General features: G+C 48.2%; 1 protein-coding gene across 1 annotated transcript; it reads right to left on the reverse strand.

Annotated features, from left to right (window-relative positions):
• Positions 1-9,715: 9,715 nt before the first annotated feature.
• Positions 9,716-120,027, reverse strand: LOC142570678 (uncharacterized). Its single transcript, XM_075679029.1, has 3 exons — positions 118,591-120,027; positions 39,480-39,587; positions 9,716-9,973 (listed from the first exon to the last, which is right to left on the reverse strand). Exons 1-3 carry the CDS (start codon positions 120,025-120,027, stop codon positions 9,716-9,718), a joined length of 1,803 nt encoding a protein of 600 aa, XP_075535144.1.
• Between the last annotated feature and the right edge of the window lie 24,152 nt (positions 120,028-144,179).

The raw sequence follows: 144,179 nt of genomic DNA on the forward strand, positions 1-144,179 counted from the left end.
TGTTTGTAAATATATTGTAAATAGTTTTATACGCGTGACAATACCACTGCGGTGTTTCACCACATGTCCATTAAACCAGTCTCTCTTAAGAATGCAATAAGAAGACGCGAAAGTTCTTTGCGGGCTATAGCTGATTCTTGGGGGAACACCAGGTGTCGCAGGCAAGCATGGAGAAGGTCCTTCTTATTGCAGGTTATCCAGAAGAGCGCCCCTTTCATCTTGGTATTTAGGGCGCGACAACAGAAAGTGTTCAATGCCCCCTTTCTCGTCGCATGTCGTATAGCTCGGATAATCGATGCACCCCCTCTTAAACAAGCAAGCTGGTGCACTGGCAGATGCTGTCCTTACTCGATTCAGAACTCGGGCTTCTTTTCGACGAAATCTCCTGGTTTTGTAGGGAATATGTGATGGAAACCAAAGTGACCCAATGTGATTTCGAGGAGGAGAAGGAATAAACTTTATTTGTGCACAGCAAATTTGAGACCTAGGCCTCTACCTGAATGACGGCCTCGAGCCCTTGAGCCCTGGCGGCATCTTCGGCCTGTTGGATTGCCTTGAGTTGGTCTTCCGGTGCACAGCTGAGCAACGCGGTCTCCCACTGCTCTCTGGTCTTAATTATTTTATTCTGTATGGGTGTACGAGGACAAGCCCAAACCATATGTTGTAGGTCCGCCCTTTCTTCACAGAATCTACATCTATCCGTGTAAAGGTCCGGGTAGTAGCGGTGGTAGGCCACCGGGTTCCTATATGTATCTGTTTGTAAGAGGCGCCATGCCGTCGCTTGCCGTCTATTTAACGAGGAGTGCGCCGGGGGGAAATGGGCCCTTCCCAATTTATAGTGTTTGGTGATCTCGTTAAAGCTGGTCATCCGGTCTCTCTCCCTTCCCAGTATTTGTTGCGTGTCACCTGCTCGGGCTGTCAGTTCTCGAGCCAGGTTGTGCGCTATTTCGTTCCCGTGAAGGGAGGAGTGTGCGGGTGCCCATATAATGTGAATGTCGCGATCTTCACGAAAGTTGTTTAAGATTCTCAGTGCTTCCGGCGAGATTCTTCCTTTTGCATAGTTCTTGACGGCTGTCTTGCAGTCGCTTACTAAGATGTTAGCTTCCGTGGAGCCTATTGCCAGTGCAAAGGCAGCTTCCTCCGCCACCTCTCCCTTCCATGTTTTTACCGTCCCACTAACTCTGCAGTCACCCTCTAGACTCGTAGCAACTATCGACATACTCTGTCCATTTGCGTACTCTGCCGCCTCCACATAGACCACGTCCCTGGCACTACGGAATCTTTTGTGGAGAGCTCTCGCTCGTGCGTTTCTTCGATCTTGGTGAAACTCCGGATGCATGTTTCTGGGGATTGGGGGTATTGATAGATGTTCCCTTATTTTCCTTGGGATGTCTCTCCGCACTCCGTGCTGTGCTTCGTAGGTTATTCCGATGTCATCTAAGATGTGTCTCCCCATCAAACTCTGTGTAAGTCTTTCATACTGCGCTACTCTCTGGACCTCAATAAGTTCGTCTAATGTGTTGTGCCCGCCGAGCGCCAAGAATTTCTCGTTTGACGTATTTGCCGGAACTCCCAAGGCTTGCTTGTACGCCCTTCTAATAATGCAGTCTATCTTGGCTTTCTCCGCAGCGTAGGGCTTGAGGTAAGGAACCACATATACAATACGACTGATTACAAATGTTTCTATTAATCGGATGAGATTGTGCTCTTTCATGCCATAGTGCCTGTTGTATATCCGCTTTATTAGTCTGATTTGTTGAACACTATTGTCAAGTAGTCTAATGGCTTCACCGTTATGGCCGTTTTTCGATATGCGGAGTCCCAGTATTCTCAGGCTCTCCACTATCGGTATCGTGGTGCCTTCTACTGTGACCACAATGCCCGGCCTTTCCCTAATGCTTTTTCGACCCCGGCATATGGGCCTATAGAGCTGAAGTTCTGATTTTTGCGAGGAGCATCTCAGTCCCTTGTCTTTGATGTAGTCTTCCACCGTGTTTACTGCTGTTTGAAGGATCTCTTCCACATGCCCATCGCTTCCACCCCCCACCCAAAGGGTGATGTCGTCCGCATAGAGGCTGTGTCCGAGTCCTTCTATCTTTTCGAGTCTCGCAGGAAGACCGATCATTGCCACATTGAATAGAAAGGGAGATAGGACTGAACCCTGCGGGGTACCCCTATTACCTAGCTTGAGCGCGTCCGATTTAAATGTCATATTTTTTCCTCTGTGAGGCCTTGACTTTGGGAGGAGGATAGAGCGCTGCATATGCAAGTGCATCAGCTTTTTCGTTGCCAGAAATATCAATGTTGGAGGGAATCCACTGAAACTTTAATCCTTTGTTGCCGAGTTCTTTCACGAGGGCTAGTGATTTGCGCGGGAACTTGGTGGACGTTAGATCACGGTAGAGTTATTGCAACGCGGTCTTTGAGTCCGCAAGGAGAACCACATTCTGTGGAGGGAAAGCCTTTAGTTTGCGCAAAGCAGCAGCTATTGCAACGCCTTCCGCTACCGTCGACGAGGCTATACAGTCTAGACGGCCCGAGCACGTATATCTCAGAGAGAGAATACTAAATGCAGCAGCGCAGCGGTCTTCGTCTACTTTGACAGACCCTCCTGTGTATACTTGCTAGTGATTCGGATAAGTCGTGATCAAATGCTCCAGAACTAGTGACTCGGCTACTACAGATGGAATGCAACTCTTTGACTGCAACCGTCGTACACTTACGTTGCATGTAATATCTTCGAATGTCCAGGGCGGGTGTACCTTTTCCCTCTATCTCGAGCAGTACAATCCTAAGACTTGAAGCGTGTTTAGTGCTGCATCAAAATGTGAGCGCGTTCTTTTACCCATGCGTCTTAAGAGGGCTTTCCCGGGCGAAGACTCATTCAAACGTAGTATCTTGGTCATGAGATTCTAAGAAGCGTGAAGTCGCAGAGGACGTGACATCTTCGTAGAGCACTTTTTTTGTACGGAACTCCCATGCCCAGATGAAGACCTTTTCTGTGTTCGGCTTCTAGGCGCCCATATTGACTGCCAGCTCAATAGAGACCCTAAAGCTCTTTGCTGGATTCGTGCCTTTCTCATTAACCGTGCACAATTTGTATGCGCTAATGATCACGCACTCATCCCCAACGCCAGTTATTTCTGGCGTTCTTCAAGGTGCGGCGCTTGGTCTATTATTATTTGTCATTTATAACAATGGGACTTTGCAATCTACCGATCATACTAAATTCGTATGTTTTCTGGCGACTGTGTCATACGTATACCACAGGATAACCAAACCTGACGACCTTGCTTCTTGTCAGGCTGACCTAGTTAGCCTATATAACTGATGCCAGGCGTGGCACATGGATCGAAATCCTTTTAAATGCAAAACAATTCGTGTTACTCAAAGCTCATCATCATGTTTTAAATATTTAACACTCTACTTTAGTCAGTTTCTTCATATCAGTATCTTGGAGTCCATATTACTAATAATCTTTCCTGGGCATTCCACATTATGCCTATTACTGCAAAGGCTAACCGAACACTAGTTTTTTAGGGAAGAAACCTTATTTTATCCGCATATTCACAAAAAAGGAGCATTAACCTATGTTAATCCACGATTAGAGTACGCATCCTCAACATGCTACGCATGTAATAACCCCGTCACACGGGTGCTTCCAAAGCCATTTGAACAAAAGATCCTTCACTTCAAGAGTAAACGGGCGCGGTCACATGGGTGCGTAAAAGGAGGCCTAGTTGAAGGGAGCTTTGATTCAAGGCAGTGCGCATTGTTCCTTTGAAATTGCAAGGGAATGCTCTCGAGCGTGGAGGGCGTCCGTCCGAAGCAAAAAATCTGCATAAATGCAGAAGTTCAACTGTTACCTGTTAAAAACAAGTTTCGCTGTACTACAGAAGTGCTTAAACAGTAAACACTTTCGCGACACCAGCAATCACAGTCATGAACACGCCGGTGCAGCAGCGCCGGACCGGCCTGTCGCTATCAGCAACATCGACGCGACATGGATGGCTTGTGCGACTTCGTCATCGACAGTTACTCACCGAAGTGTCTGCGTTTCTTTTCTGTACGTCGTTAGTCTTTTTTGGCAGTCTTTCAACAAAGGTTTTATTTCGGATCCTGAGCATATACAGGGTGTCCCACCTAGCTTTCGCAAAACATTAAAAATATGAAAACGTCACGTAGCTGGACAGAACAGAGGCACTGTTGTTTGCCGTCACTTGGAGATGTTCAAATTATTTTGTATGGCGCCTAATCAAATAATTAGTCTTAATTCATTCATTCATCAACCTCTCTAGTATTATAATTAGATGAAAAGTGTCACTGAAAAATTGTAGGGCGACATGTAAAACTCCCGATACAGCCTTCTGTTGTGCTACATAACAGTGTCCTTCTGAGCGTGAAAGAAACTCGTGAACACACGCAAAATTGCTCTGCGACTGGCCGCTCGAGGCACTTTGCGTGTATTCGTGGGCTTCCTTCACGCTCGGAAAACACTTTTATGTATCACGTATTGTACAACAGACGGCTATATCGGGAGTTTTTCATGTTGCTCTACAATTTTCTCCTTGACACTTTTCATCTAAATATAATATTTGAGAAGTTGATTCATTCATTTGGACTAATTATGCAATTAGGTAGAATAAAAAAAAATAATCTGAGTATCTCCAAGCGATGACAAACAACAGCACCTCGGTTTTGTCCTGCTACGTGGCATTCGCATATTTTTAAAGTTTGGCTAAAGTTAGGTAGGACGCCCTGTATATACACCCATACGAATCCGCAGAGAAGACGAAGGTACAGTGCCACGTGCAAAGTGTGTCAGGAATTCAAGCTCTTTCTTTGATAAAGCCACTCACGGCCAACTGATGCAATCATCTCCTGCCCGTGCAATCTCGGTAGCTTCTACGATATTCTAGGTTAAGCTGTTGCGATGGCGATACACGACAACAGTCTGATCAAACAGAGGACGGCAAGGTGGCTGCGCGTCACATTTTTTTTCCAATGGACTGCCACTTGGCCATCTGTAGCAATATTGCTGACTATTTTGCTGTGATTTTGCAGGCGTACATTCAAGCACCTGCCGGTCTGACCTATGTAGTGTCTTCCACAAGAGAGTGGAATTCTGTAAACAACTCCCTTTTTTACAGGTGACGTAGGCATCTTTGTGCTTCGTGGTACAGCCTGGTTTGCGCATTCTCGTAGAGCAGCTCAACTTGAGCAAGCTCAAGTAAGCTTTTGAGTTTGGGCAAGTAGAGCGAAGGCCCCTGATGGTACACTAAACAAATAAATTTCACCTAGATTGCTGCACGTGTGTTTTCGCTTGTGAATTTGGATTGTGAACTAAGAGATATTGTGGCGCAACTCCGAGAAACTCGTTTTATTTAGTGTTCTTACATTGCAACGGCTTTGTTATCCTAAGAGTGGCCATCATTTAATTGCACGTCATATCAGAGGAGTCGCTAGCGTCTCCGCGAGGCGCCAAAGTCTCCTGGTATACATTTAATACAGAAAACAGTGACAGTTCTTTCGTAGATTTCTAACAATCATTCGAATTTCAGTTACTATAACAAATTGCATCAATGTAGGCACAGGCTGTATCTCTGAAGTGCCTGTTATCGACGTGACCGATTCTTTCTGCGGTAACTGCCATTTCTCGTAGCTATAATTAATTTAGGGACGAGTGCACTTTTTCACTTTTAAGAATTGTTCGTCACCGTCCATCTTCTTTAAGTCCATCTTCACGGACTGTTGTACCGTACGTAGTGCTTTGTCAGTATTGAACCCGAACTTCTACCAACAAACGCGGCCAGAACAATACGTTTATCATAACCGTTGGCAACTCGGTACGTTACAGCAAAAGTTTTCACAATTTAGTGAAACAACTTTTACGTTTTATTTGAACAAGTGGTCCACATATTATCCGATGGGTCAAGACGGTAAAAACGTAGACAGTTCTCCAGAAAAACCACATTGTCAACATTTCTCCTAAAATACACAAAATATTACAGGGAAAAGACATAGCAAACTAAGGCCACTGTAATCTATAGCCGAGAAAAGGGTAAAGTCATCGCTTATCTGATTATTGCGCTCATTTCTGCCGATGTAACTTTAAAGTCGCCCGGATCCTACCACGCTGCAAATGCCAACCCCTCCGATCACATTTCCCAATGCGCGAGCGCCAAGAATTGTGGCACCCATTAGGGAGCCCTGATTTATCTTCGGCACAAGCCCAACCCTGGTCGAGAGAGTGCGTGCGTATTGTTGAAACATTTGTTAGACCTATTGCGATTCTGACCCCTTTATTTTCCTTTTCCCAGTGTTCTCGCTCACTCGTCTACTAGCTCTCCTTCCGCTCTTTCGCTTTTTTTTTTCTTGCATTTCTGAACACATACTCTCTTTTCAGTTTTGTCATTTTTGCCTTTTTCCTTTCCGAGATGTTCGCGACGTCGGCGACATTTTACCCTCGCACAGCTTATACCCTTACATTCCCATTTTCCTTTCTATCACCATTACGGAGTAGGCCATTTCGGCACGCATACACATGTATGCCAGTGAGGCAGCTAGAGCTCGCGCTCCGGCTTACGCTGCTGTCATTTCTTTTTTTTTTTTTGCTTGCCGAGATCTCTCGCAGGCGGCGATGGACGGCCACCCGCTCTGCATCGGAGGGGACACGTCCACTTCCCTTATCCCTTTGCGCACCACTCTGCCGCCTCGATCTGGCCCGTCTCCGAAAATCGGGTTGGAAACCGCCCCTCCCTCTTCTTCCCTTTCCCGTGGCAGAACGCCGACGAGAAAAGGACACGGAATGACATTTCGAGAGGGAAAATGGGGGAAGCCGCTGCAGGAATGAGGGAAAGCACGAGAGTCGAACTCCGGGAAACAGAGCGTCGCTGGGCAGTGCAAGAGAGTCTGCAATTGTGGAAGCGAAGAACCCGTCGTAGAGAGGGATAAAGAACAAAGAACGGAAACAGCGACAAAATTGCGCTTGGGTTATAGGGAGGAGACCGGGAACGAAGAAAAACGATAGCGGGGTAGGAAGGGGTTCTCCCTTTTTCCCCCTCTCGAATACATGTGTTTTCCGTCGTTGTCTCCAAACCACTTTTGTTTCTGTTCCGAAAGGGGAAAAAGTATATATAGAAAAAGGAAAGGCCCTCATGCTTCGTACAAATGCTACATGGTGTGCGTTTGTCTTCCCCTTCGTCTTTAGTTCTTTCCCATGCCTTCTCTTTCTCTCTATGCTGAAGCACTCCTTTGCCGGCAAAAAAGGGGGTCTTCCTCAATTTGGAATAGGATTGGCGAAGCCTAAACCCCTTCTACACTCGACACTGTCGTGAGCACCATCCTCTGTTTCGCTCGCCGGGCAGGAGGAGGGTCCCAGCAACCGAGCGAGTCAGGACGACAATTTCGTTACTCGGTCCGGGCACCGTCCTGCCACGGATGCTTTTTGTTCGGGGCTTTCCTTTGTCTCGCTCGTTCTCGTGGCTTCTCGCAGATTTTTGCTTGGGGCCCGAGCGCCTGAGGCTCCTTTTCTCTTCTATTTTCTGTTCTCATATAACTATCTCGCGATTCGCCTATTTTTTTAGTGAGATATTGGTATTTTATACGTTGCGAAACGCTTTTCTGTCTCCCTCCTTCCCTCCCGCTCTGCCTTTTTTTCTTTTCAAGCTCAGACAAAAAAAAAATATGAGCTGGCTTTCCCTAGCCCAGCCGTTCTTTTTCTTGAACCAAAGCACCGAAAATTTTGAAGTTTCTTTTTATTTTTTTCAGATTTTTTTGCGTATTTTCATCGAATGCATCGTTCTCCCAAAGCCAACAGTCGTCGTTCGCATTACGTCACTGCAATGCAAAAAAAAAAAAGAAAGTTCGACGATGCTCGCGTAGAGCGCACGCGTACGAAAGTGCGAAGATTGCCGGCTGTCAAAGATATGCGTCCTTTTCCAATGCGAACACACAACTGAAGTGGCAGGTTGTACGTAGTGGAGTCTTATGACCACCGCTTTCGCCATGCCGACATTTCTTTTAAAAGGCAAATAGCCTTCCTTGGCTCTTTCGCCTGTTTTCGGAGTGGTCGGTAAGTTGTGCTCATCGGACTTTCACCTCCGATGCAATACGAAAACTTACTATGCAAAGGATGCATGCTCTCGCTCAAGCAAGTTGCGAGGTGCGTTCGTCAGCGAACGCCAACTATTATAGCCCTTTCAGACGCCCGTGCCCTGGCGCGAGAGCTTTGAGGCGCTTTATGCTTTGGATGCTGATGTTGAGCACGCGCGCGAAGGGCAGCCTTCCTTTTCGCCCACCGTCTCCACCACCTGTGTCAGCTGTGGGAGAGGTCTGCGTAGGTGGGAGAGGAAGATGGCTGTCATCTTCCACACTGGCGTTAGCGCCGCTGGAGACAACAGGTGTCTAACGAAGCAGCTCATGTGAATAGCCACCGATTTTTGCCGCCTCTCGGCCTTTTGGCTGAGATAAAAGTGTAGCCACCGGTACCACCATTACAGATGTGCTGCTTAGCGGCTCCATTCTCTACGGAATTGCGCAATGAAAAAAAAATGCTGCCTATATATATATCCTCACTGCACAAAATATACACCTACAAACGCATCATTTCATTAATGAAGCGAATAGCTTTGTAGAAGCATTCGGTTATTAGCTTACGTTGACAGTCATCGCCGATAGCTGCCGCGCGTTTTTTTTTTTTTTTCCCTGTAACTCGCGCCATCAATAATTCGCTACGACTTGCATTGACGCTTGGTACACGCGTAAGGAAAAAAGTCGCAAGCCTGCGCGGCGCAGACAGCACAGTCGCAGCCTAAGCTGGAGGAGCGCCCGCATAGGAGCTCCATTTTCGGCAGCATGCACTAGAGGGTTCACACCTTGCGAGGAGGCGCCATAGCGTGTACCGAAGAGTAAACACGGGTATTGAGACTACGCGGCGCACATATCACATGCTTTGACCCGTGGTACGATACGATGCTTTTGATGATGATAATTTCAAACGAGGTGGTAACAACTGGCCACCTAGCCTGCTTGAGTTTATCACGTCCAGCTACTTGCAACATGGAATTGCTACATGCAACTACTACATGTCGTGACGGCGGATTGCGACGCAACTACAATGCAACATTTGCGCATATCCATGCTACGCGACGCGCAGGTCAAGTTGTGGCAAGTGGCACAATGCGATGCTAATGATGATGATTATTATTTATTGGCATCCCCTTTGACACGGGGCGGTGACAAAACAGTTACCTGGCCTGCTTGATCTATTCAGTTATTCAGTGCATGTGTTTCATTCTAGGATTTTTATACATCTTTTTAATATTAATTTTCTTCCTGAATGCTTCTCTATCTAGCTTGTACCGCTACCAATGCAACTGCTGCATGGCGTGCCAACTGGCCTAATAATATGTAACTGCAACACAAAGTGTACACATATCGGCACTACGGGGCGCGCATCTGATATCGCGCATATCCTGGCGCGCTGGGACGCTAGTAGGGGGAATTTTTCCACTACAAGCAAACAAGCTAGCGCTGGCGTGGGGAGGAAAAGAGAAGCCGCCGCTTCGAACGGTCGTGTTCGGAATGTGCTCTGCTGGGGACACCGCATTCGCCCTAGGCCTCAGATCTCTTCTAACGTCTACCATCGCCGGTAATTACAAGATCATTCTTACTCGTTTGACATCGGAAACACCACTCTTGCAACTCCGTGTTCCTACACGCGGACCTCGCTGCTCGGCCGTACCACGCCCCGGATTTTCGTGATGCCTTGCTCTCGGTGCTGGATACCAAGGACATTCTCGGAGCAGGCTAGTATCAGATGAGTCATTTGTGGTTCGTCACCTGTGCCAGCAGACTTTCCAAGCTGAAGCTCGTCCATAAAGGTGAGCTCCCAGTCAAAGGGACGAAGTGCCTTGTCATCGGTCCAGAAAGCCGGAACATAAAAATGAAGCTTCTTTGGCTTCCTACTCATCTAGAAGAGAAACGTATTGTTGAGGCATTGGAACCGTATGGCATGGTGCAGTCCATAACCAGAGAAATGTGGCGTTGTGAAGGCATGGAGAGTTGGCAGATGACGAATCGCGATGTAGAATTCACGCTCAAAGAAGGCGTCTCAACCAGTTTCCTCCCTCCCTTTACGACAATCTTCAGACATCAGTGCCTAATTCTGATTCCCGGACGACCTCCTTTGTGTCTTCGATGCAAAAGACTAGGGCGCATAAGACGACAGTGTAAGACACCATGAAGACCCCACGACCCCATGAAAACACCATAATACACCACGAAAGACCGGGGTTGTTGGAGAAGTATGGGAGAGGCCTTTGCCCTGCAGTGGGCGTAACCAGGCTGATGATGATGATGATGATGACACCACGAAGCGCGAAGTGCCACCGTTATGTTCATAATGCAGAAGCATGCGTTGGTAGGTATGCTGACAAGCTCCGTGGCAGTCGACCAGTGTACGATGACACCATCGTTAACCGTGTCATAGATGTAAGTGAGGTCACAGATGCCTCTGGCGACGTGCTTGCTGAAGACCACCGGGCTGTGGAGGTGCAAGTATCGCCAGCTGTCGAGACAGCTACAGCAAAGGCTATGGAAGAAAATACAATGACCAGCTGTGAAAAGGACCCTTGCGCAAACTGGGCGGAATCACCACCTTTTCGGGACCAGCTTCATCCTGTCGACGATACTGAAATGACTGAGGCGTCCAAGAAGCGACCAGAGCCGGTAGATGATTTGGAGTGCTCTGGGAAAGAACCCAGGGTCGTTGCGGCGAAGGCGAAGAAACCCCTTCATAGAGCCCCTGTGAGAGCAGATGCCGCTGCAATTCAAGTAGTTCCTGCAGGTGTGACTCCTCAAAGGGGCGGGACAGACGAAGCAAAGGTAGGAGCGCTGCGTGCAGGTACTGCGCCTAAGTAGTGAAAAAATGGCGGGCGCCCTCCCTTAACGTTTGGAACACTGAATGAATATACGTGGCTTACGTAGTAAGCGACGGCAGGGTAAGTTGTTACACTTGCTGCGCAGCATAGCTTTTGATATATTACTGCCATTCAGGAAACAAAAATTGAATCCGATGGTGAAACACTGGCCGTTGTGGCTCCATTTCTTTCGGAGTATGAGGTATGTGTATGCCACACCATTGGTGTCTCTTGCAGGATGTATGATATTGGCGAGAAAAACGGGGCAATGCAACGAGTTGGGACTGTGCACTCGCAGGGAAGCGCGACTTGTACGGGGGGGGGGGGGGGGGATATCAATATAGAAAGTCAAATTTGTAGTTTTCTTTGCGTGTATGCGCCAAGTAGAGCAGGTGACAGGGAGGACTAGTCTCTCTCTATCATTGACCCAGCACTTAGGAACTGACCCTGTATTGGTTGCCTTTAATTGTGTGTGTGGTGCACAGGATCGGTCAGCTGCAAGGCAGCGCCACGATACTGGTGTTGACGTTTTGAATGCCACGACATGTGACTACCAGCTTGTTGATGTAAGGGAACATGAAAAAGTTCCATTTCGCTGCATACACTTTCAAGCTGCATCTCATGCAAGGATCGATCGCATTTATGTACCGTTACCTATCCTCCCTTGACTATACGGCTACAATGTGCACCCTATCATTGATTGGTGTCCCTTTGTTTTGGCAACCGGCAATTTCAAAGTTCGCAGATGAGCTGGAATTTATGGAAAATTAATATGTTACTCTCACATAAGCCTTTTCTAAATCACGTCCCGGAAATTCTTATTGAGGTATGAAGTCGCACTTCTTTATCACTCTTTGCGCAGTAGAAGATATTCAAGCAAGAGGTTAATATGATAGCCATTGAAGAAGATTCCACATTGTCTTGAGAAAAAAGAAAAATATAAAGAGTTGTACAAGTTGCTATACCAGCTACACGAACTTGAATGCCAGCATCCTGCCAAGTGCATTGAAGACATTTACAACATTAAGGCACAATGCAGACAATGGACACTGAAAGATGCAGAGGTGCACTAGACAGAGAGCGCACTCGTCGGTATTTGGAGCAACAGCCTTGTAGTCGCCCGCTTGGGGATGAGCTTCGGCATGCTCTGTCGAAGCAAGTGCTCGAGATAGAGAATACCGCAGCTATATTTAATGACCAGGGTAAGATAATAAAAGCGTTAACGGATCGTTATGAAAATATATTTCAGTTTGATAAAGTTATTAATAGTGAAACTGTAACGGAAAGATTTGTTTCGTTGCTGCCACAACTCAGTCAAGAAGAATGTAATGATGTTGATAGAGAAATATGCATCACAGAAGTTAAGGAAACCATTGCTTCGCCAGCTAAAGGCAGAGCTCCTGGGTCTGTTGGCTTCAGTGCCGAATATCATCAGAGCTTTTGCTCTATATTAGCTCCCTTTCTGCTTAAAGTGTATGAAGAAGCTCACCGGATTGGATATCTACCCGCCACGCTCTATCAAGGGCACACAGTACTTATCCTAAAAAGCGGTGATGCAACTAAATTGCAAAAAGTCGAGGGATATCGCCCCATAGCACTTTGAAACGGGGATTATAATATATTTGCGAAGATATTGCGAAGATATTGAAGCCAGTCGCCTTCAAGACATAATTCAGTCAGTGGTGGGAGGCCATCAAACATGTGGCATTACAGGAAGGTCAATCCAGACATACATGCACGTTGCGCGGTCTGTGCTGGAGTGCGCAGCAGAAAGTGCCGGTCAGGTCGCAATAGTTCAGGTTGATTTGGCAAAAGCATTTGATAAAGTTAATCACTACTCTTTGTTTATGTTTATGTGCTCTAATTACAGCACATAAACATTGAGTCTCCTAATTCTGTTAAGGGCATCATTATCTGTTATGTTAATGGCACAAGAAGGTTAGTAGTTAATGGTTGTCTATCCGAGCCTATCTATCTCAGGGCTTCGGTAAGGCAAGGTTGTCCCTTGTCCTCTCTATTATTCGCTTTGTACTTAGAACCACTTTGAGCACGAATTCTGAAGGATCGTGCTTTTCACGGGTTCAAATTGTTATCCGATGAGATCCGCGTACTTGCCTATGCAGATGACATAGCCTTCTTAAAACTGCACACAATGCCCTTGCCATAACGCAACAGTTTCTGGTGCAGCAGTAAACTTTGAGAAGAATTCAAGGTTTTGGTACGATCTATGGAGTACAATGCCAACCCACTTCGCCGGTATTCAGTGGAGGCAAGACTTTCAGTACTTAGGTGTACCTCTCTCTCAATATCGCGATAGTAATCCAGAGTGGTCAGCAGAAGTTGCGGAAGCACACCATAAGGTTAACAACTGCCAGGGACGGCAGCTCTCCATACTTATCCGAGCTGAAGCTTGCAATGTGTTCCTAGCAGCTTGACTTATGTATGTCCTGCAGGCTTAGTCTCGCTTTCCATCGGTAGGTAGCAAACACACGCTTTCCATCGTGTGTTTGCTACCTATGTATGGAGCTCACGTGTTGAGGCCATGCGACGTGATAACCCGTTTTTTCCTCTTGAGAGGGGCGGTCCTGGCCATTCACTTTTTCTTAGGCAACTTGTCTCCCGGTTATTCTTTCCTGAAGTAAGCAGTTCATTTCTAAGAGAGTTGTTACGACTTCGATTAATCAATTACCTTCAAGAAATAGTTCGTCCTCATCTGTTAGAGATGCACCACAGGCTCATTGAGGCTTCTTGAAAGAGGTTGTCGAAGGCTTGCACTTTCTTTAGTCTCGCTTTAGTATGGATTATATTTTCACTGCCTCCAGCAAAGAAACTTCTGCCGCACTCATAGACACATTGTTTCCTCTTCCTCATTACCATGCACCTTATTTAGAATGCCATTACATAGATGTACCTAAGCGTGTCTGTCGAATGATCATTCCTCCAGATATCATAACTTTTTCTTTAAGTTCCATTCGGCAACCTTTCCTGTCAAAACCTCATTAGAAGAAACGGGCTGCTTCACGCCATGGTCGACAAACTGCCGCTTGTGTCCATATGCTGAAACGATTGATCACTGTTTTGTATATTGTAGGGAAGCCGTGTTCTTCGGGGACATTATTATTATTATTATTTGTTTTGAACACATATACACATATATACAGTTAACAGGAAAGGGAAGGCGAGGAGCAGGCTGGCAACTGCCACCGGAAGGGGCACAACGCCTGCCTACTCTTCTGAAGGGAGGTGACAGCAACACAGAAATGGAAGATAGGAAGGAAGGGAGGAAAGAGGAAAGGAAGAGCAACAGGACAAATCTAAAGACTAAAGTAGAACACAGTACACTAGCTCGTTGTTCCGCCGAGTTTCGACTCTGCAGCCGGAATTAAAGTGACGCCGCATCGAGCAGCCTCCACAATTATCAATCACATCCATGGCTAGTTTGCTACGCGGCTAATTGTGCGCTCCACGATGAGACGCCAAGTATAGCTGCACGCAATCACCGTTTCACTGGTAGTCGGTTCACAATATACACTACAAGGTGTTTAAACCCGCCACTTCCCATCTTCGAAGGAAGAAGCGTTAGGACACAGTACAGATCACACACAGTAGGGCCGGTCACTGAAGGTCACGCTACTACAGAATGTTGAACGTTCACGCTACAAACGTGAACTTAAGTTAGTTAGCTCCAGAAAGGTTAGTAGGGCGCGATGGGCCTGATCACGTTTAGATGCACAACCACTGGGGTATAAGCATTCCTCGAGTGTCGCACACCGCAGGCCAAGGAGGTGATAGTTTCTCACTAGCGACATGCGCTGCGCACTGAAAGCGGGACACTCAAATATAAGGTGCTGAAGTGTCTCGTAGCAGCCACAAGACGCACAGAATGGACTTGCCACACGCCCTTGTCTGTATAAACGTTCGTGCACGTTCACGCAACCAACCCTCAGCTTGAGCAGTTGTGCTCTAGCGCGACGAGGCAAGCCTCGACCACGAACACGGGGCGGGAACGTTCCATTTGCGACACGCTGATCTGGATGCTGCTTAAGTAGGTGGCGACGTATCAGGAGACGAGCGTCATCAAGCTTGCACAGAATTTCTGGGCAGTCACAGTTGTTATGAGCGCAACTTGAAGCGAGCCGATCAGCTTCTTCATTTCCGGCGATTCCTACGTGTGAAGGTATCCATTGAGCGACGACAGATACCTCACGTGAGGTAATTTTGCTCGCAGAGTCAGTAATGCTGCGCACAAGTGGGCAATCAAGCGCACTGCGTTGTAACCTGCTAAGGGCAGCACGGGAGTCCGTAAAGATGACAACTTTCGATGTAGTTAACTCCTCTTGCACGTATTTCAATGCAACATTAATCGCTGCTAGTTCTGCAGTTGTTGACGAAACTGGATGGGGTATTTGAAATATACGTCGTACTTTAGTTGAAGGGCAGAAAAAAGCTGCAGAGGCGCCTTGACCGTCGTTGTGTACAGATGCATCTGTGAAAACTTGAAGATAATCCGGAAACTTTTCGAACATGTGAGACTGAGCCAATTGGAATATTGCCGAAACAGCCATGTCAGACGTTTTGTGCATGTCAGGGATTGTGAGGTAAATGGGAAGTACGTGTTTCGTGATACCTTTTGGAGGCGGAGACGTATCTGAAGCAGCATGTTCAGAAATGGTAGTGATATTCATAAATAAAGCCGCCATTTTTCCCATTCGAGATAACGGGCGGTTAATGAGACGATCAAGGAGCGATTGACCATTCGATGCGCGGTGCAGACGCTCAATATGATACAGAGCTCTCTGATCTGCTTGCAGCCTCAGGGGTAACTGATGCGCTTCAGTGAGTAATGCAATAGATTGCGCCTCACGAGGTAATCCAAGCATTAGTCGAAGGGCAACGCGATGATCTCGCTCCAGTTGGGACATCAAACTATGTGGTATGTTCAAAATTGGTAATGCGTACAGCATGCCTGAGAGTACAGATGACTGGTACACCTGAAGAGCCGTTGTTTGGTCGCAGCCAGCACCTCGAGCAGTCAAGGCGGCCACATACTTAAGGAGGGAGTGCGATTTGCGTCGTACAGATTTAACGGCAGGACGCCAAGAGATGCGATCATCCACAATTAACCCCAAATAACGGTGTTGTCGCACCCAGTTTATAGGCGTTTCGTCAAGATACAGTCGGCTCATCGTTCGACGAGCGCGTTGTTTAGGGTGATATGCTATTGCAGCCGACTTAGCAGGTGATATGAGCAGGCCAACTTCACCCAAATACTCCGAAGTAGCGTTGAGAGCTCTTTGCAAGCTTGCACGAAGCCGCGGACCAAGGTGCGAAGGGCCGCTTATCCACAGAGTAATGTCATCTGCGTAGACAGCTATGCTCACAGGGAAGTCAGTGTCCCGAGGCAAACGACTTGGAAGTGCGGCGAGTACGGTGTTAAACAAAAGCGGCGATAATACGCTGCCCTGTGGCACACCGCACTTCACATTTCGGTATTCACTAGTTACTCCTCCGACACGCACTTTCATACGGCGCTCCGATAGAAAATTATGCACAAATTGTAGCAGACGACCCGAAATTCCCGTGGTTGCAAGAGCGAAAATAATCGCCTTATGCGGAACTGAATCGAAAGCTTGCTGTATGTCTAGGAAGAGTATGTAGGCAGAGTGCTTGTTTTCTTTAGCAAATTCGAGTGCTGAGACGAGGTCTGATATGCTGTCCAGAGCCGAACGGCGGCGCCGAAAGCCACTCATGACATCAGGGAAAAAATTCAGCTCCTCTAGCCTGACATCTAAACGAAACAAGACCATTCGCTCCATCAACTTGATGACATTTGAAGTTAGGGATATTGGTCGGTAGGACTTTAGGTGCCTTGCAGGACGCCCGGGCTTTAAAATTGGTATTACCACGGACGATTTCCATTCAGCAGGGATTACACCGGCTCTCCATACTTCATTAGACTCGTCCAATATACGGTCATGGAAACTCTTATCAACGTTCCGCAATGCTTGGTACGTCACACCATCTTCGCCTGGAGCAGTGCGGCATTTGGAGAGGCTCAGCGCGTGTCGCAGCTCCTCAAGAGTGAAATCTGCCTCATCCATCTGGCAGGCTGGACCGTAGGAAGCGGTTATGGTGCTGTGACTTGTCAAAGAACGAAGGTCGCTAATTGTGGTGTCACTGGATGCAGAAGAGACGAAAATGTCTGCGAATGCCTCCGCTATTACTTTTGGTGACTGGTTAGTCGCTATGCTCAATGCAGCCGTAGGATTCTTGCAGATTTGAGGAGTGCGGAGAGCCTTCAGTATGCGCCATACATTTCCAAAACCACTTCCAGTGTGCAACGAACTACACAAAGCTTCCCAGCTCTTTCGACGAAGCTGTTTTGTATGCCGCCGTATGGCTGCATCAATGCGATTGTATATAGTCCAGTCGGTGCGTCGTTTAGAGCGCTGTGCCCGTCTATAAGCGCGCCGTCGACATGCGCGGAGCCGCAAGAGCTTTAGATCGGGATTTGGTTTGCCGATACTCCGTCGTCGTTGTACTGTAGCTTTCCGTAAGCACTCACTCATAAGTTTAAATAGGCTGTCTTGAGATGGTGCCTCTGAGATCAGCTGTCGGAACTTGTCCCAGTTAGTCACTGTATAAACGACATCCTGGCGACCCGCAGTATGTGTTGGTGTTAACCAAATGGGAAGGTGATCTGAGCCCCACGGGTCGGGTTCACATGACCAGGCTAAGCACACATCTCTCGTTGATATCGCAAGGTCTATAGTGGAATGCTCCTTTCCTCTACCTATAAATGTAGGTGAACCGTCATTCAGTAATTGGAGATCATTCTTGATAATGATCTCGTTAATCTCTGTCCCACGATTGTCTTGGGGACGGCTACACCATCGTGGATGGTGGGCATTAAAATCTCCGCATAACACAAACGATGCCCCACACCGAGACAATAAGCTCTCAAGTAGCGAGGTATCGGAAGAACGTGTAGGCCTGTTGTATATGCTTGCCACCGTCGTACACACACCTCTGAGGCTCACAGTAACAGCTACACACTCAAACTCATCGTCACAGATGCCATCTGTGTCAATAACCGCGAAGTCCAAGTCAGCACGAACGTACACTGATGCTTTTGAAGCATTGCGCGTATGCGCCGCCTCCACACACTGGAAAGAGCCACAAGCTGGTTCCGCGCATCGAGTGTTACTGTGGACACCCACGAAGCCTGGCAATCGATATTCGTCTTTCCTTACGTTAGTTTCCTGAAGCGCTATAACGTCTGGTGGAGTCTTCATAGCGATGAGTCGAAGGACTAAATCCGCGTGCCGCGGTCGCATCGACCTGACATTCCATTGCAGCACAAAGGGGCGAGGCTGCTGACAACTGTTGGAATTGTTTCCGGTAAAACGTCTAGCGAAGGCCGTCGAGGACAGGAACGAGTGCCTCCAAAAGTTGCTTTGCTGCTGACGCTGCTGGTGTCTGGCGACCGGCGATTAGAGATCTGATGACGCTGACAAGCATCTTTAGAAGATTGACAAGTTGCACATCGTCGTTGGCTGATACCGGTTTAGGTAATGTGTTTGCAGTTCTTTCCACCGTGGTCGAAGTCTTTGTAGATACTTGTTCCGACGGTTTCGATGGAAGCGCTGGCCACGATGTGTCTGAGAGGCAGAAGTTCCGCCCCCCTACTTTCCGATGCGTTGTGTCTTTGTCACTCTTTGAACGCGCTGCCTTTCCAGTCGCTGGGGCAGCACTACGGCGACGGGAGCTTTCATCTCCTGCTGCCTTCTTTTTGGCTTTCTCTTTTAGTGCCTTTAGTTCATTCTTCAATGAGGGACATCCTTTATCTGTTGCCAAATGTTCACCATTACAGTTAGGGCACCGATATGCCTGACTTTCACAGGAATCTACATGGTGATTCCCACCGCATTTGGCACAGACCAAATCTCTGGTGCAAAAGCCCTGAACATGACCAATCTTAAAACATTTATGGCATTGCAAAGGCCGTGGTACGAAAGGTCGAACAGGATAGCGCACAAGTCCAGCCTTTATATGACTAGGCAGCTTTCCAGAGGCGAAAAGTATCTTCATACACTTTGACGAGCCTAGCCTTCGAACGCTAATTATTTTGCATGGTGGCGTGCAAACGATCATGTTCTTAAAAACGTCGTCTTTGAGATCCAAGTCCACATCAGATACGACACCAGCTGCTATATTTGTACCCTGTGGTATGTAGGGACGAGTGTGGACCCCACAGATTTCCGACAAACCAAGTAGAGTTTGCACCATCTTGTCACCAGTTGTGTCAACAGTCTCCAAAGAACCCTTAAAACAGATTTAGATGTCACACCCTACACAAATCGTCTCCTACCTTTTACATATCCCTGTGGCACACCATATGACATGTTCATGGTACTTGGCCGACATAGTCTTTGGCATTGTAGGATGTGTGACAGACACGCTGAACCACCGCGAAGCACTCGGCCGTTTTTTTAGGAATCTGTTGCCTACGTTCGTAGTGTGCATGCTGCACAAGAAACAGTGCCGGACTGGATGCCCTTGGACGCTTGCACGTGCTCTTCTGACTTTCGAATGTGTTTTCAGTCGCCTTGAATTTCTGCAGCGTTTTCTTTTCTTATTTTGCTTAAGATTCTCCTCTCGTGTTATAAATAAAGAAGCACGGGCGTGGCTCAGTGGTAGAGCAGCTGATTCCCGCGCAGCGGGCCCCTTGCTCGATCTCGGTTGGAACTGGGAAATTCTTTTTTCTCATTTCCGGCGATAGCTGCGACGGACACCGGTGGTGGCGGCGACGGCGGCGGCGGGCACCATCTCCAATCGAAACGGCTATTAGAATGAGCCCATAACAGCTTAGCTGGGAAATACTGAAGCGCAGGCATCGCAGTTTAAGTCCTGCGGGAAACGGGATAATAATTATGAAGTGCCTCCTGGGATTTATCGCCCACGGCCAACGCCGCCGACACCGACGCTGGCGACACCGGCTTTTCTGCGACACAAGCTCCTTAACGCTGTCGCGTTAAAAGAAGTGTAAGAAGTTACAGTGCCGTTTCACGTAACCAACGCGGGTTACGGGCAAACGCATGGACGCCGCGAACATGCACAGTTAGCACCGCGGCGTCGAAGCACAAACTGAAATTGTGCGAACGTGGTCGCGGGCGTCACATGGATTACCACAGTGCGACGCTTGTTGTGCGACAGGGAAAGCGCAAGTGCGCACCATGTAAAGAGACGCCGCGAACACGGGCAGCGAGCACCGCGGCATCTAAAAATTAAGCAAAATGCTATGCACAAATGCGAGATTTCTGGTAGAAACGCGGCCTCTTGCGTGGGCCGATATATTGTTATTGTTTAGCATTTTTAATATTTCTCTCTGAGAAGATTACCATAAAAGGCATGCGCTTTTGGTGTTTTGTTTCATTACCTTTGTATATGGGCTGCCATTCTCAAAATTCCGAGGAATAACTTTGTTCAGAATGTAAGGCAAAGTATGAGCAACTTTAGTGATAGAAGCAACAACTTTAGTACCGTACAGAGTGCTTCACGACCTCAGACAAACACCGCCCACTTGAAGAGCTGGCCAGCTACGTTTGCGCCTGCAAGAAGGGGAGAGAGGGAGTTATGGTGAGACAAATGTGTTACAATAAAAATGTCGAGCTTTTACCTTTGAAAGCGCTCACATAGTGAAACCGCAAATGCACGATAAGTGCAGTATGGATATTAGTGCGATGCTTTCCTTGCAGTTAGATCTCATGCGCGACCCCATTAAAACATGACCATCATGGTAAATGTTCTGATATTTTTCTCATGTTTGACTTAATATTTCGCACAAGACCGTGAAAGCTATAACCACGCCCTTAAGGGGAGTCGAGAGGCGGGAGCGAAGGAGGGGGCTGATAGCAAATGCAGATAGCTGAAAGGAAAGCACTGAAGTATCTGAGAACGACTATTTCGTTGTAGTTAATAACAGGAATGACACGCTCTTCACAGCCTGCAACACTGTGATAGAGTGATGTCGACGATATGAGAAACGCTGGCCGTATTTGTTGCACTCATTCGTACAAAATCAATTGTCAGATAGCGAAGCGAAAAGCGTAGCGAGATTGAATTCAACGGCTGGAGCAATAAAACGCAGAACGCACTTAATGCGCACACGTCGCGCACAGTGACTGCAGTCCTCTTGAAACTTTTTGACTTAGGCCAATATTAGGGCCATCGTAGCGCGGGATGCAACTTGCGCAATTTACGATACAAGAAAGAAAGCGCCCGGAAATAATCATGTGCATTGTTAGCACCCCATCAATTTAACGCAGCAAAAGAAACAACAGCAACAATGCGATAAAATGGCGTTTATTTCTGGCACTTTCAAATACATGGGTCCCAGCAAAATTTCCAGGCCCTTTCCAGCGCTCTTTAACAAGCATATAAGTTCAATTCTGAGTGCCACGCGCGCCTTCGCAAATTTCTTTATAAGCAATGGGTCGAAGAATGCGTACACCAGCAAAAAAAAAAGAAAAGAAAACGAAAACACAAGGGGCTGTCGTTGACATCTCGTCGAGTGCAAGCGCCGTCGACTGACGGTTTTCTCCCAAGTTGCAACATACGACTGCACGTCTGTTCTACTCGTCTCTTCGAAGCCTCTAAAACTCGCGTCGCAAATGGACCGCTTGCGCGCGCAATTCACCTAAAGAATCAAAAATAGAAGAAGCCGAACCGCCGTGACGGCCTAAAATCTGGCGCTGCAAGCCATGTATGACAACTGGGCCACTATCTAGACAAACAGGCGCACAATCTCTTCCGTCGCAGGCAGTTGAAATCTTTTGCATAAGAGAGGAACGCGGCAACATGCCAATGTGCCGGATTCCTCCTTCTGGCAACTCGCTCGGAACGCAAAGCGAAAGCCGACATTCGAATCCGCTTTAGGCCATTCGCAGCAAACGCGAGAGCTGTACTTTGGCGTCGTCGAAGAAAAGTGCTTGGTGTTGCCAGCCGTGCGTACGCAGCCGACCTTCATGACGCATGTCGAATGGCGGCTCGAGTGCTTAAGTGCACCAACCGTAGAAGCCGAAAGTGCTTATATGGAAAGTAATATATTGCACTTTAGCCTACGACAGTGACGTCTTGAGCATGTATACGCAAGGCTTTCTGCAGCATTCAAGAATCAATGCTTCTGAATAGAGGGGGGGGGGGGGCGGAGCGCATTAATAGTAACAACGAATATCAGCATTAGGCATCGCGCAAGTAGAAATATGGCGACGTGAGGACGTTACGGTATGATCCTAGCGCGTACATTTCGGAATGGCAATGGGCGTGCTCTCAGAAAATGTCCTACCATTATGCGCTTCAGATCACTTCGGCATATTCGGGCTTGAAGAAATGCGTTCACGATTTGCATATGGCGACAAGTGCCTGCGCTTATAGCCACACGGATGCACATGTATTCTAGGAAACTTGAAAGCGCCTTCTAGGGTTAAAAAGCTTCCCGAGCAACTTATCGAGTCTTTCCCGCCTGTGCGAGAAAATACTTCGAAATCAGATAGGCCATGTGATACGCGACTATGATTGTCCGTCGCGTATTGATTGTTCCTCGTTGACTGTTCGTCGCGACTATGATTGTTCGTCGCACCAAAAAAGTTATAACGTCGCGGTAATGGCATGCCATAAACCCTGCACTTGAGGTCTATCGGCCGGGGAGCAACAATAGAAATTTTAGAATCTTTTGGTTCAACCACAAATGTGTGGAAAAGCAGACGTCGCGACTGGTAAGTCTTTCTAAGGCACCACGAGAATAGCAGGATGCGCAGAGCTAAAGCAAAACTAAGATTCGGATATATATATACATGTCAGGTGCTAAAGGAGCATTGCTGAACTTTTAGAGCATGGTAAATGAATTCTCGAATTTGATAGATAACCACGTCCCGAACAGCAACCTTCAGTTAAGTGCTATGATTATTTGTTATTCAATAAATGCACACTCATGGAAAGGGAGGCTACAGAATACTACGGTTGTACACGCACCAGCTAGCATATAACTTCAATTAAAAGAGAAATTTTGTTACTCTGCGGGTTTGCTGTAATGTCTGCTATATCTCCGCTGCCATAAACTCGTACGTTACACATGTTATTTACCTAATAGTACGCACCTGTGTTGTTGAGATATGCAGCAATTACTTTATGGCTTCCTGCATCTCACACTCACGAGGCCACTGCATCGCGATCTCCTATTTTATGAAATGCCTGTCATCTAATTGCCTCAATGTGGTGCCAAGCGCGAGCCTTTGATCGTCAAAGACTGAACAGCGACCCGCCGTGGTTGCTCAGTGGCTATGGTGTTGGGCTGCTGAGCACGAGGTCGCGGGATCGAATCCCGGCCGCGGCGGCCGCATTTCGATGGGGGCGAAATGCGAAAACACCCGTGTACTTAGATTTAGGTGCACGTTAAAGAACTCCAGGTGGTCGAAATTTCCGGAGTCCTCCACTGCGGCGTGCCTCATAACCAGAAAGTGGTTTTGCCACGTAAAACCCCATAATTACAATTATTGAAAGACTGAACAGCGTCTTGAGAGTTTATTCAGAAGCTCATACAGGGTCCATTATTAAAGCAATGCGCATTTTCTGGGAAAAATATATTTATAATTGCTAAAATTCTTCAAAGTACTCTCAACCTGCATCAATAAACTTGCGGAGACGTATCTGCCACGCCTGGAAGGCACCCTGAAAGTTTTCAAGGAAATGCCTCTCAGGAACGCTGCAATATGCTTTTGGATGTTTCCCATGGTCTCCCAATGCTTTCCTTTCAGCGCTCTCTTCAGTAGGGGAAACAAAAAAAATTCGCATGGAGCCAAGTCGGGACCGTGAAAGGGATGGGGGCCCACCTGGGTGTTGCTCTGGCCCAGGAAATTAATAACGATGAAGGACGTGTGGCTCGGGGCACGCACGCGACCCGGCGTTTCAATCTCTTGAGCACCTCCAGGTAAAAGGCTGAGTTGATAGTTTCTCCCTGCGGTACAAACTCAACATGGACTATTCCTCGAGCGTCAAAGAAGACAATGAACATCGTTTTGATGCGAGACTTGCTCATTCGCGCTTTCTTGGGGAGGGGGGATGACTTTGTCTGCCACTCGCTGCTCTGCCTTTTTCGATTCTGGGTCGTACTCGAACATCCAGGATTCGTCTCCGGTTAAGACAAAGTTAAGAAAGTCCGGCTCATTTTGAATCAAATCCAACAATTCTTGACAGCGCAAAACTCGATGGGTAAAGAAAGAAAATTTTTCTTAGCTCTTTTCCGAAACGCTAGTTCACTTCGTATTCCGCTAACGAAGTTCTTTCTGATCTTCGGTCAACTCTTTCAGCACAAGCTTCGTGCAGACCTTGCGCATTTGCAGATCCTCGCTCATTATCCCACATACCGCAAATGTGGACATGTGTAGGGTAGAGCCCTCGCCACATTTCTCGCCCGGTTTTACCGCGCTGCCATGGATATAGACGCGTCATAATAAAATCATGTGCATTACTTTCATAATGAACCCTGTATATTGCACTCAGCATTGTCGACCATTCTATTACGGAACGAAGAAGCCTTCGCGGCTCAACTACAAATGCCAGAGCGCGTATCCACGCGAGTGCGTTAGCTTTTTTTTATTTACTTGTTTCAAAGGAAAATTTGCCTTGCAAACCATGCTTATCAATCCTGACCGTGTATTGCCGAATAGCTCGACACAGGACCGCACATATATAATGAATCGGCGTATATAGTTATCTGCACTAGAATTACAGTTGGGTCCGTGATTGATTCTGTTTCCTACAGAATTACGCAATGAAACAACAAATGATACCTAAATATCCTTAGTGTAGCAAACATGCATCGTCATTCATTTGATGCCTTTATTAAAGCGAAATTTCATACCCTTTCTCCTCGGGGTTTCGCACACTTGTTCGGTCGTTATTTCGCTGAGTAAGGTGGGCCGATCCAGGAAAATAGTGTAATGGAAACTGGACCAACCACTGAGACGGTGTGTGTAACTCGTTGTCCTTTGGGTCACGTGGATCGCGCGGTTGTGGTACATCCGCGTCGTGCCGTCCTGCAGGGCAGGTACGATTCCGCTTGCCCTGCAAAACGTGGCGCAGAAAGCACGTGTGTTATCGCCAAGCCAAATTACGCAAAACTTCGGCGACTGTAAGGGGGATGGGGGACCACCGGGGTGTTTCTCCGGGCCAAGAAGCTGGTAACAATGAAGGACGTGTGTCTGGGGGCAATGTCATGGTGGAGCGTGTCTTTGATGTCAGCCCTCACGTGCGCGACCCGGCGTTTCAATCTCTTGGGCACCTCCAGGTAAAAGGCTGAGTTGACAGTTTCTCCCTGCGATACAAACTCAAAATGGACGATTGCTTGGGCGTCAAAGATGACAATGAGCATCGTTTTATGCGAGACTTGCTCATTCGCGCTTTCTTGGGGCTGGGGGATTATTTTGTCTGCCACTTGCTGCTCTGCCTTTTCGATTCTGGGTCGTACTCGAACATCCAGGATTCGTCTCCGGTTACGGCAGAGTTAAGAAAGTCCGGCTCATTTTGAATCAAATCCAACAATTCTTGACAGCGCAAAGCTCGAGGTTCTTTCTGATCTTCCGTCAACTCTCTCGGCACTCTTTTTTGCTTACGCGTAATTGGGAATAAACTAAATATTACGCACACCCACCATGGTAGTCCAGTAGCCATGACAATGCAATGCTAAGCTCGAGGTCGTGGTTTCGACCTTGGCCGCAGCGGCGACATTTCGATGAGGACAAAAATTCAAACGCACTAGTACACTTTGATACAGGTGCTCGTTCAACAGAAAACCTTCGGTGTAAAAAAAATTAATCTATAGAGTTTACCATTACTGCGTGCCTCATAATCAATTCATGGTTTAGACAAGCAAAACCCTGAAATTAATTTTTCTTTTTTTCTTGAAGTCGTGTGTATCATGCGTATCACTGCTTGCATTTAATTATTTCTTCTTCCCTCCCTTCCTTCCTATTTGCCATTTCTATGTTTCTGTCACATCGTTTCTTAAGAGTAGGCAGGCGTTGTGTCCCTTCTGGTGGCAGTTGCCAGCCTGCTCCTTGCTTTAATCGCTTTCCTGTCTGGTGTCGATATGTTTACAAAAGAAATAATAATAATAATAATTAGAACGTGCTGGTCAATGTTTCAAGCTTCGCTTAACATTGATTAACAGGGTCCGCAGTTATTTTTTTTTAGCTTATTCTGGCCTCATTTCTACCGTTTCCCCGTCCAGTGTAGCCACCGGGCTAGCCTGGTTAACGTACCTGTCTTTTTTTTACTACAAGTCGCTCTATGTTTCCGAATCTGGTGCAATACTTTCGTGGATGTGAAAAATCCGTGCCAGTGCTCGCAGAGCAGTCGCCAAGAACTGGTGGCAAGATGGACAAGAACGCAAACGATGTGCAAGAAAAGTAAAAAAAAAAAGCCGCAGCGATATGTTCTCGCTCGGACAATTGTGCAGCGTTATGAATGCTCAGTTTCGCATACGAGAGTGGTGCGAAAAGTGTCCTTTAAATTCCACAGCGCCGAAAAATCCACTTAATGCACACGAATGTGAATGACGAAAGTAAATTCTTCGGGGCCCTCGAATTCACCATTTGCGGTAGGCGGCGTCGTCAGCGCCCTTTGTTCGCCAGTACTAGGGCGCCTCAACACCAAGCACGCTGCGATCGAGCCACCCTAGCAAGTACGTGCCCCACGTTTGACTCATTTATTATCTGCTTCATCCGCAGATCCTAAACAAATTCTAGTTGCACGATAGCCACGCAAAGAAGCTGTTCTTTTTTCGCACGTCGCCATTCATTAGATTATCACTTTGCTCATCTGTCACTCTGCAGTGAGCTTTAGTTTCTGCAGCGCTTCGTGCGCATCTACATACGGTGTGAACTGACTCACGTTGTTCATTCAGTGCAGCCACATGACAGCAATCAATATGTGTGTTGACCGTGCAAAAACAAAAACTTGCGTTTACTTTAGTGGGCACTTACCTTTCTCCATCAAGTCGTTTCGATAGGCTTAGACTGAGTGACATTATAGATGCGACACCTGGTCCATGGGTTGTTCTTGGGGACTTGAACGCGCATCATTCACTTTGAGGAGGCAACAAGATAAACTCCAAAGGAAGAAACCTCGTGTCCTTTGCTTGCGACCATGAACTTTGTTGTCTAAATGATGGCAGTCCCACGTTTCTGCGCGGCCGGACGTACAGTAGTTGTTTAGACTTAGCTTTTGTTTCGCGGTGCCTCACTCGCTGCGTCCATTGGTTCACAGATATAGAAACCCACGGAAGCGACCACCTTCCTACCTACCTGAAGATAAAAGGCCTCACCGAATCCGTTCCATCAAATTTTAAACAAACAATAGATTGTCCCGTGTTTAAATCACTTATGGAAGACGCATGCCAAGAAGGCATTTCGTCCACACTAGAATTTGAGATCGCCAATGTAATTCAGGATGCTATACGTTCATTTCGGCCATTAGAGAAATACACAGATTTTGATTTGGAAATACACAGCCTCCGTGCAATCCGCCGGCGAGCGGTACAGACGGACCAAATCGTTCTACGACCTTAGAGAGGCCAGATGCATTCAAAAGAAAATTCAGCGTCACCTTGCTGTACTGCAAGATCAACGCTGGAAATCTTTCTGTGAGTCTCTCGACCCGCGTAAACCTCTGTCGGTTGTCTGGAGAACAATCCGTTGACTTCGAACAGCTCCTCAACAGCGTCGTCCATTTAAGTCTCTAGCCCTACATCAAGGACGCCGAGAAGTCGAGCTAGCCGAAGATTACTGAGCAAGGATCGCGGGTCCGGCGCTCACGTATTCACCTTGCGCACCTATTCCCATTGTCCCCCCTTGCTCCAGAGATCCTCGTATGGACGCTCCTTTCTCCATCGAAAAACTGGAGGCAGCACTTTCTGGGTGCAGGCGATCTTCGTCACCAGGACACGATGGCATCACATACTCTGCGCTTGCAAACCTTGGTCAGGAGGCCAAAGATACCCTTCTTGGCCTATACAACGCATCATGGCCTGACGGCCTGGTCCCTACAACGTGGAAATCCAGTCAGCTTGTTCCACTCCTCAAGGCTGACAAATCCCCGTTGGAATTGCCATCTCACCGTCCAATAGCACTGGCCAGCTGTGTCGGCAAGGTAATGGAGAGAATAATCCTTACACGATTAGAATGGTACTTGGAATTTTACAACGTCTATCCAGAGGTAATCGCTGGTTTTCGACGTGGCCGCTCGTCAATAAGTAACGTTATCGACCTGGTAACATACGTACAACACCAGAAACATCTGAAACGAATCACTGCGGCCCTATTCCTTGATGTTAAAGGTGCGTACGACAATGTAGATCATCGTGCAATTCTGGATGCCTTAGAAACTGTAGGGATTGGTGGACACACCTTTCGCTGGATAGGCAGCTATTTGAATGGCAGATCTTTCTTTATTTTGACTGAAGACGCACCAACGCCGCCTAGCTATACCAGTCGTGGTGTACCGCAAGGCGGAGTACTCAGCCCCACCATTTTCAACCTGGTGTCCGTTCACCTCGCTCATTCGTTACCGCAAACCGTTCAGCTCTGCGTATATGCAGACGACATTTGCATATGGGCTTCAGGCGTGACACGTGTACAAGCCCGCGCACGACTTCAGAAAGCCTCAACAGCTGTGTCAACATATCTAAGAAGACAAGGCCTGGAGCTTTCCGCCGAGAAATGTGCACTCGTTCCTTCTACTCGGAAAGCAATGGTCCCGTGTGCATTGCGGATTAATGACCAAATTATACGATATAGACAAGCGCACCGATTTCTTGGCGTCATCATTGATAGAGACTTGTCTTGGAGCCCTTACATCTCCTACATGAAAAAGCGGTTGGCCGCCATTGTGGACCTTCTTGCACTTCTCGGCGGGAAGTCCTGGGGCGCTACAGTACCGTCAATGTTGCAACTACATAAAGCACTGTTCTTGGGCTTCCTGCGGTACAGATTACCTGTACTAGGAAATACTTGAACTACGAATATCCGCAAGCTCCAGAGCGTGCAAGCCCAAACGCTCAGGGCTTGTCTCGGTCTACCCAAAACTACGTCATCTATTGCGACAATGGCCATAGCCAGAGACGCTCCTTTGACAGTCTACATTGATACAGATGTCCTGAAAGCGCACATCCGACACCTGACTCGGATTCCCCCCCACCATCTTGCTTGCTTGCCAGCAAAAAGGCCACTTTCAACTATTGCCAAAACTATTGCAAGACATCAGTCCTACTTGCCATCAAAATTTACGCCCGCTACACGATTATCAGATCCATTGTGGTGTGTGCACCAGCCGCAAGTGCAACTGACAATTCCAGGAATCAGAAAGAAAGCTGGAGCGCCATTGCAGCTTTGAAACAAGCAACTTTGGAGCATATTCACAAAGTGCACAGATTCCGGCAACATGTATACACAGATGGTTCAGTAAAACTCAACAGCTCTGCTGCTGCAGTCATCGTCCCGGCACAATCTGAGGAAATCAAATTAAGAACTTCATGTGTGACCACATCGACGGGTGCAGAACTCGCGGTGCGTTGTGCTGCGCTTGATTTTATTAACCAGAAGCCACCGCAACAATGGACAGTCTTTAGTGACTGCAAGGCAGCCCTTCAGTACATACGAAGCCCAATGCGCCACGGACCCAATGAACAACTGGCCTCTGAAATTCGGCACATATGTCATCAAAGCCATGAGAAGGGACACAACATAATCTTTCAGTGGCTTCCAGGACATTGTAACATCAGCGGGAATGACCACGCCGACGAAGCCGTCCGATTTGCACATGAAAGTGGTCAACGAGTCTTCATTCCGCTTTCGTGAACAGACGCTACGGCTGGGCTGCGATTGATGTCCCGTGATTGTACTTTGCCCCTGTGGGACTCAAATGTTTTCACCATGTGTCGCTTGTGTTCGCCCTTTCCGGACAGATGGATGCCCCTACCGCCTGGGTTACCACGACGTGAACAGACCATGCTCTACCGTCTGTGGCTGGGCGTTGCCTTTACAAACTCATATGCTTTTCTCATTGCAATGGCCAACAGCCCCACGTGCGACACATGCAGCATCGACGAGACGCTCATACTTATTATCTGTGTCTGCCCGCGATATAGTGCTCAGAGGCAAGTGATGTGCAGAGTACTGGACCAGTTGGACAATCGTCCCCTATCAGAACTAAAAGCTTTACGCCAATGCTCCGAAAGAACATCCGCGTTGAAGGCCTTACTCGCCTTATTAAGGTTCCTGCGGTCTACGGGGCTTCACGACAGCCTCTAAGAATGCCACCCCCTACGCCTCTGTAGTGTACGCGCTTTGTTCGTGCTTGTCTCCCTTTCTTTCTATCTCCCCCTTCCACTCTGTTTCTCTTTTTATGCCCCTTAACCCTTCCCCCTGCGCAGGGTAGCCAACCGGGACTACCTCTGGTTAACCTCCCTGCCTTTCTCTGCATTATCGTATCTTTCTTCGTGCGCTTTAATAACACCATGGGAGTTGAAGAAAAGAGTCAAAGAAATAAAAGATAGTCTAGTAAAAGCAAGCTGAACACGGAGAAATTGTTCCATCAAGCTCGTCAAGCCACACATAGCACGAGACGTAAAAACTGTGTGGATCCGACTGGCGCAGTGAGAATTGATTTAAGCGAAAGCTTTATTGATGTTTGCGAGGAACACTGCTTGTTATATTGCGACCATTTGCAAGTGATGTACGCAATCCTAACTTTTCGCTTGCAAACGCGTCGCTCGAGATGAACTTGTACTAAAAAAATGTGAACGTCGCGCATTTGGACGGACGAATAATGGTAATGGAATGATGACTAAGTAATGACGACGATAAATTAAAGACGATAGCACGATGACAGCGGGATGACGACCTGTGAAAGACGACGTCAGAATGACGAAGGTGAAACGACCAGGCCCGCAAGACGATCGACGACTGTGTGACAAGGAAGCATTCACGACAATGTCATGACGGCGGTGGTATGACGACGAACATATTACGACGAAGGTGTGTTTGCGTTGCAGCGATCGCATCTGCGCTTGCGTACATCACCTGCTGCGCCGGGCAGTTTGCATTACATCCAGTATGGCATTGTGCGGTCTCGGGTAACAGGCAGTCGTGCGAGACAGCAGCCATGAGCCAGCAGCCAACACCAGCGATATGGCTGGAAGGGGAGAAAGAAAGCTTCGCTTTAAAAACTGAGGAAGTATGGCATCGGTTCCTAAGTTTATTAGGCCAACCAAGGTTCTCACTGTAGACCTTATCCGACCTTGTATGAACTGTCGTGAAGTATAGGCCAACGCGCACGGCGGTATTGAGTATGATGAGAGCAGAGCCCACCAAATTAGGCTGTTTGTGACCACAGAGGCGCCATGTGGCTGAGAACGCACTATCGCCGCCGCACGTTTGCGCGAGGTTGGTTCACGGAAGCCAAATTCCCGCATAATTCATTCACGCAGACTGGAATTAGCGCTAAAACGCGTCGGCTGCGCAACTAAACACAGCAAATTAGTGTACTAGGCTCCTGCACCCGGACAGTGCCTTGGAAAGAGCTTTTCTTTTTTTGCGAAGCCGTGAACTTTTCGAGACGCATAGGGCGCATCAGGTTACACGAACTGAACCTTTCGCTCCACTTGCGACTTCCACCCAAGCTTCGCCGACGTAGGGCATCGCTTCTATACCGGCTGTGGTTGGGAGTGGCTTTCGCGAAGGCGTGCACCACATTTGGATTTTGAATTTGAATTTTGTTGATCCTTCCTTCCAAAAAGGGTAGGCTGAGACTAAAGGCATAAATCGTGACGAAGGTCTCCGCAAACACCAGATTTCAGCAGATTACACATATATGCACAATTTGGCAGGTTGCAACAGCGTTGATTACTGGAAAAATCTTGGTAACAATGTCTATCATCACTATATTGAAGTATATTCAAATTAACAGAGCAATATTCAGCAAGACCATACGTACAACTAAGAATTTCACATCCTATGGGTGCCCTAAAACTATATAAGATTGGCCTTCTAAAAAACAAGCGTTATCAAATTGATACAGTAATAACAACAACATCAATCGTAAAAAAGAAGAAACAACATCGCAATCCTAATTGCACGCTAAAATAACACAAAATAGCATGAAATAAACGCTCGAAACAGGACCTGAATGCACTCACATATATTTGTCCTAATATAAAAATGCAAAAACAAACATAATAAGTCAAACCATATCATGTGGATTCTGAATAGAAAATACGCGCAAATCAATGGCATAAGCAATTTTCATTTTTTAAAGCAGGTTTATTCAATTTCAATGTGTATGCCTTTTCTATCTAGCCAATATTTTATTTATTTTTTAAGCGCCATTAAGAACGGGTTTAAGGATACAAATTCATTGCATCCATTGATCATTTTTGTGGAATGATAGACAATTATAGACTTCCCGTAATTGGTCCTTGATTTTTGCGTTCTGCGCTGCGTCGCGGTAAGTATCAAGAGAGTTTATTTCTTTGGGCGCCTGGTCTCTCTGGTTTTCGGTTTTCGGGAACAATTTTCACATAGTATATCTTGCCCTCACGAAGCATGTCCTATTTTTGGACTAGTGGCTGTTAGATCAGAAAAAAAATTCCGTAGTAATTAACCTCTAAGCAAATAATTATTTTTGCAAGTTAATTTCTGGTAATTTCATCTGGTGGTTCTACCCCAAGCCAATATTCCGCAGCAAGGTTTTGAATGAATAAGTGCATTATACAGTTGCTGTTTTAGCCATACAGAAGATCAGGTGCGAAATTCTTTAGTTTATACCGATGTTCTTAGATAACTCACTGTAGAAAAACTTTACATGTCTATTCCATGATCATCAACATCATCATCAGCAGCAGCTGCAGCAGGAGCAGCACCCTGGTTACGCCCACTGCAGGGCAAGGACCTCTCCCATACTTCTCCAACTAACCCGGTCATTCCATGATAATTATTCTATGATAATTATTCTCTAGGATGTATTCCCAGAAACTTTTGTTGGTTCACCTGTTTAATAAATTGGTTGTCAATTTTACTTGTATTCTACCCTCAATTATTTTATTCGGCGCCCTAAACATAATATAGCTTGTTTTAGCTGCGTTCAGCTGCAGCTTGTTAATCAACAACCAGTCCGCCAATAAGGTTGTGTATTGGTTTACACACTGCGTTAATTATGTTGCGTTATCGGCTGTAAAAGCGCATTTGTATCATCTGCAAATATCACCATCTCTTGGGAACCTGGTAAATCTGTAATATCATTCACGTAAATTAGAAATAGTAGCGGACCTAACTTTCAACCTTGTGAGACACCTTGTTGTAGTGTTAGCATGTCAGATACAATAGTTCCCAGCTGTAAATGATTGGAATGACTGATAGTGCTGCGTGCGACGTCTGCGGTGGCGCAAGAACTACGACAAACAGCGCCAACTAAGACTATTCAAGTATGCACCATCTAGCCCATGTGAATGTTGTTCTAAAGCGGCGGCGAACAGAACATCGAACACTTATTGCGCCACTGTCGTCCATTTCAGTCGCAAAGACAAATGCTACCTATCGAATTGTAACGACTGAATGATCGGCCGTTGTCCGTGCAGGCGCTACTCCTAGACCGCTCCCGTCGCTCGTCGGCCCACAGGACTGTGAAGGAACTTTTGTGTTTCTTGAGGGCGACTGGTTGGTGTGAACGCCTTTGACTTGTAGGGATCCTCCGCGCGCGTGCGCTAACTCACCGAGTCTTTACTTCCCCCCTCCTCCCTCTCTTTCATCTTTCTATTACCCCTTTCCCGTCCCCCAGCGTATAATAACCATCGAGACGCACTTCTGGTTGACATCCCTGTCTGCTTCCTTTATTCCCTCCTTCCTCTTCAGTACATTGCCATTGCAGCTGGAACGAATCTCTCGAGAAATTTGCCTGGATCTCTCCACTTCTCCAGTTTTATCATGCAAATTCTTGTTAGAATAAGGATGCGGATTCAGCACTCAGTGTAAATACTTTAGCTTCCCGATAGATGCACTCGTATCGATGCGTTTTATTTATTTATTTATTTATTTATTTATTTATTTATTTATTTATTTATTTATTTATTTATTTATTTATTTATTTATAGCGTGCTTATTTTGCAGTGACATTGTGTTGCTGTAGTTACACGTTTCTCTAGGCTTCCATGGAAACAAGTGCCCGGTGTGATCACTAGGCTCTACAATTGTGCAGTTTCTAATCAACAATCCATTCTTCCCTATATATCCTCACTGCCATATCTTTGACGGCGCTGTCAACGGGTGAGCACAAGCTCGCCCTGATAGCGCTCGTGTCATATCCTCCTCCTCTATTGTCCTCGTCTGCTCCACTGCTTTACATTGTTGCTACGCCCAATTCGGTACTCTAGTAGACGTCCGGAAAAGACGAGATGGCGAGAGCGGTGCAATTCGAGCATAGCCTTATCGCAACAATGTCATCCTACTAATGGCAGTCTAACGTAGGTGCGCGTTGTTCGGGACGCACGCACCATACGGCTGTGTTCCTGCAGATGTAACACTGAAGAAAAAAAGTTGGTGGTCGTAACAAACGGCGTGAGAGAAATCGCCAGTGAAAGGTGCAGAAGGGTCAAGCGATTGGACTTGAAACGGAGAAAAAGGCTAAGGGTTTTCGAAAGTAAGCAGTGCCAACACAAAGGTGAAGATCAGTCAGGAACCAAAGCCTCGCCAAACCACGACTACATGCTACTCGCTTGACTATAATTTATGCTTCGGCTGGCAATAACCTAACTATATTGTACAAGTGCCTTCAATGACATGCAGCTAGACACTATGCTCCCTATGTCAAAAAGGTTTACTAATCAGTTGGTCTTACAGCAGGCTATCACGTTCTGAACGTGTTCATTGTTAAAATGCAGCTTTCTTAGGGTTATCTGTTGGGAGAGATTAACCTTCGTATTTACAAAGGACCGTCGACTCCAGTCATATATTTAAAACCGCTCAGAGCCAACTGGGCAAGCTATTCCTAGACTCCATCGATTGGAGCACAACGACTCTGCTCCAACGAAGGAAATACTCCGCTTGAATAACCATCATTCGTGATTCATGTACGAAGTGGAGGTGCTTGAGAAACACACCTGCGTTCTATGCATCCAAGGGAACCTAAAGGGAACCTAATCATAAAATTGTAGCCCTAGCCTGTCACTGAAACACAGCGGCCACTTCATAGAATAATTATTCCTGCCATCTGCTTTTCGGTAAAGAGCTCTGTCGCTCTCTCTCTCTCTCTCTCTCTCTCTACACACACACACACACACACACACACACACACACACACACACACACACACACACACACACACACACACACACACATATATATATATATATATATACGTTTCGGCTGGTGGACCATGCAGCCTTTGTCAACAAAGCCGGACACAAGCCGAAACGTCAGTGCTATATGCTGTGCTTATTCAACGTACGTCGTACTCGTTTTCTTCATTTCACTACCGGGGACAGCGTGATTTCCTCAGCCATATATATATATATATACCCCTCTCTCTCTCTCTTCCATCTAAATTATTGAGTTCAGGTGGAACTTCCAGTGGTGGAACGTTATAGATAAGGTGGTAAGGGTCAATGCCACCGAGGTATATACAGGCTTTCTCTCTCTTTTTTAGGATTATTGTGAATGTCAGCCTCTGTCAAGCGATTTCGCTTGACTACCCTTTTTACAAGAACGCCATGCCCCGGATAAAAGAAAAAAATAATACAAGAACCATGTCTGGCGCCAAGCTCGATTACGATGCCTTGAACCAATCTTATTAGGCAGGCTTTTAGGCATCCAGAACTATGGAGGGGAAGGGTAAGACAACTTCGCTGAAGCGGCACGAAGGAACGCAAGCGATCGTGTTTTTGCTGTCCTGTTCCTTGTCTCCCATCCCACGTTTATCGCTGGTGCCGCGAACATTGCAACAACAAGGCTACAATCCCGAGCACACAGGCCTAGAGCCGCAGCCTTCTCGGTCTCATTTGGCGGTGCATTCGTGTTAGCGTAATTGTTATTAACGACTTCTCGGTAACGGGGGAGCACTAGCTCGGTGTCGTTCACTAGCGATTGCTGCTGGTCTGTTCCGAACGTCGTGGTCGCTTTCCCTAAAAGCAATGCTCCGGGTCTACAGCGGCAGATCACTGAGTGCCCTCAGGGAGGAAGGCTGAAGAAAGAGAGAGGTCCATAATTAGACAACAAAGGACACCGCATCGCCCGTGGGCGTGTTTCATCAAACTATGCATGGTATAAGAAACTCTTTGCTGTCTCTTCGCTCATTTGACCTAAACGCTCCACACACGATCTTCTCTCTTTCTTCGTTTTTTTTTTACTTCATAAAGACAGTGACATTTAATGCGCAGACTGATGAACTCCTGCGTAGGATCCGTGATGTGTCACCATTGAGAAACGGGCGCAGTAGAAGGCCTTTAATTTTGAAGCATTGTCCCGCAGTTTCCACGGTTTCGCGACTTGTTTGCCTAAACATAGACGCGTTGTCGTTGTTGTGCCGCATTAGGGGACAATAGCGCGCTTGCGGACGCCGCAGCGCTAAGCGAGCTGGAAAAGGGGCGGCGGTGAGTAACAGGACAAAAATTAAGCGTCGCTTCAGCGCTGTGCGGCGGGGCCGGCACCACAGCCGTCGGCAGCCGCCTCAAAGCCCCGTCGTGATGGATGGGAACATTGGAGCGATGTCTTTTAATTTGCGTCAATTTCACTGCGAGCAGCCCGAAGCCAGTCATCTATACGGTGTAGCATACACTGTGAAAAGAAGCATGCCAGCGTCGGGCATAGGCGAATCTTACTTCGTGGCAACCCTGAGGGCTCCTGGGCACGGATCTTGCTCAACGTGCATACACAGTGAATCGACAATGAGAAGGCGACATATGTACGTACAATGCTTCTACAGCTACCTGCTGCTGTAGCCGCCCAACTTCTCTGTGTCCTTTAACAGAGGATCCCATGCACTTCACAAAAAGAATAAAAATGCACGGCTTTAACATGAGCTTTCTGAAGAACAAGGAGTTGAGAACTCTTCCTATTTTTTCCTCTATTAAGTGGTAACGTCGAGAAGTGCACCTAACTGCGGAAGCTGAAGAATATGCGCCGAGGTGAAGGTTTTATAACATGCTGCGATTGGGAAACAAATTTCTCAGCCAGGCGCGATCCTTCAACAAGACGAAACGAATATGTGAAAACACTAACGTGTACCAATGGCCCAGGTGAACTGCTATCTACACCTAGCTATGGCGCGTTAGCCATAGCCATCAGTTTGCGAACTGACTGCTACTTTTGCCTCTATATACAACTTATTAATGCGTTTTGCATCTATCTATCTATCTATCTATCTATCTATCTATCTATCTATCTATCTATCTATCTATCTATCTATCTATCTATCTATCTATCTATCTATCTATCTATCTATCTATCTACCTCGCCTCTTACGCCGACCCAGTGGCCCAAGTGGTTGTCTACCTGCACTGGGTATGTGCCCGCGGTCGTGATGTGTCGTGGTCGTTCTATTGTCGCCCTTTCAGTTTTACGACATCTTAGTCTCTTCATGCCATCTACGTCACGCCTTCTATCCTGACCCATTGCCGAATTTATCAAATAGCTTGGGCCACTAGGTATGTGCTCGTGGTCGTGATGCCTTCGCGGTCGTTGTATCGCCATCATTCAGCATTGCTATTCGACACTCGTCATGCCGTCGTCATAAAATCATGAATTCGTTGTCACACAGCCATAGTAATCCCGTCATGGCCGTTCAATCGTCGTCGATCCAGCTTCATGATCTGACTCTCGTCATGCTGCCGTAGTCACTCTTACTCCAATCCAGTGGTCCAAGTTTACGAGTACCTTAGACTACTTGGTATGTGTTCGTGGTCATGATGACTTCATGATCGTTGCATCGCCGTCATTCCAACGTTGTCATCCTACACTCGTCACGCCATCGTTGTCACGTCATCGTCGTGACACAGTCGTCGTCACGTTGTCGTTTTATACTTGTCATCACTTCAGTAACATCATCCCATAGTCGTTATGCAGTCGCCGTCATACCGCCTTCCTCGTTCCATCGACGTCAATATTTCTTCGTCATTTTATTGTAATCATACTATCGTCGATCAATCGAGATCACGACGTCATCACCAGATAGTCGCTACGTAGCTCCATTGTCAGACCATCGTCGCGATACTGTCGCGGTCATGCCATCATCTACGCTATAGCTTCGTCACGTGACTTTCGTCATGCCGTCATCGTCATACAGGTTTCGTGATAGTCATCGTCACGCCATTTTCATCATACACTCGTCGTAATTTCACTGTCCACACGCCGTTGTCATGCCATCGTCGTCACTGCATCGTCGTCATACTGTCTTCGCCTCGCATTCATTGTTATACCCTCGTCGGGATGCCGTCGTGTTCGTTGCATCGTAATCACCGTACCTTCGGCATCCGACTCTCGTCATGCCGTCATCACCAAACCAGTGTCATCATGCCACCGTCGTCACATTGGCGTTTCACCTTTGTCATCACTTTAATACCCCCATCCCATTGTTGTCGTGCCGTCGTCGTCGTACCACCTTCGTCGATCCATCGACGTCATTCCGTGTTCGTCTTTCTATCATAATCATGCCGTCGTCATTCATTCGTGATTATGCTGCCATTATCAATGTGTCGACGTCACACAGACGCTATCATCCCGTCTTCATGCCATCTAGGTCGTGCCACCTTCGTCATTCCCGCTTCTTCATCCGGTTGTCGTCATACCGTCGTCGTCATGCCATCGTTGTCATACAGTAGTAATCATCTCAATGCCCTCATGTCGGGGCCGTCACGTTGCCGTCGTTATGCCATCGTCATGATTTAAATGTCATCATCTCATTTTCGCCATGTCATCATCGTCATACGCCTTTGTTCCAACGAAATCATTCCTTCTTTGTCATTCCCCCGTCACTGCGTCGGCGTTATACAGTCGTCGTCGTGCCTCCATGCTCATGAGCCACCTTGGCAAGCGAGCGTCATAGTAGTATGGAACGATATAGGAATATGTGGCATATAGCGGAAGCAACGAGTCTCATAATTACCACTACATGTGTTAAATAAACGTGCCTTCAGGAATATGATCTGCCACTTCATTGTTCGATTGCTATTCGTATTACCATCGACAGTCATTTTGAGATGAGGTACGCCATAACTTTATTATTATTATTATTAGTAGTAGTAGTAGTAGTAGTAGTAGTAGTAGTAGTAGTAGTAGTAGTAGTAGTAGTAGTAGTAGTAGTAGTAGTGGTGGTGGTGGTAGTAGTAGTAGTAGTTTGCAATCTTTGCCGATTCTACATAAAAAGGTTGATTCTTCTATCTAAAAGGTTGACACTTCTATAATTCTGCTATGGCTTTTGTACTGCTCATCAGTATAGTCCGTGTACCAAACTCACATCGTTAACAAACTTGAGCTTGTTCAGCGCCAGGCAACACGCACCCCCGACTCCCGTCTTTTCGGTCGTCGCAAGCTCACGCCAGCCAACGAGGATTACCTCAAAGCCCTGAAGTGGCACACCCCGCAATACCAGAGCAACATTGCACTAGTCTGTCTATTCTGCAGGGTGCTTGACGGCTCTCGGGACAGCACTAATATTTCTTCAGTCTGTCTGAGCATGCAGTCAGCGCAGCCTGAGCCTCATCACGCCTGTACAGCGCGACACCGCAACTCTATCCTCATATCTAGCGTACAGAGCTTTGTCTCCCCCCCCCCCGGCCATTCTGACTCCCCTTCCTTGCGACCGGACTGAATTGGCACTCCTGCGTCTTGTGACCCCGTCGACTGTGTGCGTGTGTGCAGTGCTCTGCAAATGAGCGAGTACGTCTGTGTGCGCATGCACGTGGAGGAGTGGGAGTTTCTTCTGCACCCTGCAAATTCCTGCTCATATGGCTGGCTATCAGACACTCTAGCGTACAACCATCGGCTTTTTAGTGTTGCGAGCTGTGTAAAGTGCTAGGTTACCACTAAGATTATTATTGTTATTGTTATTATTATTATTAGAATCATCAGTACGACCACCCTGAATCTCTTGAAGCCAGCATGACACACAGTTCAAAATATTCCTGGAGCTTCGCGCGCTCTCACTCTTCTAAATGGAGCACCAAAGATGTATGTTCTCTTGATGAAAATGGTGATGTGGTCTCGAGCACTGCTGATCGCCTTGCAGAACATTTCTGTTCTGTATATGGTGTAGAAGATGCTTCAACTAACCTTCCTTCTAAGTCTGGCATAGTATGCGCACGCTATCAGTCAATGAAGACCCTGTTTTCAAGTGTATCAAATGCCTCAAATGTTCCCTTTCTTGTGGTGCTGATTGTATTCCTTCCGTAGTGCTTAACCGTTTCGGACGCTGTCTACACAATTGTACAGCAAAATAGTGCACCAACAGCAAAATCAATGATGGATTAGATTGGATTGGAGCAAACTTCATTGGTGCCTGCAGTTGGGCGCTCGCGCGCCAAGACGAGGGCCTCCGTCATATAGGAGTTTGCGGTTACTCAGCGCGGTTCTCCGCTCGCCGTGGCCGGCTTTCCTTTCCGTTCCCTGCCTTTCGAGCGCCCCGAGGACCTTCTGGATGGCCCAGAGCTGTTGGTCTTGGTCGTAGCTCTCCGCGGCGGGATTGTTCTTGACCGTGATTCCTCTGGATTTTTTATGCAGTCCCACAAGATGTGCGTGTAATCTGCCGTCTCCCCCTGGCAGACCCTGCGCTTATCGGTCGGGTATGTATCGGGGTACATGCGATGCATTAGTCCCGGGCTCGGTACCGATCCGGTCTGGACCTGTCTCAGTAGGACCGCCTCCGCTAGACTCACCTCAGATGCGAGGGTGGGAGATTCCTGCGAGCAAGGCCTTCGTGATGTCGTTGTAGTCCATCATGCGGTCCTTGGCTCCGAACCATGCTTCGGACGGTCTGTCGCCGCGGCGCGGTCAGTTAGAGCTCGCGCCACTGCTCGTGCTGGCTCATTGTAGTTCTCATTACGTTCCGACGCGTCACCCGCGTGCGCCGAGAACCACTTGATTCTTACTTTCCTGTCTTGCAGTTTGGCCTCCCTGCAGATTTGGCCTTTGGGGAAGTTTCGCACCGCCTGTCGCAAGTCACTCAGCACAGTGTGGCAGTCTGCGTCGGCGATGGCCAGGGCGAAGGCTACCTCCTCCGCTTGTTCCGCTCCGGCGCTTCTCACGCTCGCTGCCGTCCTAGTGGCGCCGGTTGGCGCCTCTATGACAACCGCTGCGAAGGCGTTCCGTTGGTATTCGGCCGCGTCCACGTACCGCGCGTGTTCGTTGTTGGCATGCTGGTCGATGAGAGCCTTGGCCCTCACCGCTCTTCTTCCCTTGTTGAACTCGGGATTCATGTTCTTCGGTATGGGGTCGATTCTGGTCTGGCGTCGGTCCTCTTCGGGGACGGGGAGCTTTATCTCCACCTCGTTCGAGTGTCTAATTCCCAGATCGTCCAGTATCTTCCTCCCGGCTTTGGTCATGGACAGCCGCTCCAGTTGAGAGGTCCGTTGCGCTTCGGCTACTTCTTCAAGCGTGTTGTGTATCCCGAGTTGTAAGAAGCGGGTCGTGCTCGTGGACTCGAACAGGCCCAGCGCCATCTTGTACGTTCTTCTGTTGATCGCGGTGATTTTGTTGCGTTCGTGCTGCAGACATCTGTAGTAGGCTGCAAAGTACGCGACGTGGATGATGATGAAGGATTGAACGAGCCTTATTAGGCTCTCCTCTCTCATGCCAGCCTTCTGAGAAGTGACTTGTTTGAGTAGTCGAATCGCGTTGGCAGCTTTTGCCATGAGACGGGCCATGGTTGCGCCGTTTCTTCCGTGCTTTTCGATGACCAGGCCTAGGATCCTTATTTTGCTGACCTCGGGGATCACGTTGCCGGATTTGGTTAAGATTCTGATTTTTTCGTATTCGCGTTGCCTGGTCTTGCCTCTGCCGTTGTTGGTAGGTGGCAGTATGAGAAGCTGCAATTTGCTCGGCGAACATCTCAGTCCGATGTCTTCCAGCTGGTCTTCATTCGCATCGACGCCCTCGCCCTCGATGTGGGCGAGGGCGTCGATGTGGGTTGACCTCGATGTCGGCGTCACTGCCGCCGGTCCCCCACAGCGTGATATTGTTCACGTAGATGGCGTGCCTGACGTCTTCGATGTGCGCGAGGTTTTCGGCCGCTCCGATCATTACCAGGTTGAACAGCATCGGCGAAATGACCGATCCCTGCGGTGTGCCGCTGCTCCCGAGCTTCCTCGTTTGCGTCTGTAGGTCGCCTGCTCGTAGCTCGGCGGTCCTGTCAGTGAGGAAGTCCTTGATGTAGTTGTAGGATCTTTCACCCATGTTGAGCTTGTAGACTTGGGACAGAATCGCCGAGTGTTTCACCTTATCGCAGGCGCTCTGCAGGTCGAGCACCAGGATTGCCTTGTTGTCGCGGGCGCTGCCGCCATCGTCGATGATTTGGTATTTGCGCTGCAACACCGCGTCCTGCGTGCTTACGTGCAGTCTGATGCCCATCACCGTGGCCGAGTACAGCCCTACTCGTTCCAGGTAGTCTTGCCACCTGATGAGCAGCACGTGCCCCAGCGCTTTGCCCACGCAGGATGTGAGCAAGATGGGCCGGAGGTTGCCCGTGTCCGGCGGCTTCCCCGGCTTGGGGATCAGGATGGTCTTGGATGTCTTCCACTGCTTTGGCAGCGCGCCCGCTCTCCAGCACTTGTTGATGTATTTTGCGCCGTTCTCAATCGAGCCGTCGTCGAGGTTCTTGAGCGCCTTGTTCGTGACGAGGTCCGGGCCGGCTGCCGACCGGCTGTTGAGGTCTTGCCTGGCCGCACGGACCTCCTCGACGTCGATGTCATGATCGAGCTGCGCGTTGGGTAGGCCGCCGTACGACGCGTGTTGTTCGGTGGGTGTAGTCGGCAGGTACTTGTCGTTAATGCGCCTGGTAACTTCGACGAACGCACTGATGAAAGCAATGATATTTAAAGTGCGTTGCATACATCTTGAAACACTTATCATTGGAACTGTGCTGCAATTTTGAATAATGTGCAACATGTTTTAGCAAAATGGGTAGGAATGTAGACGGTTGGGTGTTCTTACTCTGTGTCAGTATGTTGTATGCAGCGGGTTCACATCTTTTATTGTTTTTCACAATGTCATGCACCAGGCATAACATTGAAGTGGCTAGATAAGTGCTTTTCAAGCTTTTCAAAACACAAGATAGCCTATGTTCCGATATTTGACTTTCCTGTAGCGAGTTTTCGCATGGAGTCGAAATTCTGTAGAATTGACAAGACGCACTAGACAATTGAAAATTCTTAATCTTTTCTGCAGCTGTACACTTTCTGTGATTCTGAAGATGCAAGAGATGGGTGGTGAAAGCATGTTTTCAATCAACGGGATCAAGTGGCGTCTGAAAGCGTTAAAACGTATGAAACCTTACTTGTTCCCTTTTCTCACGAGCATCTTCAATACTTCCCTAAAGTCTAGTGCGTTTTCTAGCACTCTTAAGGTGGCATAGGCATTGCTCGTGCACAAATCGGGGGCTAGAAGTGCAGTTATTAACTGCCGGCCTATCCTCTACAATGCGTCAAAAGTGTTTGAATCGGTACTGCATTCCTTGCTTTCTGTTAGTGCTAAGAACATCTTAAAAAATGAACAGCATGGCTTTGTGTGCCGACGACTTAAAGCTATTTCAGACTGTCAACAGTGTTCACCACTGCATCGACCTCCAAAAAGAAACAATAACGTAGTCTTAAATGCTTCCAATAATATGGCATTAAGTTGCACGCGGAAAACACACCATATGCAATTTTCATACACTCTTGGGGATGCCCAACTGCCCAGGGTCAATGAAATGAAAGACCTTGGTGTGTACTTCGACAAAACGTTAAACTTATCTTCACACAGATAATCCCACAACGTGCCTTTCTCGCTCTTGTAATCGTATGTCATATATTGCTTCATTACCGCTCACCTCCTCTGCTTCTGAAATTGTAATATGTTGTGTGCCTCACACTATTAGAGTATGCCTCTGTAGAGGGGGTGCAATCTGCAAATCTAATTCTGACCTCACTGAACGCATCCAAAATATACTGATGTCTATCTTCAAGCATCACTTTTGCCATTATATTGACCAAAGTTCAACCTTCTCAAATATACATCAACTCGCACCTCTAGACTCAAGACTTAATTAATCAGACCTTTTGTTCCTGCATAAGGTGGTCCATAACATTATCATCATCATCATCATCATCATCAGCCTAGTTACGCCCACTGCAGGGCAAAGGCCTCTCCCATACTTCTCCAACTACCCCGGTCATGTACTAATTGTGGCCATGTTGTCCCTGCAAACGTCTTAATGTCATCCGCCCACCTAACTTTCTGCCGCCCCCTGCTACGCATCCCTTCCCTTGGAATCCAGTCCGTAACCCTTAGTGACCATCGGTACCAGTGGCACCCACGACGATAGTGGAAGAGAAAATAGCCTAGAGGAATTCCAAATCCCACAGGTAACGCCAGAAGAAGTAAAGAAAGCCTTAGGAGCTATGCAAAGGGGGAAGGCTGCTGGGGAGGATCAGGTAACAGCAGATTTGTTGAAGGATGGTGGTCAGATTGTTCTAGAGAAACTGGCCACCCTGTATACGCAATGCCTCATAACCTCGAGCGTACCGGAATCTTGGAAGAACGCTAACATAATCCTAATCCATAAGAAAGGGGACGCCAAAGACTTGAAAAATTATAGACCGATCAGCTTACTGTCCGTTGCCTACAAAGTATTTACTAAGGTAATCGCAAATAGAATCAGGAACACCTTAGACTTCTGTCAACCAAAGGACCAGGCAGGATTCCGTAAAGGCTACTCAACAGTATACCATATTCACACTATCAATCAAGTGATAGAGAAATGTGCAGAATATAACCAACCGTTATATATAGCTTTCATTGATTACGAGAAAGCGTTTGATTCAGTCGAAACCTCAGCAGTCATTGCGGCATTACGGAATCAGGGTGTAGATGAGCCATATGTAAAGATACTGGAAGATATCTATAGCGGCTCCACAGCCACCGTAGTCCTCCACAAAGAAAGCAACAAAATCCCTATAAAGAAAGGCGTCAGACAGGGAGATACGATATCTCCAATGCTATTCACAGCATGTTTACAGGAGGTATTCAGAGGCCTGGAGTGGGAAGAATTGGGGATAAAAGTTGATGGAGAATACCTTAGCAACTTGCGATTCGCTGATGATATTGCCTTGCTTAGTAACTCAGGAGACCAATTGCAATGCATGCTCACTGACCTGGAGAGGCAAAGCAGAAGGGTGGGTCTGAAAATTAATCTGCAGAAAACTAAAGTAATGTTTAACAGGCTCGGAAGAGAACAGCAGTTTACGATAGGTAGCGAAGCACTGGAAGGGGTAAGGGACTACATCTACTTAGGGCAGGTAGTGACCACGGATCCGGATCATGAGACTGAAATAACCAGAAGAATAAGAATGGGCTGGGGTGCGTTTGGCAGGCATTCTCAAATCATGAACAGCAGGATGCCACTATCCCTCAAAAGGAAAGTGTATAACAGCTGTGTGTTACCAGTACTCACATATGGGGCAGAAACCTGAAGACTTACGAAAAGGGTTTTGCTGAAATTGAGGACGACGCAACGAGCTATGGAAAGAAGAATGATGGGTGTGACATTAAGGGATAAGAAAAGAGCAGATTGGGTGAGGCAACAAACGCGTGTAAACGACATCTTAGTTGAAATCAAGAAAAAGAAATGGGCATGGGCCGGACATGTAATGAGGAGGGAAGATAACCGATGGTCATAACATTATACTTTCCCCCAAAGCTTCTTGGGGAAAATATCGAAGCCGTTTCCCCAAAGCTTCCTGGGGAAACGGCTTCGAAGATCTTGGAAGCCTTTGCTAAACTTTCAATCCAAGCATTTAAAAGTAGTAAAAAACGGAATTGCCATGCCGTGCCTTAAGTCTTCCCTCACCAGATCCTGCATGCACAAAATGAGCGCCAGTTTTAATGCGCAGGTCCGGCGCCTATTAGAAGCAGGTTACCCTAGTGTAGCCGTGGCCACTGTGGCTGAGCGCCAAAAGAAGTCGGTTTCGAGGCGGACGGACGTGATTACAGAAAGCAGTAATAGCAAAGAAAGAGTAGTGAATATTTCGTACATTCATTCAGTGTCGCACAGGCTTAAGAAAGTTGCAAGTAGATATGATGTTAATGTTGCTTTCACTGCTCCCAATAAGATAGGTAAGATATGCGCTGCCGTACAGGGGATAATGGAAGAGAGAATAGTCTAGAGGAATTCGAAATCCCACAAGTAACGCCGGAAGAAGTAAAGAAAGCCTTGGGAGCTATGAAAAGGGGGAAGGCAGCTGGGGAGGATCAGGTAACAGCAGATTTGTTGAAGGATGGTGGGCACATTGTTCTAGAGAAACTAGCCACCCTGTATACGCAATGCCTCATGACTTCGAGCATACCGCAATCTTGGAAACACGCTAACATAATCCTAATCCATAAGAAAGGGGACGCCAAAGAGTTTAAAAATTATAGACCGATCAGCTCGCTGTCCGTTGCCTACAAAGTATTTACTAAGGTAATTGCAAATAGAATCAGGAACACCTTAGACATCCGTCAACCAAAGGACCAGGCTGGGTTCTCTGAAGGATACTCAACAATAGACCATATTCACACTATCAATCAGGTGATAGAAAAATGTGCGGAATATAACCAATCTCTATATATAGCTTTCATTGATTACGAGAAAGCGTTTGATTCAGACGAAACCTCAGCGGTCATGGAAGCATTCCGGAATCAGGATGTAGACGAGCCGTATGTAAAAATACTGAAAGATATCTATAGCGGCTCCACAGCCACCGTAGTCCTCCATAAAGAAAGCAACAAAATCCCAATAAAGAACGGCGTCAGGCAGGAGATACGATCTCTCCAGTGCTCAGGGGACCAATTGCAATGCATGCTTACTGACCTGGAGAGGCAAAGCAGAAGGGTGGGTCTAAAAATTAATCTGCAGAAAACTAAAGTAATGTTTAACAGTCTCGGAGGAGAACAGCAGTTTACGATAGGTAGCGAGGCACTGGAAGTGGCAAGGGCAATACATCGTGGCAATACATCGACTTAGGGCAGGTAGTGACCCCGGATCCGGATCATGAGACTAAAATAATCAGAAGAATGAGAATGGGCTGGGGAGCGTTTGGCACAAATTCTCAGATCATGAAGAGCTGGTTGCCCTTATCCCTCAAGAGAAAAGTGTATAACAGCTGTGTCTTACCAGTACTCACGTACGGGGAAGAAACCTGGAGGCTTACAAAAAGGGTTCTAGTTAAATTGAGGACGACGCAACGAGCTATGGAAAGAAGAATGATGGGTGTAACGTTAAGGGATAAGAAAAGAGCAGATTGGGGGAGCAAACAAATGCAAGTTAATATCTTAGTTGAAATCAAGAAAAAGAAATGGGGGGGGGGGCATGGGCAAGACACGTAATGAGGAGGGAAGATAACCGATGATCATTAAGAGCTACGGAATGGATTCCAAGGTAAGGGAAGCGTAGCAGAGGGCGGCAGAAAGTTAGGTGGGCGGATGAGATTAAGAAATTTGCAGGGACAACATGGCCACAATTAGTACATGACCGGGGTAGTTGGAGAAGTATGGGGGAGGCCTTTGCCCTGCAGTGTGCGTAACCAGGATGATCATGATGATGATGATGATGATGATGATGAATGATGATGACAGGGGATAAAGGAGCTTGTAAAAGGCAAAAAAAGAAAAGATATTTGTCCAGTGAAGCACAGTAAGAACAGTTTTACTGACTGTCGTATGGGTGTAAATTATAAAATTCCCCTTAGCTGTGGCCAGTTCTACGTAGGGCAAACGGGACGGTGTATCAATCAGAGGGTAATGGAACATAAAAGATCATTAACCGGTGGATGGCCTTCTAATCTTTCCCTACATTGTCAAGTTCGTAACTGCACGCCAGAGTGAGATGAATGCGCGATATTGTCAGGCATAAGAATGAAGATACGTGTCTTATGGTAGAGGCATGGCATATCTTTAATGGTGGAAGTGCGTGCGTGCTTCAGCCTTCGATTACTTTACATAAGGAAGAGATTAAGTATCTTAACAGTTATCTCTCACCTGGACCGGCACATGTACTCGACTGACACGTGGTGATACCATTCCTGAACTTGCGCAGATGAGTTTTGTGTCTTCTTTCTTTTTTCGCCTCAGTGCTCCCTTCAGTTGATAGTCGGCGTTCGTGTTGTCCTCTTCTCTACTCTTGTGTCCTGTCTGCACGCCTCACCTTTTTTGCATAATGAATCCTTACCAACTAGCTCAGCTTTCTGTCGTTCTAAGCTTCAGAGTTCATTTCCTTTGTTTTGTGTATCTATATATAATAGTATATGATTAACTCCCTTTTGTCATTCCTCGTTTTCTTTTTCCCTATTTATTTCTCTACCTCGCATTGTTCTGTGTACCACATTAACGTTTTCTGTACATTTCGTGTAACATATTGCTTTTTAAGTGCCCCCGTACGAAGGCTGTCTAGCTGTTCCTGGGCACTATAATAAAAATTTCATTGATTGATTGATTGATTGATTGATTGATTATTGCAGTATAGAATTGTGCTTTTTAAATATGTAGTAGCATATTATTTGAGAGCAGTAGCTTTTGTGAAATTAAAAGAAAAGCACGAATTAAGAAAGTGCAATTAAGTGTTAAGTGCCTGATTATGTGCACTGTGCTATCAATAACGTTTAGGGACGGTATCCAGTGTTGTGCAATAAAATAATGTACCACAGCAATTACTGCGTGCCTCAGAGAACACGCTGAATGTCTTTCTCAGTCAAAACATCATGATAGGCTGAAAAAAACAAACTGATATTTTTTTGCGGTGACTTGAAGTGTATAAATTGTGAAAATAACCTGTGTATATGTATATTTCTCATATCATGCAAATGAGCTGCCCCCATACATTCGAATAAGTGCCTGAATTGTATGACTCGGGAAAGGGCAACGAAAGGCACCTATTAAAACCCTCCGATTCTCAAGCTTGCGTTATCTGATGGTATGTAATTTCATTAACGTCGAGAAAGACAGACTTGACGTGTTGAAACCAGTTACAATAGAACATGGCCTTTACACAAAATTTTTCTAGCAATACACTCTATGTGAAAGCCTCCCGATACTGTGTTGATGCTTCAAAACAACCTAGAATAATAAATGAGTTGCTCCATGGGCAAAATTTGACAGAATCAAGCATCGAGAGGAGACAAGCTGCGGATTATGTAAATTTTAGTTTTTCTAGATGCAAATCTAAGCAAAGAGCCGACATGCAGAGACTTCTGCACAAAGAAAAAGGGGCCGTGAGCGAAAAGCAAATCGTCATGAAACTCTGCAACAAGTACCTCCCGCAACGACCGACGGTCGAGCACGGCCGGTACGCTGGCAGTCCTTGTCCCAAGTTAGATGAAGACTTCAGTGAGGCGGAAATCAGAACGGCACTCCAAGGGCTAAACGGCAAGTCAGCCCCAGGACCGGACAGGGTTAACAACAAAACGCTCAAAAACCTGGACGACAAATCTGTCACCAAACTCACGGGCTATATGAACAAGTGCTGGAGAGAAGGCCGCATCCCGGAGCAGTGGAAGAGGTCCAAGGCTATCCTCATACCCAAGCACGGAAAGCCGTTGAGTTTGGAGAACGTACGCCCAAGCTCTCTCACGTCGTGCGTGGGAAAGGTCTTGGAACACGCCTTCCTGAACCGTATCAACAGCCATCTAGAAGAGACGGAAGCCTACCCCCACACCATGATAGGCTTCCGATCCCGCCTGTCCACGCAGGACGTCATGTTACAACTAAAGAACCAGATCCTTGACGACAAGACAAGAAACACCAGAGCTATCCTATGACTAGACCTGAAGAAAGCATTCGACAACGTCGCTCATGAGTCGATCCTCAAACAAGTGTCTAATCTGAACCTGGGGGAAAGGGCCTACAACTACGTGAGGGACTTTCTGGAGGATCGCAAAGCCACCCTGACGGTTGGCGACCTCGAGTCCGAAGAACGAACCCAGGGAAGTGCAGGCACCCCCCAGGGCTCAGTTATATCTCCGCTCCTTTTCAACTTAGTCATGCTGGGTCTCCCCAGCAAACTACGAGAAATCGAAGGAATCCACCACGCTATATACGCAGACGATATAACGATTTGGGCGGACCGCGGCAGTGACGAGCAAATTGAACACGCACTACAAACGGCCATTCACAAGGTCGAAGAGTACCTCCAAGGACCGGGCCTCAAATGCTCCCCGAGCAAGTCCGAACTACTCCTTTACCGGTCCACGCGCAGAGGCATGCCCCCAAAGAGCTACACAGGACCCCCGGAGTACGAGGAAATCGGCCTGTACACCCAAGACGGAAACGCAATCCCCAAAGTAAACAAGATCAAAATCCTCGCAATGATCATTGAGGCCAACGGAGCTAACGGCGAAACCGTGAGGAAGATCGAAGGCAAAGTCACCAGCGCCACGAGACTCATAAAGAGAATAACCAATAGACACGCGGGCATGAAGGAAGAAAACGTCATTCGACTGATCCACTCATTCGTTGTCAGCGACATCGCCTACGTAGCCGCCTACCACAACTAGTACGTCGCGGAAAAGAACAAGATCAACACGCTCATAAGGAAAACGTACAAGATAGCCCTGGACCTCCCGGAATCGACGAGCACCGAGCTCCTGGCTCAGCTGGGCATATACAACACCCTAGAAGAAATAGCCGAAGCACAACGCATCTCGCAGCTCGAATGCCTGTCGACCTCCACGACGGGAAGGTACATTATGAACACGCTCGGCATAACGTACCACAACCAGCACGGCCAGAAAATGCAAATCCCCAACAAAATCACAGAGACCATTACGGTGACAACCAACCCAAGAAACGTGCACCCCGATTACAACCGAGGTAGAAGAAAGGCAAGAGCCGAGGCTCTGCTCCGTTCATTCGGCAGGGAGAGAAACGCGCGCTTTGTGGACGCAGCCGAATTTGCGAACGGCCAAAAATACACCGCCGTAGTCATAGACGCAGAGTCAAAAATGAGAACCGCATGCAGTGTATACACCACACATTTGGAAATAGCGGAGGAAGTAGCGATTGCGCTGGCCCTCACAGAACAGGAATGCGAAGTTGTATTAAGGGACTCGCAAACGGCAGTAAAGAATTATGCCAAACGTCGAATTTCCAAGGAAGCCTGTCCATTCTGGCCAAAGCGGGCAGATCCAAAACCGCGACCTCGATGATCATATGGTTCACCGCGCACGTCACCACGGAAGGCGACGCGCTCCCCAACCTAAACGAGACGGCGCACCGGAGGGCGCGAGACATGACCCGCCGCGCCGAACAGGGCAACGCCTCCCGCACGATAGCGAACGCTTCTCGAGCAGAACGGGACAGGCTCACCAGATACAACGACATAACCAGTGCATATTTGAACGCCAGAAGGACATACCCACCGCCGTGTCCCCACTCCCACCACCGGCCAAGCAACTCGAGAAAACGCAAGCGGTCGCGTTTCGGCGACTTCAGACAAACATATACCCACACCCAAAATATATTAACAAAATCACAGGGGGCAAGGAAAGCGACAAATGTAGGCTCTGTTCAGAAACAGGAACACTCACACACATAATGTGGGAATGCACCTCACTCCCGTTCTCTCATCCCCCCGTCAGCAGCGAGACTGACTGGACAGCCTGGCTCAGTTCCGGGGTTGTCGACCGACAACTTGAACTGGTGGACTGGGCGGAAAAGGCCAAGCAGGCCCAGGGCCTTACTTGAGCCCAAACCCTCAGCCACGTCCCTCTTTACCCTTCCCCCTTTCAATAAAGTTTATCACCACCACCACCACCAGTCCCCAATTGGACAGGATGCAGGCCGTCGCCTGGCGACAACTCCAGACGAACACCTTCCCTAATCCATTCCGTCTGAAACGTATCTTCCCAGATAAGCACCAGGACGACACGTGCAAATTGTGCCAGGAAGGAGGGAGTGCAATGTAGTTATAGGAGGGATGGCAGTTACTCCGCAGACCCTGTCGTCGAGGTGGGCCGCCGCTCTGCGCAGCTCAGACCTCGGAATCCAGACGTGGGCAGTCCAGCAAGCCCGTGAGGCGGCGTTGAGGCAGGGCCTTGACGTTCCCCCGTGGGAGACCTAAGCTCGGGTCGCGTTTAACCTTGCCGGACGTACAAGAACGTTGTATCCATCCATCCATACAGGTGTTTTAATTATTTTTGCTGATTTTCTCAGAACCCACTTTTCCACACTTCTTTCATGCACCAACAAGCATAATTATATTGACACGGATATTTTTTTAACTGTATCCGGTCACCGTATTTCACCGGCTAACAAAAGTTAAACGTTATCGCTCGGCGCAGAACACGCCTGCACGCATCGGAAGTTTCGCGAATGTTATCGATGGTTCTATCCGTTGTCTATTGTCGACGAATCTCGCATAATCTGATTGCACAAGCGACACCAATTCTGTAGTAGCTTCTGGAAGGTGCGCGGGCACCACCGAATACGCTGGAGCTTTCGACGACTGATATATGAAAGCCGACGAGCTTGACCCGCAGATGAGATTTTCGACGTTCGCCGACTTTGCTCGCCGCTATTGTTGCGGGTGAGCGTTGCTTTTGCTGGGCACAAGTTCGCCTAATAAAGGGTTAAATTTGTAACTCCCAGTTTTGACTCTGCATCATTTTTCAGCGTCACCACTACGTGACACTGCTTCAAACACAGATTTCTCAATTGTACTTTGCACGCCTAATTCTTACATAGCTGGCTGTGCAATGAGCTACCAAAATGAAATCATACAACAGCTTTTGATATCATGTGGCACGGTCGTGAAGGTGTTTCCAAAGCGATCTCGTAGACAGATGATGCGCAAGCACTATGTCGATATCTTGTGGGCTATTGTTACTTCAAAGGTAAAAAGAAACGGTTGCGGCAGGCGCACATTCATTAGCCAAACGTGTTTGTGATATCTAAAACAGCATAGAGATCGCTACGTTATTGTTTCAAGCTTAGTTTACAGCAGACTGTTTTAGGCCGGACTTGGACGGTTGAAGGCAAAATAGTCCAGCAACAGTGCAGCGCAGCCGAGGAACGAGCGTCAGCGTGCGTGAGAGCTTCTGCCCAGTGGTCGCGTGCACTTTTCTCCAACCAATGCGAAGCGACGCGTTCGCTTGTCGGTGCGTGCCGAAGCTTGCCGACGCATGCCAGTGGTTGGGCCTTAAGAGCTGCGCTCTAAACAAGAACTGTATTCATTAACTACAACAAACCGAGTGCAATTTGTTAGGAAATGCTGAATCCAGGGGAAGAGGTTATGATCCAGATTTAGTTTTCTTAGTTTGATTAACAGAAGCTTGTGGTAAACATTGTCAAACACCTTAGAGAAATCTAATAAAATACACTAAAAACAAGCGATACGATTGCCAGCCACGAAATCAAGAGACATAACCTGAACTGGTAGGAACAGCTGGGAAATTATTAGTGTTGATGTGGACACGCGTAGCTGTAAGTCACTTTCTCGATATCCGCTGGCTACCTTAGTTGGGCTGTTAATTACTGCCTCCATCATTTGTTCACATACTCAAGGCTTGTGCAAACTAGCACATCACCAAATGTGCAGAAACTCAAGAAAACAACACTCGGACAGCAGGATATAGGTGAACAGATACGGTATAGGGCACTTGTTATTCAACATAGTCGAGGGCTGATTTAGGCCCGTCCATCCGTAATTACCGATATGATATGCATTGGCAGTAAGACGCACTTCTTTATTTCTATGTGCCAATGGAACTTTACTGTGTTTCTCTTTCTTAAATTTAGAAATACAGTCGCATTTGCGGTCGTAGAAGCAAAGGTTGGACGGATTTCCACCGGCCATCTGCGTGTGTCCTTTATTCCCTGGTGGAGGCGATGACCTGTGCGCGTGGCATAAAAGCGACAGCAGCTAAAAGAAATTTGCTAAACTACACTGATAGGGTATTCTGCAAACTTGACGGGAATTCTGCAACATCGAAAGGACCTACCGTCACAGAAGAAGGCCGTGCAAGCGCTTTTGCGCTTCTTGCGATCTACCGGCCTGTGTGAACGACTTTAACTGGAACGCCTTTTGTGTGTGTGTCTCCATGTGTGCGCGTTCGTTTTTTTTTTTGCGTTTTTCTCTCTGTCATCTTTCTAACCCCTATCCCCCATCCCCAGTGTAGGGTAGCAAACCGGAGACTCAGATCTGGTTAACCTCCCTGCCTTTCCTCTTCATTCTCTCTCTCTCTCTTTGACGGTATATCTTATGTGATGAAATAACGATCGTCAGCTCCTGTTATAGTTTTACATGCTCGAATGTCTTAATTTAATCATCGTCAAATTAATACTAAAATTAAGACAATTGCTGCACTTTCTTTATATCCTTGTATTCATTTAGCTATGTGCGATCGAATATTGTTCAGTGTAATAATGCATTCCTTTTACTCTCTTGTGAAACTGTGAATTTCGCGTTGGTGTTGCCAATGTTATTTCAGTGTTCATTATTATTAATATCTGATATGACGTCACAACGCGCAGCTCGCCGCGGATATTTCTCTCTCTCTCTTGCTCCATAGGCACAACTGAGCATGCACCACTAGTAGCACCGAGCCACAGGTGTTCCGCCGCTGCGCAGCGCCGCGCCTTGCGGCCTCCACCGTTTGGTATGACGTCACACCGCGTTCTTCGTCGTTGCGCTCGCCTCCTCTCGCTTCGCCAGCTGTGTCGCATGTATGATAACATGTCAGAGGATTCAAAATGAGAGCTCGCGTGCGCCGCAACCACAGTTGAGGCAGCAGTATGGACGGCTACAATTCTGATAAGCAGGAGGAGGCCTGGAATCGACATCGGAACGACATGAAGAGGAAACGAATCGCCCAGGAAACAGACGAACAGCGCGCCGAACGACTGGCTAAACGCCGCAACATAGCTAGACAACCAGACTAACCTGTACTTGCAATCAAGATTAACCAAGGCTAACCCAGCTATGCCTTAGGTTTCGCTACGTATATCCTGGCATAGGCGAGCTAAGCCACTGCCAATTTTTATTATATGGTGCTTAGGCGATGTTGTCCCCTTTATTGCCGCCGGCTACTCCTTTTCGCATGTGCCATATCAAACATAAACCACTTAAAACCACTAAAACTAAAAGCCAACTTCAAACCACAGTAACACAAAGTCAGCCACGTAAGTATGCTAATGCCACACTAAGCTTGAAAATCAACTCAGAACACAGCAACACGAAATCCGGCCACATAAGTACACTAAAGTCAACGCAAACTCCGGTCACATGACTAAAGTCAGGGCACATAAGAAAACAGGGTTTAGATTCAAAAGAAGGTACATGAATCCAGACAGTGAATCGACCAATTTCGGGTCAAAATAATCACATAGAATGAGCTTATCACAGATAAGCACCCTACTCAATAGTTTCCGAGGATATTGCTCGCTTCTAGAAATCTTTGAAGGGCCAGTAACGCTCGTCTTTGCGATGAATATGTTGGCCATGCACCTCAGATCTTCCTGAGGCTGAAGGGTCGGCGGTAGAATACTGTTAAAACATGTGCTAAACGTTGCCTTATGTCGTGTCGCAGACATTCTTGCCGAAGATGTTGTATATCCTCATCCATGTGGACACAAGTGCACTCCCGATTCCCGACTATCAGCTCTTGAATTTTTTTACAGAAAATATTTTGTTTACGCGGTACCGAGCCGCAGACCTTGAACCAGCGTTTCAAAGGCTCTGGTTGCATCCAATGTGAATGGAATTTCAAATTGAAGCGAAGGGTCAACGTGGAATAAATCTGAAGATTTCAATTTCTCATCAAACCATGTCACTATGCAACCATGGGCTGAGATCATTGTTAGTATCTGCCGCAATTCACCTTGTGTTGGAGGGAGTGCAGATTTGATGTAGTTAACATGCACTTGTCCAGCTGCCTCGTCTGCGGCAACATTCCCAGGGATATTGCAGTGGCCAGGTATTCATTGGAACATTATTGTGCGATCCTCTTCACTTGTTTTTGTGAGATGCTTCAGTGTCACGTAAGCTAACGCCATGTTTTGCGAATCGCTGATGTCACCGTGAAGTGATGACAAAGCTGCCTGTGAGTCACAAAGGATGACTCATTTGTTAAACCACTAATCTTTCAAACATGCAGTATAGACGGCTTGACGCAATAAGTAAACAAGCAATTTCTTGGTTCTCTCTCTGTACCGTAATTGACTGTACGTGGAGTGTTCGATTGCAGGGTAATTACCTGCTGATCCCTACCCATGTATATGAAACCGACGTTGACACCGTCACCAAAGGTAGCGGGGGAGGGGGCAACGATGCTGCACCGACTTTTGTCAGGTCTAAATGGCTGCGACAAAGGACCCACAATGGAAAGCACTTTTTATGCGGCGTATCACTTGCGTGGAGACCTTGCCAAGAATTCCCCAATTGAAGAACAGGCCAGTCGTTAAAAGCTCATAGAGGCCAGCGCAGTGACAGCGTAGGATTTGACAAAACGCTCCTTTGACACAGTGCTTGTTAATTGCCGGTGCTTGTGTCACTTCTAGCATTCTATGACAGCGGGCCTGCGGACAAATTACGCAGAAACGTGACGACACAAATTAGAAGGACTTATGTAGCGAGGAATCCCTAAGAGCGGGAAAATAGGAGAGGGCGAGAGAGCGAGACATGATGGGAAAGACTACCAAACGCTCTCCCAACGTCTAACAGCTCTCCTAATGAGATTAGGCAAAACCCAGCAGGTGGCTTAAACTCATTTGTAACTGCATTGGTTAAGTGAATGTTGAGGCGGGCCAATACTTGCCACCTCCAGTTTTTATTGTTTACTGAAGTGGATTTAAAGACTCTCTAGAACCCATTCTTTTCTGGCTGGGCTGTGATCACTAAACTGATAGATAAGTAAGACTCCATAAGATACAAAGCTAACCTGGGCCATGAAACTTGGTGGAAGAACGTTGAGACTCGGTTGGTTGTATGTAGGTACAGTCGTTCTAGGCTCTAACTTAAGAAAAAGTAGGAGAGTAAGCGCTGTTTACTTATGTGATTTTCATCAGTGTTCTTCTGTAAACACTGCATTTGACTGTGTAAATATTTTCACTGTAATATATCTCCACATTTGTTACCTCCAACCTTCCTCCTGCTACATCAACGGCGATTATCACCTTGAAGCGACTTGATCAACTTTAGGAAGCAAGAAAAAAGCTTTACTCCATTCTTTCCCTTTTTACATGGAATTTATGTATCGTAACAAAGAAAATATTGCAAAAAGCTCTGCTGTAGTTGATGATGCCGTGCGAGACAGTTATAATGTCTGTATTCGGTTCCATTTTGGAATGACAAAGGCGGCCGTAGAAGAATTTGTTGGACAAGGACCATCAGTGTACGCTTGAATATAACCAGGGTTTCGAAAGTTTATCTGCTATAACGCTAGTTGTGCTGCTAACATAAACATATCTCGTTTGCGAATATTTACTTCAAATGAAAGTTCAATTTTTCGGGCCGATGACTCGCCATGGAGGGCAGGAGATATCTGAGATTCAAAAGTCGTGATGTAGATTTTTGTGCGTCTGAATCACTTTATCGATGCACTTGAGCCCTGTCTCAGTAAATATTTCTAATTGCTGGTAGGTGTCTTTTGTGCCGCACTAAAACGCTAAGGAAGTGTCGTCAGGTTTCAACCGTCATCGTAATAGGAAATGGAGGATGATGTACCTCAGTAATTAATAAGGAACTCGAGGTTGCTCGAGGAACGCCTAAGCATACTCTAATGCTCCTAGTTATTAATCGTTGAACTCGCTCTGCGGATGAACGGGAGATGAACGGAACGGATGAACAGGTGAATAATATGCTACCTTTTGCTTTATAAGTGCATTATGCACTTTTAGTAGTGATGAAACCGACCCTTCCCATTTCGTGCCTGCTACGCAGAGAACAACATTAATTATTTAATTTATTTGTTCTTCAAGGGCTTTAATGTGAGAATCATGAAAAAGTTGTCTGTCTAGTACAACACCCAGAAATGTTCGTTGTTTCACTATGCCCAAAGGTTATCCCTCAAGACAGCTAAAAGTCCTTTAAATATCCTCTGGTGAAGGGTAGCACACCTTTCTTATTTTATTACAGTTGCAGTCCTCTTTCCTTTAGGAATTTGTTCACAGTCTAGGCATTCCTGCAAAGTAGATTGTACAAGGCTCGCGCACGAACCAGCTCGTCACACTTGCAGGACGAAAACACTCAAAAGAAAGAGGTGTTTTACCAGGCTTCAGTGTAGATATCACATGGGTTGTTTTCCGAAAGTCAGGGGAACACTCATATTTCTATGTCATTTAATAACTCTAAATGTGCCAATTTGTGTGCGAGAATTGGCATGTTTTGCCACATAGCGTACGTAATGAAATCTGGACCTGCAGCAGCCTTTGTCTTACAAGACGCAAGCGCACATTTTGGTTCACTCAAAGAGAATTTGTTGTCTAATTGTACATGTTGCGACTGACACCCCACAAAAACTGTGTATTGCCACTTCAACGAAATATTAAAACTCAGTACAAGCAATAGAAACGCTGGTTAAAGTTATAAATCGGCAGAATTCGTCAGCAATCACTAATTCTGAAGTATCCCTGGCTTTTGCGAGAGCGCTAAATGGTTATGTTTGAACGACAGGGCTGCTTAAAGCATGAACAGTCATCCAAACTCGAGGAAGTGGCGTCAGGGGAGACAATGTACCGCAAAATCTACGCCAACTTTTTTCCCCAAATTTTTGTAGTCGTCTCCGCATCACTGAGTAAACGTGCTGAGAATTCCTATACGTCTCTATATTTCCACTTCGCCGATAAGTGCTTTCTGCTCTTCTTACAGCTCTCAAATGTTCATATGCTCCATAAACTGACGTGAACGCATTAGGAATGAGCACTTGTTTCGTACTCATTTTCAGTGTGTCTTGTATCACTGATGCGAGTTTCTCTACGTCAGCTTTACAATCCACTCCGCTGGACAATTGTTGACGAAAGAGCTGCCAGTTTGTTATATCGGAGTATCTTCGCGTCGCAGTACTTTTTAATCCGGAATATTATATTAAAATTGGAAAGTGATCACTTCCACGTCTTTCTACGTCTGTTTTCCACTTAGCATCGGTAACAAGATTATTAGAGCACAGTGTTACGTCTATGCAACTGGCACAGCAATATCCAAGCATAAATTTCCCAGATCCAACATTACATACTGACAGATTATATCTTTCCGCGGCGCACTGAACAATATTTTCACGAACATCACAGTGATTACTTCCCCTGGTTACGTTGTGTGCGGTAGGTGCCCAAATACGATAATATTTGAGCTTGTGATGCTAAATACATTTACCAAATTATCAATCCTAATACGTCTATATGCTTCCTGGTATATGCTTATGACTGTTGCGCGTAATTTAGTGAGATATACTTGCAGGCTATTACCCAGGGAAAATCAGAATTGCTTGATTGAATAAGGCGAGAGGGCAAATCGGTTCGAACGCATTGTTCTACTGTTTTCCGTTGGACGAGGCTACATACACTGTACATTGAGTAATTAGAAAAACGAAAGTCCTTGCGTTCTCCAGCCTCCTGTATTAACAGTGCAGGGAAGCTGTATTGTACGACTAACTTGGGTAAATCAGCACAATTGGATCGAAGGCCAGTAGCGTTCCAGCGAAGTATTACGAAGGAAAGGAAGGAAGGAAAAAGTGGAGAAGGAAGGCAGGGAGGTTAACCAGTGTAGCGTAACCGGTTTGCTACCCTACACATGGGAGCGGGATGGGGGGCATGAAAGATGGGAGGAAAGAGAGAGAGAGAGAGAGCACATAACACAGCAAACACATCGTCAGTTACAGACCGTCACTCGTGCGTGGTACGCGACATCACTGTCACAGCCGCTTGTCCAAGCCCGTATCCTTCATAAACCGAAGTAGTCCCTTCGTCGCCTTCAGCTGCGATGTCTTCTGTCGGCGATATGTGAAAATGGTTGCAACTGACAATGGTCTATTGTCCAGGTGCGCTAGAACGGTCGCCATGGACTGTCTCTGAACATTATATTCAGGACAGTCGCACAGAATGTGTTCCAGCGTCTCCTCGCAAAGACAGGCATTGCAGAGAGCGTTGTCGGCCATTCCAATGCGAAACGAGTAGGATTTCGTGAAGGCCACCCCTAGCCATAAGCGATAAAGCAGGGTGGCCTCACTTCGGCGGAGTCCAGTTGGCATACACAGATGCATCAATGAGGGCAGGTCGTGTTGATGATTGCTGCGGTTGGTCTGGCTGCTTGGTGTGCACCATAGAGAGAGCGTGATCTCCCGTGCAAGCACTTGAAGGCTTCTGGCTGCGTCGGACCGTGAAAGTGGTATGGCCTCTTCCTGTGTGTCTTCAAGAGCTATCCGAGCGGCTTTATCGGCGTCTTCATTTCCTATGACGCCGCAGTGACTTGGCAGCCACTGAAACGTCACGTGATGTCCTTTCTCATGTGATGTATGAAGTAGGCATCTAATATCGAGCACGAGCTGTTCGAATGGCCCGCGACGCAGAGCTGATAGCATAGATTGTAGGGCTGCCTTTGAGTCACTGAAAATTGACCATTGTCGAGGTGGTTCCCGATTGACGAAACAAAGTGCAGCGCGAAGAGCAGCTAGTTCCGCAGATGTAGATGTCGTTGGGTGGTCAGTCCTAAAGCTGATGGTAATACCTCTTGCTGGGACGACCACAGCACCGGACGAACACTGGATGTTTGTGGAACCATCTGTATAAATATGTGAACTGTCCGCGTACCTCTCGTGCAGATGAAGCAGAGACAGTTGTTTCAGCACAGGCGACGACAAATCAGGCTTTTTCCCGATTCCTGGTACACTGAGATGGACTGTGGGGCTGACAAGGCACCAAGGGGGTATCGATGGTTTAGATGCAGCTGTGAAGCCCGAGGGAAGTTTGTCGTTGTACTTGACGATAGTTTTAGAGAATGATGCTTGGTGCCTGTCTGAAGGTAGTGTTGCAAGGTGGTGATAGGGGGCACGTGCAAAATGTCTGATATGCGTTCTCAGCGCTTCCACCGTGATGTGAGTTTGTATTGGATGGTCCCGAGCAATCGCAATAGTTGCCTCAGTTGACGTGCATCTGGGCAAACCAAGACAAACTCTGAGTGCTTGAGCTTGAGCTTGTGCTGCCTGCAGAACACGAATATTTGTCTTGCAGGTGTTGTTCAGTAAAGGTAGACTGTATCTTAAAAAACCGAGGAAGAGAGCTCTGTAGAGTCTCAGCATTGCGTCTACTGACATCCCCCACGTCTTTCCTGTTAAGTATTTAAACAACTGGAAGGTTGCTGTCAGGCGCCGTTTCATGTAGGCCACGTGCGGGCTCCAACTGAGGTCTCGAGATTTTCGTAATGGCTATTGAGTATCGCCATCTGGTAGCACTGACGTCAAGAGCTGACTCATTAATGACTCCACAGACAACAGTGCCTTTACCTCTGGAAGCTTCTACGTCTGGGGTAGAACTGTGACAATTGTTCCAACAGCAGCCAACAGCATGATTAGAATAATCTGTCCAACACTGAGTGGCGCGGTGTTATCCTGGAATGCCGATGCTCCGGACTCCATCTGCCGTGTTCTGAAAAGATCGCTGAGGTTGTCCAGTGTTAGGTCGCTGATACTTATGTGATGTGTGGCCTTCAGTGGCCACACTTCAAAACATCACAACTGACAATTCATAAATGGCAAAACTTTGTTCGTTTTCCAATTGTTAACAATTGAAATACCACACATTGACTGACTCGTTAAAATGGACTACAAGATTTGCTTAATCATTAGCTTTGTCCTTCATTAAAAAAAATTACCGACAATTACGTTACTTCCTAATGCGAAATTTGAGCGCAGCAAATAAGCTGTTTCACCTTTTCGATAGATTGAGGCAAAGAAATCGAGCAACACATGTATGCGCTATCACAGAATTTTTTTTTATTTTTCACACGTATTCCTTTAACAAAGACTCCACTAACAGTCCTTGACAGTCATGAAGGAAGCCTTGTGGTCGGAGAAATAGACTGATATATGTTCGACTTGGTACACCAATGCTTGATTCTCAAAGACGAGATCTATACAAGTGCCTCGCGAGGTTGTCACAGCCGTGGGACGCGTTACGAGCGAGAGGAACGGGATGTTCTCCCGCATAAGTGTTAGGAAATTGCTGTTTGTCTTTATGTCAAGCCGCCACCGATCTGGCTCTCTGATTGCCACCGCACAGGGCGAACGGCAGCGGCAATTTCGGCTCGGGCGGTGCACATATACAGATCCGCCGCCACCGATCTGGCTCTCTGATTGCCACCGCACAGGGGTTGCATTGGAGGAGGAGCGAAGAAAGGAATTAAGTTCGAGCCGGCGCTTTGACAACCGGAGACTCGCAGGAAGAGGGGGGAGGGGGGCGGCGTGTACACCCAGCGGCAAACGATGGGGGCAGAAGCGCGCGCAGCAAGCGGACAACACGATAAAGGGAGGAGGGAAGAGATAGCAGCGACTGACTGATGCCGCTGACGCCGATAGGGAGTCAACGCCAGCTGCGGAGTTGGTTTCAGGGACAACGAATAACCGGCGCGTCGGCAACTGAAGAGCACCCTATCCGCCACACAAGAACAGGGGGGGGGGGGGGGCCTTTCCTCCTCTTTCTGCATGGCGGCGACGGTGTTCTATGCAGTCACGTTATCTTGACTCTCTAGCGGCGTCAGCGGCATGCAGCGGTATCAGTCGGTCGCTGCTAGCGCTGGGGGGATGAAAGGGGGGCGGAGCTGGTTACGAGGCCGACGACGACGCGAAACCCAGGAACGGACGCCAAAGAGCTGCGCTCTAAAAAGTATTGTAGCGGATATGCTATCTGAACCGGGTGCACTTGATAGCCTGAAGTGGTCCATTAAGCTAACAATCTCTTCTGCTCTAATTATATAGATTGGCTCAGCTAACGTGAGCCAAGCTGTTCAAAAAAAACGATTTTAAAGATACGATGCAAGATAAGATTTTAAAAATGCGCGTTAATCGCGTTTGCTCGCAAACCCATGGCACCGTACCCTGTTTCTCTCAATGTCCAGGCTATCGAATACCAGAGGTCTCACCACTTTTTGGGTGTGATTATTGATAGGGTCCTTTCATGGAGCTCCCAATGCATCTACCTGAAGCGGAGACTAATTTCGATGGTACATATACTGAGGTTGCTGTGCGGGAAAACCTGGAGCACGTTGGTACGGTTCATGCTGCAGCTGTACAAAGCACTGTTTCTGGGCTTTTTATGGTACAGCTTGCCGGTTTTCGCGAACACATGCAAAACAAACGTTCGTACCCTCGAAAGTTTGCAAGGCCAGGCTCTACGAACATGTCTTGGACTACCACGATGCGCTTCGACTCATGCAACAATCATGATTGCTAGCGACTACTTCGCTCCAAGATATTTAATGATTGACAGCCTTAGAGCACACATTCGACATCTGTGTCGCGTATCCAGTCATTATATTGATGCTTTTCTAGCACAAAGACCTCAAGTCACATTTTCTAAACTTATTGCGACACATCAAGGCTACCTTCCGTCGGGCTTTACCCCAGCAGCAATACCACTGTTACCCTTATGGTTCCTACGGCAACCACAAGTACGCCTAACGATTCCGAGAATGAAGACCCGCCATTCAACAGTGGCTCTACGTCAGTTCACTGTCATTACTGAACGAAGCATATGAACAGAGAACGAATTTCTCCCGCGTGACGCAACTTTACTGTGTTGTCTCTACTAAGGGAGGGGAGGGGGGGCTTTTACGAAAGCCTACTCCTTCCTTATTGAAATGTCCGACACACCGATCTGTGACTCGTGCAACTGTGACGAGACAACTGAGCACGTGTTGTGTTTTCGTGATCTCTATGAGAACGAGCGCGACGTCCTTCAGAAAGTGTTAAACCCATTAGATAACAGACCATTTTCGGAGACTAAGATTCTAGGACCATGGCCCCATTCGTTGCAGGCTTACAAAGCGACGCGGGCACTGCTACGTTTCCTGAAAGGGACTGGCCTCAGTGACAGATTATAGGCGTGAAGTTATGGACAAACTACCCCCGTACTCCCACCTATAGTACCTTCTTCCCTCCCTCTCCTTTCTTTTCTTCCCTTGAACCCCTTCTCCTGCTGTGTAGGGTAGCAAACTGGACGTGCGTCTGGTTGACCTCCCTACCTTTCCTTCCTTTCCTCTTCGTCCTCCTCCTAGAGCCTACGGTTTTCGATAGTCATACCCCTGATGACCGAACACCGCAGGTCTTATAATCGTATCTTGCACCGCGACTTTTCTATCTTTTTTTGGCTAATGTTAACTGGGACGCACGGTAGTGAGGAGCATCTGCGTAAAGAATGTTTCCTCTTGGGTGCCGTAGAGATATCAAAGTATTCGAAAGCTTGAAACGAAAATACGTGAGACATATGCGTTCATGGCGTCAAGTCATAAAGAACAACGTGTGGTCTATCAGGAAAGGTATAAGGTTTACAGACGAGCTGTTCAATATTATCGTATATCTATGAGGGAGGAGGGTCAGGGGCGGGGTTGACGCGAAAGTTGATCAGCAGCTCGCCGCAAAAATTGCATTGAGGAACTTTATTCGACTACATTGGGGAACGCCAGCACGCTGATTTACTACATGGAGGCACGTAAAACAATTCTCATATTTTAGAGGGGTCTTTCCGGCTATGCTGGTTCAAAAAAGAGCACTTATCTAGCACGTATGCATTAACACCGTGTACAGGGTTCTCTTCAATAATCCGCAGAGTGCGACCGCCGAGCAATCTTGACGTTTCCGATGACCATGGCAGCGATGCGCCCTAGTGGAAAACAGCGAGGGCGCCCAAGCATTATTAAGGGTCGTCATTAAGAGCAGGTTCATAGGTCTTGAAAGCGAAGGTATGTCCAATGGTATAAGAACGTCAAAGGTAGAAGTGGATGTGGCAGAAAGGCACATGGTGGTAGCGAGAGGTTGGCTATCACATGTTAAATTGAGTGCTTGTTAATCTAGTATTTGACGATATTTTTCGATTTCTATTCCTTTTTATCTTTTTCTTCTCTTTCATTCTTTTTGCTTTGTGGAGGAGAAACAAATATCACATGCAAGATGATGCCATCTTGAGCTACTGCGTCCGATCCTCTCCCCCCCCCCCTATAATAAGCATAAATTTCTTGGAGTTATTTTTGACCGCCAGCTAACATGGGCTTCACACATCCGCGCAATTGAAAAGCAGACCAATGCAGTAATAAATGTACTTCGGCGACTCGCTGGCACAACGCGGGGGGGATCAGTCTCTTCACTACCACAGGTTCATAACGCACTCACAAAACAAAGAATTGCTTACTCGGTACCTATTCTCCATGGTTTATCGCAAACTTCTGAGGAACGTCTTATACGTTTACTGGCAAGAGGGCTGCGAGTGTGTCTTGGGGTTCCGCAGGCCACCTCGAGTTCTTTAGTAATTGCTGAAGCTCGTCACCCACAATTTCTAGTCATACGAAAGGTTGAAACATGCCGACAGATTTATCGCATCCTAACCCAACACGAAAAGCATCCATTAAACCTCGCGCTTACCGAAAGAAACAAAAGCAAAATTCACGGTGTTGTTCGAGAACATAAAGCATTATTACCAAGATTTGAATTACGCAAAGAGGATGTTTGTTACCCTCCCTGGATGTTAACATGTCCTAAAATAGAATTATCGGTTCACGGGATTATATCTAAGAGACATGTTCATAGTAGCCGCACAACAACTGGCACTCTTCGAAATTTACTCCTTATATCCCCAGTACATCCACGTTTATACAGATGGTTCGTGACATAAAAAATTCCTCGACTTCAGCATTCGTCATTCCACATTTAGCGCTAGAGCAAACATTCAAATTATCCCGAGAGACATCTTCCACCGTGGCAGAACTGTTTGCAATCCTGTGTGCTTTGCGTTTCATAACATCAGAAAAACATGCGCGAAAATGGGTAATCTTTAGCGATTCGCAAGCCCCTCTCACATTACAGAATTTTTGCAGGATAATATGAACATATGCACAAAGAAGGTCCCAATACCAAAAGATTATGCTGCAGTTGACGGAGAATATGAACACCTAAGAGCCATCCGACGCCGATCCGAAAGAGCTTACCGACGGAGCGGAAGTTTGGAAGCATACAGAAACGCTCAGAAAATACACAATGTAATGCGCAGACGAATGGAAAGCTTAGGCAAACGGCGCTGGCGCGATTTCTGCGGCACGCTGTCTCCTCACACGTCTGTCCCACGAATTTTTCTTGCAATTCGTTCTTTAAGCGGACCTGTAACACAAAGCTTCCCATTTCGTGCTCTCGCTGTAGCCCGGGACACGTGTGAAATAACAGTTGCAGATGAATTTTGTGAGCTTATTTCGAGATCTGCTTTTTCATCCCAATGTGCAGAATTTGATATTTCAGTAGAGTTGGCTAAGCGAAAAATTACTGCTTGCTACTGGGCCCAACATCCTCAATTAGATCACACTTTCACATTAAGCGAGCTCCAATGTGCAATTGCATCATGTCGCCAAAAGTCCGCTGCTGGGTCGGACGGCATTACGTACAATATGCTAAGAAACCTCGGACCGACAGGTACAAATGCGCTCTTAGACATCTATAATAACTTATGGATAGAGGAAACTGTACCTGACTCTTGGAAAGTCGCTCGGATCATACCAATTTTAAAACCTGGTAAGACGCCCTTGTGCCTTGAATCCTTCCGCGCCATTAGTTTCACAAGTTGTTTATGCAAAGTAATGGAGAAAATGATTGACGTGCGACTTCAATGGTGGTGTAATGAAACGAATGTGTTGTCCAACTACTTAGTAGGTTTTAGAAAACATAGATGCACAATGGATGCAATATTAGATATAGTAACCTGTGTGGAGCACGAGCGTGCATGTGGAAACATGACTATAGCAGTATTCCTAGACATCAAGAGGGCATTTGACACTGTTAGTCACGTTCATGTTTTGCTAAGCATGTTGGAACTTGGTCTATCTGGCAGGTCCTTGCGATGGATTTCTGAATTTCTATCAGGTCGCAAAATATTTGTTCAGACGGGTGAAGGAAAGAGTGCTGAACATCTCGTCGAACAGGGAGTACCACAGGGAAGCGTACTCAGCCCCTTCCTTTTTAACTGCGTCATGGCTGATTTAACACGAAGACTGCCATCACAGTTAAAGTTTTCTCTGTATGCAGATGATGTGTGTATTTGGACATCTGGATCTAATGCTCAACTACTCCAGATAACATTGCAAGACGGCATAAATATCATCAACCAATTTTTGAGAGAAAGAGGAATGGTACTATCACACGCAAAGACTGCTGTATTGCCCTTCACTCGGAGGCAGTTAAAAAATTTCACTCTTAATCTGGAAGGACACCCTCTAATGATTGTCACACAGCATCGATTTCTTGGCGTAATACTTGATAGGCAGCTATCCTGGGCACCCCACTTAAAAAAACTCGAAAACGAGGTCAATGCCACAGTGACTGTACTTCGCAGACTTGCAGGCACATCATGGGGCGAATCAGTATCGTCCATGCTGACTGTTTACAATGCATTAATACGACAAAAAATTGCATATTCCGCGCCCATCTTACACGGACTTTCCCACACGTCAGAAGAGAGACTTCAAAGACTTTTAGCTAGAGGACTACGCCTATGTCTAGGAGTTCCACGAGCGACTTCGAGTTCTCTTGTAATAGCTGAGGCTCGCCAATCACCATTTCCTGTTATGCGAACTACAGAAACATGCCGGCATTATTTCCGTCTTCAAACCCAGCATAAAAACCACCCATTGGCTCTAGACATAATGAAACGAGATAGAAGTTATGTTCATATAGAAATTCAAAAAAATCTTCACATATTGCCAGGAAATTAATTTTGGAACTCAGACATCGAATATCCTCCATGGCTGCTTACAGTTCCAAAAATCGAATTGTCAGTAGAAGGAATATTCAGCAAAAGAGACATGTTCATTCAAGCTGCTCAACAACTCGCACTATACCAGATATATATGCGGTATTCAGGATACACACACGTCTATACAGACGGCTCCAGTACAGCAACCTCTTCAACTTCATCATTCATTATACCGCACCTCAACAAACAAGAATCATTTAAGTTATCTCGTGCGACTTCGTCCACAACGGCTGAACTGTTCGCAATCCTATGTGCGGTAAAATTTATATTGTCAGTAACAGAAGCGCAAAAATGGGTAATTTTCAGCGATTCACAGGCGGCTCTAACATCACTCTGCAGCACAAAGGGGAAAGCATTCAGCGACAGTATAATTTATGAAACACTTAAAAACCTCACAAAGGCAAGCGAAGCGAAACATGCAATAGCACTCCAGTGGATACCAGGGCATTGCAACATTCCTGGCAACACAGCAGCCGATGAAGCAGCACGACAAGCGCACCTGAAAGATGATACGGCTCCGCTCCCAATATCAAAAAATGAATTACGCTGCATTATAAGGACAACGTCTGTCAACATGTCTAGAAACACTTGGTTTGACCAGAATTCTAAGAGCTCTGACTTATATCATATTGATCCATTTATTGAATTCAAATTTTCATTGTCATTATATAGAACTATGGAAACGCTTATTCATCGATTACGGCTAGGCACTGCCTACACAAAGCATTTCTTACACAGAATTGGCCGAGCGGAAACCCCCGAATGTGATTGTGGATTTGTAGATGAAGATATATATCACCTCCTTCTAGATTGCCCACATCACGACACACCAAGATGCCGACTTAAATCAGCGCTAAGTAAATTAGACCGCAGACCTTTCAGTTTAAGGAAACTTTTGGGCCCTTGGCCAACAACGGCCTTGCAGAAGAGCGCTTTAAAAGCACTAAAGACTTTTTTTAAAGACAGTGGCATCGTTGGACGTTATTAGTGCTTTCATTGTTCTGTTCATTTGAATGTCACTCTATATATCCATCTGTTTGGGAATTATGTTATGTTGACTGCTTTGTTGTGACTGTATGTGCTAATATTTTAACACGATGTATATACCACCCGCTCACTAGACAACGTGTTATTAGGCGACAGTATCGATTGTACTTTTGAGACTTTCGACTACATAAGTGTGAAGACATTTGCCATGTATATTGTATGTACCCGCTGACCCGCTGACTAGAAAATGTGCTATTAGGCGACAGTATCGTTTGTACTATTGAGACTTTCGACTACATAGGTGTGGAGACATAGTGTGCTAAGTGTTATTAGGCGACAGTGTTATTAGGCGACAGTATCGTTTGTACTTTTGAGACTTTCGACTACGTAGGTGTGGAGCCATAGGTGTGCTTGTGTGAAAAGACTATTTGATATGTAACCGTGCACCCTGAATGATGTATGACGGAACCACCCAAGAGATAAGGAGTAGCCGGCGCCTTAAATTGCGCGCCAACATCTCCTTATATCATATGAATAAAAAAAAGAAAAAGAAAAAATCTTTGAACACTTCGCTATTGTATGAGACACTCAAAGAACTTACAAAAGCAAGCGCAATGAACCACGTAATTGCATTCCAGTGGATACCTGGGCACTGCAATATTCCTGGTAATACTGCAGCGGACGCAGCTGCGAATCGAGCGCAAAATAACGCGGAGACAACCAATCTTCCTCTATTGCGTAGTGAAGTCCGTCTGCTCCTGAGACAGATTTCTTATCGCCTCAGCAAAACTACCTGGTTTGATCAGCAAACTAAAAACTCGGAGTTATACTTTATAGACCCATGTATAAACTTATCAATGCCGGAAAATCTAAGAGACAACAGAAAATTTGAAACATTGCTACACCGCCTGCGTCTTGGTACTGCATTTACAAAACACTTCTTGTACAGGATAAAACATGTCTCTAGTCCGCAGTGTTCTTGTGGCCATCCAGACGAAGATGTGAATCATCTTCTTCTCGAGTGCACGAAATATGATCCACAAAGAAGGGTACTGCAAGCAAATTTGTTGATGTTAGACAAATGACCATTCACTCTAAAAAAGATACTTGGCCCTTGGCCAACTGCGGGCCTTCAATAAAGAGCGTTTCATGATCTGAAAAACGTTTTTAGAGGACGCCAACGTTTTGGGAAAATATTAGGTATGAGATGATCCGAATGCGCTAAATGAGTAACACAAACGTTGTCCGTGGTTCATAATCGGTTTATGTGGTGATCGCAACTTTTACGCAATATGTATAATTATGTTCTGTACTTGCAGTGCATTACATGTGTTGTGTGTTTTGGCTGTACAAAACATCTAACGTTATATATGCGTCCGTGGACTGAACTAATGCACAGAACTTTGCGACTGATGTACTGTTGGACTGTATATTCATCCAGTATTCATCCAGTGTTCTTCTGAGTGCCATATTTCGTGTCGCTATTCTCCCTTTTTACGCAAATTTGTTTCCTTTGCCAAGTGATAAGGAGTAGCCGGTGCCACCATAAAGGCGCCAACCTCTCCTAATATTCATTTCAATAAAAAAAAATAAGCTAGATCCTAAAGTGGTGTCTGTCTAAGCCAAAGCAACATAGGCCCCGCCAAATAACCAAGTGCTCTCGTGTTTTTCTCAAGCATTTCAAAGCCGCTAGAACATCGGAAGCGGCCACTGATGAATAACTTTCGGGAGCGTTTGGCCGCCGCGCAACCGCCAGACATGACTATGAACGAGAGAAAACGGCGGACATCAGGTGACGAAACACGAGCTAGACCAGAGAACCACTACAACTGTCTGTGCAACTCGAAACGCTCTTTCCTGGAAGAGATCGCACTTGTGAAACCAGCCTAACGTACATTTACCGCTCCTCTTGATCGAGTCCAACACAGCATTTCAGAAGTCTTCAGAGCCCTCTAAAATGACCTGCTGAAGATGCCATTAGCGAAAAATCAGCACGATGTCTCAACCGGTAGCAGGCGCATGCGGGATGATTGCAAAGAGAAAGCAGGCAACCTAAGTGAAGCGGAGAGCGATTACTTCCTCTCTAATTGAAGTGCCTACTAACAGAGAGGCGCCTGCCCGAACTGCGGCATCGCTCGCTGGCTTGTCCTAGCTAATAGCTACGTCCCCACCCTCCCCCTGGTCGTACTCTCTCCCGAACGCAGCAAACGAGGACAGATGGACCGCGGCCGCTGGGCCCCCCGACGGCACCGATAGCGCGCGCGCGAGCTCGGCCGAGATGCCTGCGCGCGCGTCAGCAGCTGCGACCTGGCGATCAATTAGGGAGCAGTTAGCGGAAGAGGCAAGAAGGAAGGGGGAACGCGGGATTGGCAAGAGCTTCGTCGAGGCCTGTTTATACGCGCAGACATCCTTCTGCCGACATGTTTACGGGTCGCTCGGCACTGACAACCGTGCCGCGACGATGTTGTGCTGCTAAGCACGACCGGCGGGGCCGCCCAGAACCTCGCCTCCCTTTTTATTCCCACCTCCTCGCCCTTCCTCCGTTCTGTCTCTTTCTTTCGCTGTTACTCCCCATTCCCTCTGCAGCGCCTCTTCAACCTCGGCGCTGACGTGTTTTTGTTGTCGAGCTGCCGATCCGGACCATCAGTCTCCGGTCATTCGGCGCCCGTATCCTCGCTCCGGGCTCACTGACTCGACCGAGGACTGATTAATGTGGCCGTCGCCTGCGAGTTTAGCCGCCGTTGGCAGCGTTGTCGGTAGCTCTGCGCTGTTTGCTTTGACGCAGCGACGCGCTCGAGTGATGACACAATTACTGCTGGGACGAACGCAACGCTGGCCACTGCCGCATCCTTTGTGCACGCGTAGCGAATTCGGGCACAAGCGCGCGAGTAACCTGATTGGCTAGAAGCTGTCCTCGTCATTGGGTTCTGTCCTGTGTACCTTCGTTAGAACTCACCCGGCATGTCCAAGGCTAGACAAAGCATGATCTGTCGACGCCATCTTACGAAGACGAAGCAATAGCGAGTGTGCTTTGTTTGTGCCGGGTCGCTAGGTAAGCAAAGTAATTAAAAGGTACTGTCTTCTTCTTGCTAGAGTACTTGACGCTGATTTAGCTTATGTGAAGGGCAAACTTTTCCGGAAGGGTGACGGAGAAGGTATACATTTGTTGTTGTCATTATGGATGCCACCAGTTGTATATAGGACTTAATTCAAAACTACGCCTGTATTTTCAACAGTCGGTCGTGGCAATGACGGTGCGCTGTATAGCGAGCCTATGCTGGGACCCTATAATGTAAAATTATTGCAATATGCTTTTATTCCAACCTCCTGACGTCAAATTTACGTAGCCGCCGACGCAAGCATCGGACGGTGACCCGCAGCGTTGTCTGAACCGCCCAATGAAACGCTCTCCTTTTTCATAGGAGGTCACTTTTGTCCGTTTTAAAAACGAACAACTTTGCTACACGCAGCACTTCTTCCTGTCTAATTGGCTGACAAGAGGCGAGGAGTACGCTCAAGTGGAGGGGGCTTCAATGAGGCCAAGCCAGGGCAGCGAAAATAGATAACCGGATGAAGATGGTGGTGCCGGCGTCTGCGATTGGCCCGCTTCCCCTTAGTTACCTCGCGGTGGCTGGTCGAAAATCGTGGCGGCGTGCAATGGGAGGTGAATAATGCCGCTAAAACAAATCCTCAGCGAGAAAGCCTTGGCAGAGCGATGTCGTATGCATGTCGAAAGGGCTTGATATAATTTCACTGCCACACAAAAATGTTTATTTTACGGAAATAAATCAATGGTCACCGGCAGGTGCGAGTAACGATGCCTGAGAGATCGGTGGCCAGCCATATTCTATTCCTTACGGAACGAGGCAGTCTCTGTCTATACAGAAAAAAAGCTGTCTGGTTCGGCATATTCATGCATCCTTAAGCGTGCACGTCACTTTGACGCTGCGGGTTTTTGTGGTTTTGTGACGTCGCGTGACAGAGGGACGAAGTGGGCGCAGCCCGAAAGCTTTTGAACTATAGCAGAGTGATAATGGTGAAAAGGCGTCGAATGAGGATAATTATTTTTTTTTGTTTAATCATGCTTACTCAGTGTGTACACGTCATATCCGATGCGGAGCTATCGCGGTTCTCGTGACGTCGCGTTACAGACAGGCAATGTTGGGGGTGGCCCGAAATTTTTTCCACCAATAGTTTCGTGCTGATTGCAGAAGTGAAACAGAAAAGTTTGGAACAGCTTTACGTTACAGCGGCCCTGTCTGAGATTTTGCGCAGCACATGCCGTCTGCAGGAAGCACACTCGACCTTTTTTTTGCCTGCGGCACACGTGCCAAAGTTGGTTAGCAGTCGGTTAGCAGTAGGACAACCGTAGGTTAGCAGTTGGATAACAATTGAAACATAACTGTTCGAATATTAAGCGTGTGACTGCGGCACACGCCCACGCCGACATAACCTGCTAATACGAGCTCCGACTGCGTTTACCAGATATTGGGAGCGGTGCACATTCTTATAAAAGTGCTCCGACGTCCACTAGGTTCAGCTTCAAGATCTGCTATCTATAAGCCATGACGGAAAAAGATTCGGAGTGAGAGCACCTAGCTTTCACAAGCCAACCTCCTCTGAGGCCGCTCCTTGATCGCTCTTTTCCGGCTGACAAAAAAAAACTTTAATTGAATTATGGGGCGGCACGCGCCAAAACCACAATCGGATTATAAGGCACGCCGTAGTGGTGGACGGCGCACCAATTCTGACGCCGTGCTGTCCTTTAGCGAGTCCGTAAATCTAAGCGGACGAGCGTTTCTTTATTTTGCCACCGTAGAAATACGGCTGCCGCGGTCGGAATCAAACCCGCGACCTCGAGCAATTCCGTAGCCACAAATCTACCGCGGCTGGCATAGAAGTATTGATTTGACGTGCGACCGTTTCCGTAGTGTCGCCTAGACTCTACGGTGCGTTTTAATTCGGCTCTGCTTCTGCACGCCCCACGTAAGTAGCCCGCTTGACAAATTTGCGCGGTGTTTATTTTTGATTAACGGCAGAAATGTACCGTACCGAATTTTAAACTTAAATTTATCCTGTTTGCCGGAAACCGCTGTCGTGTCTATAGTAGTAGCATTTCCTTGCCTTCTCACGTCACCTCCCCCTCCCTCTTGTACGGTAACTGCGAACGAAGAGGGGCAAGGTTGTTAATCCACTCGTTTCGCGACTGCGTCGGTTCAACCCTTTCGCTGGCTCCCCTTCCCCCTCCTCTCTGCCATTCTATCTAAAGCTTCTCTCGGCATTTGCACGTTAGTAGAAAGGTAAGCACTGCGATTTCTGCAATGCTTTTGTGGGGGGTCACGGATAATAACAGCTGTCAGGAGCGACGCCCAGGGAGCTCCAGAGGGCATTGTGCCCATTCGAAGCGATGCAAAGGGCCGAACGAGTTTCTCCACGTCGCCTTTCCTCTCTACTCTACTCCTGTCATGTATCACACGCTCTGAACGACGACGCTGTGTGCCACACAGCAGCAGCAGCACTGGGAAAGTCGAAGGAACAGGCAAAGAAAACTTCGCTATCAAAAAGAAAAGAACGCGAAAAGCGTGCGCCGATGACAGGCGTGCGGCGCACCGCATGCCTGTCATGTCCCAAGATCACGTGCTTATTGCAGAATTCCCAGCATCCCCTTTGATTCTCCTCCTATTTTTCTTTTTGCTTGTCGTCTAGGTTGCCACGTGACTCTCCCTCCCATCTTTTCTTTACTTCGTGATCAACGCGCAACCGGCGTCCGAGCTCGTCCAATGCCTATGGAGCCGTTTACTGACGAAGCAGAGTTGCCATGATGGTCACTCGTGCTTGAGCGCGTTATTTGAATCACAACACAGCATTGACCCACCAGGGTAGTTCAGTGTTGATTCCGCTGCGCTGCTGAGTCCAAGGCTGTGGGTTCCACCCCGGCCACATCTGCCACATTTCGACGGGGCCTCCAATCAGATTGAAGTTGTAGTACTTCAAGGCCCAGGATTTCTTCTTTTTTTTCTAGCAACAGAGCATTAACAAATTCTCGCAGTAACTTTTTTCTAGCTTAAAAGAAAAACAAGAAAGAAAAGCGCCGTTTTTTATTCACGAATTGTCTAGTTTCCTTTTTTAAACCTTTAAAACGAAAACCATATGAAAACTATATGAGTCGACACCGGTATTAATGCGAAGCATTGTTTACCTCATACCAGCCACTTTGAGGGTAGGTATGTACGTCCTTGTCCAACCTATTTTCCGGCCTCTTAAACAATGAAGAGTTACATCCGATGGTGGGATCGAAGCAAGGTCCTACGTCACAACGGCCCGCTGATCTATTCATTAAGCCACTGACACATTCGTACTTCGCGCTTTGAAACGGTTCGCACGCTCACCTCATGTCGCGCAGCTACGACTTCCTTAAACAAGGTAGATTGCGGGCGAGCGCCGCAGACGCAGGAACAAAACGCAAGAATAATTAAGTCTTTACAAAGTGGTAAGCCTATATGCGACCTGACACACGCGAACGAAAGCGCTCTCCTAAGCGGGCATCATGTTCTATAGTGACGAAAATTGTGCAGAATTCATGGGCGATGGTTCTCAATCTGAGCAAATAGCACGAACGAACAAGCGTTTTCTTTGCCGAGCCCTACTATCGACGACATAAAGGGCGAAAGAAGAAGGCAAGCAATTCGCTTAAAAATGCTTATCAAAGGGAGAGCCGGCGAGTTTTTTTTGCATACTGTATCGCCTCCGCGTTCCGCCCGAAGGCATAAAAGAACCAATCTCAACGTTTGTCCTCCGGCATACGATAAATCAGTGGTCATTCTGGTGATGCCATCGTATTCATGCTATTGTAGTCAGTTTTTTGCTATCTTCGCACGCGTACACTTGCGTCACGCCCACACACTAGCTCGTTTTTCTTACAAATGTCAGACGCAGAACTCAATTGGAAGCAGTATTCAATCGCGCAACGAACATTTTCCCACCACGGCGTCTTTCCTCTCGCAGAGGCCATTCATTGAAAGTACACCATCCTCACGCGCCTACTGGCACTCTTAAGTCGTTCCCTTTTCCTTTCCTTTTTTTTTTTCTTGAACGACCTTTCGAGATCACGGCCATCACCAATTAATCTGCCGACAAAAAAAAGTTAGGTTGCCTCACATCACGCATTGTAACCAAGTGAACAGTAACTGATATTTTCATTTTTGTGACCTCAACCCTTATGCGATACCCCCTAGAGGAGTATATATTTAGACGATCGAGTGAAGTCCGGAGCTGGGCGTGTTGGTAGATATTTGAAAACTATAATGAGAGCGTACAAAAGACAGATGAGTGCGAAAGACACAACACGGGCGCTCACGCCAGGTGGACCAACATGTGTTGGTCCACCTGGTACCACCTTGCTTAACACCGAACGATCCTGGATAGCCAGCTACTGCTAAACGCTTCGCACAACATCATTCCCCCTTTGTGTAGGGTGTTCATATTTTTATATCGAAGCTCTATGTGCAACAATATGGCGAGATGATGACTATTACTATGAAGAAGTCAAAATTGTTTTGTCCCCAGCAGGCACGTGCGCAGAATTCTTTTTCGGAGGGGGGGGGGGGGGCAACCCAAGGTAACTTTTCTATGCAAATGAGGGGGGAGAGGTATTTTTACTAGTAGAAATGTGAATAATGCCCACCATTTGCCATAAAGACGCGTAAGTCGGAAAATAGAATTGCAATTACGTGTATCTCACAGGCACTCCTGGGAGGTGCACGTCTCTTTTACTTGGCAAAGAAATAAGCACTTCAAATGGACTCGCTTATGAAAGATGCAAAGTAAGAACCTTGACAAGAACAAGTTAACAAGCGAAAGTGCAAGATAAAGATTTCTAGAAACGTTTTTTTCTTTAATTAGGTCTGGAAGAATTATAGGGAAATATATATTTGCGGAACAATCACAGTTCATTTTGATCCCTCGTTTACTGCTCTACCAAGTGCCAAAATCGACTCGTGTTATCATTTGGGAAGTTGCGTAACGATGCGTGGTCACCAGTCCCGTACAACAACGTATAGAGCGCAGGACGCTGCGGTTCTGTACGTACTGTACCCACCACCGGAAGGTTATAAAAACACCCACATTAGCACAGCAGAGAAGTGGCTACGTCAGTCGGCTCGATTGATGACTGTGGAAGCGTCAATCAAAACACACGGAATTATTCTCCACTTCCGGCGGTATTTTCTCTACTTTCTTCTTAAATAAAAAGATGTTGATTTATAAATAAATTTAGAAACAATTTTAGCTTTTCCTTCCAGTTTGGCTGTTGCCTCTGCTATCTCCCTTAGTAGGTCGCTTAATTCCTAACTCCTTCCGACTCTTGTTTCCAGTTGCCAATTTTGCACGAAAAGCGCTTTACAATTAGGGAAAAGCCAAACAAGGAAACTGGTGACAGTCATATTGCTAATGGGTTTAGCAGTTGCTGGAGGGTCTGATGATGGACGCTGTTTCGCATGACTTTATTTGCCCCGTTATCTAACCCACATCGCAGGTATATGCTTCCAAGAATCTGCTAGTGTTGCGGCTAACTGTCAGTCGAGGAAATAATTAAGCAAAAAGAAATGTTAAACGCAACTGGCGCTTTCTCCGGCCATGACTCGTTCCACGAGCATACCAACCAGCTGACTATGAACCGAATCCCTTTCCTCGCTCCTGGATAAGTATAAACAAAGAAGGTTGAACTAACAAAGCAACAGCTATGCGCGTGAATAGATGGTGACATAAGGATTGTGTTCGGCATTATAAATAAAATAAAATATTATAATTAAAGCAATAAACTACGCTCTGCCTGCTCCAATAGATGGTGACAACTGCACCCATCTTGAGTTAATCGCACGGGAACCGAATCGATGAGAAAATTGGCCTCAACATCCCAAGAGATGCCGACAACGACCGCCGTCCAAAAGGAGGGAAAAAATTGACAACCATTTCACTCTGTGAAGTTGGAACGGCAGCGAAAGCTGACGACAGTCAAAGCTCTCAAACGAAAAGCAAAGTGTTTCCCCGCCGCCGCGGGTCGGCCTGCAGATAGTGCAATACCGGGCCAACCCGCGGCGGAGGTTAAGCAGGTGTTGAGCACTCCCCATATGTGGGCCGCTCGCGAAGATCCCGAAGGGCGCGTTATAGGTTCCGGAGTCCACAGGGGTATGTGCCAGTGACCTTCGACCCGTTTCGCACTACCAGGATCGGCCCACGTGATAATATTTTTCTGTTGAAGGACGCCGAGAAAACTACGGAAGTTACTCATATACTGCTTTCGCTGTAAAAGGCAGCAGAATGTTCACCGCCGAGTAGATTGATTTGTCGGCGCTTTAGGAGTGTGTGTGAAGAGTGGTGGCGTGGGCGGATGGAGGGGGGGGGGGGGTATGCCGCTTATTTCGCGGGGGGGGGGCGGCCCCCCCGGGCCCCCCTTGGGTACGTGCCTGGTCCCCAGATTCGTGTGTAGTCAAAGCCCCGATACCTCATGTGACGACATAAATTTCACGGTATGTTTTCCTGTATACTTGGGATCTTCCAGCACAGGAAGTGTTCTCAAAACATGATATGCTGTGTCCTTGATTGTTTAAAATGCAACAATTTACTTAAGGCGAAAGCCTTACACGGCTCATGGGACGAAAATTCGACCGTGAGGCCTTATGGCGCCAAAATTCAATGGCGCCAAAACTGGGGTTCGAATCCTCCGCCCTTGGAGTGTTTCGAAGCATTGGGGTTAATTAAGACGAAGCTAATTAAGGGACAGTTAAGATGCAGTTAATTAAAGCACTCGAACCCACGACATTCGGTTGGAGTCGATCCCACGATCTGTGGTGTTAATTAAGGCAGAATTAATTACGGCACTTCTACCCATGACCTTCGGTGGGAGTTGAAACCTCGACCTTTGGTTTGAGTCAAACGCACTTGGAGATATGGGCGAACCGACCATATCTCCAAGTTGAATTCCAACTGACATCGCGAAGGACGAGTCGATTCCACTACCTTTGTTGTTAATTAAGGCGACGTAAGTTAAGGCAGAGTTCATTAAGATATCTTTAATTAGGGCACCCGAAGCCATGACCTTTGCTGTTGGAGCGAACTTAATTAAGCCACGGTTAATTACGGTAGACTTTATTAAGGCACTCGAGCCCACGACCTTCGATAGGCGGAAACAAGTAACAGCAAGTAACAACGCATTACAATGAAAATGGTGAGCAATGCAATGAATGCCTCGTGAGCGGCCAGGCTTCCCCTTCATCCTCTTCAGCGTATTGTTACGTTTCGCCTACGACGCGCGGTTTAGCCAGCGCGGCTGCAACGGACGCCGGGGCTTCGTTCAAAGCGGCAGACATTTTGGCCCGTTCGGCGCCGCCGCTACGCCTCCCCGCCAAGCGCGTCCAGGCCTGTTCTAATGCCACGTGTCTTCATGTGCGTGTGTGTGTGTATGTGCATGTTGGTGCCCACGCTTGTCGAAGCGCGGCAGCCGGGGAGAGGAGCTCCCCCCAACTGTGAAGCGAGGGGGTCTGACCGGCGCCGACACGACGTATGAGCCACCTTCTCTTCCCATTGTGCCCCAGCGGCGCCGGCACGACGGCTGCGCCACCTTATCCCATTGTGCCCGAGCGGCACAGTCACGTGCTCGTCTATAGAGGGGTTCCTTCTTGCCCTCAACTGCGAGAGTATAAAAGCAGCTGCCCCCGGACGCCAAAAAAGGCTCCGATTTCTTCTGTTGAGTAACGTCCACTCCCGTCTCTCTACTTCGGTCGACCTGACCGCCCGCTCTTTGCGATGTTAGAATAAACAAGTTGTTTTGTTGTTACCAGTCGACTCATGCTTTGCCGGGACCTTCGGATGCTTCCAGTTGTACCCCAGGCCGCCAGGCCAACGCTACCCTTGGGGCTTGCGACCCAGGTGCAACAACGGGCGTCAGCGCCGAGTTCCCAACAACTCGTGCCAGCGGTGCGATTACAACAACTGTCTGCCAGCGGTGAGATCGCGACAACGGAGGCCAGCAGCGAAGATATGCGGTTGACTGTATGCTGAGCAGCTCATCGACGATCCGGGAGCAGTGCAACGAGCCCTGTGTGATGACTGGTTGCCTGCAGCGGAACGACTGCGCTGAATTCTTGGCTGCGAGGTTTGGTGAGTGCGGGACTTTCTTCTTCTGAGCTTTGCCAGGCTTTTGTTAGTGTCAGAAACAGAGCTGGTAATTGTGGTTGTCGTTGCTGCCGGGTTAGTTTGCGGCAAGACAATAATAGGCAGTAGAGAAAGCAGCATTCAGAGCAGCCATGGATTTGAAGTCGTTGCGCAAACCGAAATTGCTGGAGCTTGCAAGAGAGTTGGGTTTGGATGTCTCAGACAAACTCAGAAAACCAGAACTGCTAAAGGCTATTCTTGAGTTAGAGGCTGAGGATGACGAGCTGTCGGAATGCCTTGAGACTATTGAGGAGAGGTCAAAAAGACAGGAGCGCGAACTTAAAGAGCAAAAAGAGAAACAGGAGCGCGAACTTAAAGAACAAAAAGAGCGAGAGCAACAAGAGAAAAAAGAAGAGCGCGACCGTCAACACGCTTTGGAAATGAAGCGTCTTGAGGTAGAGATGGAACGCGCTCGTAATGGAAGTCAGGCACACGGTGCAGGAGAACGAGTATTGTTCAAAATGACTGACCTGATGCGGCCGTTTAAGCTTGGAGAGGACATTGGTTTGTTCCTGGTTAAGTTTGAGCGAACGTGCGAGAAGCAGGGGTTCTCTCGGGAAACGTGGCCACAGCGCTTGCTCACTTTGTTACCCGGCGAGGCGGCCGACGTAGTCGCTCGCTTGAATAGAGAGGAGGCAGAGGATTTCGACAAAGTGAAATCGAGTCTGCTAAAGAAGTACAGGCTATCAGCGGAGGCGTTCCGTCGGAAGTTTCGGGAAAATCAGAAAGGCAAAAGTGAGTCATATACAGAGTTTGCGTACAGGCTTATGTCAAACATGCAGGAGTGGCTCAAAGAAGAGAAAGCGTTTGGTGACCACGATAAAGTTCTGCAGTGCTTCGGGCTGGAACAGTTTTATAGTCGGTTACCTGAGAACATGCGGTACTGGGTCTTGGATAGGCCAGACGTTTGTACGGTGGCTAAAGCCGCTGAGCTAGCCGAGGAGTTTGTGACGCGTCGGGCTCGCGGAGCTAAGGACGGTCAAAAGGGTGAATTTGGCTCGAAGTTTGAGAGGCCGAAGTTCACACCCATGAGAGCAAAGGGGAACACACGTAGTGCGGATGAAAGGAGACGGCGGAGACGGCGGCAAAACGAACGAAAGGAGACGGCGGCAACCGAAGCCGAACGCAGAAAACGGTTCGAGATGAGGCAAGCGCGCGTTTGTTATACGTGCCAGAAGCCGGGTCACTTTTCGGCGCAGTGTCCGGAAACAAAACCAAAAGTTGTGTTTTTGTCAATATGCAGCACTGACGAGAACATGAAGCTTCTCGAGCCTTACATGCGAGACCTCCTCGTGAACGGGAAATAGTGCCGAGTGCTTCGCGATTCCGCAGCTACAATGGATGTAGTTCACCCCTCTTACGTAGAACCCCATATGTTCACGGGCGAGTGCGCATGGATCAAGCAGGCCGTGGAAGCTCATAGCGTGTGTCTGCCCGTAGCAAAAGTGCTTATTGAAGGACCTTTCGGAGCGCTTGAGACGGAGGCGGCAGTGTCATCTATGCTGCCCCCCCCCCCCCCAGTACCCGTACCTATTTTCGAACAGGTCCGATCACCTCCTGCGCGAGAAGGGGCTTTTGTTTGCTGAAGCTAGTGTTCAGGCCTTAACCAGATCGAAGGTTCGGGAGCTCGCTGCAAAGGCGGTAGTTGCGGGGCCGACGTTATCAAACAATGAAAAAGGGTCAGAGGCGCAGCAAGCAGATATTCAGAGCACGCCCGAACTGAATAAAATTGAGCCTGTAGCGTTGAAGGCGCCAGATACTGGAGAGGAAATGCCCGATAAGGGAAAGTTAGAAGAGCTATCTGCAGATTTGCTCATCGCGCCTACGTCAGACGGACTTGATAGGTTGCTAAAAGTCAGCCGGTCGGCTTTGATAGCCGAGCAAAAGAAGGATGGCAGCCTAGAAAACGTGCGCTGCAATCTCAAGGAAGGTATCGCCAGGAAAAATGCGCGTGTTGTGGAAAGAGGTGCAGTCCTGTACCGGAAGTATCTAGACCGCAGGGGAGTGGAGTTCGATCAGCTGATCGTGCCTCAATGCTATCGTCAGGATCTGTTGCGCTTGTCGCGCGGGGGCTCATGGTCCGGACACCTAGGAGTTAAGAAAACTAAGGACCGTCTCTTGCAAGAGTACTATTGGCCAGGGTGTTTTCGGGACGCAGACCATTTCGTGAGGACATGTGACACCTGTCAGCGGGTGGGCAAACCAGGGGACAAATCGAGGGCGCCGTTGAGATTGGTACCTATCATTACGGAGCCTTTTAGACGGCTCGTTATTGATACAGTGGGACCTCTGCCGGTAACAGCCACGGGGTACAGACACATTTTGACTGTGATCTGCCCAGCGACAAAGTTCCCTGAAGCAGTGCCGCTTAAAGAACTCAGCTCAGTTGAGATAGTCAATGCACTACTGTCCATATTTGCGCTAGTTGGTTTTCCTGCGGAAATCCAATCAGATCAGGGCACAGTGTTTACTAGCGCTTTGACGACAACTTTTCTCGAAAGGTGTGGGGTAAAGCTGTTACACAGCTCAGTGTACCACCCGCAGTCGAATTCCGTTGACAAGCTCCACTCCGTCATGAAGCGCGTGTTGAGAGCATTATGTTTTGAACATCAAACTGACTGGGAGCTGTTTGGATCGCACCGCTGGTACGATCTGTTGGGAACTCGGCGCTGACGCCCGTGGTTGTACCTGGGTCGCAAGCCCCAAGGGTAGCGTTGGCCTGGCGGCCTGGGGTACAACTGGAAGCATCCGAAGGTCCCGGCAAAGCATGAGTCGACTGGTAACAACGAAACAACTTGTTTATTTTAACATCGCAAAGAGTTGGCGGTCAGGTTTGACCGAAGTAGAGAGACGGGAGAGCACTTCACTCAACAGAAGAAATCGGAGCCCCCCTTTTGGCGTCCGGGGGCAGCTGTTTTTATACTCTCGCAGTTGAGGGCAAGAAGGAACCCCTCAAAAGACGAGCACGTGAATGTACAATGGGCTAATGGTGACGCACACTGTCGTAGCGCTGCCGTAGCACCATGTCGAGCACGATCTCGTAGCACCCTGTCGTAGCGCTGCCGTAGCACCATGTCGAGCACGATCTCGTAGCACCCTGTCGTAGCGCTGCCGGTCGGGCACAATGACTGTAATGAGAGGATGATCCCTGCTTTCGCATCGCCTGGTTCGGGCACAATGACTGGAATGAGAGGGTGATCCTTTGCGGTCGCATCGCCGCAGTTGCGCCTGGAAACACCTGGCGATGAGCGTTGCGGCGACGACGATCGGGCCAAAATGTCTGCCGCCCCGCCGCAGTCGCGCCGGCAAAACCACGTGTCGCAGGCGAAACGCAACAGACCGCCCCGCCGGGGGAAGGAGATCCCGATGGACAGGGGACTGCATCCGCTGTCCGGAGGGATGTCGCTCGATGATGCTCATAACCGAAGTCGGGCGTCCCTCGACGTTTCTTGAGCGCAGCGCACAGAGAAGGCCTCGTTCTCTCGTTCAGGTTCGCACGGGACACTGCAAAGTGACTTCGGGAGAGTTCACATTTTTGTTCTCGTTCCCGGCAAGCGTTAGAACTACGCTGAAACTCAACCGCTCAGTCAGCAAGCACGGCACAACCCTCACTAAGCCCTGCCAGGCTCTTTCCCCTTTTTATACCACTGCCTAGTTCCTTGCAGTAGTCTAGCATCACTCAGAACGCGTCCACAAATTGAAAAATTGCACTAGAAAGCATATCATCACTTTGAAACACTAAACAAAAGCAATATGTTAAAAAAAATCCTGCCTCAGGAAGAAAAACATCAGTAACAAACAATTTTGAGGCTGATTCCTACGTTAGGGGCTTCGACTTAAGCCATCGGCGTTACCGTTGAGACTCCCCTTTTTGTAACGCACCTCAAAGGAATATTGTTGCAAAGCGAGGCTCCAGCGCAGGAGGCGGCCATTTTTGGGAGAGATGGTCTGCAGCCATTGGAGAGGGCAGTGATCCGTCTCAATGATAAACCTCGAGCCGGCTAGATAGCATGACAATTTCTGAACGGCCCACACGAGACACGCACACTCTTTCTCGGTGGCGCTATACGCCTGCTCACGACTGGACAGCTTACGACTAGCATACAGGACGGGGTGTTCTACTTCTCGATTTTCCCGTTGGCACAGTACAACGCCCATGCCTCGCTCACTAGCATCGCACTGAACAACGAACCCTTTTGTATAGTCTGGCGATCGTAGCACAGGCTGGTTTGTTAGGGCACTCTTTAGGGCGCTAAAAGCTCTTTCCTTTGTCTCGTCCCAGACGACTGTTTGAGGCTCTGTTTTTCTTAGAGCATCCGTCAGGGGAGCCGCGATATCAGAGTACCTGGGGATGTACCTCTGATAGTAGCCGGCGACACCTAAGAACGACCGAATATCGGTCTTCGTGCGCGGTTGCGGAAAGTCTCGCACAGCGGCCACCTTTATTTCAGAGGGGCGGCGACGACCCTGACCAATCACGTGACCGAGGTAGACAACCTCGGCCTGTGCTAACTGGCACGTAGGAGCCTTTACTGTCAAGCCCGCTTCGCGCAGGCGGGTTAGCACTGCCCGCAAGTGTGTCATATGCTCGGACCAGGATGCGGAGAATATCGCTACGTCGTCTAGATACGGTAAAGCGAATTCTTGCTGTCCCCGCAACACTTTATCCATGAGGCTTGAAAAACAGTATGGCGCGTTCTTCAAACCAAAACTCAACACTTTAGGACGGAATGTTCCCATTGGTGAAATGAACGCCGCATACCTGCTAGCCTCTTCTGTAAGTGGAACCTGCCAATAACCCCTGACAAGATCTAGGGTGGAAATAAACTGAGCGCTACTAACTTTCTCAAGGCGCTCCTCGATGTTAGGGATCGGATAAATTTGATCCTTAGTGATGGAATTAAGCCTGCGGTAGTCGACGCAAGGACGAGGTTCCTTGCCCGGTACCTCAACTAAAATCAAAGGGGAGGTATAATCACTCTCACCTGCCTCAATAACACCGAGCTGTAGCATTTTCTTTACCTCAGCCTCCATAATATCGCTCTGGCGGGGTGACACCCGATACGCCTTGGATCGTACTGGCTCTGTGGAGGTAAGTTCTATATCATGAGTAAGTACAGAAGTCCTACCAGGCCTCTCAGAGAACAGACCTTGAAACTCTTGTAATAGCTGGTGTAGTTCGGTTTTCTGCTCGGGCGACAGCGGTGCTTTACTGATAAGGTCACTAATGACTTGACCGGTGTCTTCCCTGTTCGTCACTGAGCCTAGTCCCGGAAGCTCGACCGGAAGCTCTTCAGGAACGTTTACCATCATGCACACCACTGCTTCCCTTTGTCTATAAGGTTTGAGCAGATTACAGTGGTAAACTTGCTGTGCTTTCCGCTTTCCTGGCAGACTTACCACGTAGTTAACGTCCGACAGTTTCTGAACAATTCGTGCTGGGCCTTCCCACTGCACGTCTAGTTTGTTGTTTAGCGATGTGCGCAATATCATGACCTCATCGCCCACCTCAAAACGACGGGCCCTGGCTGTCCGATCATAATAAACCTTGGCCCTCTGCTGGGCCTTTGTCATTGCTTCACCTGACAACTCCTGTGCCCTTCTTAAGCGTTCGAGGAGCTGAAGTACGTACTCCACCACGACTGGGTCGTCGCCCCTACCTTCCCACGATTCTCGAAGCATGCGAAGCGGAGATCGAAGCGAGCGACCGTACACCAGTTCAGCTGGCGAAAACCCCGTAGCTGCATGCGGCGCGGTTCTTAACGCAAACATCACCCCAGGCAGACACAGCTCCCAGTCAGTTTGATGTTCAAAACACAACGCTCTCAACACGCGCTTCATGACGGAGTGGAGCTTCTCAACGGAATTCGACTGTGGGTGGTACACTGAGCTGTGTAACAGCTTTACCCCACACCTTTCGAGAAAAGTTGTCGTCAAAGCGCTAGTAAACACTGTGCCCTGATCTGATTGGATTTCCGCAGGGAAACCAACTCGCGCAAATATGGACAGTAGTGCATTAACTATCTCAACTGAGCTGAGTTCTTTAAGCGGCACTGCTTCAGGGAACTTTGTCGCTGGGCAGATCACAGTCAAAATGTGTCTGTACCCCGTGGCTGTTACCGGCAGAGGTCCCACTGTATCAATAACGAGCCGTCTAAAAGGCTCCGTTATGATAGGTACCAATTTCAACGGCGCCCTTGATTTGTCCCCTGGTTTGCCCACCCGCTGACAAGTGTCACATGTCCTCACGAAATGGTCTGCGTCCCGAAAACACCCTGGCCAATAGTACTCTTGCAAGAGACGGTCCTTAGTTTTCTTAACTCCTAGGTGTCCGGACCACGAACCCCCGTGTGACAAGCGCAACAGATCCTGACGATAGCATTGAGGCACGATCAGCTGATCGAACTCCACTCCTCGGCGGTCTAGATACTTCCGGTACAGGACTCCACCTCTTTCCACAAAACGCGCAGTTTTCCTGGCGATACCTTCTTTGACATTGCAGCGCACGTTTTCCAGGCTGCCATCCTTTTTTTGCTCGACTATCAAAGCCGTCCGGCTGACTTTTAGCAACCTATCAAGTCCGTCTGACGTAGGCGCGATGAGCAAATCAGTAGATAGCTCTTCTAACTTTCCCGCGTCGGGCGTTTCCTCTCCAGTATCTGGCGGCTTTAACGTCACAGACTCAAGTTTATTCAGTTCGGGCGTGCTCGGAATATCAGCTTGCTGCGCCTCTGACCCTTTTTCGTTGTTTGATAACGTCGGCCCCGCAACTACCGCCTTTGCAGCGAGCTCCCGAACCTTCGATCTGGTTAAGGCCTGAACACTAGCTCCACCAAACAAAAGCCCCTTCTCGCGCAGGAGGTGATCGGACCTGTTTGAAAATAGGTACGGGTACTGGGGTGGCAGCATAGATGACACTGCCGCCTCTGTCTCAAGCGCTCCGAAAGGTCCTTTAATAAGCACCTTTGCTACTGGCAGACACACGCTATGAGCTTCCACGGCTTGCTTGATCCATGCGCACTCGCCCGTGAACATATGGGGTTCTACGTAAGACGGGTGAACTACATCCATCGTAGCTGCGGAATCTCGAAGCACTCGGCACTCTTTCCCGTTCACGAGGAGGTCTCGCATGTAAGGCTCGAGAAGCTTCATGTTCTCGTCAGTGCTGCCTATTGAAAAAAACACAACTTTTGGTGTTGTTTCCGGACACTGCGCCGAAAAGTGACCCGGCTTCTGGCACGTATAACACAAGCGCGCTCGCCTCATCTCGAACCGCTTTCTGCGTTTGGCTGCCGCCGTCTCTTTACGTTTGGTCGGACTGCTTTCGCTCGCATCCGCACTACGCGTGTCCCCCTTTGCTCTTATGGGTGTGAACTTCGGCCTCTCAAACTTCGAGCCAAATTCACCCTTTTGACCGTCCTTAGCTCCGCGAGCCCGACGCGTCACAAACTCCTCGGCTAGCTCAGCGGCTTTAGCCACCGTACAAACGTCTGGCCTATCCAAGACCCAGTATCTCACGTTCTCAGGTAACCGACTATAAAACTGTTCTAGCCCGAAACACTGCAGAACTTTATCGTGGTCACCGAACGCTTTCTCTTCTTTGAGCCACTCCTGCATGTTCGACATAAGCCTATACGCAAACTCTGTATATGACTCACTTCTGCCTTTCTCATTTTCCCGAAACTTCCGACGGAACGCCTCCGCAGACAGCCGGTACTTTTTTAGAAGACTCGATTTCACTGTGTCGAAATCCTCTGCCTCCTCTCTATCCAAGCGAGCGACTACGTCGGCCGCCTCGCCGGGTAACAAAGTGAGCAAGCGCTGTGGCCACGTTTCCCGAGAGAACCCCTGCTTCTCGCACGTTCGCTCAAAGTTAACCAGGAACAAACCAATGTCCTCTCCAAGCTTAAACGGCCGCATCAGGTCAGTCATTTTGAACAATACGCGTTCTCCTGCACCGTGTGCCTGACTTCCATTACGAGCGCGTTCCATCTCTACCGCGAGACGCTTCATTTCCAAAGCGTGTTCGCGCTCTTCTTTTTCTTTCTGCTCTTTAAGTTCGCGCTCCTGTTTCTCTTTTTGCTCTTTGAGTTCGCGCTCCTGTTTCTCTTTTTGCTCTTTAAGTTCGCGCTCCTGTCTTTTTGACCTCTCCTCAATAGTCTCAAGGCATTCCGACAGCTCGTCGTCCTCAGCCTCTAACTCAAGAATAGCCTTTAGCAGTTCTGGTTTTCTGAGTTTGTCCGAGACATCCAGACCCAACTCTCTTGCAAGCTCCAACAATTTCGGTTTGCGCAACGACTTCAAATCCATGGCTGCTCTGAATGCTGCTTTCTCTACTGCTTACTATTGTCTTGCCGCAAACTAACCCGGCAGCAACGACAACCACAATTACCAGCTCTGTTTCTGACACTAACAAAAGCCTGGCAAAGCTCAGAAGAAGAAAGTCCCGCACTCACCAAACCTCGCAGGCAGGAATTCCGCGCAGTCGTTCCGCTGCAGGCAACCAGTCGTCACACAGGGCTCGTTGCACTGCTCCCAGATCGTCGTTGAGCTGCTCAGCATACCGTCAACTGCATCTCTTCGCTGCTGGCCTCCGTTGTCGCGATCTCACCGCTGGCAGACAGTTGTTTGAAGTCGGAGGCGATCTCACCGCTGCCAACCAGATGTTTGGATCGCACCGCTGGTACGATCTGTTGGGAACTCGGCGCTGACGCCCGTGGTTGTACCTGGGTCGCAAGCCCCAAGGGTAGCGTTGGCCTGGCGGCCTGGGGTACAACTGGAAGCATCCGAAGGTCCCGGCAAAGCATGAGTCGACTGGTAACAACGAAACAACTTGTTTATTTTAACATCGCAAAGAGTTGGCGGTCAGGTTTGACCGAAGTAGAGAGACGGGAGAGCACTTCACTCAACAGAAGAAATCGGAGCCCCCCTTTTGGCGTCCGGGGGCAGCTGTTTTTATACTCTCGCAGTTGAGGGCAAGAAGGAACCCCTCAAAAGACGAGCACGTGAATGTACAATGGGCTAATGGTGACGCACACTGTCGTAGCGCTGCCGTAGCACCATGTCGAGCACGATCTCGTAGCACCCTGTCGTAGCGCTGCCGTAGCACCATGTCGAGCACGATCTCGTAGCACCCTGTCGTAGCGCTGCCGGTCGGGCACAATGACTGTAATGAGAGGATGATCCCTGCTTTCGCATCGCCTGGTTCGGGCACAATGACTGGAATGAGAGGGTGATCCTTTGCGGTCGCATCGCCGCAGTTGCGCCTGGAAACACCTGGCGATGAGCGTTGCGGCGACGACGATCGGGCCAAAATGTCTGCCGCCCCGCCGCAGTCGCGCCGGCAAAACCACGTGTCGCAGGCGAAACGCAACAGAGCTGTGTCTGCCTGGGGTGATGTTTGCATTACGGACCGCGCCGCATGCGGCTACGGGGTTTTCGCCAGCTGAGCTGGTGTACGGTCGCTCGCTGCGATCTCCGCTTCGCATGCTTCGAGAATCGTGGGAAGGCAGGGGCGACGACCCAGTCGTGGTGGAGTACGTGCTTAAGCTCCTCGAACGCTTAAGAAGGGCACAGGAGTTGTCAGGTGAAGCAATGGCAAAGGCCCAGCAGAGGGCCAAGGTTTATTATGATCGGACAGCCAGGGCCCGTCGTTTTGAGGTGGGCGATGAGGTCATGATATTGCGCGCATCGCTAAACAACAAACTAGACGTGCAGTGGGAGGGCCCAGCACGAATTGTTCAGAAACTGTCGGACGTTAACTACGTGGTGAGTCTGCCAGGAAAGCGGAAAGCACAGCAAGTTTACCACTGTAATCTGCTCAAACCTTATAGACAAAGGGAAGCAGTGGTGTGCATGATGGTAAACGTTCCTGAAGAGCTTCCGGTCGAGCTTCCGGGACTAGGCTCAGTGACGAACAGGAAAGACACCGATCAGGTCATTAGTGACTTAGTCAGTGGAGCATCGCTGTCGCCTGAGCAGAAAACCGAACTACACCAGCTCTTACAAGAGTTTCAAGGTCTGTTCTCTGAGAGGCCTGGTAGGACTTCTGTCCTTACTCATGACATAGAACTTACCTCCCCAGAGCCAGTACGATCCAAGGCGTATCGGGTGTCACCCCGCCAGAGCGATATTATGGAGGCTGAGGTAAAGAAAATGCTACAGCTCGGTGTTATTGAGGCAGGTGAGAGTGATTATACCTCCCCTTTGATTTTAGTTGAGGTACCGGGCAAGGAACCTCGTCCTTGCGTCGACTACCGCAGGCTTAATTCCATCACTAAGGATCAAATTTATCCGATCCCTAACATCTAGGAGCGCCTTGAGAAAGTTAGTAGCGCTCAGTTTATTTCCACCCTAGATCTTGTCAGGGGTTATTGGCAGGTTCCACTTACACAAGAGGCTAGCAGGTATGCGGCGTTCATTTCACCAATGGGAACATTCCGTCCTAAAGTGTTGAGTTTTGGTTTGAAGAACGCGCCATACTGCTTTTCAAGCCTCATGGATAAAGTGTTGCGGGGACAGCAAGAATTCGCTTTACCGTATCTAGACCACGTAGCGATATTCTCCGCATCCTGGTCTGAGCATATGGCACACTTGCGGGCAGTGCTAACCCGCCTGCGCGAAGCGGGCTTGACAGTCAAGGCTCCTAAGTGCCAGTTAGCACAGGCCGAGGTTGTCTACCTCGGTCACGTGATTGGTCGGGGTCGTCGCCGCCCCTCTGAAATAAAGGTGGCCGCTGTGCGAGACTTCCCGCAACCGCGCACGAAGACCGATATTCGATCGTTCTTAGGTGTCGCCGGCTACTATCAGAGGTACATCCCCAGGTACTCTGATATCGCGGCTCCCCTGACGGATGCTCTAAGAAAAACAGAGCCCCAAACAGTCGTATGGGACGAGACAAAGGAAAGAGCTTTTAGCGCCCTAAAGAGTGCCCTAACAAGCCAGCCGGTGCTACGATCGCCAGACTATACAAAAGGGTTCGTTGTTCAGTGCGATGCTAGTGAGCGAGGCATGGGCGTTGTACTGTGCCAACGGGAAAATGGAGAAGTAGAACACCCCGTCCTGTATGCTAGTCGTAAGCTGACCAGTCGTGAGCAGGCGTATAGCGCCACCGAGAAAGAGTGTGCGTGTCTCGTGTGGGCCGTTCAGAAATTGTCATGCTATCTAGCCGGCTCGAGGTTTATCATTGAGACGGATCACTGCCCTCTCCAATGGCTGCAGACCATCTCTCCCAAAAATGGCCGCCTCCTGCGCTGGAGCCTCGCTTTGCAACAATATTCCTTTGAGGTGCGTTACAAAAAGGGGCAAGAGGACCGTGATTCAAATCCCGGTGCCGCGCAATTCTCCTCCGGGAAATACAAAAAGAAAAAAAAAGAAAAAAAAACCGTGTGTTGAGAAATTGCACAAACAGGCCTGGAGTGCGGCCTGATCCCGGTGACCAGAACCGGTAACGCACTCTCTCACCAGAGCAGGATTGGCCACCCTGGTGCAGTACTTGGCCACAACCTCCTATATGAATACAACAATCAAACCCCGGCCCTCAGTCCCCAGCAGCCGCGAAGCAACTGACCACGGCGGCGGTCAGATCTGTAACGCTGCAGAGGGTGCTAAGAATACCTGGCTCCGGACAGGCCGCCATTGGAATCTGAACCTGGCAACGTTTAACGTTAGAACGCTATCTAGTGAGGCGAGTCTAGCAGTATTATTGGAGGAATTAGAGGGTAGTAAATGGGATATAATAGGGCTCAGTGAGGTTAGGAGGACAAAAGAAGCATATACAGTGCTAAAAAGCGGGCATGTACTGTGTTACCGGGGCTTAGCGGAGAGACGAGAACTAGGAGTCGGATTCCTGATTAATAAGGAAATAGCTGGTAACATACAGGGATTCTATAGCATTAACGAGAGGGTGGCAGGTCTTGTTGTGAAACTTAATAAGAGGTACAAATTGAAGGTGGTACAAGTCTATGCCCCTACATGCAGTCATGATGATCAGGAAGTCGAAAGCTTTTATGAAGACGTGGAATCGGCGATGGGTAAAGTCAAAACAAAATACACTATACTGATGGGCGACTTCAATGCCGGGTTAGGCAAGAAGCAGGCTGGAGACAAGTCAGTGGGGGAATATGGCATAGGCTCTAGGAATAGCAGAGGAGAATTATTAGTAGAGTTTGCAGAACAGAATAATATGCGGATAATGAACACCTTTTTCCGCAAGCGGGTTAGTCGAAAGTGGACGTGGAGGAGCCCGAATGGTGAGACTAGAAATGAAATCGACTTCATACTCTGCGCGAACCCTGGCATCATACAAGATGTAGACGTATTCGGCAAGGTACGCTGCAGTGACCATAGGATGGTAAGAACTCGAATTAGCCTAGACTTGAGGAGGGAACGGAAGAAACTGGTACACAAGAAGCCAATCAATGAATTAGCGGTAAGAGGGAAACTAGAGGAATTCCGGATCAAGCTACAGAACAGGTATTCGGCTTTAACTCAGGAAGAGGACCTTAGTGTTGAAGCAATGAACGACTATCTCATGGGAACCATTAAGGAGTGCGCAATAGAAGTCGGTGGTAACTCCGTTAGACAGGAAACCAGTAAGCTATCGCAGGAGACGAAAGATCTGATCAAGAAACGCCAATGTATGAAAGCCTCTAACCCTACAGCTAGAATAGAACTGGCAGAACTTTCTAAGTTAATCAACAACCGTAAGACAGCGGACATCAGGAACAATAATATGGATAGAATCGAACAGGCTCTCAGGAACGGAGGAAGCCTAAAAACAGTGAAGAAGAAACTAGGAATAGGCAAGAATCAGATGTGTGCGTTAAGAGACAAAGCCGGCAATATCGTTACTAATATGGATGAGATAGTTCAAGTGGCTGAGGAGTTCTATAGAGATTGATACAGTACCAGTGGCACCCACGACGATAGTGGAAGAGAGAATAGCCTAGAGGAATTCGAAATCCCACAGGTAACGCCAGAAGAAGTAAAGAAAGCCTTAGGAGCTATGCAAAGGGGGAAGGCAGCCGGGGAGGATCAGGTAACAGCAGATTTGTTGAAGGATGGTGGTCAGATTGTTCTAGAGAAACTGGCCACCCTGTATACGCAATGCCTCATAACCTCGAGCGTACCGGAATCTTGGAAGAACGCTAACATAATCCTAATCCATAAGAAAGGGGACGCCAAAGTCTTGAAAAATTATAGACCGATCAGCTTACTGTCCGTTGCCTACAAAGTATTTACTAAGGTAATCGCAAATAGAATCAGGAACACCTTAGACTTCTGTCAACCAAAGGACCAGGCAGGATTCCGTAAAGGCTACTCAACAATAGACCATATTCACACTATCACTCAAGTGATAGAGAAATGTGCAGAATATAACCAACCGTTATATATAGCTTTCATTGATTACGAGAAAGCGTTTGATTCAGTCGAAACCTCAGCAGTCATGGAGGCATTACGGAATCAGGGTGTAGATGAGCCATATGTAAAGATACTGGAAGATATCTATAGCGGCTCCACAGCCACCGTAGTCCTCCACAAAGAAAGCAACAAAATCCCTATAAAGAAAGGCGTCAGACAGGGAGATACGATATCTCCAATGCTATTCACAGCATGTTTACAGGAGGTATTCAGAGGCCTGGAGTGGGAAGAATTGGGGATAATAGTTGATGGAGAATACCTTAGCAACTTGCGATTCGCTGATGATATTGCCTTGCTTAGTAACTCAGGAGACCAAGTGCAATGCATGCTCACTGACCTGGAGAGGCAAAGCAGAAGGGTGGGTCTGAAAATTAATCTGCAGAAAACTAAAGTAATGTTTAACAGGCTCGGAAGAGAACAGCAGTTTACGATAGGTAGCGAAGCACTGGAAGGGGTAAGGGACTACATCTACTTAGGGCAGGTAGTGACCACGGATCCGGATCATGAGACTGAAATAACCAGAAGAATAAGAATGGGCTGGGGTGCGTTTGGCAGGCATTCTCAAATCATGAACAGCAGGTTGCCACTATCCCTCAAAAGGAAAGTGTATAACAGCTGTGTGTTACCAGTACTCACATATGGGGCAGAAACCTGGAGACTTACGAAAAGGGTTCTGCTGAAATTGAGGACGACGCAACGAGCTATGGAAAGAAGAATGATGGGTGTGACGTTAAGGGATAAGAAAAGAGCAGATTGGGTGAGGCAACAAACGCGGGTAAACGACATCTTAGTTGAAATCAAGAAAAAGAAATGGGCATGGGCCGGACATGTAATGAGGAGGGAAGATAACCGATGGTCACTAAGGGTTACGGACTGGATTCCAAGGGAAGGGATGCGTAGCAGGGGGCGGCAGAAAGTTAGGTGGGCGGATGACATTAAGACGTTTGCAGGGACAACATGGCCACAATTAGTACATGACCGGGGTAGTTGGAAAAGTATGGGAGAGGCCTTTGCCCTGCAGTGGGCGTAACTAGGCTGATGATGATGATGATGATGACAAAAAGGGGAGTCTCAACGGTAACGCCGATGGCTTAAGTCGAAGCCCCTAACGTAGGAATCAGCCTCAAAATTGTTTGTTACTAATGTTTTTCTTCCTGAGGCAGGATTTTTAACATATTGCTTTTGTTTAATGTATCAAAGTGATGACATGCTTTCTAGTGCAATTTTCCAATTTGTGGACGCGTTCTGAGTGCTGCTAGACTACTGTAAGGAACTAGGCAGTGGTATAAAAGGGGAAAGAGCCTGGCAGGGTTTAGTGAGGGTTGTGCCGTGCTTGCTGACTGAGCGGTTGAGTTTCAGCGTAGTTCTAACGCTTGCCGGGAACGAGAACAAAAATGTGAACTCTCCCGAAGTCACTTTGCAGTGTCCTGTGCGAACCTGAACGAGAGAACGAGGCCTTCTCTGTGCGCTGCGCTCAAGAAACGTCGAGGGACGCCCGACTTCGGTTATGAGCATCATCGAGCGACATCCCTCCGGACAGCGGATGCAGTCCCCTGACCATCGGGATCTCCTTCCCCCGGCGGGGCGGTCTGTTACGTTTCGCCTACGACGCGCGGTTTAGCCGGCGCGGCTGCAACGGACGCCGGGGCTTCGTTCAAAGCGGCAGACATTTTGGCCCGTTCGGCGCCGCCGCTACGCCTCCCCGCCAAGCGCGTCCAGGCCTGTTCTAATGCCACGTGTCTTCGTGTGCGTGTGTGTGTGTATGTGCATGTTGGTGCCCACGCTTGTCGAAGCGCGGCAGCCGGGGAGAGGAGCTCCCCCCAACTGTGAAGCGAGGGGGTCTGACCGGCGCCGACACGACGTATGAGCCACCTTCTCTTCCCATTGTGCCCCATCGGCGCCGGCACGACGGCTGCGCCACCTTATCCCATTGTGCCCGAGCGGCACAGTCACGTGCTCGTCTATAGAGGGGTTCCTTCTTGCCCTCAACTGCGAGAGTATAAAAGCAGCTGCCCCCGGACGCCAAAAAAGGCTCCGATTTCTTCTGTTGAGTAACGTGCACTCCCGTCCCTCTACTTCGGTCGACCTGACCGCCCGCTCTTTGCGATGTTAGAATAAACAAGTTGTTTTGTTGTTACCAGTCGACTCATGCTTTGCAGGGACCTTCGGATGCTTCCAGTTGTACCCCAGGCCGCCAGGCCAACGCTACCCTTGGGGCTTGCGACCCAGGTGCAACAACGGGCGTCAGCGCCGAGTTCCCAACAACTCGTGCCAGCGGTGCGATTCCAACAGTCTGCTTAATGTTTCTGTCAACTTTCTGAAGTGAGAGCACGCAAGTTTGACCCCTCATTCCGTCATGATAGCTATAGTGCTCTGAGATGGTCTTCGCAATTGACCCTCAGCGGCAGAGAGGACGTGCGCGGTGTCACATTGTGTAGCAGCAGGGCGCCTAGATACGCGCGACACCGAGTCGCGAGCCAATGTAAGCTCTCTATACGGGCCATTCCACGCCGTATCAACCAGAGTTCTTTCGATCGTTATAAATGTAGTACTTGAAAAAATTTGCACGTTTGTTAATGTTCAAAACTGATTTCCCACGTTCGTTTTACCTGCCAGAGTTTTTCGACGGTTCCGGCGAAAATTTATTTTTCTTGCACCGCCGAGCTGGAAGGCACCAATCAACATTTTTTTTCTTTCTTAAGGAATGTTGATGATTCAGTCATGTAGATGACATGACAAGAAAACAAAGTGGTGTGACTACCAAATAAGCCAATTTTACAAATATTTGAATACGTGGGGTGTTTTTGGCACCGCCATAAGCAAGTCAAATTGTAAAGTATAACCTTTCTTTTTCTCCCAGAGCAGCAAATTCCGCAAGCACAAATCAAATATATATAGATTGATAACTTGGTTGACATAGTACAGCCGGAAAATATTTGAAGATTTCAAGGTCCAGTAAATCGGTTAAAAAAGAAACTGTAGAGATACAATTTTTTGCAAGAAGCTTCGTGTTCAAGGTCATAAAGGTCGCTTTGGTGATCGGGCTGAACATGTCTGTGACACATCATTAGATAGTCTTACGTAGCTGCTATGTATGTGAGAAGTTACAAAAATGTAATTTTTTTAACCTGAGTGTAATCTACGCTGGTGAACGCATTCAGTGTGGTACTCCGCAGGAAGGGGACCTTACATTCTTTTTCTGCTTCGTTCACAACTGGCAGCTTGTCTACAAATCGACGAAGCAGGATGATTCGATTGCTATATGCGGTGAGAGAACAGCACAGTCGTGATGCTCGTTGCCCTACCGAAAGCTCGCGTCTTGAAACGCGCGCAGACCGAACACATACGTCATACGCGCCAGACAAGCGCTCCTCGAGAGAGCCTTCTTGTTTAGAGGGGGATCAGATAACAAGCGGAAAGTAACTGACGCCAAACAATGTGTTCGCCGTCCCGCTGGGAGCATGTACTACGCTGCACCCCTGAAAGAAACAATAAACACAAACTGTGGTCAAGTAAGGGGGAGGGGGGATGCAGCGAAACAGAACGCGCTACCGCGGGCGAATCCGCCCCATGAGTCATGGCGTCCGACGCCGCCACCGAAATGTTTTTCGCGCGATGTCCACGGGTCATTTGGCGTCCGCCCGGCCGCGCGCGCGGTGTGTTCGGCGCGTCCCGCGCTAAGCGACGACCCGGCTCGGCTTCCTTCGCGCCCGGACAATTCCAGCAACGTTTGCTGCACTCCCGGCGTTGCAGCGTCTGCGCTGAGAGGCCCGAGGCGCTAAGTGGTGCCGTCCGCATGGTTGTCCGGGCACATTACGGATGTGCAGTCGTCATGCCATGAAGGAGGCGCTCCCGCGGCGCTTAGCGCGTCTCAGCGCACGGTCCTGTGAACAGCTGGCTGACTTTCCGGGCCAGAATTCGCCCCGATGTGTTGTAATGTAACACCGCACGCGAGCGCCGACGCGATGGTTCCGACGTCGAGCGACGCTTTCTGTTCTCGGTCGCGTTTTCGTCTCCCTAAATCTCCGGCGCTCTCGACGGTTGGTTGGTTCACGAGTGCTTGGCGCCGGGCGCTCTCTCGACTTGTCACTTCTGCTTCGGGCGAGACCTGCAGCCTTTCTTGGGTCATTGAGGCGGATGTGTATCTCGTTCGATTTCGGTGCCGAGTACACAGCGCCGCGATTACGTGCGAGGGGCTCATTTGTTCTGATGCTGTCCTTCACCCTGCGGCTCCGCCACGCTCAAAGAATAAATGAAGTGTTTGTAACTCCTTTTGCCGCAGTAATGCCTTGTCTCATATTTAACATCTTCATTGGCGGACTCCTACGCTATTAAAAAGTGCGCACCCTTTGGGGCTTATCGTGTCCCCAAAGAATAATCGTCATCTCCCTTGCTTTCGTTTCCTCTCTCGAAAAATCGGCGCTTGCTACTTTCCTGTCGAGAATGCTGTGTCAAGCTAATAAGGCGCAAGGCGTTCGTGACTGCACTCCAAGAAAAGTTTACACCCTTCGGGTCGTATCTTGCCACACAATTAACGATACACGTCATCTGTCTTGCGCGAATTTCCTTTCTTTAACGCTGCGAGCCCGGTACTTCCCAGTGTTTGGATCCCACCGATGGCATCGGTTGTTGGGAACTCGGCGCTGACGCCCGTGGTTGTACCTGGGTCGCAAGCCCCAAGGGTAGCGTTGGCCTGGCGGCCTGGGGTACAACTGGAAGCATCCGAAGGTCCCGGCAAAGCATGAGTCGACTGGTAACAACAAAACAACTTGTTTATTTTAACATCGCAAAGAGTTGGCGGTCAGGTTGACCGAAGTAGAGAGACGGGAGAGCACTTTACTCAACAGAAGAAATCGGAGCCCTCCTTTTTGGCGTCCGGGGGCAGCTGTTTTTATACTCTCGCAGTTGAGGGCAAGAAGGAACCCCTCAATAGACGAGCACGTGATTGTACAATGGGCTAATGGTGACGCACACTGTCGTAGCGCCGCCGGTCGGGCACAAAGACTGGGAGGAGAAGGTAACTTCGGCTCTCGTAGCGCCTCTGGTCGGGCACAATGACTGGAAGGAGAGGGTGACCCCCTGCTGTCGCATCGCCGCCGTTCGGGCACAATGGCACATACACTCACACACACACATGAAGACACGTGGCATCGGAACATGCCTGGAAACGCCTGGAAACGCCTGGCGGGGAGCGTTGCGGCGACGCCGAACGGGCCAAAATGTCTGCCGCCCCGCCGCAGTCGCGCCTGGAAACGCCTGGAAACGCCTGGCGGGGAGCGTTGCGGCGACGCCGAACGGGCCAAAATGTCTGCCGCCCCGCCGCAGTCGCGCCGGCAAAACCGCGCGTCGCAGGCGAAACGCAACAGACCGCCCCGCCGGGGGAAGGAGATCCCGATGGACAGGGGACTGCATCCGCTGTCCGGAGGGATGTCGCTCGATGATGCTCATAACCGAAGTCGGGCGTCCCTCGACGTTTCTTGAGCGCAGCGCACAGAGAAGGCCTCGTTCTCTCGTTCAGGTTCGCACGGGACACTGCAAAGTGACTTCGGGAGAGTTCACATTTTTGTTCTCGTTCCCGGCAAGCGTTAGAACTACGCTGAAACTCAACCGCTCAGTCAGCAAGCACGGCACAACCCTCACTAAGCCCTGCCAGGCTCTTTCCCCTTTTTATACCACTGCCTAGTTCCTTACAGTAGTCTAGCATCACTCAGAACGCGTCCACAAATTGGAAAATTGCACTAGAAAGCATATCATCACTTTGAAACACTAAACAAAAGCAATATGTTAAAAAAAATCCTGCCTCAGGAAGAAAAACATCAGTAACAAACAATTTTGAGGCTGATTCCTACGTTAGGGGCTTCGACTTAAGCCATCGGCGTTACCGTTGAGACTCCCCTTTTTGTAACGCACCTCAAAGGAATATTGTTGTAAAGCGAGGCTCCAGCGCAGGAGGCGGCCATTTTTGGGAGAGATGGTCTGCAGCCATTGGAGAGGGCAGTGATCCGTCTCAATGATAAACCTCGAGCCGGCTAGATAGCATGACAATTTCTGAACGGCCCACACGAGACGTGCACACTCTTTCTCGGTGGCGCTATACGCCTGCTCACGACTGGTCAGCTTACGACTAGCATACAGGACGGGGTGTTCTACTTCTCCCTTTTCCCGTTGGCACAGTACAACGCCCATGCCTCGCTCACTAGCATCGCACTGAACAATGAACCCTTTTGTATAGTCTGGCGATCGTAGCACAGGCTGGTTTGTTAGGGCACTCTTTAGGGCGCTAAAAGCTCTTTCCTTTGTCTCGTCCCAGACGACTGTTTGAGGCTCTGACTTTCTTAGAGCATCCGTCAGGGGAGCCGCGATATCAGAGTACCTGGGGATGTACCTCTGATAGTAGCCGGCGACACCTAAGAACGACCGAATATCGGTCTTTGTGCGCGGTTGCGGAAAGTCTCGCACAGCGGCCACTTTTATTTCAGAGGGGCGGCGACGACCCTGACCAATCACGTGACCGAGGTAGACAACCTCGGCCTGTGCTAACTGGCACTTAGGAGCCTTTACTGTCAAGCCCGCTTCGCGCAGGCGGGTTAGCACTGCCCGCAAGTGTGCCATATGCTCAGACCAGGATGCGGAGAATATCGCTACGTCGTCTAGATACGGTAAAGCGAATTCTTGCTGTCCCCGCAACGCTTTATCCATGAGGCTTGAAAAACAGTATGGCGCGTTCTTCAAACCAAAACTCAACACTTTAGGACGGAATGTTCCCATTGGTGAAATGAACGCCGCATACCTGCTAGCCTCTTCTGTAAGTGGAACCTGCCAATAACCCCTGACAAGATCTAGGGTGGAAATAAACTGAGCGCTACTAACTTTCTCAAGGCGCTCCTCGATGTTAGGGATCGGATAAATTTGATCCTTAGTGATGGAATTAAGCCTGCGGTAGTCGACGCAAGGACGAGGTTCCTTGCCCGGTACCTCAACTAAAATCAAAGGGGAGGTATAATCACTCTCACCTGCCTCAATAACACCGAGCTGTAGCATTTTCTTTACCTCAGCCTCCATAATATCGCTCTGGCGGGGTGACACCCGATACGCCTTGGATCGTACTGGCTCTGGGGAGGTAAGTTCTATATCATGAGTAAGGACAGAAGTCCTACCAGGCCTCTCAGAGAACAGACCTTGAAACTCTTGTAAGAGCTGGTGTAGTTCGGTTTTCTGCTCAGGCGACAGCGGTGCTTTACTGATAAGGTCACTAATGACTTGACCGGTGTCTTCCCTGTTCGTCACTGAGCCTAGTCCCGGAAGCTCGACCGGAAGCTCTTCAGGAACGTTTACCATCATGCACACCACTGCTTCCCTTTGTCTATAAGGTTTGAGCAGATTACAGTGGTAAACTTGCTGTGCTTTCCGCTTTCCTGGCAGACTTACCACGTAGTTAACGTCCGACAGTTTCTGAACAATTCGCGCTGGGCCCTCCCACTGCACGTCTAGTTTGTTGTTTAGCGATGTGCGCAATATCATGACCTCATCGCCCACCTCAAAACGACGGGCCCTGGCGGTCCGATCATAATAAACCTTGGCCCTCTGCTGGGCCTTTGTCATTGCTTCACCTGACAACTCCTGTGCCCTTCTTAAGCGTTCGAGGAGCTTAAGCACGTACTCCACCACGACTGGGTCGTCGCCCCTGCCTTCCCATGATTCTCGAAGCATGCGAAGCGGAGACCGAAGCGAGCGACCGTACACCAGTTCAGCTGGCGAAAACCCCGTAGCCGCATGCGGCGCGGTCCTTAAAGCAAACATCACCCCAGGCAGACACAGCTCCCAGTCAGTTCGATGTTCAAAACACAACGCTCTCAACACGCGCTTCATGACGGAGTGGAGCTTCTCAACGGAATTCGACTGTGGGTGGTACACTGAGCTGTGTAGCAGCTTTACCCCACACCTTTCGAGAAAAGTTGTCGTCAAAGCGCTAGTAAACACTGTGCCCTGATCTGATTGGATTTCCGCAGGAAAACCAACTCGCGCAAATATGGACAGTAGTGCATTGACTATCTCAACTGAGCTGAGTTCTTTAAGCGGCACTGCTTCAGGGAACTTTGTCGCTGGGCAGATCACAGTCAAAATGTGTCTGTACCCCGTGGCTGTTACCGGCAGAGGTCCCACTGTATCAATAACGAGCCGTCTAAAAGGCTCCGTAATGATAGGTACCAATTTCAACGGCGCCCTTGATTTGTCCCCTGGTTTGCCCACCCGCTGACAGGTGTCACATGTCCTCACGAAATGGTCTGCGTCCCGAAAACACCCTGGCCAATAGTACTCTTGCAAGAGACGGTCCTTAGTTTTCTTAACTCCAAGGTGTCCGGACCACGAACCCCCGTGCGTCAAGCGCAACAGATCCTGACGATAGCATTGAGGCACGATCAGCTGATCGAACTCCACTCCTCTGCGGTCTAGATACTTCCGGTACAGGACTCCACCTCTTTCCACAAAACGCGCAGTTTTCCTGGCGATACCTTCTTTGACATTGCAGCGCACGTTTTCCAGGCTGCCATCCTTTTTTTGCTCGGCTATCAAAGCCGACCGGCTGACTTTTAGCAACCTATTAAGTCCGTCTGACGTAGGCGCGATGAGCAAATCAGTAGATAGCTCTTGTAACTTTCCCGCATCGGGATTTTCCTCTCCGGTATCTGGTGCCTTTAACGTTACAGACTCAAGTTTATTCAGTTCGGGCGTGCTCTGAATATCAGCTTGCTGCGCCTCTGACCCTTTTTCGTTGTTTGATAACGTCGGCCCCGCAACTACCGCCTTTGCAGCGAGCTCCCGAACCTTCGACCTGGTTAAGGCCTGAACGCTAGCCTCACCGAACAAAAGCCCCTTCTCGCGCAGGAGGTGATCGGACCTGTTTGAAAATAGGTACGGGTACTGGGGTGGCAGCATAGATGACACTGCCGCCTCCGTCTCAAGCGCTCCGAAAGGTCCTTCAATAAGCACCTTTGCTACTGGCAGACACACGCTATGAGCTTCCACGGCTTGCTTGATCCATGCGCACTCGCCCGTGAACATATGGGGTTCTACGTAAGAGGGGTGAACTACATCCATTGTAGCTGCGGAATCGCGAAGCACTCGGCACTTTTTCCCGTTCACGAGGAGGTCTCGCATGTAAGGCTCGAGAAGCTTCATGTTCTCGTCAGTGCTGCCTATTGAAAAAAACACAACTTTTGGTGTTGTTTCCGGACACTGCGCCGAAAAGTGACCCGGCTTCTTGCACGTATAACAAACGCGCGCTTGCCTCATCTCGAACCGCTTTCTGCGTTCGGCTTCGGCTGCCGCCGTCTCCTTAGGTTCGGTCGCACTGCTTCCACTCGCATCCGCACTACGCGTGTTCCCCTTTGCTCTCATGGGTGTGAACTTCGGCCTCTCAAACTTCGAGCCAAATTCACCCTTTTGACCGTCCTTAGCTCCGCGAGCCCGACGCGTCACAAACTCTTCGGCTAGCTCAGCGGCTTTAGCCACCGTACAAACGTCTGGCCTATCCAAGACCCAGTACCGCACGTTCTCCGGTAACCGACTATAAAACTGTTCTAGCCCGAAGCACTGCAGAACTTTATCGTGGTCACCGAACGCTTTCTCTTCTTTGAGCCACTCCTGCATGTTTGACATAAGCTTGTACGCAAACTCTGTGTATGACTCACTTCTGCTTTTCTCATTTTCCCGAAACTTCCGACGGAACGCCTCCGCAGACAGCCGGTACTTTTTTAGCAGACTCGATTTTACTTTGTCGAAATCCTCTGCCTCCTCTCTATCCAAGCGAGCGACTACGTCGGCCGCCTCGCCGGGTAACAAAGTGAGCAAGCGCTGTGGCCACGTTTCCCGAGAGAACCCCTGCTTCTCGCACGTTCGCTCAAAGTTAACCAGGAACAAACCAATGTCCTCTCCAAGCTTAAACGGCCGCATCAGGTCAGTCATTTTGAACAATACTCGTTCTCCTGCACCGTGTGCCTGACTTCCATTACGAGCGCGTTCCATCTCTACCTCAAGACGCTTCATTTCCAAAGCGTGTTGACGGTCGCGCTCTTCTTTTTTCTCTTGTTGCTCTCGCTCTTTTTGTTCTTTAAGTTCGCGCTCCTGTCTTTTTGCAGTCTCCCTCTCCTCAATGGTCTCAAGGCATTCCGACAGCTCGTCATCCTCAGCTTCTAACTCAAGAATAGCCTTTAGCAGTTCAGGTTTTCTGAGTTTGTCTGAGACATCCAGACCCAACTCTCTTGCAAGCTCCAACAATTTCGGTTTGCGCAACGACTTCAAATCCATGGCTGCTCTGAATGCTGCTTTCTCTACTGCTTACTATTGTCTTGCCGCAAACTAACCCGGCAGCAACGACAACCACAATTACCAGCTCTGTTTCTGACACTAACAAAAGCCTGGAAAAGCTCAGAAGAAGAAAGTCCCGCACTCACCAAACCTCGCAGCCAAGAGTCCAGCGCAGTCGTTCCGCTGCAGGCAACCAGTCATCACACAGGGCTCGTTGCACTGCTCCCGGATCGTCGTTGAGCTGCTCAGCATACAGTCAACTGCATATCTTCGCTGCTGGCCTCCGTTGTCGCGATCTCACCGCTGGCAGACAGTTGTTTGGATCCCACCGATGGCATCGGTTGTTGGGAACTCGGCACTGACGCCCGTGGTTGTACCTGGGTCGCAAGCCCCAAGGGTAGCGTTGGCCTGGCGGCCTGGGGTACAACTGGAAGCATCCGAAGGTCCCGGCAAAGCATGAGTCGACTGGTAACAACAAAACAACTTGTTTATTTTAACATCGCAAAGAGTTGGCGGTCAGGTTGACCGAAGTAGAGAGACGGGAGAGCACTTTACTCAACAGAAGAAATCGGAGCCCTCCTTTTTGGCGTCCGGGGGCAGCTGTTTTTATACTCTCGCAGTTGAGGGCAAGAAGGAACCCCTCAATAGACGAGCACGTGATTGTACAATGGGCTAATGGTGACGCACACTGTCGTAGCGCCGCCGGTCGGGCACAAAGACTGGGAGGAGAAGGTAACTTCGGCTCTCGTAGCGCCTCTGGTCGGGCACAATGACTGGAAGGAGAGGGTGACCCCCTGCTGTCGCATCGCCGCCGTTCGGGCACAATGGCACATACACTCACACACACACATGAAGACACGTGGCATCGGAACATGCCTGGAAACGCCTGGAAACGCCTGGCGGGGAGCGTTGCGGCGACGCCGAACGGGCCAAAATGTCTGCCGCCCCGCCGCAGTCGCGCCTGGAAACGCCTGGAAACGCCTGGCGGGGAGCGTTGCGGCGACGCCGAACGGGCCAAAATGTCTGCCGCCCCGCCGCAGTCGCGCCGGCAAAACCGCGCGTCGCAGGCGAAACGCAACACCAGTAACGAACGGCGTGCGAGTTATCAGCATCACATAGCATTTCGACAGGAAAATAGCAGGCGCGGCGTTTTCAAGAAAGGTAACGCAAGCAAGGCAGATGACGATTATCATTGTGTGACAGACATACACCCCAAAGGGAGTAACCTTCTTCTAGAGTGTACGAATTACGGGGCTCGCAGCGTTAAAGAAAGGAAATGCGAGCAAGACAGGTGACGATTATTGTTTCGGGACAAAATACAACCCTAAGGGTGTAACCTTTCTTTAGAGTGTTCGATTAAAGCTGCGTGAGGCTTATAGCGCATGAAAAGACAAGGACGAAAGGCAGACGAGACACACACAGGCGGTAACTTGCCACAACCTTTATTGCCAGCAAGGGACCCATACATATAAACTATTTTTTCGCGTACATCATCATACATGCGCTGTTTGCAAAAATTCCTTACACTCCATTGCGCAGGTAAGCTGATTCTTTGCGGAAAAGGGGAATTGATGGTTTCGACACACAGTTATCCCCAAGCCTATCGATCATTTCTGCTTCGATAATTTCGCGAGTTAACCTTCCTCGGACTCTTCCCACAATGGAGCAGTCTCTGTATACTGGAGCACACGTCGAGCTAGTGCTCACAATCAACCACCCCGGAAATAGCGCACTTGCAACGCCTGCAGCGTCAACGCTGCGAGCCCGGTACTTCCAAGTTAGGAACGGGTTGCGCGTTATCAGCGTGACACAGCATTCTCGACAGGCAAGTAGCGAGCGCCGAGTTTTCAAGAAAGGAAGCGCAAGTAAGCTAGAGGACGATTATTTTTGTGGGGCAAATATACACCCCAAATGGTGCAACCGTCTTAAGAATGTATAACTCTTAAACAAATGTACACCCTTTGGGTCCTATCTTGCCACACAATAATTGTCATCTGTCTTGCTTGCGTTTCCTTTCTTGAAAATGATGCGCTCGCCACTTTCCTGTCGATAATGCTCTGTCGTGCTGATAACGCACATGCCGTTCGTGACTTTGAAGTACCGGACTCTCAGAGTTAAAGAAAATGCGGGTAAGACGGATGAAGATTATTGTTGTGGGACAAGATACGACCCAAATGGTGTAATTGTGCTTAAGACTGTACACTCTTAAAACGGTTGCACCCTTCGGGGTGTATATTTGTCCCACAACAATAATCGTCATCTGCCTTGCTTGCGTTTCCTTTCTTGAAAGCTCGGCGCTCGCTACTTTCCTGGCGAGAAGCTACCTCACACTGATAACGCTCATGCCGTTCGTGACTGGGAAGTACCAGGCTCGCAGCGTTAAAGAAAGGAAACGCGGGCCAGACAGATGACGATTATTGTTGTGGGACAAGATACGCCCCAAAGGGTGTAAATTTTTCTAAGAGTGTATACGATGCCGTACACTCTTAATCATAGTTTACACCATTGGGGCTTGTCCCCATAGAGTTTCTCACTACATTACCTAGAGGGAAATCTGGCGCTGCTGCGCTGTGGTATGCATGGGAATGCCGGTATATTGTGGATTCGGATTGGCATCATTCTCGTATAGACAGCACACCTTGAAGACGCGCTTGGCAAGTACCGTTCCGTCTGTCACAATGATTCATTTTCTACTAGAACAGCACGTAAAAAGCTGTTTTAGCTTTATTATTACGCGAAAACATGTTTTGTTTAACTATGAGAACTTGTTATTGTGTGTACGACTACACGTTACGTAAAAAGTATCAGCGGGCCGCTAAAGTTGGAGGACAGACGACAAGGTTCGCGCTCGCTTTGAAACAGTTGCCTTTCTTGCCTTTCTTCGCTTGGTCATGCATCGTGGGTGAGTAAAGATGTAATATGCGGAAATGGAAACATTTTATGAAGATTTTACTTTGAGAACGCGTTATTTGCGTAGCCATATCCACGTTTTCGACGAAGCCTCTTACAACACCAGCCAACACGAGCCTCGCAGACACATGTACCGTCATTCCCATGACGGCACGGTGCCCCCTTACGAAACTCCCATAGACGGTGGCGCCAGATTACCCTCTAGGTGTTATAGTGAGAAACTCTATGCTTGTCCCATAGCCATAATCGTCATCTGCCTTGCTTGCGTTTCCTTTCTTGAAAACTCGGCGCTCGCTACTTTCCTGTCGAGAATGCTGTGTCACGTTGATAACGCGCAAGCCGTTCGTCATTTGGAAGTGCCGGGATCGCAACGTTAAAGGAAGGCAATGCGGGTAAGACATGATATTATTGTGGGACAAGATACGACCCAAAGGATGCAAACATTTGAAAGTGTACACTTCAAGAGTGGGACCCCAATGTATTTCTCCGCAAAGTTCGCGAATTAATATGTCGAAACTAGCGTCATCCTAAGGATTCGTTCCAAGTGATCCGCCTTGTGATCTCCACGGCTAGTAATTGTAAATTGCAATATGAGTAATAAGGTAATTAGTTAGAAAGCTAGTTATTGAATTTTTGTTATTTAGTCGATTATGAATTTCAATTTTTTTGCGCAAGTACTGTCCGCCGCTTCGAGTAGACCCCATGATGAACGATAACGGTGCTACCTACCGCAGGAAACCTTAAGAATTTTTGAAGGAGTCTGCTGAAACACCCATATGATATATGGCCGTATAAAGCCAACAGCACATGGTGACGGCTTTATATAGCAATGATTAACGAAATCGAGCCCCTCGTTTACCCTTATTCTCTCTCTCTTATATATATCCAATTAACCCTGTTCTGTGCCAACTGATTCCAACTTGCGCGTGCGAATTTCCTAATTTCATCATGCCACCTAGTTTTCTGCTGTCCTCGAGTGCGTTTCTCTTGGTACTCATTCTGTAACTCTAATGGTTCACCAGTTATCTGTCGTATGCATGACATGATAAGATGCCGAGCTCCATTTCTTTCTCCTAATGTCAATTAGAATGCCGGCTGTTCCCGTTTGCTCACTGATCCACAGTGCTCTCTTACTGTCTCTTAAGGTTACACCTGACATTCTTCGTTCCATCGCTCTTTGCGTGGTCCTTAACTTGTTCTGGGGCTTCTTTGTCAACCTCCAAGTTTCTGCCCTATATGTTAGCACTGGTAGAATGCATTGATGGTATACTTTTCTTTTCGATGATAGTGGCAAGCTTCCAGTCATTATATGGCAATATCTTCCGCATGCACTTCAAACCATTTTTATTCTTCTTCCTTCATAAATTTCCTTCTCATGATCAGGGTCGCCTGCCAGTAATCTACAATTCATCATCGTGACTGGAGGTGGGAGCGTAGGCTTGTACTACCTTTATTCTATACCTCCTATTTATTTACTTTGCTTGCATAGTGCCCCGCCCACACGCACTCAGTGCTCACTCTCTCCCTTTTTCTTCTTTGTATTCCCCTCTCTCCCACCCCCAGTGTAGGGTAGCAAACCGGATGCTCTTCTGGTTGACCTCCCTGCCTTTCCTGTCCTTGCTTTCTCTCTCTCTCTCTCTCTCTCTCTCTTGCTTGCTTGCTTGCTGGCTGGGTCACTCACTCACTCACTCACTCACTCACTCACTCACTCACACCCTCACTTACTTACTTAGGTACTCCCAAGGCCGTGAGGCGTTACAGAGAGGAGTGGTAGTGCGAAAATAGCAATATATATATATATATATATATATATATATCAGGTGCAGTTGATTAGAAATCTTGTTCAGTTGCAGTTTTGAAGCATGCAAGTGCTGCGAGGGCATAAATGTGCGTTGTTTAGTGGCCCAAGGGGCCAGGCATGGCCAAAAAGCGCCATGCCAGTATTAGTGACTTCAAGTTCAAATAGTGGTCAAGTTTTTGCTTGTACGCTGGCCGGCTGCGCGGTGAAATCGATGAAGCAGCGGGCACTGACGCCCCATTTGGCGACCGCTGTGTCGGACAGGCTGTCTCCGACCTGCGGCGCTTGTGCTAAGAGTCGTGCTGGATCAAAGCTTTCTCGCGCCTTATGGCGACGTACCTTGAAAATAACATAACAGATGTTTCCATGGGAGCAGTAGGGACCGTAGTAGAGGCCGAACCACATATACTGAAAATCTAGAAACAACCGCCGTTAGCAACCGCGGTTGAACGCAAGTGGCTGAAAGGCCGCCGGTGACGCTCGAAGCACGTGCAACCGCTATGAGAGAGAGAGAAAACATTTATTAGGACGATCGAGGTCGCTGCTCTTGAGGTCGAGTGGGTAGTGCCCTCATTCCAGGACTCCACTGGCCATGGCTGCTCGACGTACTTGCTGGACGAGAGGTTCTTGTCCCGCTAGAGTATCGCCGGTCACCTGTACCTCCCACCGCTCAAATGACGTGCTAGGTGTCTTTTGCCCCCGCACCCCCACGATATGTGAAAGAGTGTAGGGCGTGTGTCGCCGCACCAGGAACAGATGCCGCGATATGTATGTGGGAACATTTTGCTGTATCTGTGTAGGTATGGGGATGTGTTGGTCTGAATAAGTCTGAAAGCTACTGCCTCTTCAGTGCTGAGCTTTATGTGAGGGGGAGGATAAATCCTGTGGTTGGGTCGCTGGATCTCGAGTAGGTCGCAGTAATTGGATGGCAGGGCACAAAGGTAAAGGATGGGGATTGATGAGACGATTGGTCTTGCCCCACTCAGTTGATTAGCGCTCGAGCTAAGGCGTTCGCCCTTTCGTTCCCTTCCAGACCCGCATGGCCCGGCGTCCACGGGATTTGATCAGATTCTTGCAGCCTCGGTCCTAAAATCTGAGCCGCCAGCAGCGGTGTTAGTCCGTTGGTAAAGTTACGGCAGGCCTGTTGCGAGTCGGTAACGACATGAACTTCCCTGCCTACCCTGTCTTCTTGACTTATTACTTGCGCCGCGGCTATGGTCTCAGCCGCAGCTGGGGTCTCTGCCCTGACGGAGGCCACGAGGGTCAAGGAGGTGTCTTTCCCGTTCACGGCGGCTACCGCGAAGAGGCCCCCTACAGGGTACGCCGCCACATCCACGTACGTTACGTACGGGTCACCCTCGAATTGTCGGCGCTGTCTGTCGACGCGAGCCTTGCGTCGTCCTTCATGGAATTCATAACTCTTGTGTTTCGGTATGGGGTTCGCCTTGATCCTGCCTCTGACCTCAGGCATGAGTGATCGTTGGCCCATCGAGGGCACGGAGCTCCGTTGCCGTTCCGGTCCGGTGGAGGATGGCGCTGCCCGCCGCCGTGTTCTTTAGTCTCGCTTTTTGCGAAGCCATAACCGCGTCCGACAGCTCAGCGAAGGTGTTGTGAATGGCGAGGGCCGCTCACGTCTCGTTTGAGGTGGTGACAGGGAGACCCAGGGCCGTCTTGTACGCGCCTCTGATGATGGCATCGACTTGTTCTTGGTCGCGTTTGTTTAGTGAGTGGTAGTGATACGGCATGCTATACGTTACTCTGCTGATCACCTAAGCCTGGACGAGGCGAAGCGTGTCCTCTTCTCGCATACCCTTGCGGCTTCTTGTAATTCGTTTGATAATTCGCGAGATCTGGTTGGTGGCAGACCATAGGGTTTGGATGGTGTGGGAGGCTTTCAGGTTGCTCTGGATCCAAACACCCAGAATCTTAGTCTTATTGGCTTCTGTGATCTTCTGGCTATCTAGATAGAGGTCGATGGGGCCGGGGGACTTGTAGATTCCTCCCCAGCTGACTCGAAAAATTTTTGCTGCAGAACGCTGCCTAGAGGACACGTAACAACTTCCAACGCATAACCAAAATTTGCTATGGGGCCTGGCGAGGAGCCCTTCAAAACGCTACCAGCATATGACTCGCTCATTTGAAACGCGGCCCAAGTACACGCTTTCGACCACTTGTTAATGAACTGCCTACAAAGCCAGCAATTAGTCCACGCACAATTTACTTCGCGAAAACATTGACCAAAATGACCCCTCGCCCCGCTTCACTGGTTTCACTAGATTAGAACTTGGGTCCGGTGGCTTAGGGTTTAGGCCGGTGGTTTAGGGTCTTTGCCGTTCGTAAAGGACACCTATAACGCTCCGGAGTCAGCTAGAGCGTTATAGACACTAATTAAACAGCACACACAAAAATTTGCATGCGTATTGCCCGTATTGTTTACCAGATTGCCTCAAGGTATAGGGAAATCATGATTGATTTAGTCTTTTCTTTATCTTCTCCTTGGCTCCCTCGGACGGGCCGCAGTATTCGATGGAGGCGCATGATTTTGGGCCAGTTTCGCACCCCGGTGGTGTAGAAAATTCTAAAAGTAATGGTGATAACACCATCGAGAATGCTGAAGGTAACGTTTATGAGGAGGTTGGTTTCTTCTTACAGCCGTATGAATGGGGTACACTGATATAAAAGAAGCTTTGAGGCGAGTTCTACTCTCCAGACATTTTTTTTGTGCCACATAAGTGCTTTACTTTATGCATCTGTTCTAGTATTGCTTGTGGCGCGTCCCTCTGTGTTTGGATTTTTTTCTTGCTTGTGCACGCATGTGCAATGCAGGTATTATGTTTAACGGGCCTTCTTATAATGAATAAGTCGTGAGTGCATCCTCCGTCCATGTGTTTATCTTCTCAATGGCAAAGTAGCTTTTGCGCTGTGGTCTCTAAACTGAATAGGACGGTTGCGCAATTTCAGCGCTAGCAAGCGTGCGCGATCATGTGAACACGTACCCCCTGCACATTGGCTGTATCCGTGAGAAAACCAAACAATAATCGCCCCCCACTCATGTATGCGTGGCAGCCCAATTCAAAGCAAATTCCAGAACTGAAGTATAACGTAGAAACTACCCTGGAGCTGTCTAAGTATCAGTAAGCATAACTCCAAATTTAAGTTGGCCTACGTTCAAATTTCAAGTTGGCTTACTCCCAAATTTCAAGTTTGCCCACTCTCAGATTTCAACTTGGCTTATCCCCCAATTTCAAGTTGGCCCACCTCCATATTAAGCTTCCCCATGCATATTCTAAGGAGCGCTCTATGTATCTCTATGAATATCTTTTTTTTTCTTTTTTTTTTGGGGAGGGGGGGGCAGGTTTTATTGTTCCCTATCGCTTATAAAGCTACCCATCAGCTACATTTACACTACTATAACGATTAAATATCTTAAGTTTGCAAATTGCGCATCTTTATGCAGATACAAGGAATAAAATAGATACAAGGCCGTTTTCGCGTGATGGCGCTGGGTACTCACCATAGAATGCTTACGCATTAAAAACACAACGTGGACTAGCTAGCGTTCTTAACCCCCAATGCCATAAATTTTTTCAGTGCCTGCATTAATTGTATCTTAGTGACTGCCGCATACATCGAAGTAAGCTGGAAAGAAAGGAATACAGGAATACCCGATAGATCTGTCACTGTGAGGAGACGATTGGCTGCGGGAAGTGTAGACACTGTCACCATGAGGCTGCCATCCTTGTTGAGACGGTGGCTGAGTATCTTTTCTTGGGCTGTTGTCACGACCGCAGAAGCCAGAAGATTTGGGTTTACTTTCTATAAGCTGCTGTCAGGCTGAGTTGGCTTGAATATAAAAGGAACACCTGCGTCTTCGACTGAACGTGGTATACACGAACAATTATCTGTACCGCATAGGACTTACCACTAACCCATACTGTGATAACTGTCGCAACTTAGAGACAATTGAGCACATATTACTAGAATGCCCCGCGTACCGCGACGAGAGACAATTTTTTGAGCACCAAATGGACATGATTTGCCACGAACCGTTAACGTTACCGAGCATCTTAGGTCCAATGCCCGGCCCTTCAAAACAGCGACGGGTTTTGGATTTATTGTTCAAATACCTGACAGAAATTGGTCAAATAGGAAAGCTTTAAAAATTGCATCCTTCCTATACAAAAGCCTAAATTTACCCGCCATGTCACCTGTAGATATTAGTATCAGGTCCACTCGGACATTTCATATTTATTTTTATCCTTTTCTTCTCCCACTCTTTTCTGGAATCTTTTAATCCCATTCCCCATCCCTATACAGAGTAGCATGCCAGCGGTTATATACGCACCGGCAAAATTCTCTGTTTTTCTAATAAAGAGCCCTCTCTCTCCCTCTCTCCTCTACAAGCCACAATTTCTATTTTCAGTAAAACGGGCAATGAGTCCTAACAATCACGAAAAATGCGATAGTGAGGCTGTATCCTCGCATATTTATATTCACAGAAGAAAACAGAAGCTACAGTGCTGCATTTCCGGCTGAATAACAGTTCACGACGTGAGAAATAATGAGTCTCAGCAGAATATTTAGCATACTGAGGACACCCACATTTTTATGCAATGTAAAAATTGTCGCAGCAAAAACGCTGATGACCAAGCCAAAGGAATAAAAAAAAATGAAGCATTAGGGGATGCTTTGATAGGAACAATAAGAAAGGCGCCTTACCTCGCAAATAACAATGTGCTTTGTCGCAAGGAAGTTCCTTTAGCGAATGCTGTGCAGCCACTGCTTCTTGCGCAAGCCGTCACGCTTTCCTTGTGGTATCATAAAAACTGCATAGCCACCTTCAGGATTGTTGCGGCACTTACATGCGCTACAGCGTACCACGTTCGCTGCGCCGAGCCAGCCGCGCTGAGAAGAAAAATGGCGCCAACGAAAAAGAAAAACACATGCAAAACGCAAGATCCGCGCGTTTCCATGGGCAAGGGCAATGAGACCAATCGTCGTGCAGAAAAGCGGGCGCATAAGTGGGGCGGAATCTTATAATGGTTCGGTAAACGAACCGTTTACTTCGCCACCTACGTCACTAAATGTACCACTCCCAGGAAACTCAACCTCCCGGTTCCGTCGTGGGAGACGCCCACTCCATGAGAGCCCGAAGTTCTCGTGGCCTGCAGGACCTGAATAAAGTTGATTTCCTTCCTTCCTTCCCAAGCCGGTGGTGGGAGAAGGGGAGGACGCGACCAATAGATGAGAGAGTGCCACCTCTGAAGTGTACGTCATCATATGACGAGCTAATAGAGGAACTGCAGAATGTTTCTGTTTGCTAAAGAAATGTAAAATATACATTATATATTATAAGGCAAGTCCTAAAGTATAAACGTGTGGTGCCGGGCATTTACGCAATGCAAAAGTAATTTATTAATGTAATTCTTTTTCATTCTCAGCCGACAGGCGGTATCAATCGCAAGCGTAAATCAGTTGGCAGAGCGCAGCGCTTTGTCGTCTGCTACCAGGAGTTTGCACGATACGCGCAACAGGAACGCATTGCCAGCATTTCTTAAGTAGCAAGCGCGACAAAACCATGAACTGGTTCTTAGGGTCACCTTTGCTAGCCGACTACATCAATTTTTCCTTCTTTTCTCGCTCTTCGTCGTCGGCTCGGACATGAATCGTTCGCCGCCGCGTTGTCGTTATTCATGAGATCTGCCCCCCTAAGCGTCGCGTGATAGAAGAAATGGAACTTGAAATCGAACATTGCGATATACGGGCCCTGCATTGGCTGCGCGAAGTAAAATCGAAGAACGTGGCTCTGACGGAGCGCGCTGTGCCGTGAAATTGAGGAACAAAATGCGGCACTCCCGAACTAGATTGGATTGGATTGAAGAAACTTTATTTATGCCTGCAGTTGGGCGCTCGCGCGCCCCGACGAGGGCCTACGTCATCCTCGAAGTTGCCGTTACTCGGCGCGGGTCTCCGCTCGCCGTTGCCGGCTCGCTGGGTCCGTGCCTTTCGAGCGCCTCGAGGACCTGCTGGACGGCCCAGAGCTGATCGTCTCGGTCGTAGCTCTTCGCGGCTGCCTCGAGCCACGGTGGGAGTGTTCTTGATTTAGCGTCTTCTGGATATTTAATGCAGTCCCTCAATATGTGCGTGTAGTCTGCGGTCTCCCTCCGGCAGACTCTGCACATATCTGTCGGATATGTCTCGGGGTACATGCGCTTCATCAGTTTCGGGCTCGGTAGCGATCCGGTCTGGAGCTGTCTCAGTACTACAGCCTCCGCTCGACTCAGTCTCGGGTGCGGGGGTGGGAAAGTCCTGCGAGCAAGGCGGTAGGCCTTCGTGATTTCATTGTAATCCGTCATGCGGTCCTTGGTTCCGAACCACGTCGGACGGTCTGTCGCCAGGGCGCGGTTGGTTAGCGCTCGAGCCGCTGCATGTGCCGTCTCACTATGGTTCTCATTGCGTTCCGACGCTTCGCCCGCGTGCGCCGGGAACCACTTGAGTCGTACTTTTCGTTCTAGTTTTACCGCTCGCAGTACGCGCTCAGCCTCCCTGCAGATTTGCCCTTTGGCGAAGTTTCGCACCGCCTGTCTTGAGTCACTCAGCACAGTGTGGCAGTCTGCGTCGGCGATGGCCAGGGCGATGGCTACCTCCTCCGCTTGTTCCGTTCCGGCGCTTCTCACGCTCGCTGCCGTCCTCGTGGCGCCGGTTGACGCCTCTATGACAGCCGCTGCGAAGGCGTTCCGTTGGTATTCGGCCGCGTCCACGTACCGCGCGTGTTCGTTGTTGGCATGCTGGTCGATGAGAGCCTTGGCCCTCGCCGCTCTTCTTCCCTTGTTGAACTCGGGATTCATGTTCTTCGGTATGGGGTCGATTCTGGTCTGGCGTCGGACCTCTTCGGGGACGGGGAGCTTTATCTCCACCTCGTTCGAGTGTCTAATTCCCAGATCGTCCAGTATCTTCCTCCCGGCTTTGGTCATGGACAGCCGCTCAAGTTGAGAGGTCCGTTGCGCTTCGGCTATTTCTTCGAGCGTATCGTGTAGCCCGAGTTGTAACAAGCGGGTCGTGCTTGTGGACTCGAACAGGCCCAGCGCCGTCGTGTACGCTCTTCTGATGAGCACGTTGATTTTGTTTCGTTCGTGTTGCAGCCATCTGTGGTAGGCTGCAACGTACGCGACGTGGCTAATAACGAAGGACTGGACGAGCCTAATTAGGCTCTCCTCTCTCATGCCAGCCTTTCGGGAAGTGACTCGTTTGAGGAGTCGAATCGCGTTGTCTGCTTTTGCCTTGAGACGGGTGATGGTTTCGCCGTTCTTCCGTGCTTTTCGACGACCATGCCTAGGATCCTAATTTTGCCGACCTCGGGGATCACGTTGCCGGATTTGGTGACGATTCTGATTTTTTCGTTTTCGCGTTGTCTGGTCTTGCCTCTGCTCTTTTTGGTAGGTGGGAGTATGAGAAGCTCCGATTTGCTCGGCGAACATCTCAGTCCGGTGCCTTCCAGCTGGTCTTCTATTGCGTCGACGGCGGCTCGCAGCGCGCCCTCGATGTGGGCGTCGCTGCCACCGGTCACCCATATCGTGATATCGTCCGGGTAGATGGTGTGCCTGACGTCTTCGATGTGTCCGAGCTTTTCGGCCACCCGATCATTACCAGATTGAACAGCATCGGCGAAATGACCGATCCCTGCGGTGTGCCGGTGCTCCCGAGCTTCTTCTCTTGCGTTTGTAGGTCGCCTGCTCGTAGCTCGACGGTCCTGTCCGTGAGGAAGTCCTTGATGTAGTTGTAGGATCTTTCTCCCATGTTGAGCTTGGAGACTTGGGACAGAATCGCCGACTGTTCCGCCTTATCGAAGGCGCTCTGCAGGTCGAGCCCTAGGATTGCTTTGTTGTCGCGGGCGCTGCAGCATCGCGTCCTGCGTGCTGAGGTGCTGTCTGAAGCCGATCAAAGTGGCCGGGTACAGCCCTTCTCGCTCCAGGTAGTCTTGCCACCTGTTGAGCAGGACGTGCTCCAGCACCCTGCCCACGCAGGACGTGAGCGAGATGGGCCGGAGGTTATCCGTGTCCGGCGGCTTCCCCGGCTTGGGGATCAGGATGGTCTTGGCTGTCTTCCACAGCTTTGGCAGCGCGCCCGCTCTCCAGCACTTGTTGTAGTATTTTGTGAGCTTTTCAATCGAGCCGTCATCAAGGTTCTTGAGCGCCTTGTTCGTGACGAGGTCCGGGCCGGCTGACGACCGGCTGTTGAGGTCGTGCAGGGCCGCGCGTACCTCCTCGACGTCGATGTCACGATCGAGCTTCGCGTTAGGCAGGCCGCCGTACGACGCGTTTGTTCGGTGGGTGTAGTCGGCAGGTACTTGTCGTTAATGCGCCTGGTGACTTCGTCGACGCCGTGTGCTGAGACCGCCGGATGTATGAGCCTGGCGAGTCTGTCCCTTTGGTGCGACTTGGTCTTGGTTTCGTCGAGCAGGTGCCGCAGTAGGTTCCACGTCTTCCCGCTATGCATCTGCCCGTCTGCCGCATTGCAGATCTCGTTCCACTGTTGCGTCAGAGGGCGCGGAAGTGATCCTCGATCGCTCGGTTCAGCTCCGCCACCTTCTTTCTCAGTCTGCGGTTAAGTCGTTGTTTCTTCCAGCGATTGAGTATCGACTGTTTCGCCTCGATAAGATGCGCAAGCCGGCTGTCTACTTTGTCGATCTCCGCGCCCGTTTCAATCTCTTTGGTGGCGTCGTGTACGCTCTTGGTGATTTCGGCCGTCCACGAGTCGATGTATTCGATCTCGTCGTCACCATCGCTCTTCTGGCTTCTGGCGTCTCGAAAGGCATCCCAGTCTATCCATCTGTGTGTTTTGATGCTGTTGTCGTTGTGTTCCGGTATGCCGATTTCCACGATGGTGTGGTCGCTGCCTAGGTCGATCCCCGTGTTTCTCCAGGTGATCGCGACCCGGATGTCGTTCATGACGAACTTGAGGTCCGGAGTGGTGTCCCGGGACACGGAGTTACCAATTTTCGTCGGACGTGTCGGGTCCGTGATGAGGGTGAAGTCGAGTTCCGTGGCGTCTTGGTACAGGTCGCGGCCCTTTGCTGTGTACTTGTTGTAGCCCCAGGCAGGGTTCATCACGTTGAAGTCTCCGCACGCGATCAGCGTATTGCGGCCCGCTGCGGTGCTGGCTCTATGCAGTAATGTCTTGAATCTCTGTTTTCTCTGAGATGGGTCGCTGAAGACGTTGAGCAGAAATATGCTTCCTTTTCTCTTCTTGCCCGGGATGATTTCGGTGAGTGTGTGCTCGATCTTGATATTGCTTTGCAGCTCATGTTTGACGAACGTGAGTCCCTTCCGGACCAGGGTGCACAGGCCTCTGCCGTCGGGCGGTCCCTTGTGCACTCTGTAGCCGGGGAGGGACGGTGCGTCGGTTAGTGTTTCTTGTAGTAGTATAACGTCTGGCTTGCGCGCGGCATGTACGATGTGCTGTTGGATGACTGCCTTCTTCCTTCCGAAGCCGCGACAGTTCCACTGCCACGCGGTTACACCTGCTGCTGCTGGTGTTGCGTTGGCGGCCATGATTGCGTTGGCGTGTACGGGGCTCCCTGGTTGGGTTGATGTTGCGTGAAGAGGGGCGCAAACGTCGGGTGGCTTACCATCGGCTGTAGGGTCCTTTCGATGCAGGCGACTCTGTTCCTGTTCTCGGCTTGGTAGGTCTCCATTGTTTGTTTCAGTGCTGTCACTGCTGCGATGTTTGTCGTGATTAGCTGTTCGAGCTTGCTGAATGTCGCTTCGAATTTCACTTCGAGGCTGTCGATGCGATTGTTTTCTGTTTGCGTGCGCGTGGCCTCGACGACTCGCTTCTTCGGTGCCGGTTCCTCTATGGCTTTCTCCTGGATGTTCGTTGTCGTTTCCTCGGTCTTGCTTGTGCTTGGCGTCGGTCTCTGTAGAGGCTCGTTGTTGCATAGCAGCAACTGACGGATCTCGGCGATCTCTTTCGTGAGGTTGTTGATGGTCGCTCGCAACGCCGCGTTTTCTTGTCTTAGGATCTCATTTGCCTCCCGCACCTTATTCATATCTTCTTTCTTCGTGGTTTCGGGGATTTTCTGCGCGTTCCTTATATTGTTTCCTTTCGCTGCGTCGACCCAGCTCACTCGCTCACGTGATGGTGATGTTTTCCTGCTGAGACTTCTCTTCCAGTAGCTGCTGTCTTTGGATTTGGGCGCGCGGTTTTTCGATGGGGTCCTTGATTTTCGCGCATCTGCCGGCTTGTCGAGTGGCGGGAAATCGCTCTCTGACAGCAGCTGGTGTTCGGCCTGTCGGCGGTCCCATTGTCGCTTGCGCACTACGTAGGGGATCTTGTATTTCGCCTTGCACGTTCGGTCTCCGGTCGGGTGTTCGTCTCCGCACAACTGACATTTTGGGGTACAGCGATGGTCTTCTGCAGGGTTTGCTAGTCCGCAGGCCAGGCACGTCTTGATTGTGGGGGTCGGGAACACGTCCTTGCGGTGTCCCACTCGGCCGCACTGCTGGCAGACGTCGATCTGTTTCTTGTAGAGGCGGCACGGTATCAGGGTGACTCCGTATCGGATGAAGTTCGGTACCTTGGGCCCCTGGAACTCCACAATCACAGTGGTCGTGCTTCCAATCCTTTTTGCGGCCACTGCTAGCGGGTTCCTCTCGTTGACGATGTTTCTATCGAGCTCTTCGGCGCTCGCGTCGATGGGGATGCCTCTGATGGCGCCCTTTACGGTGTCGTGAGGTGCCGTGCGATATGCGCTGACCTCGTAGGGTTTGCCTTGAATAGATATTTCCTGGATTTTAGCGTATCTTGCCGCGTTGTCTTCGTTCGGTGTACCTACGACCATGATCTGTTGTGTGTTGGGGCAGATGGCGTCCGCGGCGCTTTCCTCGCTCGTGATCTTGGCCACTGCGAGTATGGCCGTATCGACGGTGGTGGTGCCGGTCTTGACGATGTCCAGTCCCCCTCTGGGTCTAACAACTATCTTGCTTTCTTCTAGTGGCATGGCTGGCATGCGCGCTGCCTTGATGGCCGAGGCTCTGACGTTCTTGTAGAATTTCGACCTCGTGCTTGTTTGACTCCCGCCGGATCCGTCGGGCTTGCCGCTGGCGGGGGTCCGCTGGCGCAGCCTCGACATGCGTTCCCCGGCGAGCGTCCATCCGGCGTCGCTGTGGTATTCCTCGGGTGATATCTCTTTTCCTTGAACTTGAACGCACATGTGGTTGTCCACGATCATTGTTGTTTGAGAGGGCGCCTCCATCTCGGAGCTGACGAGCGGCAGCAGCCGGGATGTACGGCAGGCCACTGTCGGTGCGACGGTGTTGGGCCGAGCGTCCGCGGAACACGCCTAGGCCTAGCAATCCTTCGCACGGCGGCAGTAGAAGTAGTCACGAAATGTGGCAAAGAAAAACGCACCTCTGGGGTCAGCTGGTATCGGTCGATGCCGCTCGCCTTCACGGACACATTGGTACAAGCAAAACTTTGGTTCGAGGTAATTAGCACTGCGTAATTGGCTGGCAATCACGGAGCCGATCTCTGACTAGGGACGAGCGCTTCTTCTTCGTCGTCTTCTCCCATCCCCGAACTAGAGAAAAAAGGGCAGCCAAATAAGAGATCTCCACAATATTTCCCCATTCTGACTGTATAGTTTTATCTTATTTGGCTCTTATCTTATTTATCTTTATCTTATCTCTTATTTGGCTGCCAGAACTAGAAAAAAAAGGGCAGCCAAATAAGAGATCTCCACAATATCTCCCCATCCTGACTGTATAGTTTTATCAGCCGAACGGAGGAAGCGCTGGGCTAGCCTAGGCTGAACTCTTCTGATTGCCCAACGGCGATCTGCGAGCCATTCACGCAGGCGATAGCACTAGGAATTCGATCTCACCATGCAAATATCTCCTTGGCATTGGCTTCGAAGCGGAGGTCACGGGAAAGCTGGCCCAGCCCTTCTTCCGGCCAACATAGTAATTGCGAGAGCAACTTCGTGGACAGTGTCGGCGCCAGAAATCTAGGCCATTCCGATCAATGCTTCGCTTCCGACTGACTTCTGGGAGTTGCAGGCCTATCGCGATGAACCGCAGGGCGCAATTTCTTCCTCTGCGTGGAATGACCAGTGGTACGCTTGCACCCGAGTCTCCTCTAGTTGACAACGTAGCCTGCAAAAGGTATACATAGAAAGCCGACAGGGGCGGTGCAAATCATTATTCGTCATTTCTTCGAACGCATATCGCACTTCCAGCCGTGGTCGACAGCAAAAGAGCAACGTCAAGCAGACAAGGGCAAGTGATAGCCTCCCAAGCAACCAACGCAGGCGCGCGCGACGTCCGCGTGTCTCCGGGGTCACGCGACCGGCGCGCGCAGCCGGGGTCGCAAGCCAACAGTCAAGCCACAGAAACGGAACCCAAAGCGGACTACCCTTTCGCTGCTTCCGCTTTTAGCCAACGACGGGTTCGTTTTGAAAATGATTGACAGATGCGTAACGTCATAGTTTACGGTGCCGCCCCGCTGTCTCTGACGGCGTCTGACGCAAGCAAAATTTTTACCAATCAGGTGAGGCCAAGTGAACGGTTCCCCTTCCGAACCATTATAAGATTCGGTCCCAGATCGGCATTTGCTCGCTTGTTCACCATGGCCACGGTGGCCGCCTGCCTGACTCAGACCACCGCTGTTTCGGCCAGCATGGTGAACAGTGAATGGGTAGATGACGCTAAACTTTGGTCAGGAGTGCAGAGGGGATGTAATTGTATATCTTGAATTAATCTCGAGCAAGCTTGCAGGCTGAAGGCGACGAATGTAGCCACCTGATGTTTTCGTTTGCCTTTATATTCTAATCTTTACAGCGGTAGATTTGCAAGGCTGATATGGCCGTGCGCCTGCTGTCGCTGTTAGCTGTATCAGCAACACCTTCATCCGGAATTATGTGTGGTCGCGTAGAAATGCCGGTTTGCGACCTGCTTCGACCATGGTGGTTGGTTCAGAGCGCGTTATTCTTGTCGCCAGCGCGGATCATATGATATGGGAATCGTTTTTTGGTTGCTTACCGCTCAGATTAAAATTTATTCGCCTACGCTTCAACTAAAACGTTGCAAGCGTCCGAGCGATGCCCGCCTATTATTCCACGTTTGACTTTGCTGTTATGGAAGGAGAAGTTGCTCGAGTATGTCAGTTAGGTTTGCGTAGGGAGCTCGAAGATCTGATTTGAATTCCTATCGAAGCTGAGTATTCTACGACGTTTTGTGCTAGCGGTGGCGGTAACGATGTGTTGTTGCTGCAGACAGTGATAGCCTGGAAGTTACTGCCGGCAATCGCCCCATCTGCGCGCAGCTGGCCAGAGCACAGAGCGAGCTACCAGAGATCCATCAGTTCCAAGTCGCGTAAAGATAAGCTCAAGAAGCTCTTGCCTCTGTGATGCCAATTAGGCGTAATAATTGTTTACGCGTAATATGTATCTACTGTTACACTGTGCTGCACAACTTGCACATTTGTGGTTTTCACTGTACCAACTGGCTACCACTTAAGTATTTATGTCTATCTAAATTTGCATTCTTCCATGAATTATCTCCTTTCTGACCTCTCCCATCTGTATGTAGTGCACATAGGGAATATCCTGTCTGGAAACAGGACGCCATTGCGCATGTGCATCCAGGTGATTGTCACAGTGTCTGCGGAAATGAAATGTCCTTTCTACAATGATTCTAATTATTTCACCTTTTTGAGGAACAGTATAATAACCGCTCCTGGTCACGGGGAAAGCGCTGTTCTTGCCTTTGACACCAATTGGTGCTCGAGTCCCACATTTTCGCTGATATGCGCAATTTGTCGATAGAAAATGCTGCATAAGCTTCTACGCTTTCTTTCTTTCCAAGCTATATAGTTCCGGCGCGTTCCAGTCTCAGAATTCTTTCTCTGGAGCTTGGTCATCCTGTGCTGGCGGTTGAGCTTGCCGTGCTCGCCTTGTGGAAAGTTGTGCACGACGAACGGTCGTGCAAACACGGGCGCTGTGCACCTCGGACGGACGAAGCTCGCGCACAGTCTCATCTCGCGCCCCCAAGTTTCCGTCACCCCTCGTGCAGTTCACCACAGAGCACGTCCTTCTTGTACTCTTTCAATGTTGAATAAATGCAACTGAGCGATCCCCGGCATCTTGGTTGAACGTCGTGTGAGCGGGCCGCGTCGGTTGACGCTTGCTTGCACCCGATCCAGAAGGCGTTCACTGACGGCCGCGGGAGCACGCCACGCAGACTGCTCTCTGTAAAAGGCCTATAGATAAATGCATTCCTTCTTCACAGCGAGAGGAAACTCACTACAAATCATGAGCATTTGTCCCTTGAGCATCGGTATTGACCATTACTTTAGTGTGTTACGTATTATTTCTAAAGCCTGCCTTTAAATTTTGACAATTTCAATCCATAATTTGTTATCCTTCACAATCCAGCAACTTGAGCATATATGGTGTCCCCGCTAATGTTAGCCAAAATGTTAAAAGAATAAAGGAAAGAAAAAAAATCGCGGTGCAAGTTAGAACTATATGGCCTAAGGGGTTCGGGCCTCAGACCTCAGACGGCCGAACGCAGTAGTGCTTGAAATCGTACGCTGCACCGTGTTTTCTTTTTATTTCTTTAATTTCTTATTCTAACTGTTTGGCTAATGTTAGCTGGGACTCACTGTATACTTCTTGCAAGCATGTGTGAGTAACATTTAGGGAGTTTGTACCTCCTTGCCGGGTACCCTTCGTAACCGGTATTTTCCCGCAACGCTCTTCAGCGGGGACGGGTTCTGAAAGAGAGTTAAACGAAAGTGCAGACCGTATGGTATGCCTACTCCCCTACGTATATCTCTTACCAGCTTGTTCTCTAATATTCGAAGTAATAATTATCATGACAAAGTGACCAGAGAGTGGCGCAGGAATGAGGGGACCAAGGAAAAAAATACGGACAGATCAAACTGCGGAGGAAGGCCCAACCTATCAATCTAGCGTAAGGAGCGTCATCAAATCGACGAAAACCATTTGTCGTGAAGCTATTGACGCTCGAGTGCTGCTTCCAGACTCTGCGTTCATTCCCAAGAAAAAAGAACGAAATCGCGGAAATCGTGTTGCGTATATTTAAAAAAAAAAGATAGCGTCGCATTATGAAAGAAAGCAGAGAGCGTGTCGCAAAAGCCGCCCCTGAAGCGTTTTGTTTCCATTTGCCGTATGGGCCAGATGATGGACATTAAAAGACCATGGGACCACCAGAGCCGTCCGCCTCAGTTTGGAGGATGTTTTCCGTCAAATCTCGACAACAGCAGTTATACGGCGGCAATGTCCCGTCCACAATCGTGTTCGCCTGTAGTCGATAAATTTGGGCCTCTTGCGGCCACAAGAAAATTAAGTTTGGTGCGATTACGCTGACGGGTCATCTGTCGTAGCGGTCGCGAAGCTACTCTGACTTCTCTATCGTACTTTTTTTGTAAACTTTCTCTATGGTGTACTTTCTCTATGCCGTACTGAGCGAGCTCGTGCTGTCTAGAATTGTTTTAATAAATAAGCAAAGCAAACATAAACCTACAAGGGACGAAGCAAAATCGCAGAGTCAGCTTGCGGCCGCATCCATCGAGTTTCTGGTCCTTAGCGTTGAGCTGACCGCGGTCGCATGCGTCTTGGCGGAAAGCGACTGGACCAATGGGTGGAAAATGATGGATGCTCCTCGAAGCAGATTGACTGACCTGGGTGCATTAGGGCCGGTCGTCTATACATCGTTTTTGCTCTGCCCTCAGGCGATTCGATCGGCCTTCAAAAGAAATAAAAGCATGCGAGGCCTGGACATCGCATGAAAAGCTGCGACTGAAAACGCGCGCTTTTTCTGGCAATTTATATCCCTTAACTGCACGAGAGAGTTTTACTGCTCGCGTACAGTTCGTTTCACAGCGAACGTCAATAGTACAAGCACAAACCCGTCACTGTGTCTTAAGCGTTGCTGAAACGGCCTTTGTCATATTTGCGTGCTTGTTTCAAAGAACGCTTTCTCACAAAAGCTTGGTCACAACGCGCCGTGTTAGACAATTTCACAATCAAGTAAATATCACCCTCCTCTCAAGCATCACCTTCACCTTGTTTTCCGGATCACTTGCCTTTGGTTGTCAGTGTTTGCTTTTGCTTGCTGATTTCTCCTTCGTGGTGCTCGCTTCGCAAGTATGAGACACTACCTTTACCTATTCGAATGTTCTGTCATAGAGATCGGATTTTTTATTATTATTTCATCACTTTTCCGAGTAATTCTCTCTTCTTTAGTGTATGATTGTTCCATAGCGTTCGCACGACATAAATGTTGTCCCCGGCTATATGACATATTACATACATTTCAGGTATCTGTAGCTCAATTCCTTTTTTTCTGTTTCTTGTAGCTTGAAAATACTTTTGTTGCTAGAATTGTCAGAATTCGTAGCTCAATCGGCATAGCGTCGGACGTGCCTTGCGGAGGTTCTGTAATTTATTTATTTATTTATTTATTTATTTATTTATTTATTTATTTATTTATTTATTTATTTATTTATTTATTTATTTATTTATGCTGCGGTCCTGTTTCCAGGACCTTAGCGGGGTGGATGCAAAGTGAAACTGAAAAAGCTAGGTACAAAATACAGCGGCACATAACATAGGTCACTCGCTACGTGCAAAGGCAAGCAGTAACTGAACGACACACAGTGAATTGGCTGGCACCAGTTGCAAGTTCGGCGTTATGTGTTTTTTTTCTTTGTTTATTACTTGTGCACTTCATGTGGAAACACACTTATTTTATCCGATGCTCATTTATTTGCTCCACTCTTGTTAGCGTCATACGGCCATTGCATTACCCAACCAATGTTTCTCAGCATGTCTCTCTCACTTCAACAAATGAATTAAAATTAACCCGCAGCATTTAGGACGATCTGCCATGGCTAATAAACTCCTGTGGTGCGCACGACGTTGGGCTTTGTCCCCATAAAATTTGCGTGCACATATAGGAACTGTATTTGGCTCGTTGCAGTCGTGCACCTTTGTACACGTGTGTGTATTCATATTAAGTAAAATGAAGCATATGACGTCATTTACGGCCTGTATAAAGACGGCGGGCTATCGTCCAACTGTCGTCACACCTGACATGTTCTGTTTGATCACTTGTCATAACGGAATATCTCGAATTGAGAGAGCTACAAATGATTGACGAGTTGTCAAAAGAATGTAGAGGCTGGTAAAAGTAGCATTGTATTTTTTAACTTCAAAAATGCCTGTTCCACATAAATTGCCTAATCGAAATTTTTCGCGTATGTTTTGGCTTGTTTTGATACTAGACACTCTGTTTATTCTGACATAACTTGAGATCGCTCTCTAGGTCGCTGCTTCATCTAGCTACATTAGTGTAGTTTTGACATGATTCATACCAAGCAAGATGAGGCATGCACATACGTCTCAAGCTTGCTCACAGTTTCTAAGCCGCACAGGAAATCCTTGCGAGGTATTTTCTTGCGTGCTCCTCAGAAGGGAAATGAAACATGAGCTAAAGAAAGCCCCTGCGACTAACATTGCACGCTCGGCAAGCCAAAGCCAAAGACGTTTGCGTAAAGACAGATGCGCACTGTCGACTACGCTCGTCTCGCCTCGAAGTCAGTGCGAACAGGTGAGGCTCGGAACGCTGCTTGGCACAAAGATGAACCACCCGGAAACGGCGCTCGAAAATAAAGGAGAGAGAACGAGACAGACAGTGACATGCGCGATACTGCTTTGGCTTGGATCGGATCATATCGATGCCTCCTGACCGTTTGTCTGGGAGTATTTGTTCGGAAAATATTATATCCATCGTCTCCCGAGCCGGCATCTACCATGCCTTGCTCCGTCCTTTCATTTCGACTCAGTTTCTCTCTTCTTTTTTTTTCTCTTTTTTTCTTTTGCCACGATTCTGATTATATTTGCAGCATCAAGCTGTTTCCCGCTTGTAAGCGAGAGAGAACTGACGTCTGGAATTCTGTTATAGACAGCTAAACCCACAGGAACAAGTACAACGGCTTGGACAAGATATGGCGGCTACGCCGCAGACGGACAGACTCCTCGAAGCAGACGCACGTACGAAGACAGCGAGACAAACGCCTTCGCCAGCAGACGATCTAAATGAAAGAAAAGAAGAAGAAGAAACAGCTAAATACAAGCCGAAAAAGAGATAAAGACAAACAAGGGCGTACCCAAAAACCCGAGAGGATAAACTTTCGTTTCGCATAAATACGCCGGGCATGCAAGCGACGCGCCGAAGAAGCGAACAACAAAACAAACGCCCACAACGTCGGCGGAGAGCGAGCGCGCGTGATCGTGGCTCTGCGGGCGAAAGTATGTGCAGTCGGAGCACGCTTCGTGAATTTTTCATGCAATTGCCATGGTCGTCTAAACCCGATTACACGGGAACATAATTCAATCACCGCGTGTCAATGACAAAACCGCGCGGCGGCTCGCGCGAGAGCGCGGAGCCAATCCCTGGATATTGGAACGACGCGGCGTGTATAGACAAGCTCGCATTGGAGATATATAAGCTGCGGCTAGAAGAGGAGGAAAAAATAAAAAAGGCATGGAAACGGGTATACGACGGACGCCGCAGAACCGGAGTCAAAACAGCGTGGCCGGGATAACTGGAAAAAATAAAACGCAAGGAGGAGAAGAGCTCGGAGGCTGCAGCAGCAGGAGGTCACGTATGCGTGCGGTGGGCTGAGTACGCCTGCAGCGAAAGGGACGTGAATGAATGCAAAGCCAGTTCGGGCAAGCGTGGCGTTTATTCTTCCCATTACGCAAACTGGGTGATGTATGCGCGCTCTCGCGTCGCATCGAAGTTGGCCACCAGGCTAGGCTGGGGAAATCTATTTTGAGACTCTCTCTCTCTCTCTCTCTCTCATGCACCACAGACGAGGAGAGTGCGTCTGTCTCAACGGGGGCGTAGCACGATCTGTGGCTACGGCTTTGCACTGCTGAGCATGAGGGTTCGATCCCTGCGTCGGGGGCAGCATTGTGATGGAGGGCGTAATGCGAGTATACGGTCGTTAAAGAAGCTGAGGTGGTCAAAGCCAACCAGGAATCGCCCCCTCCCCCTCCTTCCCTACTCTAGGGCGCACTTCATAATCGCATAGTGGTTTTCGCGCGTAAAATCCCAGTAAACCCAACTGCGAAGTGTAAAGAAAAGCCAATCTTAGTATAAAACCTAATCACACACACAAAATGACACCAGTAGAGTTGGTTCCTTGTCCTACTCCTCTACCTTTTCCTTCTGCTTGTATGCCCTGAAATTTGACGCCGCAGTCTACCCATGGGGTAGACTGCCGTAATGTCGGCCCTGTTCTACTGCAAGCGTTCCGATATGGCACGGACAACAAGTTTCGCAGGTGCTCGTACGAGCCACCTCAATATGCGGTCGACTGTCCGCCTAATTGGTAGTTACTATCCCTCCAGAACGGTTACAAGCTTCTGTTTGCTGCATTCTTCGTACTTTACTGTGTGTTCAAAGGATGGTAGTGGACAGGTCAATGTTTTCACCTTGAAAGGAGATGACAATAGAAAGAGAGTGAGGCAAAGTATAAATTAAAGGCAGGGAGGTTAACCACGATTGAGCCCGACTGGCTACCCTGCACTCGGGGAAGGGAAAAGTGGAGAGAAAAAGTGTGTTTCACGAAATGCACCCCAAACTGCTTAAAAATAGTGATAATGAAATAATTAAATGATTTCCTCCTGATTAATTTTACTATGAAGTCATATATTTAAAAATTACTCAGTCTACTAATTAGAAAAAGTAGTTGCGCAAGTTAAGCTAATTATCCTTTCAACCAAAAAAAAGGAACAGTTTCGTCATTATGGTGAAGAATTCAATGTGATAGCAACGTGTTAGAATTTGACATGAGCTGTAAGACTCTTAGCTATAATGGCATTCCAAGTAAAAACGAGCTGTTGTGCTTGGGGTCCTCTCTTTGAATCCTGCCATCAGAAAATTTCATTTCTTGATTAATTAAAGCCAACATCTTTTTTAGTGACTTTACTAACACTTTTCCGTATTGAGTATGTTTCATACCTCTTTCCTTGGCCGATCCCGGAGCTATTGCAAAGCCGCACCAGCAAAGTTATATTAATTTCAGATTTCAGCTTTGCTATTGTTTCGCGCGTTTAAGTCACAGAAGAGAGAGACCGAGGAAAGGGGAAAGGCAGGGAGGTTAACCAGAGGGGAAGATCCGGTTTCCTACCCTACGCTGGGGAAAGAGGGGAGGGGAGGTAAAGTGATACAAAGTAGAGATAAAGGAAGAAAGGTTCATAGACACACAATCACAGTCGGTCACTGCCACCGCATACTGTCACCACACAGCACAGTAACACTTGCAGCACTATAAACATCTGTTCAGGCTGCAGCCGCTTGCCCAATTCTGTTGCTCTTAAAAACTGCAACAGTGCCATCGCCGCCCTCTGCTGCGATGGCTTGTGATGACGGCATTTTAAAATAAGTTCCTCTGTTAGAGGTATTCTGTCAAAGCGCGCTATCGCGCTTGCGAGCGATCGTCGCTGTAAATTATAGCGAGGACAGTCACAGAGGGGGTGCTGAAGAGTCTCCTCGTTACCACAGTCATCACACGAGGCGTCGTCGGCCAATCCGATTCGGAAAGCAAAAGACTTGGTGAAGGCCACCCCTAGCCATATTCGACAAAGCAGGGTAGCTTCGCGGCGGCAGAGTCCAGCTGGAATGCAAAGGCGTATAGAGAAGAGTCTAGGTTGTGCAGCCGGTTATTGTGAAAAATTCCTGCGTTCCACAAGGAGAACGTGATATCACGGCTGAGCATTCGAAGTTTTATAGCGGCATCTGTCCTTGATAATGGTATCGGCTCCTCTTCGTCGCCTTCAAGAGCCGACCGAGCAGCGTTATCGGCGTGTTCGTTCCCTATGACGCCGCAGTGACTTGGAAGCCACTGAAACGTCACCTGGTGCCCTTTCTCAGTAAAGGTACGGATTAATTCTATAATTTCGAATCCCAGTTGTTCGTGTGGTCCACGCCGCAGGGCTGATAGCAAAGACTGCAGCGCTGCCTTCGAGACACTGAACATTGACTATCTTCGAGGTTATTCTTGGCTGACTATTTTGAGCTGCAAGTTCCGCAGCCATCGGTGTCGTTGGGTGACATGTCTTGAAACTGATGGTGGTGCCTTTCGCTGGGAAACCGACGGCTCCAGAGGAACACTCGAGAGTTGCCGATTCATCGGTATAAATATGTACGTGATCGGCGTGCCTCTCGCGCAAAAGTAGCATGAGTTAGTTACTTAAGAGCAGGTGATGACAGCTCAGATTTTTTTCCCGATTCCTGGTACGGTGAGGTGCACTGCGGGTCGAGCCAAACACCATGGAGGAATCGAAGGCTTATTTGAGGGGTGAAGCCTGATGGGAGGCAGGTGTAATAATCCGAAATCGTAGTACAAAATTATGCCTGCGGCCTTTCTGACGGTAGTGTTGCCAGATGGTGGGAACGGGCACGAGCAACGTGCCTAATGTGCACTCTCAACACTTCCACCGCAATGTGTGTTTGTATGGGTTCGTCCCGGGCGATCGCAATAGTCGCTACTGTCGATGTGCATTTTGGCAAACCAAGATAAACCCTGAGAGCCCGAGCTTGAATAGCCTGTAGAGAACGAAGATTTGTCTGGCAAGTGTTCGTCAGTGTGGGCAAACTGTATCTCAAGAAGCCCAGAAAAAGAGCCCTGTACAATTCCAGCATTGCATGCATTGACGTTCCCCAAGCCTTTCCGCCTAGAAACTTGAAGAGCTGAGAGATTGCTGTCAGGCGCTGTTTCAAGTAGGTCACGTGCGGGCTCCATGAGAGATCTCTATCAATGATTATTCCGAGAAATCTGTGAGTCTTCTCATAAGGAATTATCTGGCCATTTATTGAGATGGCATAGGGTGTCATTGGTTTGCGAGTGAATGCCATCAGTGCACATTTGTCTGACGAGATTTCAAGACCTTGGATGCGGAGGTATATAGCTGTCAGAATAACAGCTTTTTGAAGTCTTGCACGTATCTGAGGACATGTCACACCTGAAGTCCACATACATATGTCGTCTGCGTACATTGATATCTTGATCGCTGCTGGCAGATGATCAACGAGACCAATGAGTGTGAGGTTAAATAAGGTACACCGTCTTGAGGTACACCTCGGTAGGTGTAGTGTCGTGTGGTTTTGCCATTTCCGGTACACACAAAGAAAGATCTCATAAAAAGGTAATGAGAAATCCACTGGAAAACTCGACCACCTAGGCCAACCATCTCAAGAGCATCCAGGATAGCCTCGTGAGATACGTTATCGTATGCCCCCTTGACATCCAAGAACAAAGCTGCAGATAATCTTTTGCGTGACTTTTGATGCCGGACATAGGTAGCGAGATCAACAACACTGTCTACTGATGAGCGATCTCGACGAAAACCAGCCATGCAATTTGGTAACATGTTGTAGTGTTCGAGGTACCACTCCAAGCGGGCAAGGATAATCTTTTCCATTATCTTTCCCACACAGCTGGCCAGTACTATTGAGCGGTATGAGGTGAGTTCAAGTGGGGACTTACCTTGCTTCAGGAGAGGGACCAAGCGGCTTGTCTTCCATTCTTCGGGTACCATGCCATCTTGCCAAGATACGTTGCATAGATGTAACAGTTCTCTCCGTGCGCCATCACTCAGGTTGTTCAAGGCGCGGTAGGATATTCCATCTCGTCCCGGGGATGAAGAACGCCTGCAAAGAGCAAGAGCCGCTTCTAGTTCCTCCATTATGAAAGGAAGATCCATGCGACAGTCACGTGAAACAGGGATGTGAATGGGGGCTGGAAAGCCTGGACTGGTTGCTTGGCCAGTAATCCTTGCACAAAAGTCTTCTGCAACATCAGCATCCAGTCGCCTCTGCAAGGGCGCCAGCGCTTTGAATGGGAAGCGTTGTTCAGGGAGGGAACGCAGACCACGTATGGTTCTCCAGACGTGGGAAAGTGGCTTTAGGGGGTCTAGTGACTGGCAAAACATTGTCGAACGTCGAGATGCCAATCTATTCATGCGACGTTGAATTTGCTTTTGTAGTCGTCTGGCTGTCCTAAGTTAAGTCTGAGAAGATTTACGATAAAAAAGCATTCACTGTCGGTGTTTTTTTTTTTTTCATGACATTTGTTTGTGGGCTGCCACTTCCAAAACTCTGAGGAATAATTTTGTCAAAAATGTAAGAACTGGTGTGAGCAACTTTAGGGATAGCATGGTGTGGCAATATAAGCCGCACATACTGCATGCCATATAGCAACGAGTGGCATATAGCATACATTTACCTAAATATGTACCCTCACGGCAACAGAAATCTTAAAAAATAAAATAAAAGCTTTTCCCATGTCATGGCAATACATGCTTTGGAACGGCTGCTTCCCTTGTTTTTCGTTATTCAACGTGTGAAGCTCTCCATTCACCTATTCTTTATCAAATACAACTCTGACGCATTCTTTACGGTTCTTGTTGCTGTCAGTGCTTCCCACAGTTTTTTTTTCTAATAGCGCGTACTATTTGAGTGAAATCTTCTTTGACGTACTGGTCCCATCCCTTCAGCTTTGAGCAGTTCTTAAAGACTAAAACATTTTCGCGGTAATCATTAAGCTTTGGAATAACGATAAAATTTTGTCAGTCAATTTTGCTCCAAGCCTGTGACATCTTTCCACTCCGCGAATCGTTACATTTACTTTACACTGTATAATGTCTTTGGTTACCATGTCATGAAGCGTTTCCAGGCTTTCATCTTCTGAAGCAAGGTTTGGTTGTGGGCTAGTTGGTATTCCATGGGATCAATCAGGTGTAAGCGCTGTAAGTGACGATTGATTTCATCTTCTGGTTCCTCGAGGCCATGAATGATAATATTGTTTCGACGGCTACGGTTTTCAAGTTCGTAAAGATTTTGTGCTATAGTGGCAACATTCTTTTCAATTCCTTGTACGAAAGTTTCCACAGTTATGGCTTTCTCGCTAGTAGCCGATAAGCGGGTAAAGGGTGACTCGAGAGAATCAAGACTGGCTCTGAATTGTGCTAACGTGTCAGTCTGCGAATTTCGTGTAGCAGCGAATTCGTTCATACGGCGAATGATTTCTTTCTTGCCTTCAAGAACACTGAGGAGAAGGTCGTGGTCACTTATTACTGTATCGGTTACTTCAGTACCCGAGTTTTCGTCAACGTGAACAGAATGATTAGGCCCTGTATTTTGCTCTATGTCACCGCACTAAAGGAGTAGATCAACGAAAAATGACAGACAACTCAAAAATACACTTTTCATCCTGTCTGGGCAAGAAAGCAGCCAAAGACAAACGCCGTTAGTTCGGTAACATTTAGTATTGAGGAAGTAACTAGCCTGCACGACACGAGAAGAAACGCATGTCTGTTAAGCACTGTTGCAGGCCGTCTTGCCCACTGAAAGACCAGTCCGTTAGCGCTGGGTATAAGTAGACCGGGAAGTGTGACGTCACAAGGAAAGTTGGGTGTCAACGGTTGGCGGCGTCATGAGTCGGTATCTTGAGACCAGTGACATCGCACATTTCCGGGCTGGCAAATGCACTGCTATCCTGAAGGATTTCCGAGTCGGCGTCGAGTGGATCAAGTAACGATGGGGGGTGCGTGTCCGATCAAGCCACTGAATAACTGCACGGGAAGCAACACATGTCTGTTAAGCATGGTTGCAGGCCTGCTGCCGTCCTGTCCACTCTCCAAGCAGGCACGTCACTTATGGGCGTCTGTTACTAAAATTAAATTTAATGGGGTGTTTTTGCTTACCAAAACAACCATACGATTCTTTAACGTGCACTCAAGCACGCTTGGAAGCCACAAAGCAAACACGGCGGGTAAATGTCACTTCCTGGCATAGAGTTTCCTACAACAATTACTAGAGGGAACTCTAGAGCTGCAATCGCTGAGCCACCACGGAAATGAGGGGAAGTGCGTGGACGTGTCTGATCTTCATGCTTGTGGATTCTGGCGCGCTTGTGAATTCGTTTATTACGCTCTGTACACCTTCATTCTCGTAAATTTCAGAGCAATCTATACTTTTTTCTAGGTGCAGAAGACGCGGCGAACACGCATAATCGCTACTAATTGCCACAGTTCAGCTTGTCGAGGGGGCCAAATCGAAACGTGCCAAGCGTCTCAAGGCACTGGCTTTCCTGCAATAAATTCATAACGGCGTTATATATCGCTTGTCGATGCATGCGTCCGTGGCGTGCGACCTCGTACGACCGCGGCGACCTCGTGCTTAGCAGCCCAACACCATAGCGACTAAGCAACCACGGCGGGTGATGCTACAGTTACGCATGAGACGATTTTTTAGGATGGGCCAAGACGATCGCGCTAGCATGGCCCCATTATCCGACGAAACGTATACACAGCGCGATGTCACACCTTAAAATAATGTTAATGAATTTCTGCATTTCTACTTGCCATAACCACTATCTTATTATGAGGCACGCCATAGTGGGTGACTTCGGATTAATTTTGACCACCTGGGGATCTTTAACGTGACCCAATTAATGCTGAATGAAAAACCACGCAAGCGAATAGGGCCGACAAAGAAAAGACGGACGATCGCAGTAATACACGGTTCACGGCCGTTCTCGCATTTGACCCCAACCGAAAGGCGATGTCACGTTTTAACGTGCCCAAGCTGTTAGCCATCTGGCAAGCTGACTGCGTAACTGATGTGCCCGCTACGATCCTAGCATCTCTGCTGCGCGGTACCAGCATAATGCAGGTCATAAATGGCTTTCCAAATAAATCCTGCATGTTCACGCAATTAATGCTGCAGACACTACGTTGCGCGGTGGCTCTTGACAATGTGGTATAAGCGCAGCAAAACAGGCACAGCAACTCGGATGGCGCTTTGCAGCATTAGTATTCCATCTGTATATATTATATGCTGCTATTAACACACGCTATAATAATAATAATAATAATAATAATAATAATAATAATAATAATAATAATAATAATAATAATAATAATAATAATAATAATAATAATAATAATAATAATAATAAACTGATTTGATTTGAAGGAAAACCAATCCCGAGTGGCCTAGCTGCCTTAGGCGAGGTAATCTGCGAGCGGCACAAATAAAAAAACACACTATCGGCAAGTTTTGTGGTTGCATTATCATCGCACACATTCTTCGTGTATCCCCATTTTCATTTGAATTGCGCTTCGTCATCCTGCCTTCCAAGCGTGGCCACCAGACTCCACGATGGAGAAGCGCGCCCGCGCGTTCCAGCCCTTCACTTTACCCGAAGGAATGGTGTTTGGCGTAGCGCATCAAAACACGGACACAACAAGAAATGACAGACGGACATAAGCGATAACTATCAACAATCGCTATGCCAGATACCATTCCACGATTACCAACCAAAAAGCCCACATTGCCACTCTCGTCGTAGCCGAAGGAAGCTCTAGAATATATCATGGCCACAGTGGGATCCGAACAACAGCGATAAGAAATTAGGCGACTCCTCACGCGTAAGAGGCGAACCCGCATTAAAACGGCCAACCGTGAAGGTCAACGAAAAAGCTAAATCTGGTTGCAAAAGATAGATAGAGAGAGAAATGTTACTGTACAATGAAATCGGGAAATCTGGTCGTGTAAAGACAGCGTGAAATCTGGTTGTGCGCTAAGAGGTAATGCAGGTAGGACGATGGGACATCCAAAATGTACGAGAAAAGTTGTGCAGGGCTACAGCGGTAATTGGAGATCGCTGGGAGAGGCCTCCGTCCTGCAGTGCACATAAAAAGGCATAAAAAATTAAATTATGGGTTTTACTTCTTTTTCTTATCTACCTAAATGACCTGGCTTGCAAATTTTCCGTGCGGTGCCGCTTTTTTGCGGACGATTGTATTGTTTACTCGAGCATACAATCTGTGGATGCCCAATCTAGCTTAACTGACTATCTAATAGCAATACACGACTGGTGTATCCAGTGGCATATGACCCTAAACATCTCGAAATGCGCGCACATGGTTATTACACGTAAAAAAAATCCGCTAATTTGCACTTACACGGTAAATAATATGGACATTAAACAGGTAGAGGAATTCACATATCTTGGAATTACAATTGATTCCAAGATGAGCTATACCCCTCACGTTAGGTATGTTTCTGCGGCAGCAATGAAAAAGTTATGGTTATTAAAGCACCGTTTAAAAAACTCCACTAGTGCTACCAAATTAACCGCATATAAGGCAATTATTAGGCCAACACTCGAGTATGCCGATATAGTCTGGGACCCTCACACAAAGGCTGGTATAGACATTATCGAAAGAGTACAAAAAAAAAGCTCTTAGATTTATCTACAATGCTTACAATTGGCGCATTTCAGTCACCTCTTTAAGGTTGCGATCTGGGCTCCAGACACTAGAAACTCGTCGCAAAATGCACCGTCTACAAGCAATGTATAACATAGTTAACAACCACACTAAAATGAGATTTGACAACTACATGCAATTTAACAAATCACGACTGACCAGAGGTAAGCACAATCAAACAATACTATTGCCGCGCGCTAGAACAACCTCATATCTTTATTCCTTCCTGCCCAAGACAATTCGCGAATGGAACGCTCTTCCGCAAAGCGTGGTCAACTCAGCCACTCCAGATTCCTTCTTATCTGCAGTACAGACGTGCTTGTAATGTCATGCATTCACTGTACCCTTGCTTGTTACATATTCTGATGACTCATTTATTACGCCTTTCCTATTGGCAGCAATGTGACGGCATCATCGTATTTCTTTTGTGTATTTGCATGTGTTTACTTTGCCTATTAGGCTGTTTTTTTACTTTTTTTATTTTTTTTTATCCCCTTGAGGAAAAAGTTTGAAATCACGTGATGTTTGTACCACTCCTGCCTGGGCTTCCAAATGGAAGCCGGCAGTATTCTGAAATAATAATAAGAACCAATTTCTGATTATGAGGCACGCCGTAGTGGAGGACTCCGGCAATTTCGACCACGTAGGGGTTCTTTAACGTGCGCCTAAATCATAAATAGTCTGGTGCTGATGACGGTGAATGAGCAGCAGAGGTTGGTGACAAACAAAATGTAATGGGCAATTTCATGCGTATTGTGCTTGCGTTTCATCGTCTTAATTTCGGACTGATTGCCTTGTTTGAAAGCTGAGAAAGCTGCGTGTTTTATGCATACGTTACATTAATTCTGTTCTTCGCTTTCTTTCTTTCTTTCTTTCTTTCTTTCTTTCTTTCTTTCTTTCTTTCTTTATTTATTTATTTATTTATTTTCTTTCTTTCTTTCTTTCTTTTTTCTATTGTACCTATTCATTATTGTATAATTCCTAGTTATGGCTGTATACCTGTCATGTCCGTTGCCATCGTGTCGAGAGAGCATTCACGTCGTCAAACAACTAAACGTGTATGCCTTGTAGCCGGCGCTGCTTTATTTTTATGCAAAGGAAGAAATAAAGGAATTGAATTGAAAATAACATCGATTGGCCAGTGCCACTTAATGCTGCCCTAAATGCTTGCCGCCATCCATTAAACGTTGAAGCGTTTGGCCAAGCGGGCTGTCCTTTCCCTCTGTACCGGCCCTTTACCGGAAGCGCGTCTCCTTGTTTTTTCTTTTTTTTTTTTGAGTGACAGCCGACAGGTGCCGCGCGAACAGAGACACGCGGCACGAACGGTTCCATCAATCGCACATTGTACAAATACTTCTTGCGCGTGCCGGGCGGGCCAGTCTCCCCATTTATCTCTTCTTCCTCCCTCCTTCTCGAAAGCCAAATCCGTTCATTCTTCAATCTAATAATCTTAACAGCTCCTGATAAATTCCTTCCTGCCACAAAGTGAAGTATTGATAGATGCCCGGCGGGCCGACGAGGGAGGAGGCGGCGTACGCTCCGTGCCCCTGCCCGGAAAACGCCGCGCGTTCGGTCATTTATATCGGGTCGGAGCCGAGGGGGGGCCAGAAAAGGCGGAACGTGCCAAAGAAGCGCCATTTGTTAGAGGCAAATTTCAATACCAATGGGGTCGACAATACGGAGATGGCCCCCTTCAATCAAAATCTCCCCGGTCTCACAGATTTATTATTTTTTTGCTATATTTTATTGCATTGTTAGCTTTTGTCCTCAGAGGGAGCTTTGTCGGAAACCGACAGAGGCCCACGGCCTCACCCGCACCGGCACTCGCACCATCGTTGGTTTTCCCTGAGCGACCTGAACCCGGCAAGGTACGGCGAAATAGATGATGACAGATCGCTGACGGGTTCTGTAGTACTTCCATCGCCACTTTACCGGCTTTACTCTTAAGCGAAGCAGACAGCTTGGCTGCTTGCGTTTAAAGTTAGGTAGGGTTAATATAACGATTGTATTCGTATTCCTTCTTGAGCTCCTAAAGTGCGTAGCGCCACAGGCCGCGACCAACCCACGCTATCACATGCAGGTAACAGCCGGCCGTGAACTGAGGATGACAATAAGTGAACAGAATTGAGCGACAGCAACCCTTACACTATACCGATCGTATTCATTGGCAGGCCGAACAACCCGTACAGTCCCTGCACGCGACAGAGCTTCAGTGAACCGAACAACAAGCAACTCTACCGGCCGGCGCCGTCGTGTGGAGCGTGATCCGCTGTAACTGACCCACGTCACAATTCATGCGCGGCATGAATCAGCAATCTGATCCGTAGGACGCATCCAGCTTAGCAGCACTGCCGAGGGAACTAAACGACGCCTCTGTACCATGGGTGCTTCCGGCACGTTCAAGGCATTCTAAGAAAAAAGAATCGGCAGTGGATTCGTGTCTACGCCAGCGACGCTACCGTCCACTTCAGGTGCGCACCTGAACACGCCTGGATATACTACGCGCATGCGGCTCGGGATGCTTACCTCGGAGCTTTAGTGCAAGTAACTTTAGGTGTTTTCAGGCAGTGTTTCTTCCGAAAGCGCATGATGCTTTTCCAGACAATTGTGCGTGACTATACTTCTGCTGCAAAACGATTTTTGCCATCCTAAAGGTAATAGACACTGTTCTAAATATTTGAACTGCAAAACAAAGACATCAGTGGCAGGTGCGTAGCCAGAGAGGGGGTGGTTTATGGCGCTTCAGCACCCTCCCCCCCCCCCCCGAAATTTTTTCGTGCTGTCCATGCACCGCCGACCAAAGCAACCCCCGGCGCCGGAAATCATTCTCGATTTTGTCTAGAATGTCTTTTTCATGCTCGAAAAGACATTTCACCGCGAACATTGTGAACTCGGGCTGGATTTCGCGGCAACGCCTATGCACCTGGAGTCACATGACGCAAGGAGCCCCATCCGAGCACAAAGTTTCATGGGTGTTTTGATGGTGAGCGGGCTCGTCGCGGCATATCGCGAAGGCCGCGGCATCTACGTAGGGCGTGGATGGCAATTCTAAAACTTCATTGGTATAAAGTTCTCATAAACTTTTGATGTGAAAGGTGCATTGACATTTTCAAAGTTGGGCTTTGAATTTTCAATTGCTGAACTTTGTGGGTTTAATGTTCTTATAAAGATTTGACACCAAAGTTTCATTGACTTTTCTAAAATATTACATAGGAACATACAAAGAGACAAGCCAAATAAACACACTATCAGACAAGTTGACAAAGCACGTAGCGAGGTCCGATGAGACGAAACGTTGTAGTGGTTCATTTGTGCCGTCATGCCACACAAAAAGAAAATCAACATTTTTTTTCACCTACGCCAAAGCATCCATGTCAAGACACTAAAGCCAGCCAAGGTAATTATCTTCTTATTTAGTTTTTTTACTTTGACTTTTATTTGCGACGACACATTGAGCCTCTTCAAATTTTTTTTCTCACTACCTTACCCGCGGATTGCCAGAGCCAGTCAGAGCGCATGCGCTTTTCTGGTGTTGCCCCGACCACCGCGCGGCGCACTTCGGTGCACGTTCGGTTTTCTCTGGCCGAGTGGATTTTCGCCTTCCAGAGTTTTGGACGCCTTCTGGCTAGCAGACTAGAAAAAGAAACAATAGTCGCTCGCCGCCATCCCTGTAGGGACTCGACGGATTGCACCGCGTTCGCTTGAGCGTAACCTCTCCGGAAAGTCTTGTCTCACCGGTGTAGGATACAGATAAGTATGTGTATGGCTCTCCGTGTACCAAGCCGTCTCACGTTTTCTTCGGTATTCCTAAGGTAGCCACATAGGTGCACAAAGTAGGCATTGGATTGTGGCCAACGTACTATGCGTTTGTTCATTTCGGTGGTCCCGCCCCTCGAGAGGAAGAAAAAAATCCATTGTTGCGGCGCAGCGAATTGTCGCATGGTGAAAGTTTGATTTTGTTACTTTTTGCGGAAAGTAAAGGTCCACGGGACGCTTCAGTTGCCGGATACTCTTATTATATTATTGCGATAGCAATTATAAGGTGCACTCCAGGCGCTTTTCTGCCGTCGCCGTCACCCTCATGTTTCGTATAAAGTCGAAAGGTTATAACACCGTGACCGCGCGCCGCATGGTGTATGTGCGAGGGAAAGCGTAGGGGGAGGGGGTGTTCGAATGGGTGAGCCGACGATGATAGCTTAGTCTTGTATGCACAAAGGAGAAAAGCGGGGAGCAAGCGCGCCGCCTTCCGTCACGCGCTATATACATCGGGGTAAGTGGAAGGAGGGTAGGCGGGCCTTAGGATTCTGTGATCTGTGAATCTGTGATTGCGCAACATGTTTATTTGCCTTGTTTGACACAGTATAACAGCGGCTTTTTCTTAGGTAAGTAGATTTATTGGAGACTTATACGTATATTTAAATGTCTCGTTGCGAGGTTTTTTGTATACGTGCAGTGAGCTTTGTTTCCAGTGACAATTTTTGCCTTTGATAAAGCTGTATCGTCGCATTTGTATATTTTCGCTTTTGTATGTATCAGGAATGGTGCCAAATGTCTTGGCTTCTTATGATATAACTAATAAAAATCGGGCCCCTTGGTTAACCCCCTTTCTTCTCGTTTATTACATAACGAAGGTCTCGAATCCGGCAACATTGATGCCTTCAGGTAGCATGTGTGGGTTTATTGATCAGTTGCCTTCACCCAAAAAGGTCACGTTCTCGAGACGCCTGCGGCAAAAACCGCGTTCCACGTCCGCCGCCAAGGTCTGTGAGTGGTGGCGCTGGCTAACACTTCCAGGGTTCTACTAGGACACATAAATACCCAAGAAAGCGGAAGGGGAAACGGCTCCGCGGTAGCTCAATTGGTAGAGCATCGCACGCGAAATGCGAAGGTTTTTGGTTCGGTTCCCACCTGCAGCAAGTTGTTTTTTCGTCCACTTTAATTTCTATTCATTTTTCATTTCTTTATTTCATTTATTAAGCACAAGTAATGTCGCCTATTTTGTCCTTAATATCAGTGTGTGTTGGCTTATGATATCCCATTTACAAAAGTGACATGCAGGTGTGAGGACAAATGTTCTTTAATGCTCTGATACACTGGGTTGAACATGGTTGCGGAACGTAATGGACGCTCCAGAAGTTGAGCAGCATGGTGTTGTGAGGTTTTTGACAGCTGAAGGTGTATCCTTAAAAGAAAGTTGTTGCCGTAGGGCTGCCGTGTACGTTGAACATTGCATTTCATTGGCCACTGTGAAGCGATGGAGCAAATGGTTCAAAGAAAGCGTGAAAGTTGCAAAGACGTTCCAAGACCGGGCCAAAATCACCGTGCAATCACCCCGAACACAATTGCAAAGGTTGATGAGCTGATTAGACAAGAATGGAGGATAAGCATCGATGAACTGGCAGAGCGTGCGAACATCAGACACGCTTCTGTTCACGCCATAATTCATGAACATCTCGGTTAACGGCTCTTGTGTGCGCAATGGATGCCCAAGATTTTGAACCACCGCCTGAAGACAGAGAATTTTAGCACTGCCTTGACTCATCTGATCTGGTATGATAATGAGGGTGACGACTTCCAGTCTGTAATTTTGATCGGGGACGCACCATGATGCCACTACGCCTGAACCTGAAAGACGACGGCAAAGCTTACAGTGGAAACATTCGAATTCACCACCCCCAAAGAAAGCAAAGGCCGTTATTTCCACCGGAAAGTGTTGACTTTTTTTAGATCGTCAGGGGCCATTACTGATGGAATTTGCCAAATATTGAGGCCATGGTCCCAAGATCTTCTTCAAAGTGAACGGTGCTCTATCTAGCTGATTGAGAGCTGTGCAGTGGTCATGTCTTTCGTTTTGAAAAGATGGGCAGTAGTACAGTAGATGTTCTATAGTTTCCTTGACACCGCAGACATTACAGTCGGCGCTATCAGTCATTCCAATTAAAAACGTATCTGCATTGGTGAATGCGACGCCCAAGCGTAAGCGGCACAGCATTGTTAAAAAACTTGAAATTTGTAAAAAAGTAGTAGCACGACGTTTAGAAATTAATAGCTCTGCGTTAAGAACAGATATTGCGGTTCTGTAAACGGCATCTGTTAAAATAGTGAAAGCGGACAAATTTGGTACGTCAGTTGGTATCTTGCGTGAATTGGTTACGTTGTGCTCAAAGCTTCTGCAAAAGCCGTATTTCCATAATACTAATTTTTTTTAGAATGATGTATAACAAAAGAATTTTGTCCGCTGTAGATTAGATGCAATTCACAGGATTTTGATATCATTTTTTCTTGTTAAATAGTTTTAAACTTGATAATTTCGTTTTCTGAAAATTTGCGATTCATGCCAATTTTTAATAACGAAGTGACGATCCTGAATAAAAAATCCAAAACCAGCAATCACTAGAATTTAAGTTCGTGAAACCTTGTGAAATTTGGTGCAGTGGTTGCCGAGAAAACGAATTCTCCTTTTACATGTATTTAGATACGAAAACCCGAGCTAAAGATTCCTCTTAAGGAGGAGGCCAAGCTGCAACGTGAGCCCCCCCCCCCCCCCCTCGAACGAAATTTCTGCCTACGCCACTGATCAGTGACTATGGGGTTCTGCTGCTAGGCACGTTGGCGCCCGTATGATCGCCAGCTGCAAAGGCTATATTCTAATGGGAGATGGACACAGATACACTCGTGTACAGAATCTTTCGGAATTGTTTAAGGCCCCCTTTAGTTGAAATTAATACTGACCACTTGCAACTGCCTCTCTCGCAGCTGGATTGTGGCTTCAGACTGGACATTCACATGCTTTATTTTTCATTACGTTACGTGCTCGGCTCTCCTTCTTTACCTTTTGCTGAGCCAGAATACCACAAGCGTTTCGCCCTCATCCATGCAGTTATCTTCATGTTCGTTAGCAGCACGCTTAGCTCTATGTTTCTCTTTTTTTTTTTGCCGTCCCGTCTTTTATTGCGCAGTCCTATGGTTCAGCTTTATTTTACAGCTTATTCGCTAGAAACTGTAGTTCCTTTTAATTATTTCTCACGTAGTCAAAACTTCGAGCGAAAGTTTGTGCTGTCCATTATGCATTGACGATTATGAATAGCGGAAGGAAACGTTTCAATAACCATCCCAGCAGTGGCGGGCTGCCATGAAAAAAAAAAAACTGACAACGAAGCCAACAGATGCTACAAAACCCAACGCCCCACTGGGCAGCGTCCCAAGTTGATTATTCGAACTCCATGTCATTGATTTTTAGACTTCTGTGGCATAAACTAGGCAGACTTTAACGTGGGTGATAAAACTAGCATACGGTTTTAATATTCAGCGCACCACTGTTCATTCGCTACCTTGAACAAGTACCCTAAAGAATCGGCTTGCATCAGCAATTCCTCCACCTCTGAATTCCTAAACTGGCAGGTTCTCAGCCAGACACCGCCATGTTGTAGATGTACTACATGTAGATCCTTGGGAAGTACAGGCACGTACTGATTTTGGGGGATTGGCCAGGAATCGAATATGTCAAAGCACAAATTAAGCGGACAACATTCTATAACAGGTAAGTTAGAATCTAAATACCGAGATTCTCAAGAACGATATAGTTTCCGTAGCTCAAATCGCCTTCCTGCGCTATAGGACTGCCGGCTGTGCCCTCTGAAATACATGCATGGACATTGCCACCTTCGGAGTATGCGTCACACACAAGACGCGCACAAGTTTTCAAGCACGAATGCTGCCCAGTAGCACAGGCCTTAGCGTGTGCGGCTACCAACTACACATTGGCTCAGGGACAAGACCGCTGCGTCCAGTGTCGGTGGTTGTTAGCAGAATTTTATTTTTCATCCCCATATCATGAAGATGGAGGTCAGTACGAGGAAGTTCCCTGAACACCAGCGATGTAGCCAGAAATTTTCGTTCTGGTAGGGGGGGGGGGGGGGGGGTTGCTCACGTTACAGCACGGCCTCCTCCTTATAGCACTTGTCGAGGGATCAATACACGAATAATAACTGCAT

Source organism: Dermacentor variabilis, chromosome 2 (genome assembly GCF_050947875.1).
Source record: "Dermacentor variabilis isolate Ectoservices chromosome 2, ASM5094787v1, whole genome shotgun sequence".
Lineage (NCBI taxonomy): Eukaryota > Metazoa > Arthropoda > Arachnida > Ixodida > Ixodidae > Dermacentor > Dermacentor variabilis.

What these genes read in the sequence shown, in the direction of transcription:
- LOC142570678 (XM_075679029.1), bottom strand. Translation starts at nt 120,027, where the DNA reads ATGTGCGTTCAAGTTCAAGGAAAAGAGATATCACCCGAGGAATACCAC. An exon ending in ATCGCATCGACAGCCTCGAA is followed by an intron (nt 39,588 to 118,590) that starts GTGAAATTCGAA and finishes GTGCCACTTCAG; the next exon opens with GGCTTTGAGGTAATCCTCGT. An exon ending in AGCTCAAGTTTGTTAACGAT is followed by an intron (nt 9,974 to 39,479) that starts GTGAGTTTGGTA and finishes TTTCTCTTCTAG; the next exon opens with ATGAGTAGGAAGCCAAAGAA.